Source organism: Mya arenaria, chromosome 12 (genome assembly GCF_026914265.1).
Source record: "Mya arenaria isolate MELC-2E11 chromosome 12, ASM2691426v1".
NCBI lineage: Eukaryota > Metazoa > Mollusca > Bivalvia > Myida > Myidae > Mya > Mya arenaria.
In genome coordinates, this window is record NC_069133.1 from 9165278 (window position 1) to 9307795 (window position 142518).

Sequence of the window (142518 nt, forward strand, 5' to 3'; positions counted from 1 at the left end):
GAAGTGACAAAAGTATCATCATCATCATCATCATCATCATCATCATCGTCGTCGTCGTCGTCGTCGTCGTCGTCGTCGTCGTAACTAGCAGTAACAGAAACAGCTAACCTAACCACACTTTACATGGATTTTGCTGGTTGTGTAACTGTTTCGCCGGCTAGCTCAGTCGGTTGCGCGTCAGATTGGCACGCAGGCGGCCTGGGTTCGATTCCCGGGCGGGCCAGATACTTTCGTGGAGATTGGTCACGAAATGATTTCTACGGCCATTCTTCCCCTACCGCTGTTTCAAGTAGGGCAGTTGTCAATTACTGGCGAATGTATCTGCTTAGTACTGGTTACTAAGTACTAGTACTCTAAGACTAGAGACGTGCTTGCTCCAGGTAACTCTGTAAAAGTTTGAGGATTATCGCATTTTGGTTATGTTCATAGAGTGTGAACTTGTAAGGGTAAAGGTAGGCGAGCAAATCCATGAAGCGCGCCAGCGCTTCTTGGAAAATTTGATCGTTTAATACCCCTCGGTATTAATGCTTATATTTTAATACATTTTAATAATAATTGGTAGCTTTTGTCCAGATATGATTGCTTTAAGCAAACGTCGTTGCAGGAATGTCGACGTCGCATTCGATTGGTCGAATGACGTCGCGTCAGCCATATTAATGATTTCGTGCATTGTTTGGGTCAATCTAAAACTTCTGACAAGAAGATATTGCATGAGAAAATCCGAAAAATAAACAAGAAATTGGGCCGAAAAAATAACTAACGAAATTCATATTTCATGCATTTGCAGTTGTTTTACGATAGAATTTCTTCGATATAATTCAATATCCTTTGGTCAGTAGTTTTAGATTGACCCAAACAATTCACAAGATCATTAATAGCAATTTTCAAATTTTTAAAACTTTTTTTTTCGAAAGTGTATTTTCACCAAAATCCGATTTAAGAGATTTTGAGCTCTTTTAAATGAATATATCTCTCCAAAAATAAGGATGTTTGACTGGCTGCTTTAGACAGGTGTGACTGTATTCCTAAACATTAGGCGAAAAGAAAAAAATTGTCTGGTTCCGGTGACCCGACCCTACCTATTTTTTTCGCCCGACCCTAAACTTTTTTTTATTTGAATACGAAAAAATTGGTCCGATTTTTTACTCAATATTCAAGAGAATTGTAAAGAACGTTTTTAAAGCGTTCATGTAAACATTCTAAAAATAAAACAAAACTTAATAATTTTAGTTTAAGTTTTGAATCTATAATATGTTGTCTTGATTAAGGGAAAGTAAATTTTGAAAATAGAAATACATTGATCTTGTGGCAAGGTTCGAATCAAAACCTCATATTTTTAAATAAATGTACGATTTTGCACAGCACTAAAGCATTCAACGTAAAGCATTCCCTGCGACTTCTTTTTACGCTGATATTCAGTCAATTTAAAATGTTCTACAACCCATGATTTTGCCATATAGTTGCATAAATACTGTACTAGTCATAGCAAGCACCGAAAATGGTCTCGTTTATAGCGAATTATATTTTCAAAATATAACACGTACAGAAAGAAACAATTATTAAACCTATAGGGTTAAATGTGCATAAAACTCCTCCAGCTTGCACACTATGCATGTTTACAGTACATAAAAAGCTTAGTGTTGCACGCACAGAAGACTTTAATCACACAAAATATACATTAAAATAACGTTATTATATCACCTTTCACTCAGCATCAGTATAAATAAATAAATAAATAAAATAAAAAGAAATGCCGACCTACCCTACCTACTTTTTGGGGGCATGTCACCGGAACCAGACATAATGTTTTATTTGGCCTTACTTTGTAAAGTTGATTTGTCGTTCCGACGTCATATTGCTGAGAAGCCGACAAAGCTTTGAAGTTTCCGATTTTTTCTTTGATAACGTGCCGCTTTAAAAAGGCGGGAATTTTGCACACGAGTCTTACTCAGAAGTCAGTAACCATATTTGACTTGGCGGTCGGCAAGAAAAGTTGTGATTTTCGACTAGAAAGAATTGAAATCCAAACTTTCTTCAAACTTCAAAAGAATTCTTGACAGTAAGTACTGTACATAATTTTAATTTTCAGTTGTCTTAATATGCATTGATGTTTTAACATGCATTGATTTTTATGTTTTATGCCCCCCCCCTCAGAGTGCATTTGCAGTTGTCCGTCCGTCTATCCAATTGTCCGTGGCATTCCTTCCGGGTGCGTAACTCCTAAACTGCTAAAATATTTAAGCTACAGTCATGAAACTTCATGAAAAATGTTGTCCATCATCAGCTCTCAAGATACATTTCAGCTCACCTGAGCACAAAGTGATCAAGGTGAGCTATTGTGATGGCAAGTTGTCCATCGTCCGTGCGTGCGTGCGTCCGTACGTGCGTCCGTCAACAATTTCTTCAAACGATTTCTCCTCCTAACCCGCTAAGCCAAATTCAATGAAACTTGGCAGGAATAGTCCTTGCATCAAGCTCTACCAAAGTTGTTCAAAGAATTCCATTTCATGAAGAACTCTGGTTGTCATGGCAACGAAAAGGCAAATCATAGTGAAATCTTTAAAAATATTCTTGTCCGAAACTGCAAGGCCTTGAGGTTTGATATTTGGTATGTGACATAATTTTGGTATGTGACATAATTTTGGGGTCCTATACTAAGATTGTTCAAATTATGCCCCTGGGGTAAAAATTGGCACCGTCCCGTGCCTGTGTTGAATATTTACATAATATACATCTGCATACTTCTACTGTTTCATTTTTGTTAACTTTTCTTCTGAAAACAAAATGCACGAACTCCCAAGCCAAACATTGGGCAAGATTTGCCCATGAAAACAGACATTTATTTTAAAGATTCATAAATAAATTATATACCGACTGGTAAAGCTTGTCAGACGTTAGCATTTCAAATTGCAATGCTTTTTTAGTTCATTTACGTTCAAATGACTGTGTGGATTTCCATATAACCCAGAAAATAAACGCTAATCACTGTAAAATGAAAATTAAAGTAAAAAGCAGCATAAAATAAATGAAAACATACTTGAAATACTTATACTGCTCTGTCGGACAGTATTTGGTACAAAAACGCTTAGTTTAACTATATAATTATTATATAGAGAAATTTAAAAATATATATCTTTTTCTCTAAAACCACTTTGCCCAGAGCTTTGATATTTGTTATGTGACATTTTCTATTGAACTTTCGACTTTTGATGAATTAAACCTTGACCAAGTGACTTAATTTTGAAGCTTTTGCCTTTATTTTCCTTACAGTTATTACAGCTCAATCTGATTTTGGTGAAAAATACACTTTCGAAAAAAATTGTTTCAAAAGTCGCTATTAAAGTATTAATGATTTTGTGAATTGTTTTCGGTTAATCTAAAACTACTGACCAAAGGATATTGAATTATATCGAAGAAATTCTATCGTAAAACAACTGAAAATGCATGGAAAATGGATTTCGCGTTAGATCTACTAACGCGATATTTTCGGCCTATTCCATTCCTATTCAATAAATAGGACAAAAATACCAATTTTGGTGTATTTTAATTGAAAAATAAAAAATCTTGTTATTTTTTCGGATTGTATTTGATGTCATGCAATGTCCTCTGGTCAGTATTTTTAGATTAACCCAAACAATTCACAAAATCATTAATAGCGACTTTTGGAAACAATTTTTTTCGAAAGTGTATTTTCCACCAAAATCAGATCGAGCTCCTTTAATCTGTAGATTTGAACATTTTAAATTTTATGGAGTTTATAGGTCTTTGACCTTCGAACCCTGCCTAGTCGTGACTTCTGGTGAGCGACCTAGGCCCCCAGGGCCCCTTCTTTATATCCCTTCCATCCACGTAGCATTGGTTTCTACAGACCGTTTGTCCGTTGACCGCCATAAGTTTGCCCGCTATTTTTCCCCTGAATTTGAATTCGGCTGGATTTCAATGAAACTTTACATGAAGTACTTGCTACTTTCATTGCGCATATTGCCCGGAAGTTCGGATTGTAAATTTTAGCGGAGCTATCAGACGAGTGATTTTAGCTCAGCTCATGTCGTGAGACATTCGTTTTCGACACGCGGTGTTCAATACAAGCTCTATTAACTAATGAAGTATAAATGTATAATAACTTATTATATTATTTCAGATGAAGGAAGCAATTAGGAGAAAAAGGAAGCAATTAGGGTGCTTGCCCAGGTCGAAGTACGACATTATTGTCAGATGTTTAAACGGATCGTTCGATGTCCCTGTGAAGAAACGGACACCTGAAGAGAATAATTGTTTGGCCATGATTAGAAAACGTAAGGACTTCGAGCTTGGTGACCGGGGTTCTTTATTGTGTGGCGGAAAGCAAGTCCTTGTGAAAGAAGATCTTCCTAGATTTGTTGAGAAGATGTTCATGGAAAACAAAGGATGTGGAGCAAGGGTTATTTACAACAAACTGAAAGTAAATTACACGGGGTTCTCGGAACAAGCTATCCTTGAAATACTGTACAATAGCAAGTATTACCATGAGAAGTATCCGAGATTTACAAACAAGCCAACGCCAAAGACAATTACAGAAGAGGAACCAGGCAAAAGATGGCAGATTGACTTAATTAACATGAAAAATCAAAGTGTTAGCTACAAGGGGTCCACATACAGTTATATTCTACAAGTCGTGGACGTTTATTCTAGGTACGTTATGCCAAAACCCCTGAAAACGAAGAGTTCGCGTGAAGTTGCAAAGGCATTAGAGGACGTGTTGATGGTTAACCTTGCCCCTGACATCATCCAATGTGACAACGGACTGGAATTTAAAGGCCCTAGTATGAAACTTTTGTTGAACAAGTACAACATCAAAATGATCAATAGTAGGCCGTATCATCCTCAATCACAGGGCAAGTGTGAAAGGTCAAACAGTGTTATAAAGGCCAAGATTCTATTTGCAACAAAAAGTAAACGTGGATTTAACTGGGTCGAAGGGCTTCAAGATTTAGCCTATGCCATAAACACAAGTTTCAAACGAGTTCTTGGGGGTCTCACGCCCTTTGAAGCCTACTACGGAAGAAGTCATGTTTTTACCAAAGAACGTCATAGTTCTCGTGAAATAAAGAAAACCATACGGCGAGCAAATAAAAAGGCTTACAGGTCGCTGTTGAAAAACGCAACTTCCCCAAGCAAGTACAAAGTAGGAGAGACAGTATTAATTCGCTATCCCTTTCGAAAATCCAGGGTGCCAACCAAAAGATATGTTATCGAAGGCAAGGTAGAAAAAGTAAAACGAAATGGTGTTTATATCGTGTCATTTCAAGTACCGAACAAACCCGAACTTGGATTCGTAAGCAAATCGGTTGGGGTCGAAAACATGACTAGCCTAACTGTTGCGTTAGAGAAACAACGAAAAATTAAAAAACATTCATTAAAACAGAACCGCTCAGAGAAACAAAATCACAGAACTAAGTACTATCATGTTTCAACACACCATGAAAATCTGCAGTTGTTGGATGGGGTGAATATTGCCATGGACCCAAATCCGGATGGAAATTGTCAATTTGCTGCTATATCGCATCAACTTGGTAAAATTGGTATATACAAAGACGTAGATGCTTTACGTAAGGAAGCAGTCCATCACATTGTAGAAAACAGATATTTCTATGAAACTTTTGTCTATGATGAAACATTTGATGAATACGTTAAGAATATGTCTAAGAATGGGACATACGGCGACAACCTCACGCTCATTGCACTTATGAGAGAATATAATTTGCAGTGCCTGGTAGTTTGTACCCGAGGACTAGAACACTCATCAATTGTGTCAGCAGATGGAAAGTTCGATGGTGATGTTGGAACAATTGCATTGGGGTATTTCCCAGAAGGATTTGGCATGCATTACGTTAGTATCCGTATCAATCAACGCGTGTACAAGGACATAATATCACGCTTAGAACAGTCGTATGACAACGGTGACTCTGGCGACAGCGCTGCGTCTGGCGACAACGCTGCGTCTGGCGACAACGCTGCGTCTGGCGACAACGGTGACTCTGGCGACAACGGTGACTCCGGCGACACCGCTGCGTCTGGCGACAACACTGCATCTGGCGACAACGATGACTCTGGCGACAACGATGACTCTGGCGACAACGCTGCGTCTGGCGACAACGGTGACTCTTGCGACAACGGTGACTCCGGCGACAACGGTGACTCTGGCGACAACGGTGACTCCGGCGACAACGGTGACTCCGGCGACCGGCGACAACGGTGACTCCGGCGACAACGGTGACTCCGGCGACAACGGTGACTCTGGCGACAACGGTGACTCCGGCGACAACGGTGACTCTGGCGACAACGGTGACTCCGGCGACAACGGTGACTCTGGCGACAACGGTGACGTCTCTGTGTGTTCAGCCCTGAAAGAGCTTCAAGATATGATAAACAATAGGAGGGCACAGAGGCGAACGACTTTTCCATTTCTGATGTTACCACTTCACATTCAAGTTGAAATTTTTAAGTTCTGCATACAATCAAACCCGTCAATCCAGTTTGTGTTGGCGAAGGTCGGCAAACCCTTTAGAGATTTAATAAGGTCAATGAGTTTGCAAACACCTAGAATTTACATTCGGCCGGATATTGGACTAGATACTAGTAACAGAAATCCTGTTAGCGTTCGTTTCCTATTAACAAGAGCGGGCAGAAACAGCGGTCTTATTTCGGCAATAAAAGAAATCATCAAGGGGCCAAAATGGGCAAACGCATGGCTGCGTTTGCGTGTTAGTGGAATCGGTTGGTATGATATCATAGATGTCATGTACAGACATTACAGGTGAAATATACATGTATATCGGTGTTTGGAAACCTGTTATGTTATTTTTGTGATTGATGATTATGTTCTTCTACCGGAAATTTGTTGTCATTTGCTCATTTAATGGTAACTTTTTACGAAGCACATTTGGGATATTTTGGCTGCTACTAAAATGAATGTATATATGTATATTATGTCTGGTCAAAATGCTACAGTTGGATTAAAATTTAAATGCTGTTCTATGTTCTTCAATATTACTTTGAAAAATCCTGTCAGTATACCAATAAATGAAAAAAGTACAAGTTTGTTGAATCTCTTGAATGAAACAAATTATAAAATACAAAATGTAAAATGAATATGTGATGATGATGATGACAAAACATTTGTGATGATGATGATGGTAAAAAAATTGTGATGATGATGGTGGTGGTGATGATGATGACAGTGGTTATGATGATTGGGGTTTGATGATTGTGGTGATGATGATGATGATAATGATGATGATGATGATGATAACAAACGTTTTGGGATGATGATGACAGCGATGTTTATCGGACGATGATGATGGTTATAATGATGATGATAAGATTTTAGATGATGATGACGGCGATGTTTATCGGCCGACGATGATGATAATGATGATGATGATAACAAAATATTTGTGATGATGATGATGGCGATGTTTATTGGCCGATGATGATGATGATATTCTCATCGTCGTCATCATCATCACAACATCCTCATTATCGACCGAAAACATCGCTGTCATTATCATCACAAAAAAAACTTTTGTGATCACCATTACGATCATGATAATGGATATGATGATGTTGGTTTTGATGGTGATGATGATGGTGGTGTTGGTGAAGATAACAACGATGATGATCATTGGGGTGTTGATAATTGATGTGATGATGATGATGATGATGATGATGATAACAAACGTATTTTGATGATTATGACAGCGATGTTTATCGGTCGATGATGATTATTATAATGATGATGATTATGATGACAAATGTGTTTTGATGATGCTGACGGCGATTTTTATCGGTAGATTATGATGATGATGATGTGCTGACCGTCGTTATCATCATTACAAAACTTTTGTCATCATCATCACCATCGACCGAAAAACATCGCAGTTATCATCATCACATTTTTGTGATCTTCATTACGATGATGATAATGGTGATGATGATGATGGTGTTGATGATGATGATGATGACCTTGATGATTGTGGTGATAATGATGGTGATGATGATGACAATGATGATAAAAGTTTGTGTTGATGATGATGACGGTAATTTTGATCGTCGTCATCATCATCAAAACTTTTGTCATCATCATGACGATGATGATGATAATGGCGTTAATGGTGACGATGATGATGTAATTGATGATGATGACAATGGTGATGATGATTGGGGTTTGATGATTGTGATGATGATAACTGCGATGTTTATCGGCCGATGATAATGATTATAATGATGATGATGAAAAAAGTTTTTTATTATGTTGACGCCAATGATTACCGGCCGCCGATGATGATGATTATGATGATGATGATGATGCTGCTGATGATGATGATGATGATGATGATGATGATGATGATGACGATGATGATTATTTTCATGATGGTATTGATGACGTTGATGCAAATTGTAGTTATGATGATGATGATGATGATGATGATGACGATGATGATGATGACGATGACGATGATGAGTGTGTACCATATTCGGAACGAATGTGGTACATTTTTCATCCGAATATGGTACAAGTTTGTACCATATTTGGTCAGGCATTTTACCCCAAAACTGCAGATACGTATATGGTACAATTAGACAGTTGTACCATATTCGGCCGAATATGGTACAAATTTGTACCATATTCGTTTTTGTACCAAATACGGTCCGACAGGGCTTTGCTTGGTATTCATTCTAGGAACAAAACGATAGATCCAATGTATTTTACTTTACTAGGCTCTGTTAGCCAGTGACAGACGGGCACAGGCCACGGGGTTATTGCATAAACAACAAAGTCACTATATTATATTGTAAAAGTAAATTTATTTACCAAAATAATAATTTATTCAATCATTAAAGTGATTCTTATATTAAAGTGATTCAAAATAAACAAGCAACGATTATAAAATGCATCATAACAGATAATGTAAGTAACAGAAAGTTTCAAAAGATAGATAAAATATGAGCAAGAAATAACAAATATTTGGTTATGTTTGGTATCTATGAACAAGTTCTTTTAGCTTCACTCCCACTAATTGACCGTTTTGACAACTTTTTATATTTATTTTTTTTTGTCTTTGGATGAGCCGATTTTTCTGTATGTCTTATAACCTATGATACAAGACTGCTGAAAAAAAAGCAGATAGCAGTTTTTCGTTTTTACGTTTGAAAAATGATGTTTTATGGCTAAACGCGTTACTAACGCGAAAGAAAAGTGATATTTTCAGAAGTTTTCCAAATAATTGAGATGTGTTCTAATGTGAGTTAGCTTATATGACTGAATTGAAGGTATTAATGCAAAAAATCAGCCGATTTTGAGACAAAAACTAAAAAGTCATAACTGTCATTCTGTGAGAGTGCAGCTTTAAAGCTGCACTCTCACAGATTGAATGTTTAGACAACTTTTTTTTATTTTTTTTTGTCTTTTAACGAGCGAATTTTTGTGAAAATCCATTGAAAACAGTTATATAAGACTGCTGAAAAAATATAGATCGCAGATTTTTATATTTAAGTTCAAAAATTAATGTTTTGTGCATTTTTTTTTAGACCTTTAGCCATAAAACATTGATTTTCGAACGGAAATATTCAAATCTGCGGTCTTATCTTTTGTCAGCAATCTCTTATCATTAGTTTGTAGATATTTACGCAAACAATTTTCTTTTTTCAAGACAAAAAATAAAAAAAAGTTGTAAAAACGGTAAGTCTGTGAGAGTGTAGCTTTAATATATAAATGCACTATATTTACATGATTAAACTATAACTTATCTGACATGCATTGCCAATATGAATTGTTACAGTATAACATTGGGTTGATTGGTCAGAACTTTGTCAAAGTTGACAACGTTATTAAAGGCATCATTGTTAACTTTAAAAGGTTGATTATTTTAGTCATGTGGTTTATATAATTATAGTTAAATCATTTGTATCAATAATTGTGAAAAGTACCATAGATCACATCTTGTTATGTGTGTCCAAGAAACTGAATATCAAAGATTTAACAGTTATCAAAATGAAGTTAACAAGCTGTTAGCTTTAACAATTTTCTGAACAATCGGCCCTTTTTTCAGCTACATAAACTTTGAATAAATGTTGAACATTCAAAATGTTATACACTTTACGACAAACAAAAGTATACATTTTTTATTCTCCCACTTCTTTATATGGTTATTATTGCAAATGACATTTTTAAATGAGGTGTTTAATTTTTTTGATTTATTTTGCAATGGACGTTATATTATTTGAAACTTGAATTAATAACTTTATATAGCTAATCATTGTGATTATTCTTTCCCACATTTTATTCGGATTCTTATAACAATGAAAAATAAACAAGAAGCCTACAAGGGCCTACAATGTATGCTTTACAGACATGTTTTCTGGGGGTTATATACTGAACTCACATTCAAAGCAATCAGTGAACTGTATGTTCCACAAGTAATACAATCATACACAACTCTCTGTACAAATTTGTCTCCCTTAGAAAATACTTTTACTTTCGAACAAAGGGAAAAAACCTTACAACAATAATACACAACTCTCTGCACTAAGTTGTCTCCCTTCAAAAATACTGAGCAGGATTGCATGGGTGGATCTTGCTGGCTTCGAAAGGAATCAAGCTCTCATGGAAATCTAATTACTGTGTTAGTTTGATAAAACAATCAAATCAGTATTGCGTTGACAAGCAATTGTTTACAGATGCACATACAAAGGACACAGCGCCATAAAAATTAGAAGTAAAATGGTGAAACAGTGTATTCAGCAAAATACCACCAGTATATCTTGTGTTATCTGCAAATAGTTTTAATTAAGTCGGCCATCAATGGTGTCTTCTTGATGTTGGTTTCTTGAATGATCTCATAATTATTTGACTAACACTTCCTGAATTGTTTTAACTCATTCATGTTTTTTATATATCAGTAAAGAATCTCATGAAAACAGATTCCAATGCAGGTAATATAGAGTTTTAGGAATATTGGTGATTAACAAACCGAAAACATTTTGGTGGTGAAAAAGTAACATATACAGGCCCTATGGTTAAGAAGGTGCTTTTTGAGTTTTAGATTGCCTCTTACATACTAGGTCATTTTTGTTTTGAAATGGTCCATTTTCATCGACAGAAAATAACCCAAATCATGTTTTTCTAAAGAAAAAAAAAAACAGATTTTTTTAAAGAGCACAATAAGAGAAAGCAAAATTTGCTAGTATCAATGAATATGGATAGTCTTTTACAGATATTGCCACTTGTTGAAAAAATATTCCCAGAAAGTGATTTATCTGATATATATATAAATGTATACTCTCTTTTTGTCATTGAGTGTATAAAGATAAATTCAAAGTCTACTTTGTTTATAGAACACAGGAAGTAAACAGAAAAACAGTGAAACAATGTACAAAAACAACAACATATAAACATCAAGGTATTTTCAAATAGTACAAGAACATATATGTGAACATAGAATATAAATACTGAGAGAAAATGACTCAAGTTCTATTTGAACAATTACAATGAAATAACAAGTCATATTCCTGAAAAGAAGACTCTTGTTAATTCATTATCAACACCAGTTACCCTAGAAAGAAGGTTCATTTGTCAAAATAAATTAAATATAAATCAATAACAACATCAATATAAAGAAATCAAATTGGTACCCCTCTTTAAAAAAATTATAACAGCAGTAAAACAGCAAAAGTGGTTCCTGAAAAGAACTTCATTTGTTATTTATCCAGTATACCATAATATAAGTTTTCTTATCTAACATACAATTCCATGGATGATTTTGTCATTATTGGTATTCTCATCAAAAAAATAAGAAGTACAGATCCGGAATATAAGCAGCAGATGGCAAAAATCATGATAATGACTTGCATCTTCTTAAAAAAACGAATCATTTGTGATAACCACTATAAGAGATCTGCTAGATTTAACATGCTTTCTTCATTATCTTCTAACTAACACACTTAACAGAATTATAACATGGACTGTCTATGAAAGCAATACCATATCTCAATACTATTAAAATGTTTTAATGGCCCAAAATACAAATACTATTTACAATTGTATACAATTTATATATGGCAAAAACAAGTCAATCTCTTGCTTGCAGGTATTTACACATTTAGGATATCAAAAATATAACAAGAGCGCTGTGGAGCGAACAACGATTATCTGTTCTTGTGTTTTCAGTCGACAAGGGGTATAGCTCCATAACTATTAGACAGAGTTATGCCCCTTGCTATAAATGCGCATATTGTCTCTAGCAACATGTGTATATAGTTGTATTTGAATATCTTGATCATTGTTTTTATTTATGGGCAAGGTTAAAGATTATTTACAACAACGCCAATGACAACGACACCATGGCTATGACAATACCTTCCTTTTTTTCTTCAAAAACCGGACAATTTAAAAATGGACAAAGCTGCAGTTTCAATGTAACATGCAAGCAATCATACATGATAAAATGCCATACAAGAATATTCAGTAAAAGTTTTTAGCCTTCGGACTCGATGCAAAGTTAAATGTTATTGTCCTACAGAAACAAGAAAATGTTATAGTATAAATGTCTTTACAATTTTGAAACATATTGAAGCAATGTTCAAAAAAGTCTACATTAATACCATTTATATTTGCAAAATTCCTTGATAGGCTTTTTTTATTAAATATTATTATAGCAAAATACCCTAAATTCTTATTCTCGTTAACCAGAGTGTTGATGCTATGCATACCATTCGATTTAGCATAATCAAACTCGGATGAATGAGAATGTATATCCTATACCTTTAAAATTTGTAATGCTTTAAAGCATTATAAGAAATAGTCAATGCACAAAACTATCACACATTTAACTGACAGAACTATGACACAGTTTTAATATACTGTACTGTATACCGTAAAATAAGTCTCTTTAAAAATACAAAAATCAACAATAAAATATAACATTATTCACCTGAAGTTAGTAACAAAGCCATTGTAAAGGCAGAGCATAACAAAGAACTTTGTGCTCAGGAGAGCTAAAAACATAAAATACATAAAGGGCACACGCCATTTAGAATAACTCTTAAACACGATTTAGTGGTCATCATTATATTTTGTTCAATGAGCGGAAAAAAAAAATCCACATGTTTTCCAATACATATATTTCTGTAAATCAGCAGTCAGCTGTTATTGATTTTAATCAGGTGATGCGGTAGATATAAACATTGGCTGGCCAAGTTAGTGGGAACTAAACACAATATAATGTAGACCAGTTAAAAACTTGTATGTGTGTACATACTAACAATCCTTAGCCATAACATCACATTAAACTTGCACCTGATAAATCTGAAAGATATTTGTTGAAACAAGGCTCCTGGCCCCTAATTATGAAATAGGAATGATTATGAATGGGTTGTAACACCTGATAATTGATAATTGTCAATCCTGAAATACAGCAGGGATTAAGACCCATTCTTGGGGCTGCAAGAGGCAGAGCCCCGATCAAAATTGACCTCAGAGACCTTCTATAATGCATCTCAGCAAAACAGTTTGACATTTCAGAGACCTTCCAAGACCCCTCAACCTCCCACATGAAAACTAACATCAATCTCCAAGGTATCCTTGAAGCCTCTGATCCGGAAATTCAGAACCTTGCATTATATGAAGTTCAAAGAACACATACTAATAATCCATGTGAAACACAATCAGTGTAGGAGAAAGTCCTTGTGGTTTTTCAGTTTTTTCATGTTTTTCTTGATCTCTTTGACGAGGTCTGAAGGCTGAACAACGACGGAGATGTCCCGTCCCACCGCCAACAGCCGATGCTCGATCTACATACAGGAATGAGTTGTCATCACTTTTATATTATACTTATATAGATTGGCCATTTCAGTTTAATATTTTTTCAGGGCTAAATGATGTGTTATTGTTGAAATTGGGAACTGTCTTTATCAAAATATAGTTAAAAAAGTTGGTGTGAAATAATGCTTGAATCCTTTTCAAAATATGATCAATTATGTTAATTTCAAACAAGATGTACTTGTATAATATTGACAGTTCATAATATTGGAGCCATCAAACAATTGCTAGATAATCTTTCAAGACTAACAAATTGCAATGAAATTAAGTCCAAACCTCCTGGTTTTTAGAGAAAAGGTTAAGAGGTCTCATGTTGACCTCAGTCAGCATCCAGTTGACTGGTCCCCCTTCCATACCCTTTGCCTTGTTGGGCAGACCGTGTCTACTGGCAAGGCCATTCGGGTCCACATAGATGATCTGAAGAATACATCATGTAATGACCCTAGCCCTATATAATATTATAATTTCACTACCATACAAATTCTAAACACTATTGTAATTATTATATTAGAAGTATTTCATCCAACCCTTTTACAAGATTGGAATGGTTCAAGATGAAGAAATCAGTTAGGAGATTTACTTTCATAAAAAAGATAAAGTACATATTTTTTTTTATATTGAATTTTTTTTCTTCACATTTTTGGTATTGTAATTTTTAGTTATTATAAGATTGCGTTTGAAAATCTGGTGCCAGTGCCTCACTTCTTTGGAACATAAAGTAAAAATCACAGGCAATAAATCGCAGGCAATAATTTCGACTATCACCTCGCTTTATCATCCTCTGCCGCACTGTTACCCTCCGACGTCATGAACTTGACATTATGCTATAAATACGCAGCCATGATGGATTTTAATGTGAAAATTATGATTGATAAAACTGGTATTGCAATTTTAGAAGACACCTATTATTAATTTTCACTTCTATAGAACATATAACAATTTTTCTGTTTATTTACATGTGAATTTGAATAGAATACTGTCAAATTCTACAGTTTTTGTTCTGTATAATAACAGATATTGACTGCCTTAGGTTCGCATTGGTCGACAGTATTTACCTCAGGTAAACACTATGCAATGTCACCCTGAAGGCAGTCAATATTAATATATTATCAGTGCATAGGCCGAATCATCAAGTTTTCAAACAACAAGACCAACACTTGCCTGTTGTTAAAGTTGTCTTTTTCAGTCAAACAAAGGGAATAAACTCAACAATTATTAAAGCCAGAGTTATAGACCTTGCTGTGCCTGTGCTTAATGGACAACACTTACTAATTATTAAAGCCAGAGTTATAGACCTTGCTGTGCCTGTGCTTAATGGACAACACTTACTAATTATTAAAGCCAGAGTTATAGACCTTGCTGTGCCTGTGCTTAATGGACAACACTTACTAATTATTAAAGCCAGAGTTATAGACCTTGCTGTATCTGTGCTTAATGGACAACACTTACTAATTATTAAAGCCAGAGTTATAGACCTTGCTGTGCCTGTGCTTAATGGACAACACTTACTAATTATTAAAGCCAGAGTTATAGACCTTGCTGTACCTGCGCTTAATGGACAACACTTACTAATTATTAAAGCCAGAGTTATAGACCTTGCTGTACCTGGGCTTAATGGGCAACACTTACTAATTATTAAAGCCAGAGTTATAGACCTTGCTGTGCCTGTGCTTAATGGGCAACACTTACTAATTATTAAAGCCAGAGTTATAGACCTTGCTGTACCTGTGCTTAATGGACAACACTTACTAATTATTAAAGCTAGAGTTATAGACCTTGCTGTACCTGCGCTTAATGGGCAACACTTACTAATTATTAAAGCCAGAGTTATAGACCTTGCTGTGCCTGTACTTATTGTCTCTAGCAACAAGTGAACCTAGGTTCATTTGAATATGTTGAATTGATTTTTAAGTATGGCAGAGGATAAAGTCTTTGCACAACAACAAAGACTTAAAAACCAAGGCTTCTTAAATACGAACATAATTTAGAGAATGGAAAGGTTTCCTACCTCAGCACTTGTACCATCCCTTCGTATACCAAGACATTCCCCTTCCGCAGCCCGCTGTATAGCAAACACCTGTGCAAGTGGTGTCCGATTAATCGTGATTTCAATGCTCTCAGCTGGAACAAATGTAAGACGCAATATTTTGAAAGGATATCACAGAACAACTTTTCATGTTTTATTGTTAAGGCATGTTGTGTCTTTAATAAATTATTGAAAATAATGTATTTCAGATATAGTTAATTTATTATATCATATGATAAAAGAGATACAAATTGTAGGAAAAAGACTGAAATTAGTAAATGACTTAAGATGTTTTATGAATACTGGCTCAGGTCTTATTAAAATCATGGTCTAACGTTCATAAAATTGATATCAAATAATTTCATTTCAGAAAAATCATCTTCTATTCTTTAGTCACAATGAATGCATTTGATTATTTCAAGTTTACTTCTCTTTATATAAAATTACCTTTGACATTTTTAACGAGTTTATTGGCAAATGCGAGTTCCGAGACCTGTACATCGTTGATTGCCGTCAATTCATCCCCAATATGAAACTTGTCATACAGTCGTGGGAACTTCTTCACATCCCAGCCACAAATCCTTAGGAAAACAAAACTTTATATTAAGCTGGTGCAGTGAATATTTTCATTATTCGCCATAGTGGCCCACAGTGTTACAGCCAGAACATTTTCATGTCTTTTTTTCAAAATGTAAAGAAGTGAACAGAAGCAAAAGGTAAAAGTTATAAAAGAACTAAAAAGACACAATATTATAAGAACACTTTACTTACTAATTGAGGCAAAACAAGTTATTGCTCGGAAACTGTTTTACCTACAGAAACCTGAAGAACCATGAAATCAATAAGACTCATCTGCTGGTCATGACGTTTTTTGCTTACAAAGATCGTGATTCCTGAGCCATTCGTTCTTCATTTATAGGACATAAACCACAGGGACAGATGAACAGAAATTTAGTATCTTTTGCTAATACAAATTTGTAGATCATTCTTAAACACATACCTCTGTACAAACATGATAACTATTCATTCCTGACCATCAAGCTCAAACTCACAAGCCCACCATATTCTCAAGCTCAAAATCACAAGCCCACCATATTCTCAAGCTCAAAGTCACCAACTTAACATGATTATTCTCAAGCTCAAACTCACAAGCCCACCATATTCTCAAGCTCATACTCCCAAGCCCACCATATTCTCAAGCTCAAAAACACAAGCCCACCTTGATTATTCTCAAGCTCAAACTCACAAACCCACCATATTCTCAAGCTCAAAATCACAAGCCCACCATGATTATTCTCAAGCTCAAACTCACAAACCCACCATATTCTCAAGCTCAAAATCACAAGCCCACCATGATTATTCTCAAGCTCAAAGTAAAATACCCACCATATTCTCAAGCTCAAACTCACAAACCCACCATGATCATTCTCAAGGTTAATGTCACAAACCCACCATATTCTCCCAAAGCATTCAACAAGTGCGAGCCCACTTGTGAAGTGTTGTTTTGAGATCATCTTCACCAATCCCCCGGTCGACTCTATCTCCGCTCTGATAATGTCCACCTGGTTCTGCTTAAGGTTCATCACTGTGAGGGCCCCTGATGATGGTGAAGTGGACTGTTGGCGACATGACAGATGGATCGTCTTAGGTCGGGCACCACCATGAGCTGATGGCCAAAAAAAACAAATAATATAATAATAATTTATTTTTTGACAATCACATTGTGAAACATACAAATGTACATGAAAACTCATAAATCGTCTAGTTTATTGAATTTTACTTTGATTTCTCCTATCACATTTCATAAAGATAATGAAACACATGTATAAGGCCATGCTGATACCCAAATACTGCTTATCTCCTTACACATACATGTTAGCCCACAACAATGATAAATACTAGAATAAGAGGCCCAAAAGGGCCTATGCTCTACTGGCTGGGTTTGTGTGGTCAACATCACTGTTTTCAAAAGGAACTAACCTCTTATGGATATCTGAATACTGTACAAGTTTCATCAAGATACAATCAAAACTGAAGACTGTATCATGTTCGCAAGCATTTTTTACACAATAGCATTTTTTATACTATCAAGGCCCATTATCTAATCATTTCAAGGCCCATAATCTAGGCATGCATGGGCAGATCTAGGTGGTTTTCGAAAGGAACCGAGCTCTAATGGATATCCAAATACTGTACAAGTTTCATTGAGATACAACTGAAGGCTATGTCATGTTAACAAGGAATTGTTTACAGGCGCACTGATTTTTATACTATAAGAAAAGAACCGAGCTCTAATGGATATGTAGATACTGTACAAGTTTCATCAAGATACAATCAAAACTGAAGGCTGTATCATGTTAACAAGGAATTGTTTACAGACGCACTGATTTTTTATACTATCAAGGCCCATAATCTAGGCATGCATGGGCGGATCTGGCTGGTTTTCAAAAGAAACCAAGCTCTAATGGATATGTAGATACTGTCAAAAATGAAGGCTGTATCGTGTTAACAAGGAATTGTTTACAGACACACGGACGCACATACTACGCACACATTACCATCACATAAGCTCTTCTGGCCTTTGGCCAGTAGCGCTAAAAACAAACATACAACAAGAACGCTGCAGAGAGAACAACAACCCTTGTTTGCTGGGTTTATTGTCAAAATTACAAAGTATTGTGTCTTACTACATGAGCAAATTGTCTCTGGCAACATTTGTTACAGTACCAAATTTCATTTCAAGATTTGGAGAGGTTTATTATATATGTTCCAGGTTCGAGATTTTACCCAACGCTGACTAAGACACCAAGGCAATCAATATTGCCTGACTTTTTCTTAAAAAAAACTTCAATGGGCAAATATAGGCAGAATATTTGCAATGATTGTCTGCAATTTGAAAAAATGAAAGACCTACGTTTCACATTGCCAGCATCGATGGAAGCCCTCATGATGCTGGGAGGTCGTCGGGGTGGAATGGGTGCAGAATGAAGGTCACTGGGGCGTGGCGGCACGGCTGGCTCCTTCTGCCTAGAAGGTGGGGGTGGAAGACCGGGTCGTCGGGGTAATGGTTGGGAAGGTCTGTCCTCAAATGTCTCAACTTCATTTGAGGAGCTTTGAAATGATTTGTTCATATTCATGTTTCCACTCTCTGACTTTTTGTTCCTCCTTGGTGGAGCTATGGGAATGTCATCGTCTGTTGCAGATCCTGTTGTTCCCGTCTTGTTACTCCGCCTGTTTGGTGGACTGGGTACTGGTGGTCTATTTGTTGATTGAGATAGAATAGCAGACCTGGACATATCCACATCTTCATATGTGTCTTGATTGCAAATTGCTGGCGACGATCTCTCTACCATTGATTTTGAGAAAATATGTGGAGTTTTAAGTTCACCAAAGTCTCTCCTAGGGAGATTAAGTTGTGGTCTATTAACAGCACAGAAAGGCTGACCATTTTGTATAGGTTTCATTAAAGGATTCTTGTCAGTTTCAGCCGCATGGTTTGCTGAGGAGGCACTTGATCCGTGTTCAGGTAAGTCAGAGTACATATTCAACTCCTTCGACCCTGAAGCTCCGTAGCCTGGGCTATTTGGCGAGGCCCTTGGTGGCAAATCTACCACTAATGTTTCCGGAAGCTCAATTTCATCCGACTTTCTTGAGAACATCTTTTTAATCTTACTCATGTGCTTATGTTTTATGTAACCTTCATCCTTATTTGATGTATTTTTAGACTGATTGTTAGTAGCATGTTGTTCATGATCAGCAGGTTTTGTTGCAGCATTTGGCACATCAAGGTCAACTGTGAATTTCTCAGGTTTCATTCCTGGTTCAAATTCTGTATCAAAGCTCTTTTTCGGTTCATTCTTGTTCGGAGTCCAGTCTTCTTTATGGTTATTTCTCTTAGGTAATGGTATGTCAGTCACCTCTTGGTCTTTTACACTGGAGCAGAGCCAGGCTGCTCCATATAGTTCATCAGTCTCATACGGCTGACTTATAGACAGATCAGGTGTAGTTTCTCTACTCGGTTTATCATCAAAACTTATCGGATTTCCTTCAGTTCTTCTTACCAAGGTTTCATACTGTCCAATATCATCCTTATTACTTACAGCACCACTATCACAGTTAGAAAGATTGCTTGGTACACTTTTGGGCTCAGCCCTAGCAGGCAATTCTTTATACAAGGCACTTGGAGAAGTTTGTTCTTTGGCTGTAGGTTTTGGATAATCATACAGGGATAACGCATCCTGAAGTTCAGTATTGGAATAAGTATCCTTTTCAACACATGCTTGGGGGATAGGGGCCTGACCCAGTGAATTTAAGGTGGGACTATCTGATCGTTGATTTAGGGAATGCAAGTATGAGTTTGCATTTACAGAAACACTGTGTGCTACTGGAGGGTCAGCTGTTTCCCTGCTGACACCAAGAGAGTCAAGTCGTTCACCAGGCTCTGGAGGAATACAAGACTCAGCCTCTTCTTCTTCAGTGGTGTCTGACTTCCTATTTCGCAGCCAGAATGAGGCTCCAAGAAAATCAGCATCTTCAGAAGTATCTGATTCTTGTGGGTGAACACTTACTATCTCAGGCAGACTAGTTACTCTGTCATCATCATCATCATCATTCTTTGTTCTGACAGCATGTCTGCTTTCAACATGCGGTTTGTTTGCACTAAATCTTGGAGAAGGTTCATTTTCAGAATCAGAGCTATCTGAAGAGGAATCAAAGAAACTTTTCTCTTTCTGAGAAGGTTCCTGGTCATGACCTTTGAAGTTGGTATATGAGCCGTCCGACATTTTATCATTACGGTGTATTGAGGAAATAATAGCAAACACTTCCTCTCCGTCAGCATGTTTGTTTCCCTGGGATCTGCGAGGGAGTGGGATTGGGGGTGCCTCTTCAGGGTAGGGTATTGAAGGCGGGACTCGAATCTGTAGTGTTGCAGACATGCTCAAATCTCTAGGATCCTCGTAATCTGGATTCTAAAAATAACATAAGAATTTCTTTTCATGTTCATATGGGACAGTACATCATGATATTTATAACTTGACCGTCCTTGGCACACACAATGAATAATTAAGCTTGTGTTTATATTAAAACTAAGTCACCTGGCCCCAATTTCTCGAAACATCTTAAGTATAACAGGCTTAAGTTGCTTAATCAATTAGCCAAAATACATACTTATAGTGAATTTTTATAAATGAAAAATGGTTTATTTTGATAATCGTAACGATAATTCCAATCTTTAGTATTAAAACATTTAAAGGAATATATTAAACGCAAAATATTGAAAGACAAAAATGGTGGGTTTAGCATCCTGTAATAAGAGACTTAGGAAGGAAGTTTCGAGAAATTGGGGCCAGTAGCTTATATTTATCATATTAACAGATCATCGTATAAATTAGTTTTCTTTTTCAATACAAAGTCAATAAAATTTTGATTTTATCTTGAATATTGAAAAGGAATGACTATGTATCATATGATGCAATGGCTCTCTTGTTGGCTGCATATGTTCTAAATATGTTTTTTATACTTATCTTGAAAAAATATTTTTAATATGAACATATTAATTCTAGTTTAAGCCAACCCCAAGATTTTCAGGTTCTTCAACTCCATTAAGTAGCCTCTCTTCAAATGTCATTTCCTCTAGCTGATTGGCTAACACCTCATCTGATTGGCTGAATCTGGAGTCATCTGATTGGCTGGTGTCAGGCGGTTCTGGAGGCACTGGTCGACGCACAGGAAAAGCAGTGTATTCATGATCAGCTTTTTGATTTTTACTCTGAAATTGTTATTTCATAATCAAAATGATATTGTCATTCTTGGGCTTGTTCACATGATATATTGGCATATTTCTTTTAACTTTAGTTGAAAATGAGTTATTTTACTTTATTTTATGGACAAACATCAAACAGCACTGGAAGATACCTTTTTTTAACAGAATTTGGTAAACCAAAGACAAAAAAAAAAATCATTTTTGATAACGTCACTTATGCTTTTTCACAAAACAGAACAACACAGTCACATTTTCAAATAATTATTAAGAATAGATCTATCTTTGATTTTAGGCCCCAAGTCTGACTATATAGAACATGAATTTGTCCCTTTTATATAAACTGAAGTTAAGTGTCTTATGTCTTTTGTTTCGCTGCAACATTCATACTAAGTTTCATGTGAATATAACTATTTTCGCAAGCTGACAGCACTGAATACTAATTTAACAGTTTTCTGTACGTTTAATCTGCTCATGAACACTTTAGGATAAAGCATTCCTTGCTACAGTTATGCACACTATCAGCAGATAGTGTGGCCCACATTCATGAACATCTTTAGTCAAAGCTTGAGACTCAAATTTTGATATACCATTTTTGACTACCCTTAAAAAAGTTATTGGCCACAAACAAATTTCTATTTTTAGCTTCATCAACCTTCACCCAATCCCTTCTAAAGCAACCCCAAGCTAGCTCTTCACTTATGCTACCTAAACATCAAGTTATGGTCAAAGTCATTATTCCTATGTTATTAGGCAGAAACTGCTATGCTATTTAAAGTAACACTGACCTTGACTGCACCTTCTTTAAAAGTAATCCCAAGCCTCCTCTTCACATAAGCTACCTACATACTGTTTCATCACTATCAATCATTCTTCTACTTACACACCAAGATTCATCACTATCCATCATTCTTAATATAAATTATTCAGCTGACACCATTTCTCTATTTTAAGTGACCCCACATACACCCAAAGTAATCCAAAGCTAGCTCTTCAAATGGGCAAGTGTATTCACTATTCATCAATCCTAGCTTAAGTTAAAGGTAAAAAGCTATTCTACTTTAATTTTTTATTAATGTTGACATCGACCCCTACCCCCTTCAACCTAGCTCTTCACATATGATATCTACTCATCGAGTTTTATCATTATCCATCAATCCTAACTAAAGTTATTCGGGGGGACACCATGTTTCTGTGTTTAGTAACAATGACCTTGACCCCACACCCCCAAAAAGTGCTCCCAAGCTAGCTCTTCACATAAGCTACCTACACACAAAGTTTCATCCCTATCCATCAATGCCCGCCTACTTAAACATCCTCATTCTAATAACCCAGTTATTACCCAGCCTTGTTAACAAGCATAAGTGGTTTTTTTTTATAAAAATAGACTGAAGCATGATGTTTATAAGTGTATCTGTAGCTGTCTTCACAAGCAAGGTTTAATGATTTACTATATTATAAACTACACTAAAACTAACTCTGATTCCTAGATTCCGTAGATGGCGTTCCAGGCATCGGCACCAGTCTATCATCTGTCCTCTGTGGGAGGGCGGTAGAAGACATATTATTAGGGATGAAAATTGTTCAATTATAAAAGAAGTCAAATGTAGATGAACTTTTAAAATGAAATACATGAATACCGGATATAAGTACAATATTACCTGCTGGATGCTGTGAGTTCAATGTTCCTGTCCGATAGGATGATACAGAATGTGTGGTCATTGGAGGTTCTCCCCATCGTGTACGAGAGGCTCTGGAAGGAAGAGAGGTTCACTGCCTGTATGGGGCGCCCCGTAAACACGCACTCCTCACGATCATAGTGCTCCAGGTACGGGCAACGATTACGCACCACAAACACGTACCAACGGCTAGGCTCTAGCTTCTGCAGATTAAATTATACTGTTCATGTAATATGAAATATTAAACATATTTTAGAAACCAGTCGTACTAGTATTTAAGCCTGGTTTTAGCCAGGATAGGACGCTGCAGAAGTGAGGTCAGGGTGCTAAGGGAAAAAATGGCACATTGTATTAGGCTGTCAAGAACTTGAATCTCATACATTTGACAGAAATAGTTAAGGGTTGTGTTTAATTGAAGTAAAATCAGGTTTCAACTGCCAAATACATAAAGTCAATTTATAATCTTATCATAAGGTTTAATCAAAACAAAGGAAATATTTCTAATAAGTAACAGTCTAAAGCATTTAACTTAATGAGGGCAGGAAGGTGACCATGAGGGCAGGAAGGTGACCATGAGGGCAGGAAGGTGACCATGAGGGCAGGAAGGTGACCATGAGGGAAGGAAGGTGACCATGAGGGCAGGAAGGTGACCATGAGGGCAGGAAGGTGACCATAAGGGCAGGAAGGTGACCATGAGGGCAGGAAGGTGACCATGAGGGCAGGAAGGTGACCATGAGGGCAGGAAGGTGACCATGCTGATCTCCATAAAAGCAGACAGATACTTCTAAAATGACAGGGTGCAGCACCTTCCAAAACTCTTTTGCTAAAACCGTTTAGAATACAACCTACAATTTAGCCAATGAAATCACTAAGTACTAAGCTAAGTCATTAAGAATTTCAACTTTCGCTCAGGTGTTTAAAGGTCCACCAACTTCCACTCTTCCGATACAAACTCCCTGTGTCAGATTTTACGTTGATAAATAAATTGTGTCAGCCAAATAGATAAAACTGCCTTGTTTTGTTGAAATTCACAATCAAAATAAAGACATTGAAGGACACTTAAAATCAACAATAAAGAAAATATACCCTAGTTTAGTATCAAGTTTGACGAAAGGACATCCAGGATTGTGAAATTCAAGTACACATACATGCATTTCCTGGTCAATACAGTAATTTAGTATTTATAATCATATTTTCACTGGTTTACCCAGTGTGGATATTCCATTTAAGTTGTCTATGTTAAGTTCTTTTCCCCCGAGGTGTAATATTAAATCATCTATAAAAGATCCCCCACCTGTTTGATGTTCTTGGCAATGAGTTTGGATGCGGAGGGCACGGGGTCAGCAGACTGAACACTCCTCTTCAAGTATCCCTGCTTGAGAATATTTTGCGCAGTCACTGGTGTGGCCATGCCGCATTATGTAATCTAATGGCGATCTGAAATGAAACAAGAAATTGACACTTGAACTATGTGTGTTGTAGTCAGCAGTGTCACAATACCACATGATGGTTTCTCATGGAAAGTTGACAATATAGCATTACTAGAAATTGAATGCATGAATCATAAATGTGTATTACTAGAATTGCAAACACAATCAATTGTTAATGACTTTCATTTCAATCTAATCAGTGACATTTTTCATTTTTTAAATTGTGTTTATATTTTGCATAAAACTCATCAAGTTCAACTGTCTATCGTGGTGTGGTGGATAAGGTCCCCAACTGTAGACCTCGCGGACTCGGGTTCGAGCCATGCTGCCACCAAAATATATATTTCTGTTTTTCATTATCTCATTTTCTTTTCTAGTCTTTAATTTTATATAATTAATTTAATATCTTTTCCTTCTCACTTTTGTATGGTTTACAAATTTCTTAGGAAAAGTTTTATATTTCATTACATGAAAAAGCCGAAAACTCTGCTTGAAGTTTTACAAATGAATAGTAATCCACACCATTCTTCTTATTAATGTAGGATTTTTTTATTCACTCATAATTTTCCTCCCTTGAATTTTTTGCATCCAAAGTTTTGAAAAACACGTAAAACTTCAAAAAGAGGTGTATAAATGTATAGCAAGCTTGCTTCATAGCATTTTTTTTTTTGTATTCTGGAAGTTATATGTTTCAAGTTTTTAGAATAAAATTAAATTTTAATTGAACTTGCGGATACAGAGGGGCCCCCTCTAGAATTGTCCGTGTTTTCTTTTTATAATGGAGGAAAAACGTAATATGATATGCCAAAATGCACCATTTCAGACTTAAATTTTTCTTGGGAATACCCCGAACCTTACCGTGCCAACATTTCAAACAAAATAAATTTCTTGATTGCATCAGTTAATGGTAGTTTAAGTGCATTTTGGATTTAGTAGCAATTGTTTACATTTAAAACTTGACACATCAACAATTCTTATGAGGGGTGGAGTTAAAGGCAGTCAGGATGATGAAAAAAAAAACTTTATCAAACTGATTTCCAACCTGGGAGTGTACTGGATAGTACATGTCATGCACTTGAAATGCTGCCCAATACACAGAAATGTTTGTACATGTACCATTGTATTACATCCAACTATAATATCCTGTTAATGAGTCATTGAGGGAAAACATTATACAGCTGATAACAAAACAATTAAGTGTGTCTTTTTCCTCGTTCTGAAACTTGAGTGTGATAAAAAAAATCATTGCTTAAACAATGAGTAAGATTCTACAAATATATTATGTTCAATTCCATGTAAATTCTACATATACAACAATTAGTATACATTGCATTGACTAAATTCATTTAAACAAATAAATAATAATTAGTATTTAATTCACTCCATTAGCCAGTAACAGCATGTCTGCAACATACATAATTGTAATTGTTTTTTTTAATACAAAGGTTTATGAAACTCATTTGAGAAAAGTTTTAGAGACTTGTTTCATATATTTTCAAACTAAATGACAACTCGTGTTAGAACTTACACAAATAAATATTTGTTTATATACCTACGGAAATTTAAATCAGCAAATGGATAAAAAAATGTACCACAACTACTTTTTTAAACATATTTCTTCATTTTGTTAAACCAATACTTTAAAAATAGACATACATGTATCTGTCCAATTATTTATATATCATTTTAAAATATGTCACAATCATGGTTCATTGGAAAAATTGTTCAAACACTTTGTAAATAATAATAATACCTCTGTGTAAATTATCCAATGACGTACATATATGACCGAGATAGCCTTTTGCCAACTGAGGCATTCGAGGTTATTAGTCAGAAGTTACTTCCTTGATTGTGATTTTTTAAAGTAAACAAATAAGATTAAAGCATAGAGATAGATTAAAACACTTTATCAGTTGCGTGTTTCTATTTAAACATGTGTACAGAAGTTGTCGAGTTTGGAACATCTATTACAAATAATATATTAGTGCCAAAGACAAAAGCACAGATATACATTGAATCATTGAAGTGCATGACTCATCATCACCACAATCATCATCAGTATTATTTGTATTTTAATACCAACAAGAGACTGTTTCTCCTCCCAAAGAATACTTAATTTCATAATGCCTATATCAAATTTCTGAACTTTGGAAAAGAAATGCTAGGTTCAAAAGTTAATAAATGAACAAGGTGTAAGTATTTGGTCCAAATCTGACAAATCAAGGGCCATAATTCTAGAGTGAGTAGTGTGCTTTTGCTGGTCATTAAACTGGGCCAAATTATATGAAGCCTTTTGCTCTCACTAATGCTTAATGAATATAGTCACAGAGCTCAAAATTTTAAGTAGATATTTGAAAGAAATTCAGAGAAGAAATCTCAAACATCCCCCTGCATGAAGGAGATATTCTCCATTTGAGACTTTCTCACAAATTTAACATATGATTTGTAGCATGTATGAGAAAATTAAAGCTGAACTTGAAGAGCTCTGCTCCACAAATACTTTTCCTACATGGTTTATGTAACTAGTAAAAACATATGTTATGATCTTTTTTGAAACCATGAAGGCATACAAATTTATACATACACATACGGTAGTTAAAAACAAGTCAAACATTTTATTTATGCTACTTGTGTTGGCCCAAAGATTGATGTTTGAGGGCACGCAAGTGTGACAGTGTAGTAAATACCAATAACCAGACATTTCACGATTTCAGGTTTATTATCCTGATAATGTATATAATTTCATATTGTTTGCAAACACGTATTGGCCCAGAAACATGTAGCAAAATCAGGTTTCCTTTTTGGTATTTTTGGAATATGACCTATACCCGTGGAATTGGGAATTTTCGCAGCATTTTTGGCAAAATTGGTAATTTCTTCATAAAGTCTGGTTGTACATAAATTGTTCATGAGTTAACTTTGAGATATTTTCTCATGCTATTTGTGTGGCATTTCCCTGATAGGTGACCTTCTAGCTTTCTTGTAGGGTGATCTCCTAATAGTGTTCCAGAAATATAAACATTGTCCAACTGTTTAGTGAACATTTCACGTATTTTGCAGCAATACCCTGCTTTTGCTGCACTATAGTACAGCCAGTTGTACTTAGATTTATTATCGGCTGAAGTTGTTAAGCGATGATAAGGAAGAGGGACACACTCTGATTCAGACTCGGAAGACACAGGCCTTGTAACATTATCAACCAGATCAACATTAGATTCACTGCTACTAATTCCCTGACATAGACCTAAAGAAATGCTGTTGAGAGCTGATTGCTTAAAATAGTATTGATCAGCTTTGTTTTGTCATCTTTTTCAGGTTTTTTTTCTGAAAATATTTTGAATTGTGTGACATTTTCAATAATGGATATGATTAAATTCAACGCTATCTTTCGGTAAAGCTTATTTCCCTGTCTCCGTTTTTTTTATTTGAAAAAGTTTTGCAGGTAGTAACAGTCATTGAAATTAGACTTTCGGATGAACAAGCCCGAATTCTTATACTATTGCATGGAATCATATTTTTAAACAAGCCCTGCTATATAATATTCAGAATTTGAGCAAGCCTGGTGACATTTTACCAGTGCAGGGCTTGCGGGCTTGTGCTACATGTAATTACGACCACTGTAGTAAAACTGTAGAGGATATAACTTTATATAAAGAAGGGTGTAGTTATTGTTATACGAAACCATTTAGTTTTTGTTATTAGGCCTTTTGTTTTGTATTGTTTGTTTAACGAACCGCGATGATTGAATATGTTTGTAGGAGAAGGAAATGAATTAAAAAATAAAATCTCAAAATCTTGTTTTATTTTTTTGGTAGGAAATGAAACACAAGTTAATAAGCTACTTATTAAAAATTAAACACCAAACAGGGTTGAATCTTACCACCAGTGCTATATGAAACAACAGTTTCCTTCCAATCACTGAACAATTACTGCCTGAATGGTGTTCACATCATTAAATCTTAACAGCAGTTCGATATTGATCACTATTATTTAATAAGTTTCATTTAAATTATCACATGATAGTTAATACTGACTAGGTACTGTTCAGAATGTTAACATAAGTTTTATATTAAACACCTAAGTTTCATTTGAATTATCACATGACTGGTAATACTGACACGCAATCATAACACTGATCACAATCTTAATACAAGTAAGCTCAACTAATTTGGTACCAAAATTACTTTCAAACACCATTTTAGACCAAAACATGAGTCTGAATCCTATTATTAGATGCTAGTGCTCCGGTGGTTGTGGGTTCGAATCTCAAACCAGGGCACACTTTTCTTACCAGGTCTATACACAGCAAAAGAAAGGAAAAATTATTTTGAACTTATTATGTGCAGCATTATTTGGTATGGCACAAACACTGAATATAATAGGTTTGTGGCACTGGCATCAATAAAAACATTTAGTCAGAGTCAAAAACTGCAAGAATAATACTTTTCAGGAGGTACCCAATCAAATTTCTTTGCCGTGGACATCATTATAACGAATAAATTGACAGTCTTTGTAGGTGGCACCTTTCCTTCCTCTGTTTTTGATAGAAACTCTATGACAATGAATTTGACCCCGAATTGTATCAACATGGATCCAGGCATGTCATTTGGTATCACAATCTCCCTTCAGAAATAGCTAAACTGTAACCAGTCAGAGTTTCTTCGAGCATTGTTGTCCAGTCAAACGTCTGGATACAAAAATGAGTGCTTACGATTAGATGACTGATAGACAAATGGCTATAGAAACGATGAAAAGTTTATGTGGAAGGAGTTGTCTTTCTTTCCCGAACGTTTTATTTTAATCGCCGGATAAATTCCGAGTGGAGGGAATAAAAAAAGTTTGCGATTTCCAATTTTCTTTTCTTCATGAAATCGCGTTTTTTTTTTGTTAAATGAACAATTAAAAAAACAGTGGCCTTTAAATAAAATATACGTAAAGTGTAATAAAAACATAGACAAAAAAACTGCTTAAGACAGGCTTCTAAGGTATCGGGACCCATCTTCTACGGTACAGAGAGACAGATATTATACCGGTGTTGTTTGTTTCCATGAATAGATGCTTGCATGAAAGGAAACCAACTGTTTTGTTTATATTTTCATCATTGTTTTTCTTTTCGAAATTTTCAGAACTTCAGATTGGGAATTCTGATTGGAAAATTGGGAAAAAACTATACTTTATGCCAATGGGAAATGACCAAATAACGGCTATAAAAATCGTCAAAAAAAGCCCTGCTGAACCGAAAAGTCAATATATACTTGTCCGGTGTCTCCTTTTGTGCAATGTCACATTTTTCTCCTGAAAAACACTTCAATGAAAAAAAAAGACCTGCTTTATTACTTGTTTTGTCTGTACAAAGTATACAAGTGAAATAACACTTATTAACAGTGTGACATAAAAAATTCATGAATTCTGGTTATGTTTGGATACGAAATTCTCTTCAGCCAACAGGTCCTAAAACTTTATATTTATATAGCATGTAACATGGTCCACAACAATGCCATTATTCGATATACCACCACCACCACCAACAAGTTCTTTAGCTATGGCAAATAGTAAATTAAGGAACGTTCACTGAATTAGTTTCTGGTAACTGTTAAAATTTACATTTTTAAAACTTGTAAATAGATCCGTTGTAAAAAAAAAAAACATTCCACCTTTGTATGTTCTTCTGCGTTATTATAACTTTTAATTGTGCATAATAATGCTTAACATTTGACACAAATCGAAATAAAAACACTTAAACGTTTACTTCCTTGTTCTATGATAATGTCAAATTTTAACATAGGGGAGGTAACTTACAGCATCGGTTACACACTACTAATTTATGTCAGTGTAATTTGAAGTCATTTAACAATTCAAATAAATAACTATTTTGTATTAATATTGAAGAACGTGTAGTTGATTTGATTTGATTTAAACATATTTTATTGCATTTTTTCATTCAACATGATCGGTATTTACAACAATGATAATCATATAGAGTATACAAAAAGCAAATGGGTTGGACACAAGTTCTAAAAACATTAGTAACGTCTTCCCCATGAGCACATAAACTTGATAAATATTTGGCGATACATATAAATAAGAAAAAGGTAAGGAAATGGATAAGTGAAAGAAATGTTAGTAAAAGACAGGAAGTAACAAGAAAAGAAGAAGGATTATGACTCACTGCTACACAGGTGATATGTGGTAAACTATTCAATAAAACAACCTGGTTCAGTTATATTTAAAGAAGGGGCTAATGCGTAAACCGTTTAGAGTGTTTTATAAATAAGTGTACATAATGGAATAATACAATATTTTCATCGTCGGAGAGTGAGGGTTTTTATAGAGGTCAAAGTTAAGAATACTACAATGGTTCCTTATACGAGCATGCATTACGGAGTAAACACGTTTTCCTAACAGAATTAAAGTACTTGGTAACCACAGGACCTTTGATTTTTTTCCCTTAAATTTGCTTTAAATGTTGAAACTGAAAGAGATCTGTAATGTTATGTTCTAAATTATTATATAAATCTAATGCTGATGGAATAAAAAACTTTGAAAATAACTCTGTTCTGCGAGGAATAGTAATGAAATTGCTATTATTTCGGAGATTATAATTTGTTGTTGTAGAAATCACAGGCGATTTCGTGTGGTTAAGGTGAATGCTATATCATTGTTTAACTTTTTGTATGCTTTATGAATTGACTCGTTAGTACAAACTTATCAATGCCAATCATGTATTTCTGAGTTTCTGCGTGCCGCGTATCACCCACTTCAGTACCGCCAAGCTCTCCTAAAAAAGCCTCTGTATACTATGTACCATGAAGCCGTACCTTTAAGGTTTGGCGTCTTTAGGTTCAGAAGCGAAAACACATGATTAATTTTTGTCTGATGGTACATATTGGCTGGTGTCGGATGGGGTATATTGGCTGGTGTCGGATGGGTTATATTGGCTGGTGTCGAATAAGGTATATTAGCTAGTGTCGGATGGGGTATATTGGCTAGTGTCGGATGGGGTATATTAGCTAGTGTCGGATGGGGTATATTAGCTAGTGTGGGATGGGGTATATTAGCTAGTGTCGGATGGGGTATATTGGCTAGTGTCGGATGGGGGTATATTAGCTAGTGTCGGATGGGGTATATTAGCTATTGTGGGATGGGGTATATTAGCTAGTGTCGGATGGGGTATATTGGCTGGTGTCGGATGGGGTAAATTAGCAAGTGTCGGATGGGGTATATTAGCTAGTGTCGGATGGGGTATATTAGCTAGTGTCGGATGGTGTATATTGGCTAGTGTCGGATGGGGTATATTGGCTAGTGTCGGATGGTGTATATTAGCTAGTGTGAAATGGGTTATATATTGGCTAGTGTCGGATGGGGAATATTGGCTAGTGTCGGATGGGGTATATTGGCTAGTGTAGGATGGGGTATATTGGCTAGTGTCGGATGGGGTATATTGGCTAGTGTCGGATGGGGTATATTGGCTTGTGTCGGATGGGGTTTATTGGCTAGTGTTCGATGGGGTATATTGGCTAGTGTCGGATGGGGTATATTGGATTGTGTCGGATGGGGTATATTGGCTTGTGTCGGATGGGGTATATTAGCTAGTGAAGGATGGGGTATATTGACTAGTGTCGGATGGTACATATTGGCTAGTGTTGGATGGTGTTTATTTGCTAGTGTAGGATGGGGTATATTGGCTAGAGTCGGATGGGGTATATTAGCTAGTGTAGGATGGGGTATATTGGCTAGTGTTGGATGGGGTATATTAGCTAGTGTGGGATGGTGTTTATTGACTAGTGTTGACTGGTGTTTATTTGCTAGTGTCGGATGGGGTATATTGGCTAGTGTGGAATGGGGTATATTAGCTAGTGTCGGATGGCGTATATTAGCTAGTGTCAGATGGTACATATTGGCTAGTGTGGGATGGGGTATATTGGCTAGTGTGGGATGGGGTATATTGGCTAGTGTGGGATGGGGTATATTGGCTAGTGTCGGATGGCGTATATTGGCTAGTGTGGGATGGGGTATATTGGCTAGTGTGGGATGGGGTATATTGGCTAGTGTGGAATGGGGTATATTAGCTAGTGTCGGATGGGGTATATTAGCTAGTGTCAGATGGTACATATTGGCTTGTGTCGGATGGGGTATATTGGCTAGTGTGGGTTGGGGTATATTGGCAAGTGTGGGATGGTGTATATTTGTTAGTGACGGATGGGGTATATTGGCTAGTGTCAGATGGTACACATTGGCTAGTGTGGGATGGGGTATATTGGCTAGTGTGGGATGGGGTATATTGGCTAGTGTGGGATGGGGTATATTGGCTAGTGTCAGATGGCGTATATTGGCTAGTGTGGGATGGGGTATATTGGCTAGTGTGGGATGGGGTATATTGGCTAGTGTGGAATGGGGTATATTAGCTAGTGTCGGATGGGGTATATTAGCTAGTGTCAGATGGTACATATTGGCTTGTGTCGGATGGGGTATATTGGCTAGTGTGGGATGGGGTATATTGGCTTGTGTGGGATGGTGTATATTTGTTAGTGACGGATGGGGTATATTGGCTAGTGTCAGATGGTACATATTGGCTTGTGTCGGATGGGGTATATTGGCTAGTGTGGGATGGGGTATATTGGCTAGTGTGGGATGGTGTATATTTGTTAGTGACGGATGGGGTATATTGGCTAGTGTCGGATGGGGTATATTGGCTGGTGTCGGATGAGGTATATTGGCTAGTGTGGGATGGTGTTTATTGACTAGTGTTGAATGGTGTTTATTTGCTAGTGTAGGATGGGGTATATTGGCTAGTGTGGGATGGGGTATATTGGCTAGTGTTTGATGGGGTATATTGACTAGTGTAGGATGGGGTATATTGGCTAGTGTTGGATGGTACATATTGGCTAATGTTGGATGGTGTTTATTTGCTAGTGTAGGATAGGGTATATTGGCTAGTGCGGGATGGGGTATATTGTTTAGTGTTGGATGGGGTATATTGACTAGTGTAGGATGGGGTATATTGGCTAGTGTCGGATGGTACATATTGGCTAGTGTTGGATGGTGTTTATTTGCTAGTGTTCGATGGGGTATATTGGCTTGTGTAGGATGGGGTATATTGGCTAGTGTAGGATGGGGTATATTGACTAATGTCGGATGGGGGTATATTGGCTAGTGTAGGGTGGTGTTTAATGGCTTGTGTCGGATGGGGTATATTGGCTAGTGTCGGATGGGGTATATTGGCTAGTGTAGGGTGGTGTTTAATGGCTAGTGTGGGATGGGGTATATTGGCTAGTTTCGGATGGGGTATATTGACTAATGTCGGATGGGGTATATTGACTAGTGTAGGGTGGTGTTTAATGGCTAGTGTGGGATGGGGTATATTGGCTAGTGTCGGATGGGGTATATTGACTAGTGTAGGGTGGTGTTTAATGGCTTGTGTCGGATGGAGTATATTGGCTTGTGTAGGATGGGGTAAATTGGCTAATGTCGGATGGGGTATATTGGCTAGTGTAGGGTGGTGTATAATGGCTTGTGTCGGATGGGGTATATTGGCTAGTGTCGGATTGGGTATATTGGCTAGTGTCGGATGGGGTATATTGTCTAGTGTCGGATTGGGTATATTGGCTGGTGTGGAATGCGTTATATTGGCTAGTGTCGGATGGCGTATATTGGCTAGTGTCGGATGGGGTATATTGGCTCGTATGAAATGGGATATATTGGCTAGTGTAGGATGGGGTATATTGGCAAGTGTAGGATGGGGTATATTGGCAAGTGTAGGATGGGGTATATTGGCAAGTGTAGGATGGGGTATATTGGCTAGTGTGAAATGGGGTATATTAACTATTGTTAGTCTGAAATGGTGCATTTTGGTGTATTCCATTGAAATATCCCCCTTTCCGATTTTAACTTGGATATTTAACGTTGTAAATCCTCTAGTGCTTTCAATGGCGTGTTACACAATTCAAGACAACTAATGATTTACATGTTCTTTTACATGACCAGTTTACACAGGGTACAAAACATTGAGAAAGGAGCAAGTTAATTGCCCGTCATTTAAATAGCCGTCTTTCGATGAACACTGAATATTCTAACGGCAATCAGAACTTGAAATATTAAAAGTAGTTTAATTCAGTCCTGATGACCTCCCCAGGGCATTCAGTGCATTGTGCGCGGTGGCAGTGATATTGTTCCAATGATTGGTTATTTTTTGTCTTTTGCGCTCTCAAGAAAATTAAGATAAATGGACGCAGAGTAATTAAATGTCAGATTGTAATTACAGATACGTCTATCATCAAAGACCGGGAAAGTACAAGAGTGACAGGTTCGAACGCGGGCTGCAGTAACTATTGACAGGCTAGAGATAGTCGTACCTTGGTTACCAAAGTTTAGCACTAGTGCGTCCAGGAAAAGTTATCTGAATTGAAAGTATAATTTATTCATGAAAAATGAATATGTTGCGGGCACCAGAAGTGGATAGATCAGTGTGTCGTTGAAGACAGTAACCGTATACTCGTGGCAGCTGACAATGTGCACATGTTATCATGGAATTAAAACAGCTACTTCTTTGGTTGGCGCTTGATTTAGGTTTGTTTTTAAATACTTATAAAAAATATGTGTTACTCTTTCTGCAAGCTCATTGTTTATATTGACACAAACATGTTTCCCATTGTAGGGCCAACTTCTGTATTTAAATATGACACGACCATTCGTTGCCGCTAGTGTGTCGCTCCGTATGCGTTCCCGATACGTTTTCTGTGAATCACTGTCACAGACACTATCTCAATAGTGTTTACCGAGAAAAAAAAGTTTGTTTTATTCCACAGTTCATGCCCACTTTTACACTGAACCCGAATACTTTCTTGTTCTTGGCAACACGAGCACGTGGAATGAAGCCCGCACCACGTGCCACGAGCTGGGAGGGCATCTGCTGTCGATCCGTGCGGCCAGCGATTGGGAAGTTTGGATAAATGTTTTGTAAGTCGTCTGCTTTCTTTAGATAATAAATTATATTTGACATCTGAATTTACTCCTATCATTCGATTTGATTAAAATTGTATGATATTTTAATAAAACCACCTGTTATATATATATATCTTACACAGAACATATTTATAGCTATACTGGGGCCATATTCAAAAAGATCGTAGTGGAAACATTCATATTTTTTTAAGTTTAATTTAAAGACAACTTACAAATATTTTACACCAAAAACATGAAAAGCTTCTTAAATACCTCAAAAAATGAATACATGACAGTTAATTTGATAAAAAGAGAGTATTTAAGTTATTCGTTGTTAAAAAAAAAGAAATGTTCACTAATTTGAAGTTTTTCACTAAACAGCTTTATGAAGCCCGGCTTTCTAGTAGGCGGTAGTTCTCACAACATTTGTAAACTCCTTGTTTATTGGAAGTCGCCACAGTATCAATCTACGCGGAAGAACACTTTCATTTATTATTTAACACTTCCCTTTTATAAACCTCATCTTTATCGTCATGATCACATTTGTTTACAATCACTGTGGATCAAATATACCACTTTGCACTTGATACTGCTTTAAATAGATTAGCTAATTGAACGCCAAACATACCATGACTACAGTGAAGTTAATACACAAATTTAAAAACAAGTTTCCTGTTGTTTTTTTAAAATGTTCTGTTGCCGTATGCCTCACTATCCAGTGTTCTGTTGGCGTATGCCTCATTGTCCAGTATTCTGTTACCGTATGCCTCATTATCCAATGTTATGTTGCCGTATGCCTCACCGTCCATTGTTCTGTTGCCGTATGCCTCACCGTCCAGTGTTCTGTTGCCGTATACCTCACTGTCCATTGTTCTGTTGCCGTATGCCTCACCGTCCAGTGTTCTGTTGCCGTATACCTCACTATTAATTGTTCTGTTGCCGTATGCCTCATTGTCAAGTATATGTTGCCGTATACCTCACTATCCAGTGTTCTGTTGCCGTATGCCTCACCGTCCAGTGTTAGGTTGCCGTGTACCTCATTGTCCAGTGTTCTGTTGCCGTATGCCTCATTGTCCAGTATTCTGTTGCCATATGCCTCAATGGCCAGTGTTCTGTTTCCGAATACCTCATTGTCCAGTGTTCTTTTACTGTATACCTCATTGTCCAGTGTAATGCTGCCGTAGACCTCATTGTCCAGTGTTCTGTTGCCGTATGCCTCATTGTCCAGTGTTCTTTTGCCGTATACCTCATTGTCCAATGTTATGTTACCGTATACCTCATTTTCCAGTGTTCTGTTGCCGTATACCTCATTGTCCAGTGTCATGTTGCCGTATGCCTCACTTCTCAGTGTTCTGTTGCCGTATGCCGTATTTTCCAGTGTTATGTTGCCGTATGCCGTATTGTCCAGTGTTCTGTTGCCGTATTCCTCACTATCCAGTGTTCTGTTGCCGTATACCAGACTGTCCAGTGTTCTGTTGCCGTATACCCCACCGTCCAGTGTTCTGTTGCCGTATACCCCACCGTCCACTGTTCTGTTGCCGTATACCTAACTATCCAGTGTTCACTTGCCGTATACCTCACAATTCAGTGTTCTGTTGCCGTATACCTTACAGTCCAGCGTTCTGTTTCCGTATACCTCACCATCCGGGGTTCTGTTGTCATATAACCCACCGTCCAGTGTTCTGTTTCACCATATCTCACAATCTCGTGTTCACTACAACACATTTTATACCATTGGTTGCAGCAAAAAATGAGCGTTGTATAACATAACGAAGCAACACTCTTAGTTTATTTTGAAACCATGGTACTAATTGTTTTAAAGGAACACTACCCGCCAATCTTACATACGCGCAGAATCGGGAACGTACTGGTTCGGCCTCCATGCGCCTGACGTCACTGATGTTGAACGTCTCACCTGGGACGACTGTTCTGACGTCATGTTCAGCTCTCCGGCGTTTTATCTTGACGAGGCGACGGGATACCAGTGTGTTTCTATGTGGGTCCATGTGGAAGTGTTTAATGACGTATTTAGAGACGTATGGGTCAAAGGTCAGATGTGTAGCCTTCCTGCGCAACCGATTTGTGAATTCTCGGTTAGAGGTGACCATGATTTTATATACATTACACGGAGAGACGTTAAAAACGCGATGCTTCGATTTGTTTAATACATGTAAATGAAAAATCATTAAGCCAATACGCAATATTGACTTAACATTCAACAACTTATTTTCAATTTATTTTTATAAATTTATGCATGCGCTATTTAAGGTCTCTCTTTGTTATAGCTGCAAAAACTAAATGTTAGAAAGTAAGGGTTTTCGATGATAGCTGCATATATACGGCTGACCAAATGGTACTAAATCCACTGTTCTGTTTAAGTATAGTTTAGTTTAAACTTATTTATTTCACAACGATTGTGAAACAAGTTATGCCAACATTATATTAATCACTCTCGTTGGCACAATGTTACGCGAGAGTGTGGTCTTATGTTGTGGGGAAAACCGGATTACCCCGAGGAAACCCACTTGTCGGCTTGGCGACCACAAACTCACATGCGCCCGGGCCGGAAATGGAACCCGGGTCGCCTAGGGGAGAAGCGAATGCGCTAACCGGACATCCAGTTTTAGTAATGAGGCTTCATATCAATTCTAGTTCATAAATACATGTGTACGAGGTCGATTTCTGCGGTGAACGTTGACTATGACTTCGAATTGTCATTTCTAAACATCGAATTATCAGTAAAACGTCCTTTTCTGTGCAGGTTCCGGTTGCATGGCAACATGTGACGAGGTACTGGCTCCGTCCACTGCCACCGAATGCAAGACCGCCTGTGAGGGCGCATCTTGCACCGCACAATTCCTGTCGCAGGTGAGACGGAATCACTGTTACACTGTTGCCCTTATATTCAATTGATGTTGTTTCAGTTTTTGTTTTTCTGTTTAATTTATCTTACAATGCTTGTACATGCACTATTGTTACAATCAAATTAAAGGTATTTCATGTACAATTGTTAGAAAAATAAAATATAAAACAGGCTTCTAATAAGACGAAGGACGTCTCTGTTAACCTAGTCATAATTCAAAAAAACCACTCAGCTCCCTGCTAACGGCACACTATAGCCTTTGGTCAAAATTGTCAGGAAATTATACATACTGCTTCGTTTCAGCTTGGCCTCTGCCATATAACACCGGACATGTACGTGCACGCCGAATTATTCAGCCTGTGCTACTTTCCATCTGTTGATTACGTTCCCACTTGTCAGGATTCCCTCGGTATGACTTCCTTATTGTATGTCAATGATTGATTAAGTTTGTGTATGTAGTCTTATATGTACGTTAAAATGTTCTCGTGGATAATTTAAAGCTGCACTCTCACAGATTTGCCGTTTCGACAACTTTTTTATTTTTTGTCTTGGAATGAGCCATTTTGTTGCGTAAATATCAGCTTAACAGTGATAAAAGACTGCCGACAAAAGATCAGATCGCAGATTTTCACATTTCCATTCGAAAATTAATGGTTTGTAGCTAAAAGCGTTACTAACGGTTTAAGAAAAATGCATAAAACATCAATGAACTTAAATATGACAATCTGCGATCTAATTTATGTCAGCAGTCTTATATCACTGGTTTTCATGCATTTTCACATAATCTGGCTCGTTTCAAGACAAACATAAAAAAAACTGTCAAAGGTTCAATTTGTGAGTGCAGCTTTCAGTCATTGCTGGTTAAATATTAGAGCGCATGCATATAAACATACTTATTCATTTTTGCTTGATTGTGACGAAAGCTTAAAGCTTATATAATAAGTCTGGAGTATGTTTCCTGTAAATAAATCCGTAATGGTATCCATATTGAGCGACCCTGGGAAATTTCGTTGGGATCGAACCCACAGTCTGCTGAGAGAGGGGGTGTGTGTGAATCAAACCCACAGCCAACAACCTTGAGCGAGAGGCTAACATCTACACTTCTAGACACGCTCACCCTGTCGGGAATCGAACCCACAACCTCTTGGGTGAGAGGGGGACACCTATACCACTAAACCACTCTCACCATGTACCATCAAACTCATAGCCTCTTTAGTGAGGGTCGGACACCTATACCAACATACCACTCTCACCCTGGCAGAGATCGAACCTACAGCCTCTTAAGCGAGGGGCTAGCATCCATACCTCTAGACCACTATCACACTGTTCGTGATCGAACCAACATCCTAATGGGCGAGAGGTTGATTCTTGTTTTAGCCTGGTGGGGATCGAACCCACAACCTCAAGTCTTGAACGAGAGGCTAACACCTACACTTATAGACCACTCTAATCATGTCAGGGATCGAACCCACAACTTCTTGGGTGAGAGGTGGACACCTACACCACTTAACCGCTCTCACTCTTTATACAACCTCGACTATCGTGTTAACGTACACCTATGTATCAGATAACTGAGGATATGTGTATGTTACAGCAATACCCGTATCGACTGTTGACTCTAACCCAAGAGTGACGGACACGAAATGCATTTCTTCGGACACCACTACAGATGTAACCCCTACAACAGTCGGCATGACATCCGAACTGGCGCCAACTATTGTCATTTCTGACGTAACTATGACGACCAAAGTTACCACAGCTGCGGATACGACAACACCGGAAGTTGGAAATAAAACGTGTACTTGTCTGTGCCAACAGCTGTGGACGTTCCTGGCACTGCCGCCTCCAGAAGAAGAGAACCTCACTGTGGAAGAAAAGGTTGAACAGATCGTGCAAGCACTGACGATCGAGCGGAAAAATACAACCGTTGCCCAGCGGAAGAAAATCAGCGTAATGGATACCCGAGTAAGTTCCATGGGTATCGGTGCAATAGCTGGAGGTGTGATCTTTTCTGTGTTTGGAATTATTGTTTTAATAGACTTGTCCAAAATCAGACATGAACTCAGATATTTGCTCCAGTTTGTAGTGGCCCGTTTTCGAGGCTACATGATTAACCACGTTCACCCGATCAAGGACCTAGCGGGAGCATCTAATGAACCGTCCGTCTCCATAGCCATTGGCGGCCCATTGAAACTAAAACCAAAATTGCAAAAACAGAAGACGAAACGAAGTGTAATTACAAATAAGCCTGATATAAACACGCATAATAACCAGGCCAAAACTGTAAATGGTAAGAAAGAATCCCCCGACAAGTCTAAGTCATTAGGTAAACGCCCTGCCTCGAAGAGCACGGAACACCAGGAAATGGAACTTGAAGATGTTGAAGATCCAACAGATGTATCCTCGGAAACCAGTGTTAACAAGAACTCATCGCCTCACGACGCCGGAGCCCCGCGTCAACTTTCCGTTGGGACTCTTCACACTGGTGATGAAAATATGGAGTATTATATAAATAGTCAAATAGGCTCCATTCTCAAAACTCCCGGGTTCACCAAGGGGCTGCAGCCGGCCTATAAGAGCACAGGGATACTGCTGCCCAGCCCGGGTCAAGTGAAGCGTGTCTCTGTTCCAAAAGAGGATGAACTTCAAGCCATCGACAGGAACCGTCACCCGAATACTTCACCGAAGCTACAGCGACCAGGGTGGAAGTATTGGAAATAGCAAGTTTTCTTAAAATTAGAAACAACAACAGCGTTATAGCAGTGTTAAACTGCTGCTTTGGTTTATAGTTTTGAATCATTTTTCCTTGGAATTTATCGAGTAAATTAATGCAATAAACACTGAAGTTAGATAATTTACATAAGCGAAAAACACATGTACATGTTCCTTTTAAATCAAAATATTATGACCTGTTACAAGTAGATTTTAATTTTGTTTTGCATAAACTTGTATCCATTTGCAAAACTGGACATACCAAAACACACATTTTAAAGGAACTAGACACCTGATGGTCCACAAATCGGCAAAAAAAATATTACCTCAAAACAAGCCTAGAACTGTCAAAACGAGCTTGGATGAGGCCAACAATACGTCACTTACATGATTAAAAGAATATGGTGTCGCTGTTTTAGCTGAATTCCCATTATTTATTGATTTTTTAATTTACTGGTATTTACGTGGTAGTTTGTCTACCACGTAAACAGTTAAATTCGAACTGGAAAATACGCAAAAACTGCGACATTTACATGTGTTGTTAGCACTGTGATACATCAGTCAGTAAGATTCAATGCGTTGTACACATCAATATCAATTTCTTTTTTCCTTTCAATTGTATCATCTGGTGCCTTCTCCCTTTAATGAGGTATTCAAATAAAAAAATGTTTAACTTCAACAATTTATTAAATAAATATAACATAAAAACATATGTGTCAAGAGACGTTTGATTTATGCGGTGAGAATCTGGCCAGGACAGGAACGTGGTCCGAGGCTGCTGATGCCCTGAAATATAGGACCATCAAGATATTGAATGGATTCACAAAAGCCTTAATATAAACCTTAACAAGAGCTGTCACAGAGACAGCGCGCTCGACTATTCCGCCGCTTTTCAGTGTAAGGAATGAAAGGTTTTGGCGAAACATGCATGGATCACTGTTAGATTAGATTTCAATGCAATACATGATGTGCTGAGATATTAACATAAATGTTTTAACATGGAACATTTTAACCAGAGTTTTTTAGTCTAATAATAAAGGGCCATTATTTGCAAAATACAGTTATCTAACTTGGTTATTCAATTACGTTGGGTGGTTGAATACCATTGTATAAAGTCTCAATGCAATACATCAAGTAATTGCTGAGATATTATCCTATGTATGCTAACATGCAAGACCTTAACCAGAATTTAGTCGAATAATAAAGAGGCAAAAATTATATAATATAAAAGATAGAGTTATCTTTCTTAATTAAAGAAGAAGGTTAAATGGTTGGGAGCATGTGTGTAAGGTTTCAATGCAATACATGATGTATTCACTGAGGTATTGACTTAAAAGTGGTAACAAGCAAAACCTTAACCAGAATTTCTATGTCTAAAAAAGGGGCCATTATTTGAATATAATGCAAACTAGAGTTATCTAACTTGGTTAATTAGGTAGGTTGGATGGTTGAGTACCATTGTATAAATTCTTAATGCAATACCTCACATAGTTGTTGAGATGTTAACCTTTGTGTGCTTGCACACAAAACCTTAACTAGAATATCTTAGTTGAATAAAAATTGGCAATTATTTTCATTAATTGCAAACTAGAGTTATCTTACTTGGTTAATTAAGTAGGTTGGATGGTTGAGTACCATTGTATCAAGTCTCTATGCAATACCTCAAGTAGTTGCTGAGATATTAACCTATGTGTGCTTGCACGCAAAACCTTAACCAGAATTTTTAAGTCAAATAATAAAGGCCTATTATTTGCATTAAATGCAAACTAGAGTTATCCAACTTGGTTAATTAAGCAGGTTGGAAGGTTGAGTACCACTGTATAAAGTTTTAATGCAATACCTCAAGTAGTTGCTGAGATATTAACCTATGTGTGCTTGCACACAAAACCATAACAAGAATTTCTAAGTTGAATAATAAAGGCCTATTATTTGCATTAAATGCAAATTAAAGTTTTCTTACTTGGTTAATGAAGCAGGTTGGAAGGTTGAGTACCACTGTATAAAGTCTCAATGCAATACCTCAAGCAGTTGCTGAGATATTAACCTATGTGTGAGTGCATGCAAAACCTTAACCAAGGTGTGACGCAGACGCCGACGCTTGGGTGATAGTATAGCTCTTCATATTCTTCGAATAGTCGAGCTAAAGATATATAAACAAATCCCCCAAAATAATTCAATTAATTTTGGTCTTGAAAAAAATGACTGTTTTTAAGGAGGGGGTGTGGCCATAGGGGCGGTCATGTCAACGCAACTGCCGCCTATGGTTTTAGCGTTTCCAATTAAGTTCATACTTCAATTGTTCAATTAGGCCAATAGCTGTAGGCTCATGTGAACTGTTTTGTTGGAAGCATGCAGTACTGATGAATTTGAGGGACCAGGGGCAGTGTTCAATATAGTCCATATCCTGAGATATGCTTCAGTGATTTCATTCAGTTTATTAACCTGATATTTTTTTAGACCAATCAAAACACTCAGATTTTACTCTTAAACTTCAATTAGATTTACATTGGTTATTAAATACTATACAGTTAAAACCCATTAGATCGGTATCCCATGGACAGGCCAAACTACTTCGAGCCTCGCGAATATCGAGTCAAGCGAGAAGGCTTAAATAGATTTTAAAAAAATGGGTATTTGACATCCAGATCGAGCCAAAGAGGAAATCGAGCCAAGCGATATCGAGCCAACAGGTTTCGACTGTATACATATTTAGTAGTAAAGGCAAAAGGCGTTTCCATTGTCTAGTTGTAACACACTTGACTGTGAATCCAGGGGTCGCAGGTTCGATTTCTCGCCGCATCACTAAAAAATACAAATCGTCTTCCGGGAGTGACGTTAAATGTGGGTCCTGAGTGCCAGTGCTATACACTGGTGCATTTAAATGAACCAGGGTAGCTCTAACCAGGGTAACATTCTGTCTGTGCACTATGCTCCATAAGACATAAAATGACTAACAATCTTATCAGAGCACTCGCCAAAGGGCAAGGCCCGAGTGCAAGTATAAATAAGCTTACACATTACCGGCAAAATGGAATATGCCTCTGGTGCTTAGATCTGGCAATACCACCATAAGCACTTATTCGGTTACTATAATAAAACTGCGATAGCTCGAGGACGCCAGGGGTCGGAGCTAAAGCTCGAGTGATCCGATGCTTCGAACGACACAAGTTTCCATTTTAGTCCGTTATGACGTCTTATATTACATTAAATTTCATGTCGTCATACCGATTGTTTACATCTGCACCGATTATGTATTGCCGTGTGAAAATCGCTCATATGTTCGAAGTAGTAGCTAAGTCTAGATAATCTCATTATATTTACAAGTTTATATGCCAGGTGATTATTCTACTGTTTACAACACATACATGTATTATGAAAATGTGAAATGCCTTAATTAAGTAATAAATGAAACTTTTCTATTATGCTTTTCGGTGGAAAATCATGTTATCTTAACTATTATTATTTCACTGCTTTTAAACGGTTCAGTTATTGTGTTGCTTTATAAAAGTAATGTAGACATGAGTTCACTATGCAATGTTATTTCTTCAATGACTAAACAATGTAATGTATCTCACGCCATATTCCAATTAACGCAAATTTATCGACAATTTTTCTTAAATGTTAGCTTCCTCACTCGTGATATGGATTTTTTTGGTCAATCGGTGATTCTTTTCAATGTTACATCGAAATAAAACAATTATCTTCAATCTATTATCCTTTTTCACCGTTACTTGAGATACATGTACACTATGGCGTCAATTTTATTTGTTGCAAAGAAGGGTCAGTATCAACTAAGTGCACGAAATCTCCTACATACCCTCTTTTTCCATCGTCTAAGACTTTGATTTCTTCAACAGTACAGCAGCCCTGGTCAGATTTCAGGAAAATGTAGTCAATCTGAAAACAAGGGCAAGGGTATCTATGTTACCAACTAGAAATGTGTCCATAGGACACGGATGCCCCCATATGTTGCATTTGGGACAATCTTTTTATCCATTCTCCAAAAATGTGCATCAAAATTACGAGTTCCACAAACTAAGAGCAGTGGGAAACGAAACCCCAGGTGCAAAACTTCATCACCAAATTATAAGTAACATTCCGCCAAGGTTTGTTGACTCCTGGTGATTTTTTTTGAAGTTATGAGCACCTCAAGTCCAAAATGCCAATCTTTGCAAATTCAAGGGCCAAACTCTGGTTTTACTAAGTGCAACAGAAAAAGAAACCCCAGGTACACAACTTCATCACCACATTATCATTTCCCTAAGGTTGCATGACTCTATGTAATGTAGTCTTGAAGATTTAAGCAACCCATGTCCAGAAATGCCAATTCAAGGGCCATAACTCTAGTTTCACTAAGTGCGGCGGAAAACGAAACCCCAGATACACAACTTCATCAACTCCTTTACATTCCCCTAAGGTTTTATGACTCTAGGTAAAATAGTTTTTGAGTTTTAAGCAACTAAATTCCAGAAATGGCATTTTGCTTATTCAAGGGCCATAACTCTGGTTTTACTACGTGCAGTGGGAAACGAAACACCAGGTGCACATCTTCTAAACATTGCCCTAAGATTTCATGACTCAAAGTAAAATAGTTTCGGAGTTTCGAGCGTCACAATTCCAGAAATGCCAAATTGAATGTTTACTAATTCAAGGGCCATAACTCTAGTTTTACTAAGTGCAGTGGGAAATAAAACGCAAGATGCACAACTTCACCACCCCATAAACATTCCCCTAAGATTTTATGATTCCAGGTAATATAATTTTGGTGTTTTAAGTGACACAAATCCAGAAATGCCATTTTTTGCTAATTCAAGGGCCATAACTCTTGTATTACTAAGTGCAGCATGAAACAAAACCCCAGGTGCACAATTACATCACCTCATTAACATTCCCATAATGTTTCATGACTCTAGGTAACATACTTTTGGAGTCTTGAGAGACACAAGTTCGCCTTATAATTACAAAATCACAGACTAATGGACATAGGTTGGCCGGGACCCATTGACTCATGGACGGACAATGGCAAATGTATCTGCACCCCTCCCCATTTTTGTGAAGGCATACTAACATAATTTTAACATTATGATTATCAGAATTAATCATTTTTTTTAAAGATTAACATCAACAAAGCGTCTTTAATAGCCAAAAAAAGGTATACAGAAAAAAGTAAGAACTTGAACGTATCACACTTTGATTGTATGCCTACTATACTACTAATCAAACAAGATATATACAATATACTATTACTACTTCTGACAGCATTACTTCCATTATGTTAAGAAAGATATATGTTTGAATACATTAATTTATCTTGCAAGGTGTGTAACAAAACACTGAAGAAAGTTTCATTATAAGAACTTTAACAGACAACACATCAATGTCTTACCCGCTTTGTAAGGTTGGGCTCGAGCGCATTGAAAGTAAAGCCCTTATCTTCTGGATATGAGTGAAGCCAGATGTCCTGGAATTTGGTTTCTTGGGATCGAAAACCCCTCAGATACCTGCAGAACGAAACATACACTAACAGAAATAGCTCCATAGCACTTTACAATAATATATTCTCACTTATGAGAAAGCAGACCCTATTTGAATGCTGGGGAAATACAAAGATGGTTTCGCTGTTGACAATAAGCTATACTTTGAATCAATTCGACATTCTGTAGTATTCAATTTGCGAGAGTAGACATACCTAAGTATATAAGAGAAACATCAGTCAAGTCTGTTCTCTACTTACGTCATAGCAGGCTCATGCGGCTCGGCGTTCAGGTCGCCAGCGAAGACAGCCGGGCCTGGAAGTTGACTGACGATCTCCAAGATCTGACGGACGGACGCCTCCCGTGCCTCGTGACTCAGGGACAGGTGTGTGGTCAACACGTGTACCTACAGGGGGCAAATGGTGTATGTGGTAAAACAAGTAATGAATGTGTTCCTTTGAAATCAAATAAAAAGCGAAGACTAACAAAAACATCGATACAGTTTGAAAACGAATAATTTTGCTGTGTTCAACCATAAGTAATGTTCGATAAACCGGATAAGATGAGGAAAAGGTCAATGTTAACTATGGGTTATGATTGTTGAAGCACATTAGCTATCCTTTATAGATAGATACTCAAGAAAAATAGACTTCTGACAAGCTGAAAATCAGCAAGTAAACTATTGCAACTATATCACACCTAAAAATAATAATATGATATTATGTTCCTTCTTTACTTATAAGAGACAGTGGGCCTCTAAACAGTATAATTTTCACCATCTAGTTAAGCAGGCCTTTAAATATAAACCAGACACTATTTTTTTATAAGGCTTGCTGAAGACGAGTTGTGTAACCGCTGAGAAGACTTCACCAAAGATATATTTTAAGAGTACCAGTCTAAACAAGACTGTGATCTGAATTAAAATGTGCACGTTATACAGAATGAGATGTCTTTCCATTCAGAAAAGACCTCCTTTTAAAGTTCCAAGCTACATTTATAAAATGCAGTATAATATAAGAAATAGCACAGAGCACTTCGGACCTCATGACATTATAATGAGTGGTTTGTACTTTTTTTTATATAATTACATAAAAAATCTACTAAATGTAAGTGATTACATCAATACCTAGATTCAAATCAAATGTATGTAACTCACCACCCCAGTAATTGGTATGTATATATCTGCTCGTAAGAGGATTCTTTGGTGAGTATCGGCGCTATTACTTCTGTTACTGTAAAAATAAGAAGCATTAATTGTTAAAAGGACTTCTAAATCCCCAATTCAATTCAAATTTACATATTGTTTCATTAATGTTTACAAACTGCTTAGGTGATGAGCATTATTGTAAATGTTTCAGTCATATTGTCAGCAAAACTAACTGTTGAGTTTATAAGGTATTTAAGATTTATAACAATGAAAAGAATATATATTGTCTGCCAGATTAGGAAAAGTAGATGGCATGGAAATCATGTGTTGGTGAAATATTCCAATCAAAACATGCAATAGGATGCAGAGTGATGGACTGTTATAAACATTGAATATGAGATATGATTATGTTAGCAACTATTTGAAATAAACAAAAATCACATATAATACAACATTAAGAATTGACATAGTAACCTAGAATTTGACCAAGTTTTAAACTAAAAAAAGATTTCATCACAGCCACATATTGGAAAAGAAACATTGCAAGAATATAGCCGCTAGTGTGTTGGCTGCAACTGTTTGAAATAAAAGAATATCATAAATAGAGTAGCATTTACTTTAATCATTTAGATTTTACCTATATTTTGACCCCACATTACCCTGCTTAGAACTAAAGAGATTTCATGAAGGTCAGATGGACGAAAAATATTGCAAACATATAGCCTCAAAGGTGTTTCCAAGATTTGACCCGATGACCTAGTTTGTGACCTCATGTGACATAGTTTCAAACTAGGCCAAGAATTCATGGAGGCAAATTCATAAAGAATGGAGGGGATATATTGCCTCTGTTTGTTTACAAACTTTCATTAAGATTTGACCTAATTACCTCGTTTTTGACCCCATGTGACCCACTTTTTCAACTCTAATTAGATGACATAAAGGGTAACATTTTGACATCAGTTTGAACGAAGTTTGACCAATCAATACCAATGTTAGTTTTCAGACATGATTTTTGAAAGAATTGACCTAGTGACCTAGTTTCTGACCTTATATGCCCAAGTTTCAAACTAGTCATTGAAGTTATCAAAGAAAAACATTCCGATTAAATCAAATACATATATGACCAGTCATGTTGCCTCTAGTATGTTCCTTACAGTCTGATAAAGTTTCATGAATATTGGACCAAATCTAGTGTCTCTAGTGTGTTCCAAACATTAATATAACCCCTTAATTGTTTTTCTAAGATTTAACCTAACGACCTTGTTTTTGACACCACTTTACCTAGTTTCAAATTAATCCAAGAGTTGAACAAGGAAAACTTTTAGATAAAGTTAGGCCAAATGTTATGTCTCACGAGTGTTCAAAAGATTTTACTTTGTTTTTTAACCCCATGGGACCCACATTTACAAGCGGTCAAAATGTTATGAAGGGGGACATTCTGATTAAGTTTGAACATCATCTGACCAATCTGTACCACGATATGGTTCCAGCCAGAAAAATGTAACGGACGGACAGACAAAAGGATGGACATTCTCGCATATCATCCTTCATAAGGTATTTCCCATTACTCCCATATTAAAAATATACCCACTCATCCCTACTCAGAAATAAGAATAACTTAACAAAGTTATGTCCTATACGTAATAAAGGAATTAGTACCCTCTAGTACCAACTATATACACATTTGTTAATGCCCATGGATGGCGTGACGAACAGAAAGACACCATCAATACAATATCCCCATCCTAAGACCTTCGATTCGGCTGGGGATAATAAGCTAAGCACTGAGCTGTCTTCATATTGTGCTCAGAAAGGATAGAAATGTTGCTTACATGAACAGCATGTAAGTCTGTGTGTGCACAATGGGGTAGCGGGAGAATATGGCCACGCCCTCCTCCGTCCGTCCGTCCTGGATCGTGTTAGGCTGCATCTGGGCAGGCTCGTACACAAACTACAAATGTTTTGATTTTATATAAGGATTCTTTTCGTCAAAGAAACATGGGTTGTGAAGAATAATCTATTATTATTTTCAATAATTATTTTATTTATGTATACACTAAACAGTGCTCTATACTATAAAGTGATGTACACTATACAGCGATATACACTTTGCAGCGATATACACTTTACAGTAATGGACACTATACAACAATGTACACTATGCAGCGATATACACTATACAGTGATATATACTATACAGTGATGTACAAGATACAGCGATATACACTATACAGCAATGTACGCTATGCAGCGATATACACTATACAGCAATGTACGCTATGCAGCGATATACACTATACAGCAATGTACGCTATGCAGCGATATACACTATACAGCAATGGACACTATACAACAATGTACACTATGCAGCGATATACACTTTACAGCAATGTACACTATGCAGCGATAAACACTATACAGCAATGCACACCATACAGTGATGTACACTATACAGCAATATACACCATACAGCAATGTACACTATACAGGGATATAAACTTAACAGCGATATAGAATTAAGAGTTAAACACTAAACAGCATTATACACAGTGATGTTTAATAAACAGGGATGTGAACTTTACAGCAACAAACAATATACAGTAATGAGCACTATTAAGGATGTACACCATAAAGGGATTTACACTATACAATGATATTCTTTACAGCGATGTTCACTATACAGCAGTGCACAAGTCACAGCGATATACACTGTACAGTGATGTAAACTATGCAGCAATATACACTATACAGTGCACTATGCAGTAATAATATACAGAGATATACATGATACAGCAATATACACTATACAGTGATGTATACTAAACAGTAGAAATACACCATATAAAAAAATACTTTGTCAGGATACTTTGTTTATGTTTCATTCCTAGTATAGGGTATATTAATGAAATATAGTATTATTATAGTGATAAACACTATACAGTGATGTACACTTTACAGTGATGTACACTATACAGCGATGAACACTCTACAGTAAATGAACACTATACAGTGAAATACTCTATACTAGGAATGAAATATAAACAAAGTATCCTGACAGGTGAACGCATCATTGTTGTGAAAATTATAGTCGATATTAGTTTAATATTGTGCCTTGCTCACAGCTCAAACTGAAATTATAGTGATTGATCCAACACTGTGTTGGATATTGTATCTACTTCAGTTTTGTTGCAAGCAATGTTAATTTTTCATTTGCTGTAACATAAGAATTCCATTTTTAAAAGAAACATGGATTGTGAAGAAGAATATATTATTTTTATCATTATGGTATAATAATTATTGAATTTAGTATATACTTAACAGCAAATTTAAGTGAAATGGGCATTTAACCTTACCTGATATTCCTGTAACCAGTCTGCCACAGTGGCAACCTGTGCGGGCCCCATGTCCCCACCCATCCCCTCGGCATACCGCACTTCCTGTATACAAACTACATCTGGCCGCGCCCCCAGCAGCACCTGAAAAACATGGACGCATGTCCGTCATTGAGATGAGGAAAAGATATATGATGGTACTCAATGAATCTAATTTATGTTAATATAGTCCCAATTTTGGTCCACGTCTGAAACCCTTTTCTTTGTCGATATTATACCACAATTCCATGAAAATGAAGCTTTATTACTCATAAAGTCAGGACATAGGAACTTGACGACCCTTACACCAGTAATGCTTGATTTCCATCTAAAAGCCAGCACTGTTTTGGCGTCTGGGTCGATAAGATATCGGATGTGCAGATTTTTTTGTTTTTGTTCACAGTGGTAAAGTAAACAGATAAATTATTCTACTATTTCAGTATTACTAAATATGTCTGGTGCAATTTACTTACATTCTTCACACGATTCATTCGCTTGGTGTAACTATTAGATGTGGCTGGTTTGGAATTCATATTCCATATATTATATGACATCACAGAAAATTGTCCGGAGTTAAAACTATGAGATTGGAATGTGCTCTCTTTGGATATATATTCATCTTTTGATGGTGCATCTTTTACCTCACCCGGTTCATCTGATAAACTATTATCAACGCCCATATAGTTGTAGCTATATTTAGATTCAGGCTCAAATTTAATAAAATTCTTAAAATAACTCGTCCCTACAGGAAATATGTACGCAGGTATTGTTGATGGTTTGATTTGTTCTCCAGTTTTGTTTGCATGTTCTATATAAGCAGTGTGTGAATAAACAAAGAATTGCTCCTCCTCAACAGCCGTTGAAAACTGAAAGTGGTGTCTCAGTATTGCAGGGCCCTGCTTCCATTCAAGAGTCAATTGGTAAAGCGTCCCGAGGGGAAACATGCTCGTGAACCCATGGCTCTGCCCTCGTCTGTCTGTCACATGACTCTCATAAAACAGTGGAGTCTGTCCATCCATTGTGTAGAACAGCAGCTAAAAAAAATATTGTTACACAAATTGTATCACTACATAAAAAATTATAATGTTTCATATTTTACCGGTAATCATCATTCATTAAAACAGCAATACAAGCTAGTGCATTGGGAAGAATGTTGTCAGGTAAAAAGACAAGAATAAGACAATCAAAACAGTTATATATATATAATCATCTACCGTCTTCTGGAAAAGTGTGATAGCTGGAGCTTTGCTGCCACCTGGCACACACCAGGGAGCTCGCTTGGCTGCAAACCTTTCTGAAAACTAAAGGCATTTTTTGTTGTATTATATTTAATTTATGGATAATTATTGCTCATAAAGAGAATAATTTCTTTAAGTTATAGAATTATTTAGGTAAACAGAATATTTTATGTTTATCAAACATGATTTCAAATATTTTTTTACCTAAATAATTCAGTAACTTAAAGAAATTATTCTCTTTATGAGCAATAATTATCAACAAAATGTTTCTGTTCTGCTTCAAGATATTGGTTACATTGAAGTGCTGTAAAATTGAGTGTACATTATAAATTAGTAACTGAATATGATTGTTCCAGAGTGTCTTGTTTCACTCTAAAAATTACATATCTGAAGTTATAAAAATGTCAATAAAACATAAATTTAGTGTAGCTCTTCGTATCAGGTATATCATCTTGTAATGTGTTACATACACAATGACACAATGCTGAAAAGTTGGCTTAATTCTGGAGGGTGTAATCCCCCTTTTTTGTATGCAGTATTCAGGGGCTTATAAATTTAAGGATTTTGTGAAGAAACTCAAGATTTGGCATTATTCTGTTGGTACACAGACCCATCAAATACTTAAATTATAATTGTTACTTAACATTATGATAGAAAAAAGAGGTGTATTCGGTATGCCAAAGGGGAGAAGGGTTACTCCATCATTCAGTTCTTACCGATACAAGTCGCTCTGTAAGGTCATTCTTGTGTTTTACTGCTTGTGGTCCGTAGGACAGTACGTTGCCAAATTCCACTAACATCCAACCTGCAATTATAAAGAATAGGCTAACTGATTTTGATATTTGATAAATTTCTGTGCCAAATAAATGTCAGTAGATATTTTTTGCAGTTTTTGATATGGTAAACTTATTAATGGGATCAGTAGAATCCCTGTCTTTAAAAAATAAAGTCTAATGTTGTGACTTGATGAATTACATCCATTTTATGCACCAGTCAAATGTAACCATGACCCCCAGGTCCGGGGAATAGCAGGGACATTCGGTCCAGCAGATCCCGGGTAAAATCGGGAACAAACTGTTGGTAAAATCCCCGCCAAATGCCCCCATTCTCTGCTATTTTTGAAGTGAAAACAAAACCACTGCATTCACTTGGCACTGCGGGGCCACCTGGCAGGTAAAACCACGACCCATTTCCCTGGCTATCCCTGGTATACCCCCGGACCTAGGGGGGCCGTGGTTACATTTGACTGGTGCATTACACATCACATCATGTATCTTCATACAAATTTGGTGTCGGCACCCCTTTGGCTAAAAAAACATAACAAACATAGTTGAGCTTTAAAATGGTTTCCTTACAGAACATCAACATTACAGTTATGCGCATCAAGGCAACCTATGCATCAGTTGAATAATTCCCTGAAAACGTCACTCAGTCAGTGTCAGCCCGAGTCCATACATGTAGTATTATAATTATTTAGATAACCACCAGGAGACTTTTTACAGTTCTTAGTATCGGAAGACTCATTACAGGCAAACATTAAAATTCCAAATGATAAAAAGGTTCCCTGTCAGAAAACTCATCACCCCTTAAAATTTTGGCTTAGTAACAGTACATTATATACATTAGTCCATATGAACAGCCGTTTAGTCTTTGACAATTTTTTTGTTTTGGCGACTCTAAGGGAAAATAATAACTGTCCAAAAGTTAAAAAAGTTCCCTTAATGCGCATTATAGTGGCTACATTATACTTAAGACTTACAATGTAGCCATTGTAGGCACGGATCTACTAAAGCTACAATAATGAGCGATCAGGGATACTTTTTTTATTGATTTGACATTTCTTATGTATCCCTTAAACACTACAACTCTCTACTATTTAACACAGGGTGAAAGAATATAAAGATGACAAAGTTGTTCAATATTTACCCGACAGTGATCTAAACTGGATTAAATTTAGTTATTAGAGTCGTTTTTTTCACATAAATATATTCTGGGTCACGAATACAGTTATACATGTACACAACCAGTCAGATTTGTCCTAGATTAACAGATATCGGGATTCTTGATAAACAATTGACACATTTAAGTGTTTTATGATAACTGAACATGTTTTTTTTTACATAATGACATAAATAAAGATGTGTTTAATAGTAGGCAATAATATTTTCATAGAAATTTAAATTTGAAACGGGAGATAATTGCAAAATTGTGGACACAAGGATTCTCTGCGCAAGGACCGTTCGCTACTTTTTGCTGGGATGGTGGACGTCAAGAGTCTGCCAGAGAAAAAAAAAAAATCAAAAGACCCGTTGACGGCCATTTAGGTGGACTAGGGTCTCGTTGATATAGTAAAGCAGTTGATTATGTTACAAAGCAGGAGTACATAATAGTTTACATTGAAGCACATTATGGTGAACAACCAACTTCAAGGAAGAATCACATAAGAAACAATACTGAACTTAAAATATATAATTTGTTTGTCCGAAAATGATCTGTCCGTATTCATGGTAATTTAGTTAATGTAAGATAAAACATACCATATGCACTGATTGATGACACAAACCACAATGTTAAACGGAAACTTTTGAATTTTATATCAAACAATCCCATTTTTCTGTTGAACGGTTTGCTTTATCGAATTATAGTTGCAAGTTGTATTTGTGTTGTGTGTTGACATGACTGGTTATTAACTTTAAAATCAATTGTTCATATAAGGCTGGGAACCATGCTGAAAACGAAAGTTGAAAACTTCACGCATGCGCACAAACGACGTAAAAACCAGGAAGCAAATCGAAAGAACAATCCGACTGAACATTCAAGAAAAGGGAAAAATAGAGTGAGTGCTTTTAGACAGAACAAGTATGTTTTTTTTTACATTCGTTATAATTAAATCAATGAATGATCAAAGGTGTAACTACGATAATTTCAATACTGTACAAGTATTTTTTAACCAGAAACGTACGTCTACTTTCGTTTTCAATGTAACTGAAATTTAATACGTGAATGGCTGTTTTGTTTAATTTTAGGAAAATGATTACTTATTTAATATTGGTTATCATTGTGAATTAGTTCCATCAGCGCTGACATAAATGACAGTGGTAACATTTTTTCTTTAAATGCGTGTTTTATGGTCGCACAGGCACCGCATGATTATTGTTGGGCGAGGCAATGATATACATGTATGGTCAAAAACATCATTGATTTAATATGATAATGGTTGAGTAAAGGGTTTGTATAACAAGTAATTTTACTATTGCATTAGATAATACATAGATTAGAGCATGGTCAACAACACTACATGTAGCGAATAGCATGACTTACAATAGTTCCATTGTGGAAAAGGCTAAGCAAAGAGAAGAAAACGTGCAGGTCTAAGAAAGTAAATTAAAACTATATTGAATGCATTGTACGTGGAAAAATGCCATGGATATTGAATGCATTGTACGTGGAAAAATGCCATGGATAATGAGTTGAATGCCAAGTATTTTCGTAACAATGCATTATCTGCTAATACTATGAACACATTTTGGGACCATCCGATTTTTCTGTGAACTATATTATATGCCTTAAAGACATACTTTAATTGGCATTTTTTTCGGTTGTTTACAGAGATTTATTAGAGAAATGAGAATGATAATTCACTGTTCATTGAAGACAGTGAAATAACAATTTGTTATGTTTTATTGTTTTCAATTTTAGCCCGCTCTCACTATCAAATCAAACCTCAGCGCGCACGGTGCTTGGATACAATTTCAATGACGTCATTTCCGAAATGACATTACGTTCACGCTTCTCTGAAAATATTAAATAAACCGCCATTTAAAATCCTTTTTATGCATTTAATAAAAGGAAAAAAAATGCTTGTTTTAGTACAAGATCGATATATTACGATCCTACAATGGAACAAACAATTATCATTTCTCTATCTCTCTTTACAACATCTCGTCCTATTCATAATGTAAACATACCGTTGTTGTTCTACATATATGGAAAACGAAACAACCTTGATAACTTTTAAACAGCCGCACGAGGATTTTCTTACCCCATCACACGATTGTAAATCAATATTACCCTTTAAACTTGTTTATCTTTGTATTTTTGTAATACAATGCATGTAGAAGGCATATATAAAGATTAGACTATTTTGTTAGTTATCTTTTTGAGTTATCTTTTTGTGAACCTTGAAGTAGATTGATACTTATTTCAGATCTTAGTTTCCTGCGCTGCATTTTATAGTTACTTGGTCTTGTAGGTTAAAATAGCTCGACCATTTCAGAACATCTTCGAGCCGGGGTATTAATAATTTTGACCCCGAAAGGTTTACGGCAGGCTTAACAACAACAAGCATTTGCCTCGCCCAACATCACTCCCGTACAATAACATTCCATATATTTGAAGGCACGGATAATCATCATTTTGTGACTGGGTATTTATACTTTTGCATCGGGTAATTATTATCTTTTAACCATTTATTTGGAAGCCAATATTGTTAAAAGATGAACATTTTTACAATATAATGTATTTGTTATGGTTAATTTTTAACCTACATGTATTCAATTGGAGAAGTCATGTTTGCAACCATGGTTTCTGCTTTTTAGCATGAATTAACGTTATCAGTATCGTGCGTCGACGTATTTATACATTTTTCTGCCGTTTTGGTTAATAATTGGTGTAATGGTTTGTAGAACTCGTGCCAAACGCATAAACACGTGATACGCTACGCTATGCTTAAAACTAATTTTAATTGCCCTTTCTGTTTTTTAAATTGCGCATTATAATAACGCATTTGAGTTACTGCTACAACGATGAAGGGTCATTTCGGGTATTTTAGTATTTGCTGACAACACTGGTCCCCTGTAAGTACCCAATGTAAGTCGATATATGTCTATGTTCGCCGAAGTGACTAGGTTATTTATATGAGATGATTCAGTTTTAAATTATAGTTAGATGACATGAATTCATATATTAAATGATTAAGAATTTCGGAGTGAGCTTAGCAAACGAGCCCTTCTTAATCATTAATATTTTATTCAGGTCATCTAACTGATATAGAAAAAAATTCATTGGCTGACACATTGTCAATGTAAAATCTGACGCCGGGAGTGTGTATCGGATGAGTGTCATTGGACGGACCTTTTAACACCCACGATATCTTTAATGATTACGCCTAGTACTTGATGATTGCCCATCTGCAATTTCATTGGGTGTAAATGTAGGTTGTATTCTAAATCGCGTTTTTTCGGCTTAAACACCGAAACTTCCTAAGTTCGTATCACATTTACATTTCATCATGTTGTGAAAGAAGCATACTGCTGTAAACACAGCATTCATTTCTTAGATAGAAATGTTCAGCCCTGGTGCAAATTATATCTATTTCCAAACAATGCAAACAAAGTAATTGCGTTGAAGTAAAAGCGAAAATAGAGCCTGATATATAAATAACTATGGTAACATCTTTTCAGGGTCTGATGGCTGTTAGGTTGTATGGCACAAAATACGTGCATGATAAATATAGTCAACAACTGTTTTGTCATGTCATAATATAGAACACACCTCTTTATATATCAATTGGCGCTATTCCAAACATGCGATTAGTTTCGTTTCATTTTCCTAAAACGCTTAACAAAGAGTTTGAATGATTAAAGTCAATCGAAGTGATCCTTTCACGTTTTTTTTTTCTAGCTTCTTTTTAAACTGAGTTTGTTTGTTTATATTTTATATTTATATGAATTATATCGAATATAAATGTGGCTTTTTAATATAAATATTTGAAATACGACAAAAGGAAGTTAATCATTAAATGCGATCACTAGGTTTTTCGAAATTGTTTGTGATGACACTGTTTTTCCTAAAAACTACTGTTATCATAACATAGTTAAACACATGTACCCATATATCTATTTGACATCTGATAAAGTATTATTTCAGTGTATTTTAAACATCGTTCTATAAAGTATATAGTGAAAGTCGTTTAGGAACAAATACAATAAGGAATGATTTAATTATTTTTTCACCAGGTAACATTGCATTTTATTTGCACCATAGAATTCGTGAAGCGTCAGCCGTATTTCAAACATTGAGTTGTATTTTAAACATTGAGTTGTAATTCTAACATTCAGTTGTTGTTTTTAAACATTCAGTTGTATTTCAAACATTGAGATGTTTTTCAAGCATTTACTTGTATTTCAAGCATTTACTTGTATTTGAAATACTATTAGAGAGGTTCCAGAACACTACGAGTACAAGTACACGCGAACGTCTAGCTAAACGAAGAAGTAATAGTTGCAGTTGAGTTTAAAAGTCGTTTGCAAAATTACTCTCTAAACTTGTACGCGTCGACTCACTGTTATCAAATTAATATCTTTTTCTCGTGATATCGACATGTCCTACATGTTATTCAAAACATGTACTTTGTGCACATATAGGGCACATACCATGATGACGTTGGGTACAAAAAGATGTCCACAAGTTCCCGTTTCCGTACATGTTATTTTTGCAACCCATGTATTAACAAATCCAGGTAACATGTATTATATCGGTACCAGAAACAAGACAATATATGCTCAATTTATTGGGCGAACCATGTAATAGTAGTATGCCCAGTTTAAGCGGATGCTTAACAACAACAACAACACTAACAAGAAGAACAACATCAACAACAAGAACAACATCATCATCAACAACAACAACATCATCATCATCATCATCATCATCATCATCAACAACAACAACAACAACATCATCAACAACAACAACAACAACAACAACATCATCAACAACAACAACAACAACAACATCATCAACAACAACAACAACAACAACAACAACAACGTCATCAACAATACATGCATTGCATTAGCGATTATAAAACCCAATAACCTGCATTGGCTAAAACATTCATATTACTTCAGACATGAAGGATGTCCCGTCCTAGCGATAGCGGGAACGAGGAAGAGTTCGCATACAGCAGTTCGGGCTCCGAGGGGGAGGGAACGTGGGAGGGTGAGCGACCCACAGGGAAGTCCGTCCTCAACGTGTTCAAGGGATACCACGTTCCGGGCAAATACAAGTAACTTACATAAAACAAGGTTTCAGAAACATATCAGATGAGTAATTTTTTCAGATTTAAATCATTCCATCATTTTATTAAATGCCACCATATCACAGCACTTTTTTCTTTCTTCTCATACATATATGTTGTATTAATGAAGTACTTTAGTTGAAATGATTTAGGTAATAGCGTAGTTGTTAGGCATGTATGACGTGAGCACATTAGATACTGACTCAGTTAATCTCGATTTTAGACCAAGTATGGACGCAAGCATTGTACAAAGCATAGACCAAGAGTCAAACGACGATCAAGATACGGAACAATCAGAGGACAGCACAGTGTCTCGAAGCGAGACAAACAGACTAAGTGTCAAAAACAGAATCAGCATGTTTGAAGCAATAACAGAACCGTCAGTCGTAGCTTGCATGCCCGATTCAATGCAACAGCGGCACTCAGTTTCAGAAGATTGTTCAATCATTGGAGCTACAATGACACCAGAAACGAACGAGTCTGGGAATAAGGGCTCTCGGCCTCCTGTGCCCCCCAAACCTTCCAAGTCCCTAGTAGTTTCAGAATCGATAACGCCAACCCTCACAGAGGACACGATCGAGACTAAAGCGACAATACTTTCAGTTGACTCGGATGACGAGCAACCACCGAAAATGGTGTTTAAGAATGACTTTACCAAATCACTTTTTGCTGATGCTCCGCCTCCGGATGTTGTGGAACAGCCTCTTCAGTCGGATATTCCAATGGAAAGTTTTGTTATATTGAGCAAAGAAGACGAACTATTCCAATCCGGAATTGTGAGTACAACAAACACAGATGAAGGGACCGATGTGGATAAAGAATTTCTTGGGGTGAAATTAGAAAGTGATGTGGATATGAGGGATGAGGCAAACATACAAGAAAGTGTAGATCGTTCGAAATTAAATGATTCGGAGTTTGATGAAGATATTACAGCAGTTGATTTTGGATCGGTCCAAATGACGGATGATACTGTAAATGTCCGAACTGATGACATGGATGAAAAGGAAGCCGGTTCTGAGAAAAACTCCATAACAGAGATCATTTCACAAGTTCAGTCTGACAAAGATGGTGTAAATTCTGAAGGCGTTATCCAATTGACAGAAAAGGAAGTATCAGTACCTCCTGTGGCTGACTCAAAAGATGAACAAGTTAAAAGTATGGAAACTGCAGAATTAGTTTCACACGTTATTGATACAACAGAGGAAAAAACTGATAATACTGAAAAAGAAATTGAACTAGGCGAGCCACCCGTTTCATCCGTGACACCAGATCCTGACGAAACAAAGCAGACATCTGAAATGGGAACCAATGAATTGCAAACAGATCCTCCTGACGAAACAAAGCAGACATTTGAAAGTAAGGAAAATGGAATGGGAACCAATGAATTGCAAAGAGATCCTGACGAAATAAAGCAGACATTTGAAAGGAAGGAAAATGAAATGGGAATCAATGAAATGCAAACAGATCCTGACGAAATAAAGCAGACATTTGAAAGTAAGGAAAATGAAATGGGGTCCAACGAATTGCAAACAGAGATACAAGACACTGGCGAAGCAGAAGAAAGTGCTGATTCGTCTGATGATGACAGTTTTAAGGATTGTAACGAGGGGGACGATATCGAAATGTTTCAGTCAATGCAACCGCTTGAGCCCTTTGAAGAAAAAGGCGACATTGACTCCGACGATAACAAAGTTGATGATGTCAGTGAAGAAACGCCGAAAACAAATGCTGCAACTGAATTCGATGAAATATTTCCGTCTATAGAAATTATTGACAGTGGGACGATCATTCAGCCTCAACAAGCCTTTTCTAGTATGTCTAGTTCAGTTGACTCTTCAGATATGCCATGGTCAATAATACCACAAACTATTGACGAAAATATTAAAGAAGGTAAAGAGGGCATTTCGTCTCAGTCATCAGGCAATTTTTCAATACTATCAAAATCTGATAGTGACGAAAACATTCAAATCGTCGAAAACAGTCAGATCGTCGACAACAGTCAAATTGTCGAAGAAACCATTGCTGTGCCAGACCAATGTCCATCAATGGAACGTTCCACACCTTTATCTTCTGAAGGTGTTTGTTTTAACCAATCTCTGCCAGTTGATGACGATGAGGTAAAAGAAATGCGTCCCTCCCATCTGAAAGAGACCAAGGAAGTTAAACCCACAGGAAGATTTAAGGAGACACCGAAACAAGAGGAAATTGGTACAGCCGCTCAGAAACCACCACCTGTTGTCCGCCCAACGACGTTTCAAGGATATATTGTGAAGAGCGGTGTTACAGACATTTCGACATATGATGGTGAACAAAAGAATCATCTATATTGTGCATTTGAGGACAACCAAACGCCACCTCCACCACCTCCTCCTAAGTCACAAGCGGTCCTTGAGGAGCTTAAGTCATTGGCATCACAACGTGCCAATACACCAACCCCAGATGATACCAAGCCGTTCCCAGTTGAACAAGTTAGGGTCGACCAGTCAGAAGAAAGTGAAACACAGGCAGATATAATGACAACAAGTGTAGAATATGGTAGTTACAGTAACTACACATACACTCAAGGGTATCCGCCTGCTGCTGGATATGATGCCAACGCTTATCAAGGGCAATATGGAATGCAAGCGGGACAGTATGATCCGCAGCTATTCTGGCAACCTTATCCAGGACAGCAACCATTCACGCCAAATGCTCATTATCAGGCACCAAGTTTACCACCGGAATATTATCCTTACCAATATTATCCTCCGTATGCACAGGCTTATCCAAACAGTCAGCAGTTCAACAGTTCGAATACTAGTGATCAACCACACATTCCTGCTCAGGAACTCGAAAAAGTTCCAACAGGACAGAGTAATGCATCTGTGCATGCTCCTGAGTTTGTTGGTGAAGCTTCGAAGTTAACGTCTGACTACAAGAATGCTCCTTCTAAACAAAAAGGCAAAGAATCTTTCAAACCAAAGAAATCGCAATCGCCTAGGAAAACAAAGGATACGTCAAAGCAAGGGCAACATAGAACTCCTACCGAGACAACTTCGAAACCGCAAGCTAAGCATGCTCACGATAGTAAACAACACCAAAAACATGTGCCGAAGAGGAACCCAACAAAACAGGCACCGAAGCCGGAACACAGGAAGTCATCGGCAGGTTTGTGGATTAAAATTATAACGAATCAAAATCAAAATGCAGTATTGTTTTAATTTTGCATTTCGTTATATAAAATTTTCACTTTGATCTTGTAGGTAAGCAAGAAAAGGCTGTAACAGACGCACGAAAAGAATGTACACCGATAAAGGTATGTTCTTGTTACCTCAAGTGCTCAATGTGATATTGTAGGTTCGTTGGATGTCCGTCGTCCGCCAAAGTTCTTCGTCCGAAATTGTGTTTAATCACTCTAAGGGTCACAGATTTGTAATGTAATTTGTTGTTTATCTCTGTAAAATTAAGGTCAAGTTTGAAGTTTAACGATGTGCGGTTAAAGCAATCAAGGTCATAGATCAACTGAACAGAAAGACCTTGTTAAACTCTAGAGACTATAGTGCGAGTCCAAAATCAATGACAGTATATTTCGTTTCCCTTAAATCAATGCCAATTTTGATATTGCATGTAGACCAGAAGGTTACAAAAACTTGTTAACAAACTTGAGGCAACAATTTTAGTAAATGATTAATAACTTTATTTGTGTGTGCATAACATATATAAAGGTAAACCTAAGTATTTGGTTATGTCGTGTTAAAAACGACGTCACAATCCCAAATCAAGGAACAACATTGATTAAAAATAGAGACTACAATTTTGGTCAACACATACTAAGACTTAGTCAAACCATAATATCTATGTGAAATATCCGACACTGTCTCATGTGCGGTCAAAAAGTCATGAGATTGAATGAAAGGTGTAATCTTGTGTACTGTTTTGAGGCCTTATATTTTCCCCAAAAGTAGTGCAATTTGTTGAGCGATTAAGGGCATCTTAGCACTTTTGTACCATTTGCAGTTAAAATGTTGACTCTTCAAAATTCGAATATAAGACTCAAAATAACAATATTTATCAGTCACTGTATTTGTACGTAAATAGTTATTTGCTGTTTTTGTGCCATAGGTTGAAAAAGACACTACGAAGTACTGTATATTTGCAAAAGGAATAGACAAAACCGCGTCTGAAGAACACCTTATCAATCTCTTCGAAGTTTGCATGGGCAACACTGCTGACTATATTCAAGATTCAATGGTTTTCAACTTCTCAAAAACGTGTGCCGTGTTTTCTGTGAAAGGAAAACCTGGTAAGTAGCCTTGGTCCGTATTCTATAACGTAAGAGACTCAGATTCAGAAATGTCAATGTTTAAAGTCATTTATACTATCGTTCCGTAAAACTCACATTTTGTAACCATGACATTTTACCATATAAAGTTGGTGGGTAATGTGTCATCCAAATTGCACACAAATAGTGCTCATTGCCAATAAGAATCTAAACAACACCCTTAGTAGATATAGTACCCTTAGCATATATAGTACCCAAAACCTGGCAGTGTTCTGGAGTTTGAGTACCCTGGGCTACATTGTCCAAGGGTGTCCGTGAAACAGTACGTCTGTAAGACCAAATGTAAGTGGTGTATTAATTGAAAAGCAGATGGGGTCAGTATAGTTTTTACTCTCCTAATATGCCTATATATTGCTTTGCACATGTCGGTCGGTCCTTCGGTAGACCAAAGCTTGTCCGAGTGATAATTCGACAATTCCTGGACATATTGTCATCAAACTTTGCATGAAGGTTGTGCCTGACCAATAGATTACCCCTATTGTTTTACCCATGGCCCTCAAAATTGACTCGGAGGTTGGGACTTACCAGTAGATGACCCCAATCGGTGTAAAGGGTCAAAGGTCAAGGTCACAGTGACCTTGAACGCAAACTTGACAATTCCTGGACTTATGTTTATCAAACATGAAAGTTGGGCCTGACCAGTAGATGACCCCTATTTTTTAAGGCGTCGTCGGGTCAAAGGGTAAGGTCACAGTGACCTTAAACGCGAAAAGGTTGGCAAAGCTTCTTCTAGTGATAACTCAACAATGCCTGGACCTATGGTCATCAAACATTACATAGAGGCTGGGCCTGACCAGATGACCCCTGTTGATTTAAGGGGTCATCAGGTTAAAGGTCAAGGTACCAGTGACCTTGAATGCGAAAAGGTTGTCCGAGTGATTATCATGTTTATCTGCAAATTTCAGTCATCATCTGAACATGATACAAAACTGTACCTTCTATCCCCACACTTTAAATGGTCATAATCTTAAAACTGCAGCCAATCTCAATCACTATATAATCAGCTGTCATCTCAGTCCATGCATATTTCATTCAATTGCCCAAATATTCTTGAAAACATGGCGGTCAGGTGGGGGGGAGCATAATGTTTTACAAACATTTCGTGTTATTTGTAGATATGGAGAATATGAAGACTAACATGGCGAAGAAGAATTTGTCCTTTCAGCCGGAGCTGCACCTACTGGACACAACACCGATGATTGCCATTAGCTGTAACGGCGCTGTTGCGGTTGGCATGCTGGAGCTTTACTTTGAAAGTGACAGAAATGGAGGTATGCTGTTATGCCTTGTTTGTTTGTGTATACTACTAATGGATGACTTGTTCAAATTTTAAGTGTGCTGTGTTACAATATGTTTGAAATTATTTTTATTTCCATAAGTGTTTTAGCTTTGAATTGTTTATTGCATGTCCTCAGGAGGAGACGTAGAGGGCACCCCTTATGAGACCGACGACGGAAACTGTACTATTGTGACTTTCTCAGATGCGGAAGGTAAACTAAAATAAGTTCAAAAACTTATACTTTATTCAGACAAATGCCATTGATATACGGAACGTTTTGCATAACATTTACTTACAAACCGTAACTATTTTACCAACATAAGTTGTGCAGGGCTTCTAAGGTTCAGGATTGAGAGCTTCAGACTATTGTACATTTGTTAAGAATGCTTTGCTCGGACATTTGCATCAGAAACAGTAGAACGTACCTTGAAATAAAAAGAGATGCCGATGGAAAAAAATATCTAAGATCCGTTACCTTGCTTTGGGCATGGAACCCTCATACTCAAATAGACCCCACTGATATATAATTGTTTGTCAGAAAAACCTCACTGATATATATTTGTTTGTCAGGAAAGTCCACTTGATATATCATCTTATTCATGATGTGTTTCACTGAAATGTGTTGTTTCAGTTGTCGAAAGGGTTTGTGCCAAAAAGGACCACATTTTGAACGGACAATCACTTCAAGTGTCGCCATTTTACAAGTGCGAGTTGGGCGAACTTTATGATGCAAAACTGCACAAGTTTTCTCTCCCAGAGCCAATTGTTCTTACATTGTCTACGGTTAAAACTCAACTTTTGAAAAAGTGAGTATCGTAATGTTTTACGTCTTTATGCACACTGTTTCATTCGTGAGGTTTAGATTATACTAGTTTCTTTTAGCTCATTGTGACGAAAGCGAAAGGCTTATAGAATCACTCTCTCGAGTCCGTTTCCTGGGTAGAAACCAGTTCTGATGTCAGTTTTCGGGCGGCCGTGAGAATTTTCCTCTGGCGGTATTCTCACCTTCAACATCTTGTGTGAGAGGCGGATAACTATTCCTTTAAACCACTCTTACCCTCCTTGAGGATTAGGTTTTCAACATATCAAACATATTAATGTTTGGTGCGTATGATAACAGTCATTGCTTTATTATGTCGACATGTAATAAACATTTTTTGTCTACCTACTGTTTCAGCGTTCAGGTGATTTAAAATCATTTTACACTATGAAGACATTATTTGGAAAGGAGTTCTAATTGTTATTTGTTAAACTATGCGATACAAGATTAGGTTGTGTAAATGAAACAATGTTTAATGTGTTTAAAATGTGTTTTTTGTTATCAATCACATCATTTATTTTGATACATTCATGATTGGTATTATTTTTTAGAGAATGCTGTTCGAAGTTGCTGGAGAACTTAAAAGCACACTTCTGCCAATGCGATTTATCGGAGACAACGCTTACCCTTACCTGTTGCCTCAGCCCTATCACACCAAACGTAAAGGAATTAAAGAGGAGTTGGGACGGGGATGTGGTTAATCTGGTCAATCATTTTTTTGAAAATAACACAGACAACCACAAGATGGACTTTAACGACAAGATTGTCACAAATGTCGTAGAACATTGCACTAGTAAGTTTGATATGCTTTGTTATATTGAGGGGTGAAAGCGAAAATGTTCTATCTTCAATTTTATTTATTGTCACTTAGAACCGTTTCGCATCCACCCCTCGAATTATGGTAGTTTGAACATTTGAAACGTGTTATATGATATTCTATTTATTAATTTAAATAAAGGAAGGATTTTATTTTGAAAAAGATGGATTTGTAAAACATTTAGTTAAATGTGAAAACGCATAATATAACTTTGCTTCAGAACTCCTGCAATTATTTAATAGGCCAGTCATTTTAGCTTTAATACCCAGCCAACCTCAAACAAATTCCTTCAGAAAAAAAACATGGGCACCCCGGTAATTTTCCCGCACAAACATTGTGTATCGTTCACATATGGACTTATATGAAGCACCATTTTCCCAAGGCAATCTTTGTAGAAGTGAGCCTCCATCTAAGACTGTAGAAATTCCACTTGGAATGTTGTCTGTGCCATATTTACCCTTATCCCATATGGCATGAGCAAGTTGTGATTTTTGTGCTTCCCTCAGCAGTCCAGATGCATCAAAAAGAGCTGATGGGTATGCACACAATTCATACCGGAAAATATCTTCCGTATCATCCAATGTATTGTCCGAAACTGTGACCAGCCTTTGAAATAATAGCTGCGGGTCAACTGATATTTCTACTCCATCTACTTTCAAATTCGTTTTGGAACCAAGCGTCACTGCCTGGTTAGATCTCTTAAAAGAAAATTCCAAGACGTTCTTGGTTTCCATTTCTCTAAGTACTTTTTCTCCAACAGTTTGTGCGGAATCAACATTCACCTTCACATCCGCGATGCTGCCAGTCTCGATGTTTCTTAATGTATCTTGCTCCACAAACGGATTTCTTTCTTGCAGAAAATCAAGGAATATCGAACGATCTTTTATGTCCCTATCAATTCTAGCTTTTGTTGACTCTTTGTGCTGATCGCTTGGTTCGTATTTCTGACCAGTGAAATCCTGCATAGCAATATTTACCTCAGCGCACGCAGGCATAGACAGCAGCCATTGGGCTCTTTGTGATTCCGACATTCCTCGACCCCTAGTCATACCTCAAACGGACTTTACACTGCGCATGAGTACCTGTTCAATAACTAGAGCACTGGAAAGGCCTGCCCAAAACCTATCACTGCGTCTAATTACATGATGTCCTTCACAGAAAGCTTTATAAACGTCAGGGTGTGTGGTGCTGAGGGTCATCATCTGTTGAAGGTATACGTGACTGGACTTAAGGTAGAGATTGTGTCCGGCAGCTGCAAAATACGGCAACATTCTCTTCAGTGACTGGAGGTGATCCTGCCATTTCCCCATTCGTTCAGCAGCTATGAAATCCTTTAAGATATTGATCATTTTCATATACTGGAGCCATAACTTTGCTGTCCTATACTTTTGGAGGTTTTGTATAGAAACTTCATATGTCTGTTTGAAGTCTCCAAGAAGCTCATTTTCACAGATGTCCTGCACTGAGATTTTCTTTGATAAGAGATCATCCAGCATAGCTTTCACGTTGTCTCTCGGTGATTTTCTAGGTAATTCATCATGACTATCTTGGTCTAAATAGATTTCTTTTCCGATGTTGTTGTTTTCATCTGTATTACCGTCTTCATTTTCTTCGTCCATTTGATCCTTCTGTAACTGAGGAAGTGTCGTTAAAATCAAGAGGTGATCAAGAGCATCACAAACTACAAAATGTCCGCGTATGGCCCTTCCAACTGCTTTCCCACAGCATTTGTCCTACAGTATTTGGTGCATAAACAGCGGCTAGTAGTCCAGAGTTTTCCATTAGTCTTCCTATTGAACCTAAGAAACTCATCTCTGCGTGAAAGGCGCCAAGTCTAACCACAGTTTTCTTTATGTCATCATCATGCGTTTCATTTGTAACAATGTTCAAGGCTTTCCAGTACAGTGGCTGATCAAATGTAACTACTGGTGTTACACGCATTGATCTTGTCTGGTTAGCAACAAACTTAAGTGTAGAATATATACAAGAGAGATCACTAGGATTTATGTCAATCATTGGCAGGAATAACAATTTAGATTGTCCAGGAAAAACACCAGTTTGTACACTCTGCATTACGCCTGACCACCCCGGTGTCCTTGGTCTCAATGGCCTTGCTATCTTCAACAAGAATTCTAATTCTGTATCACTTCTATCTGTATCAGGACATATTTCAGTCAGTGTCTTGAAGACCATAATTTCCATAGCGTAGCTATTCTGTAGAAATGGATGTTTATTTTGCCTATTTTGATGAGGTCATCGCTTGTTGCACGTATTCTTGGAACTACACACACTTTATCATCTCTAGGGGTTACAGTTGCGACAATGCCCATGCCATGAAACGTATTATGACCATGTAGTGTTCCAGTATTGTGATCAACATTGTCACCAATGAACTGTACAAACTGATCGTCCTGTCTGTGTATGATATGCTCTTGGGGATCGCAGCACTAGTTTCAAATCTCTGAATCTCTTGATATGATGAACAAACCCCTAGACTATTAAGAGTTTCAATCAAAAACCTTGAACCATACTGATGGTGCAACTGAACTCCCAAACCTAGCTGAAGAGGACAAATAGCACTTCTTGGCAAAGCAGCCTGACTAATAGCTTGTCCTAAAGATGTTATGAGCCTTTCGGAGTTCTTGTTATTAATCAACTGCTTCAAGAAGACCTGTAGACTGTCTGGTACAAATTTCCTATTGCCGTCAATTGACATTATGTGCGCTGATGAAGGATACTCAGTTTTGTCAAACTCCATAGATCTAATGTCGTTCATAATGAGTTTTGCTGCAGTTTTTATGATAGCATTTTTTTCGGACTCACTGTCACCATGTTCTCTTCTCTTGTAAAAGTTATGCAGTATAGAATGTGCTTCACTTTTATAAGTAACAACATTGGCTTTGCCATTTAGCTCAGTGATTATCACACTTCCGCCAAAATAATCAAGAATCTTTTTCTTCATATAAACACTCCTGTATGCATCTTCGCCACATAACAGTTCCATTTGTACAACCAAGTCATTTATTGTCAGCTGTTCAGTATCATTACTTTCAAAGTGTTGCAAAACCATCTGGAAAGCTCTGTCAGCACTTATACTAGATGGACGCCTTCTTTTTACTTCCATTTCATGTTCTTCAACCTGAAACTGTTTTAGTATCTGATACCCTGACCTGAAATTTGAACAGCATGTTTGATGGTATTGAGCATCAGCAGCTGGTAAATCACATACACATTCAAGGCGGCCTAAAACAATGTTTCCCCATTCATCACCCCTAGATTTACACACAGATCTTATGGAATTTTGAAATTCTAGAGTTCGTACCCTAACAGGCTGAACATTAAAATCTCTTTTCTTGTTAGAAAAGAAAATTTAGCGTTTGTTCCACAAAACAAACATTTTTCAAACAAATTTTTCTTCAGAGGATTTTCTTGTTCTTGGGCTGGTGCTACATGTAGGTCTTCACCTGAAATGGTTGAAATAATGAAACTCAGCATGTTCTTTCTGACCCATATATAATGTGTTTACTCGACATTAAAACCTTTTAATTCTATACATTCTAAACATTTAATTCCTCATTAATTCAAGCAAATAAACAAATTAACAATCAGCCATGACAATCATACGTATACATATAAGTACTTTAAAAGTTCAAGGTAATATCCATGATAAATTTAGAACCCGACCCATTATGTACCTTTCAACTTGCTTGTTTGTATAAGACCTTGACATCCATTCTCTCCAAGAACTGCAACTGGTTTGTCATCTGTTACTCCACATAACACACACACACTTATGAAGGCGCTCTCACTGTAACAGACAATCAGATAGTAATATTAATATATTAAGGTCATATATAAATCAAGCCATGGTTAACTCAAAAGCATATGACACCATAGAAGATTTTTGCTTTCAATTCATTGTTAAAAAATATTGCTTTCATTCTGAGAATGGTTTCAAAAGCTTCTTTACGTATAAAGGAGTAAGTTATTTACAGAATGAGCCATGAGCCTATATAGTTTACTTAATAGTGTTTTTATTGCATTGGAGTATGAAGTATTTGTCTATTTCATAAATATATATTGAAGGCTTATCAAGGCAATGATAGTAGGAAGATTTTATAAGATATGTTGTCACCTCATTTTCTGTTACTGTAAAATCATATATTGTTCATATTGGTTGTTGTCTGTCGTCTGCAGAGAATACATCGATATACACTGGTTTGTCATGTTAGCCCCACTTGCAAACACACACACACTGCCACACTGCAATTCAAACAGCATGAACTATCAATTTCCAACAATGATATAAATATTATACCTATAATATAATTTTCAGTACCTGTATTCCGTCCATGAACATTATAACATTTATGGAATTCAACTCTTTTAAAATGATTATGTACTTAAACGTATATAAAACACAACATTACACTCACTTACTTCATGTCATCAGTTAGCTGATTCATACATGTATATCATCTGTTTATCATGGTAGGCAGGAAAGCCATTTCCAAGCTTGGAACATTTTACTTTTCATGGGGCATCAAGATTTCCTAAAATATAAATTTAAGAACTGTAAACATATTCAAACACAGTAGACAATTTAATCTGTAGAAAAAAATACTGGTCTTACTAAGTGATAAATTGCTTATTTATTATTATAGAGAGAGGTAAATATCTAAATATCAATACATGTCTACTTGAAACATCAAACAACACCAAAAATGTAAATCAAAGAAAAGTTTAGAAAAGAAAAGCAAATTTGTTGTATTATTCGCAATGGCCCGACTGCGCTTCCATAGTAAAAAAATCGGCGAAAACCAGTTCTTTTAAAATCACAATTTTCCGTCTAAAAATTGATCGATAGTTTCCAAATACACAGCTTACACACTTTTAACGTAAAAAATAATCCAAATCATTTATTTAACCTACTCCAATTATCAATAAACAGCAAACTTGCCAATGCGTCGTCTGCTAGCTGTGTGCGTGCAAATGAAAGTTTTGAAATGTAAATAACATTTTGCAGAGATATGTGTTATATGAACGAACTTTATTTGTCACGTTATACTTACAATGTCTTCTAGGGTCATAGAAATACCATTTCATCTTTAAAAAAGCCGAAAATAAGTTCGACCTTGGTGTTGTTTACATATGCACCGGCTAAACATTGCCGTGTTAATCGCAAACGCGATGTATGGTGTAACGTTGCTGTCATTGTATATTAATAAGATTAGGGGGACTTTGAACATTTACATTTCGAAAACGCGAACTGGGATTTTAAGGGATTTACTGTATTTTGTTCAAAGAAGTTAAGGCCTACATGATGCACTATTAAAAGTTTCTGAAGGAATTTGTTTGACCTCAAAATCTAATATGACTGGCCTATAAATAAACTTTCAATCCATGGCCGGTATTACTACAACATCTTAAGTCGTTTCCTAACAGCTTTAGACCTTTTCCTTATATAAGTATCTCACTATTCATATGATCTGATGTATTGATAATGTCGAAATACATTATTTTGTTGACTTTTACAAAAATCATGATTTTATGTTCAACCACTTATTAATTATGCCCCCCTTCGAAGAAGAGGGGTATATTGCTTTGCACAAGCATGTCGGTATGTCGGTCGGTCGGTCGGTCGGTCCGTCGGTAGACCAAAGCTTGTCCGAGTGATAACTCAACAATTCCTGGACGTATGGTCATCAAACATGACATGAAGGTTGGGCCTGACCAGTAGATGACCCCTATTGATTTTAGGGCTCATCGGGTCAAAGGTCAAGGTCACAGTGACCTCTTATGGTAAAATAATTTTAAAGCTTGTCCGAGTGATAACTCAACAATGCCTAGACCTATGGTCATCAAACTTGATATGGAAGTTTGGCCTGACCATTAGATGACCCCTATTGTTTTTGGGGGTCATCGGGCCAAAGGTCAAGGTCACAGTGACCTTGAATGGTAAAAGGATGTCCGAGTGATAACTCGACAATGCCTGCACCCTTGGCCCTCATTCCTGACTTGGAGGTTGGGCCTGACCAGTAGCTGACCCCTATTTTTTGGGGGCTCATCGGGTCAAAGATCAAGGTCATAGTGAAATTGAATGGTAAAAGGTTGTCCGAGTGATTACTCAATAATGCCTGCACCCATGGTCATTATAATTGACTTGGAGGTTGGGCCTGACCAGTAGATGAACCCCATTTTTTTAAGGGGGGTCATCGGGCCAAAGGTCAAGGTCACAGTGACCCTACTGATTTGGAGGTTGGGCCTGACCAGTAGATGACCCCTATTGTTTTTGGGGGTCATCAGGCCAAAGGTCAAGGTCACAGTGACCTTGAATGGTAAAAGGTTGTCCATGTGATAACTCGACAATGCCTACACCCATGGCCCTCAATCTTGACTTGGAGGTTGGGCCTGACCAGTAGATTACCCCTATTGTTTTTGGGGGTCATCAGGCCAAAGGTCAAGGTCACAGTGACCTTGAATGGTAAAAGGTTGTCCGTGTCATTACTCGACAATGCCTGCACCTATGGCCCTCAAACTTGACTTGGAGGTTGGGCCTAACCAGTAGATAACCCCTATTGTTTTGGGGGGTCATCGGGCCAAAGGTCAAGGTCACAGTGACCTTGAATGGTAAAAGGTTGTCTGAGTGATAACTCGACAATGCCTGCACCCACCGCCATCAAACTTGAATTGGAGGTTGGGCCTGACCAGTAGATGGCCCCTATTGATTTTAGGGGTCATTGGGCCAAAGGTCAAGGTAACAGTGACTTTGAACGATAAAAGGTTGCCCGAGTGATAACTCAACAATGCCTGCGCCCATGGCCTCAAACTTGACTTTGAGGTTGGGCCTGACCAGTAGATGACCCCTATTGATTTAAGGGGTCAGAGGTCAAGGTCACAGTGACATTGAAAGCAAACTCGACAATTCCTGGACCTATGGTCATCAAACTTGACATGAAGGTTGGGCCTGACCAGTAGATGACCCCTCTTGACTTTGGGGGTCATCAGGCCAAGGTCAAGGTCACAAGAACCTTTAACGCAAAAAAGTTAACAAATCTTCTCCCAGTGATATCTCAACAATGCCTGAATCTATGATCATCAAACTTGACATGTAAGTTGGGCCTGACCAGGAGATGACTCTTATTGATTTTAGGAGTCATTGGGTCAAAGGTCAGGTTCACAGTGACCTTGAATGCGAAAATGTTTCAAGTGATAATTGGACAATGCCTGCACCCATGGCCCTCAAACTTGACTTGGAGTTGTGTCTGACCTGTAGATGACCCCTTATGATTTAAGGGGTCATTAGATCAAAGGTCAAGGTTACAGTGACCTTGAACGAAAAATGCTTGTCTGTGTGATAACTTGTCAATGCCTGCACCCATGGCCCTCAAACTTAACATTTAGATTTTTGGTGACCAGCTGATGACTACTATGGATTTTGAGGTCATAGAGTCAAAAGTCATGGTCATAAAACACTCTATCCTCAAACTTTGAATGGTCATAATCTTAAAACTGCCTCAACGGCATACAATGTTAGCGACAAATCAGCTGTCATTTCGGTCCATGCATATTTCATTCAATTGTCCATATAATCCTGACAACATGGCGCTCAGGGGGGCGGGCATAATGTTTGACCAACATCTCTTGTTACTTTTGATTTCATTTTGGGCGTTTCATAATAACGACTAAAGTTATGAAAAGGTTTTATATGTTATGTAAATATCTGCATAATTGTATTTCATATTGCTGCATTTAAGCCTTCTCCAAACATCCAGACGTTGTGGTACTCTGTGATGAATCAAAGTGTCTGGTTGAAGTATTTGGCTTGAGGGCAAGTACATCTTCTGTTTTTGAAGACATCGAAGGCAATGTGAAGCAGTGGGAAAGACAACTGACAAGGACAACCGAACGGATAACTTACTCGTTTCTTCACTTGAAATTGATGGAAAAACTCGGTTTTATTAGTAGGCTTAAAGAAAAACCGGAGTTTGATGTCAGAGTTGGCGATGATTTTGTTGATTTAGAGGGACAACCAGACGACATAACGCATGCAAAACTTGAATTACATAAGGGTAAAGACAAAATGAAAGTATTTAAATATGAACATGGGCTATCGTTTGAATGTGCTGAGTTTGTCGGATCAAAGGAAAAAGTAATTGCACTTATCGACGAAAGCTTTAAAGAAAAGAGAATCGAGGCCTCGTGGAAATTAGAAGGAAGTGAGTTCCACGTCGTGTTTGTGAAGGATCAAGAAGACGATTATGGATATGCAAATGTGGTTGATATGGACTCGGACATAGTGAGTGTCTTCTCAAATATTTTGGAGAAGTTTATTTTATATGAAAGGGACGACAAGGATGTGTTCCATTCTGCTGAATGGACACTGTTTATTACAGATTTAACTGAAGATCACGATGACTTCGCTGGTTTTGATATCGACGAGAAAAAATGCCGACTCGTTATGCATGGATGGCACAAGAACGTGAACGAAATGTACAAACGTATAGAGTCCTTCCTTGACAAGAGAGTCTTAAGGACAATACTTTTAAAACGAGGAACAATTCAAACTCGTTTTATACAACGGTTCAATCGTGATGTTATTGATGATTTGCAAAACAATCTTAAAGAACGCAATGGCTTTATTGCATTTGGTGGTAAGTATATCGTGAACCCAGCTAGATATTGATTTAAGTACACAATGCGAAGAATGATTATTATATCTTTATACATTTATTTTTTAAATTATAAAAAATCAACTATTTTAAGTATATGAACTGCAAATAAACAGTCCAAATTAGAGGAATAGCGTAAAGTTAGTAGTACTAATACCTTTCCACCTTCAAATCAACAGAACTTTATCAGCCAAGCTCAAAGTTCTAAAGGGTGAGCCATTCTGATGGGTCACTATCCGTCGTCGTCTGTCGTTTACATTTTCCTTCAAATGACGTCTTCTAAACTAATGTGTCAATTTTACCCAACCTTGACAGAATGTTTCATGATTTGTCAACTAAAATGTTCCATGTATAACTCTGTTTGTCATTGCAACCGATTTTTTTTTTCTAAAATATTCTCAATGTACAGGTACAGTAGTCAATCATGCAAATATAAACCCAGTTTATGGCACAAGGTAAAGACCCAAACGAAACTGAACAAGAGAATTAAACATTCAAACACCACATGCAGTCCACAAACGCACCAAATAGCTATAGCCTTTATAATAAACAACAAATAATCAATAAAAAAGGGTTTACCGCCATGTCAAGGTCAATGAAACACGAGTTTAATGGACTTGTCCCAACATTTATCAATACTTACAAAGTTAAAAATATAAACATCATCGGAACCAGTCTTAGCTTTAAAATGCAAAATATGGTCATTACCTGCAAACTCGAACGCGGGAATTGTTTTGAATATATATGTAAAATTTTGAAAACTTTGTCCTCATTTCGCTAACCCTGTGATATTTTCAGAGTAATTTCACAGAAATAATCCTGGTATGACCCTCTACCAAATTCCAATTTCCAGGGGGGGGGGGGGGGGGGAGCTTCTTTCCAATATATATGGCTATATATAAATCTTCTGCTCAAAACCGATCCCTCGATTTAAAAATAGATTCACAGAAATAGTGATTGAGTAACCTTCTACCACATTACTTCAAGCCATCTTGGTTCGTTAAAAAATCAAAACCACCAAGGGGCGAGGCTACTTTTCACTATATGGCTATATCAACCCCTTTTTCTCAGAAACTGCTTGCACACTTTCAAATTAAGTTCATAGAAATATACCTTGGGGCCCTTTAGCGATTTTTTTGGGACTGTTAGGAGAACTTTCAAAATATTCTCAGAAGCCGCTGTCGCGACATTAAATTTATTTAACACTTGTAAATGTTATTTGGGTGTCGCTCTTCCTGTTGGATCGTACAAAACATGGCTGCCAGGGGGCGGGGTATCAATATGACTATATGCAAAACTTTGAAAATCTTCCTGTTAGACACTGCTCGCATGAGTATACAAAATGACGTTCTTGTGTGATCTACCAAATTTCTTCAAGCGATGTAAGTTTGTTAAGAAAAAAACCGCCAGTGCGCGGGGATAATTTTATGTATAATTATATTAGGAAACTCTAAAAAATAGTTTATTCCAAAACCGAGAGTTGTACACCTTAGTTGTTTGGCTTCTATAATTTAGAAATGGTTCTCTACCAACTTTGTTCTCATCATGCTCAATGTTGGACCTGCCCTGGGATTCCTTGTTCCCTTTTATAAGGGATATATTTAAAAATATTTTTCTTCAAACCTGCCTTGTACCCAAAACTTAGGTATTCATTATGTATATTTTTTTTCTATTTGTCCTTTACTTTCGTTAGCAACATTTGTTTTCCAAAGCAATTTACTTCCCATTACTCCATTACCAAACATTGACCGCCTAAGCAGACATGAACTCAGAAACCATGTTTTATTATACCAATTCCTTTCGCGACAATGGCTTGCTTCCCTAATGGCCATCGCATTTCTTTAGCAATAATCAACCTCCTTAGCAACCAATAACTTTCTAAGCAACTGCCCTTTATCCTTTTTACCAATGACCTCCTTGGCAACCAGTCACAAATGACTGATAAAGGAACATAAAAATTATTACCCTTTTTTTTAATAATATGGAATGTATACTCAAAATATTTAAAGCTTCATATGAGTCTCTATCAGCATCATTTTAGGGCTTAAACTCATTTGTTCATATATGGTAAATGCTCTACATAATTATGTTTTGTAGAAGACAAAGAAACAATTGAAATTCGCGGGAACAAGAAAGATCGAGACATGGCCCGTGATAAATTGGAAAAAGTGTTCACCTCAGTCATACGAGAGGAACACACCATTGAAAAGGTGTCAGTGAAGGATGTTTTCCAGGATGAAAAAGCGCGTGGAAAAATCGGTGAAATAGAACAGAGTACAAGGTATCTAATGTTATAAAATAGCTGAGGCATTTTTTTACTTCTATGTTAGCATGTCGTAAAGGAACTCGCTCACAGAATATGTGTTAGCAACGCGTTTAAAAACTGTTGAAATTGAGTTATTTACTAACTTTAATGAACCAACTGCAAACACATAATTGAACTGAAATCTGTTAAAATGCAACTCGATAAATCGATGTTCAGTAACTTTTCGAAATAGAGCATTTTCAGTCACATTTGAAAATTGTTATTAACAACAGTGCTTAAATTTGAACTTTTGATGAGGTTTTATCATTCAAACAAGTTTTTTGTTCACATTTCACACAAACTACATTTTGTTTGATGTCATATAAACAAATTAACCAATCATTTTAAAACCTATATTCAACTGCGAACTAAATTGACATTTCTTCGTTTAGATGTGTGATACAGCTTCCAGGTGAGCAAGAAACATTCCAGCCTGAGCCTGAAGAAGACGTATATGCAGAGATCGGAATTGATCAAGTTCCCGGGGCAAAGGCAGCACCAGGTCAATTTTAACTTCCGTATCCATAGATCTTCTTTTTTGGTCTCCGTCGCCGGCTTACAAACTTTAAATAAACTTCACAGGAAAAAAATAATCCTTATTTGCTTTTATTTCAATTATGTACTTTGGGGATCTTTTGTTGCCGTGGCAATGATACTGATTTACTAATAAATAAATAAGTTGTAAGAAACTGATTAACTTAAATATTACACGGGTGATTCGTCAATGATATGGCAGCAATAAACGAGCTTATTTTCATTGACTTGTGTTGACAAAAACACCTTCATAACAACACAAACGTGATGGTTTGAGAAACGTACTTGAAAAAATCGTCTTGGCTGAAACCAGTAGTTGTTAGGCTTAAGTAATTTACAGTGTTAACTCTGGCAGAGATCCCATACCAAGTTTTCTACATATATGCTCTTTTTGTCACATTAACGACCATGTCCATGGAGCCTTACCCTTAAATATTGCTTTTGTGGTATGTAATTATATGTAGCATGTTTTGTACCAACAGCTTTATTATCCTCAATTATGTTTTCTTACTTAATATGTTGTTTTTTGCTCAGGTAAAGCAGCGATGTCGAGTGAAACGGATTCGTTTTTAGCAAATAACGGAACGAACATTTCTATTGTACTTGGAGAAATAGGAAAACAAAAGGTAATGCCTAAAAGTCTTATAAGGCACACACTATATGTTGATGTAAAACATTTTTTTTTTATTTTAATGCACTATCGTGTTAACCCATTTGACTTTTATGATCAAAACAAATTTATGATGTTAACGGTTTTTTAACTGGGAACTTGTGGCGACGTGTGGCTACGTAGCTATTTATTTAAAAAACAAAACGAAGAAGAAAGGCTACTTTTTTATTTGTACGCAAATCATACGGTTTTTTGTATTGTTTTTGATCATTTAAGTCAAATGAGTTAAACATGATAATGCGTTAGAATAAATAAAACAAAACATTTAGCATCAGTCTATATTGTGCGCCTATAAATGATGCCCATTCTTATACTAACCTTTTAGCATTGATCTATACAACGTTTCTATAAGATTTCATAACTCTATGTAAGCCTAGCATATAATTAATATATTTTTTTTTACATTAGTTTTGTGTTGCTTTGTTTCCATCGCTCCAGTTTGATAACAAGTTGATTGCGAAATAACACGGAATCGCTATTTTCCTACAATTTTTAATAATCAAATCCTGTCAAAGGAACAAATTGACATCACCTGACTGTTTCTTAATTAAACACCATATATGAATGCATGGTATGGTATATGAATACATTTCAGGGAGATGTTTTCGTCGTGTCGACGTCCCCTAGTTTAAACCTGAAAGGAGGACAAGCAGGACGCGCGATTCTACACGTAGCTGGTCATGACCTTCAGCATAAGATTAAGGAAGCCTATCCGGAAGACATTGCCTACGGAGATATTGCTGACGTTGGCGGGGGGAAAATGAAATGTGACTGTATGTACCTCACAGCTCTGCCTGGATGGAAAGCTGCAGACCATAAAGCACAGGAGGTGGGTTAGACAGGGCGAAAGTAATTATGCATGTCGATGATTTTATGCACATTTTTTGAGCTGTGTCTATTTCTTATTCAGACAGAACGTTCACACTCTACTGATTTTCACAAACCTTGAGCTATATGTCTTTGCCATCTTGATTATGCGTTTGGTGACTACGCATGCGCAATCTTCATCCCATTTCAGTGACGAATAAAATATCTCCGATTTGTCTGATTAGAATTGGAATTTTTGGACTAGTCCTGCAAACCAAAGTAGTTTATAATTTATTTTCTACGTTGTCAAGGTACCTTCATCGCATGATAAACGACGATACATTAACTCTAGTCTACCTAATGCTTATGCATATTCAATGTTTAAAAATTGACAATTGATAGAAGTATTAATTCAATATTTGTTCATAAGGTGTTGAAGAAACTCGTGCAAGACTGCCTGAAAAAGGCTTCAAAAGAAAAAAAGATGTCAATAGTGTTTAGTGCATTGGGATGCGGCCAATTGAAATATCCCGTGGAAGTTGTTGCGGGGATCATGTTTGAGTCTGCGGTAGACTTCGATAAAAACAACAAGAAATCCAGCCTCAAAACAGTTCAATTCGTGATATATCCGTCAGATGAACACGTTAAAAAGGTAAATCACCTTTTTAACCAGGTTTTCACATATTTACCTAGTAATTAGAATGATGTACGTCGTTGTTTGGGATGGCAGTCTTACGGGCGGCGTCAAAACCATGAAATCGAGTTCGGTTTGACATACTCTGACCAAAAATGGTTTATAGCAGACATTATTGAGACAATTTATAGGATTGCGTTTGAGGTCTTTAAGAGTCAAGGTCAAGGTCGCTGTTACTCAAAAATAGAAATACGGTTAATACGAAATATCTTTATTTTGAGTCGACATATTTTGATAACACTTGGTATATATACAAAAATTAAGGAGACATTTCGTGGGGTAGCCTTTTGTGCACCTATCGTCAATATCGATGTGACCAAAATTAGAGAAAAAATCAAAGCGCTTATCGGATCAATGGTAAGGACACAGTTACTCAAAATAGAAAACGGTTGAAACTAAATGTCTTAAGTTTGGGTCGACTTGTGCGAGCAAACTGGGTATATAAGAATATTTTATAGAGACGTTTCATTTGATTGTGCTTAAAGCCCCATTGGCCAAGGTCACTGTTACTAAAAATAGAAAAAAAATGGTTGAAACTTATTATTTTTAATTTTGATTCACCAAACATGGTAAAGAGGAAGATTTTGTTGAGAAATTTTATTTGATTTGTTTTTGATAGTTAGGTTTTTACTTGGCCTTTGCATAATAGGCGACGTAATATTAGATTATTTAACGATAGCCTTCATATGATTTATTGCTTATAGGCGTTCAAAGATGAACTGAGATTAAGGCGAGATGGTGGTGGAAAAAGACACGTTTATAGTAAGTTATATACAGAACATGTCTCACCCCAACATGTGTTAACAAATATATATTTTGATACATTTGTGATCTGACCGTGTTTCTTGTGTAAATGTGTGTCACTCATATAAGTGTCTGTTGGGCCAAATCTGGTGCGTTAAAACGGGAAGCTCGTTAATGTTTGACTACTTGGTTTTTCCCTGTAGTTTACAATGTATTTTTGTGTGTACAAGCATTATTCGAATGATATTTCCCTTTTGATGATTCCGTCACATATTTGTTTTAGCACTAATATATTTTATCCTATTTTAGCCATGAAGAAGGATATGGCAACAATTGAGCTCGTTGTGGAAAACTTAGCAGAACAAAAGGTTGTTTTTTTTTAATATTTCACTGGGGAGGTATTTGGGGAGCTCTTATTTATTTGAAAAATAAACAACAAACAAAACGGTACTGAATTTATTTATTTTCTGACTTAAGTTATGTCTAATACAATATATGTGTCGATTGAACCATTTTTGGGATTTGTACGTAATCTTGCTATGAAACGTTATTTGTAGGTTGACGTCATTCTGTGCTCCACGTCTTCTACCATGGACCTCAAACATGGAGCGTGCCTGGCTCTTTTGAAAAAAGGTGGAAAGAAACTGGAGGAGGAGTGTGCATCAAACTATAGCAACACTTTGGACGACTGTCAAATTGCCGAAATATCATCCGGAGATCTTCCCTGTAAGAAGCTGTTTTTGACAGTTCTTCCACGCTATGCTGGGGAAGAATCTATAACCGTAAGTTTTAGGTTTGCTATTAAAAATGAGATTTAAAGTTGGAATCATGTTCAGGCTTTCAAGCGGGCCCTTCATTTACTACTTGTCGCTTTTGTTTTGGTTCGGCTCCTACTTTTCCCTTCTTTTTCTTGAAGAATCCCTTCTTTCCCTACTTGTTTGTAAAAAAAGTTCGAGAAATAATAGAACAGTTTTAACTAAATGCATTTCTGGATATTCATTCATTTCATGGTTTGAAAGAGGGGTTTTATGATGAGAATGAGTGGTGCAAGTTGGCAAGTCAGAGACCCATTTCAGGTTCATCTTCTTATCCTGTGGCTGATTTCTCTTGAATCACTGGCTTCTAAGCAAAGCTAACAACAGGTACATCTTAATTGAGGAATAGGTTTAGTAGTCATTTATTTGCATCCAAAGGGGTAAGTTAAGAACCCTAATATCTCTACCTTTTGCTCTTAATATCCCTATTTTACCCTACTTTTTCAAACATCCTCCTACTTTTTTGTTATTGGTCACTTGAAAGCCTGTATATATATTTTTATTAAAAATGCTGTTCGGTACTCAATTGATATTTACTAATCGTATGTGGTTTGTAAATTGAGAAGTGTTGTGTACAGAAAAGACCTCTCCGAAATAAGCATGAATACTTTTTTACGGGAAGGTCATTATTAAACATTTAAATGATTTGCGGGAGGGAGTTGAACAGCGTAGTCACAAGATAGGCGGTGATTGGACTGTAAATTTGTACACAGCGGTTCGGAAATCTGAATAGGTTTAAAAGTGAACAAACTATTGCGCTTCTTACTATACATTTAATCGATATAATGCCTAATTGTCTACATTAGGCCAATATTATTTTTAATAAACAGGTATAGAACAATTATACTATTCGCCCTGATTTATGATTATTATTTATTCTGAATAATATAGTATCTCTAAGCAAATACGACTACCTTTTATCCAATGTTAACACTATACAAAAACATGAGAAGCTGCACTGTCCATTGGTGAATATATTCCGTTACAGAAATTGAAAGAGATGCTTCGTACAGCTTTCAAACTCGCTGAAACTCGAAAGTATTCATCCCTAGCCATCCCGGCCATGGGAACAGGCAATTTGAAATATCCAAAAGAGGACGTGTGTCGCTGCATGTTTGAAACCTTCATAGAGCTTGGAAAACAAGAGGAAGCAAATAAACATTTTACTGTAAAGTTTGTGATGCACGCCAAGGACCATGACCTGATTGGGGTAGGCATTTGTTTTCAGTATACCTCATGTGGCTTTGTCTTTATAAAATTACCCATTGTCATATCATTAGTAGTGATGGGCCGATGATCGCCGATAATCGATTATATCAGCAGACATTCGTAACTCGGCGATCGGCGACCTCATCGTTCTATAACCGAACAATCGAAAAAAAAAAGTTTGATTTAATCTAGTCAATTTCCAACTTTATATAGCGCAGTAACTTAGAGCAAAGGGAAGTAACCGCTACTTTGAGTTCGTACAGTACTTTCCATAAGTTTTTCTTTGCGTTCAAATCGCTTTATAATGGCAGACCCCGATCTCAAAATATTTGATTACCCTGGTAATCGGTCGTCCAGGTGCTGGAAAAGTGCAAATTATTACAGCAAAATGGTTAGGGTCATTCAAGTGCAGATTATTATGAAACTAGGCTTGATTGACGCTAGCTGTGCTCACATATTGAAATGAAAGTCAAAATCAGTCGATGTAAAAACAAGAAATATTTGTAGAAATATTTGCCGTCTCATTCCGAAGGTTTGCTTTTACTTGTTATTTTTAGTAGCTAATGCCATCCAAAACTAATTTGTTAAGTCTCATTAATTCAATTTAATTTTCAAAACCGGTTCAAGTCATTGACAAATGTCGAAATGACAAAACATGTATTATACAGGATAAGATATGGTTGATCATCGCTTTCGGTTGATAATTGCCTCAGTGAAAAATAATTACCCTCAATTATTCTTCGCACTGGGGCAATTATCAACCAAAAGCCATGGTCAACAATGTGTTATTTTATAAATAACAGTCAACTTGAGTAAACCTCGCGATGAAATGTTCTCTTATTTCATAAATCTTGGAATATTTTTTTTTAATTATTCAATGTGCCAGAAATAATACCTGTTTTCCGACTGAAGCATTAGAAATGAAATATACGTGAAAACTAAGGTCGTTATTGATATATACCTCAGAAAATGATGCTTTTGTGATACTGTTCGATTACAGCCGATTTATCGGATAATCGATCGATCAGGGTCTCAGATTAATCGATTATGAAAATCCAAGTCGATTGCCCATCGCTAATCATTAGGTATTTCGTAAAGTCTCATGTGACAATTTTTAACTCTACCCTCGCGTAAAGTTTAGAATAGGTTTCTTGTTTTCTCAAGCATTAATTAACAAATGTGCAACAAGTGTATCTATAACATACTAATAAACATAGGTTATTCATTTCCTAGATTTTTGTGTAGTTTTTGTTTCGGTTTCAGTAAACGGTTTAAGAAAACACATGCTATTATATGAATCACCTTACATATAGAAATCGCTGGAAATATAATCAACTGCTTTTCTTGATTAGATATTTCGCCGTTACTTGGAGAGCCGTTCAAAGCACAGGAAAAGGGGGGAAAGGCACTTGCAAGATGTTAAACCAAAGAATCGAAATATTGCCCATTCCAGCACAGATTATGACACCGTTGACCATGGCAAGTAGTTATGTCGATTATTACTTATCTTGGTTTGTAAATGTCAACTAAAATGATTGTATATATCCCAACTTTTAATTTATGAAATATCGCATAAGAAATATCGATTTGTTGGTATATGGGAGATAATTGTTACGGTTCTCACAACTTTTGTATTAGCTAAATATAGTTCTGTTTATTTATAATTATGTTCGTGCCTTCTGGATTTGAACTTACACACTAAATAATGATTACATAAAAAATAACTCTTAATTAGTGGCAAGAGAGACATTCTAAAACTATGATTACGAATTTTTCAGGTATTCGTATTTTCGGAGTTGATCTGAAGGTGTTCATAGGCGACATTCTTGAACACAAAGCCGATGCATTTGTTACCAGCACTGGATCAAAGTTAGAATTGCATGGTAAGGCTGGACACGGTTGAACAGTTTTCAAAGTGCATTTCATGAGGGTCCGTAGCCTCCATTGAACTCAAAATCCAATTATTCCAAAACCCTTCATTAATTGATTGCATGTACAGTCTGTTTGCGTTTTGGTTCCCGCGTTCAGACTTTTAACTCTAGATTTTCTGTGTAATTTTCGTTGTATTATTGATAATTATTCATCGACGTTGAAATGTAAAAAAATGTCACTTATGTGTTTTTAGGAAAAAAGCCATGTAAATAGTGGTTGGGTGTCTATAACGTATTTAAAAGCAAAACTATTACCATAATTGTATTGAACAAAAGTGTGAGGTATTACAAAGAAACTAGCTGAAATCCCCAGTAAAATTACATTTTTCTGACCGTTCAAAAGCGGTGTCAGAAAACCTCGGTAGTGTTATACATTTCATATTGTATGTGTGTTTATGGATGTGCGTGTTGTTGTACTTTGACTTTGGCTCGATGCCAGTAAACGGGTTATGTTTAAGCTGTGGACTACTGGACTTGTGTCTGTAGTTTTTCATATATAGATATTCGCGTTTGAATAATTGATATTTAAAACTGTTCGATTTGGTTGAGTGTGCATCAACTTGTTTTACCCTTGTTTAAAGCTGCACTTTCACAGATTGAACGTTTTAACAACTTCTTTAGTTTTTGTCTTGGAACGAGCCAACTCTTTGGAAAATCCGTAGAAACCGGTTATATAATACTGCTGACAAAAAATCAGATCGCAGTATGTTATATTTAAGTACAAAAAATGATTTTTATGCATTTTTCTTAAACCATTAGTCCGCCATAAAACATAAATTTTCGAACAGAAATATGAAAATCTACGATCTGATTTTTTGTCAGCAATCTTATATCATTGGTTTGCAGATATTTACGCAATATTTTGCTCTTTCCAAGAAAATAAATTTAAAAAAAAGTTGTTAAGATGGTCAGCTTTAAGATGTGTTGATGAACGTATGGTCTGTTTGTGCTGTTGTACGTTTTGTGTTTCTCTTTTGCTTTTATTTTGGTATTAGCCTTGTTTCCTTTTCTAACAGTACGGCTTATCGTTGTATTTTTTATTGTGATGTTAATTATTTTTCATATATATTTTTTTTTAATTTAAAATGTACTTAGTATAGTAATGAAAAAAGTTATTGTGTATTTCAATAGGAGCAGTTGCCAAGGGGTTAAAAAAGAGATGCCCGCAGTTGGAGGAACAGTGTCAAGGTAATGCAATTATTAAAGTGTTCAACAGACTGTGAGGAAATATTTCTGAGCCATTTCATACTAAGATAGGAGATATATTTTGCATGCATAATGTAAATGTCAGTATATCATGTATGTTCATTAAGGATTCAATGTTGCAATAGTGGGATTCATCGGTGTATTAAAACAATTATTCAGGGTATTGTTTTTCAGTACCAGATGAACCGCAATTCTAAAACCTCGTAAACACTCATAATTCGCAGAATTTCCAAGCGATATGCCTAAAATGCTAATAAAATAAGCTTCAAAGAAAATTTCACGTCGAATTTTGTTCGGCTGTTTGAACAGCGATCGCATCTGTGACGTCAATTGTTCCATCAACCCCACAAACATTTAAACCGCCATTAATGACATTTTATTTATTTTTAAATGTAATACTTTTAGCACAACTGTCAACGTTTCAAAGGGATGGAATTCTGGTCACTAAATGTCCAGGGCTTAAAGCTAGCAAGACAATCCTTGTGAAATATGTTGACAGGCCATCAGAATGGACAGAGCAAATGAGGAAGTGTTTAGAAGTAGCAAACCACTCCAAGATCAAAACAGTCGCCTTTCCCGTCTTAGGCTCAGGTAAGATATTTGCAGTTCGTATTTAAGGTAGTCGATGCACAATTATGTCTTCGTTAAATGCATGGTTACTCGATATTATTTAATAGTGTGTTTTTCTTCAGTGCATGAATATGTTGAAGATATACCAAACATATTACAAACAAAAATTTTAGTCCTTGAACCTAGTTAAGAACAGGCCGCTGCCGTCGAATCATTATTTGATTTAAGAACAAAAATACGAATTGCAACAACTTAGTCAGAAATGTTTTTTTCATGTTAGCAACAATCAAACACCCCGCTTCAAATGATTCGAAAATTACACTGGGTAACCAGGCATCAAAATTAAACATAGTGGCCGATGGCATCTAAAATGAAAATAATACAATGCAACCACAGGGACAGCTCAGAAGCCCATAACATAATGACAAACCTATTTGTACATAGGATACCTCAAGCAATTTATGTATTTGCTTTATCTTTTTTAATGTATTTGCGTGAATAACGGGATATGTGTTCGTTTTATTTAAACTATATTTTCAGGTGCAGGATTTTCGCCTATCAAGCCAGAGAACATAGCCGAATCTCTTTTTGATGCTCTTGACGAGTTTATGTCAGATGAAAGCACGGATTTGAAGATACGCGAGGTTCATCTAATCGTCTATAAAACTCAAGCAGAACGATTCCAACCAATCATAGATGTATTGCGTAGCAAGGCCATGAAAGCGACTTCAGACTTAAAAAGTGGATCATTAGGACAGCTAAAGAAAGGTAAAAACAACTAAACTATTTCTTTGCCGACAGCATCTGCATGTTTGTAGTTTATCAGGTTGAACCGAGTATTTATTTCTTAGTCTTCATTATTTTCCATCGAACGCATTCATATTTTTGTATAACGTGTACAACAATAAAATATTTTAGAGGTCCGTACAGCATTTTTATTATGTTTTAAGCTGGGAGGAAATTTTGGAAGAAGACAAAGGAACTTGTAGGTGTAGGCTATTTGGCATCAGAAGAAGGAGCAACGGCACAACCCCGTCCTTCACCCTCTTCTTCGAAAAGAAACACGTCGACTCTTGCACTGTATATTTACTCTGACTCCAGTGAAAATATACAGAGATGTAAACAACGGCTAGAAACACATCTGGAAGAAGCACTGATAACCGCATATGTGAAACAATACACAGCAATCGTTTGCTCGTTAACAAAAGAGGAGGTAAGGTTAAATCATGTTAGACCTGAATCCAAATAGTTTATCAAAATGCGCAGGTGGTAACGTAACCGTGTCGGGAAAGCAGTATTTAAGCAATGTATTGTACAATGACTACTAGAAATTATCAATAAAATATTGTTTTTGCATTATATGTGTACAGTGCGAATAACTTCATTTTTATCAAAACCAATAATTGTGCAACAGAATCATATTGCATTATAATACAAAATTATAGTAAAGCCTTTATCAAACAAAGAATTTGAAATTAAAATAATAAGAAAACACAACATGTACCTACAGAACGATGCTTAAGTAGTGTTAATCCTGTATCAACTCTTTGACTTTAATTTTCAGAAAGAAGAGCTTGAATCATTGCCACTGGTGGTTGACATGAAAATAGATGAAAAAGATGGGATAGTGGTAATTAAAGGCGAAAGAAAGCTCGCATTCGAAGCGCAATCTAATGTGAGAGAAATGTTGATGCGATTTGAAAAGAATCGATGCGAACTTGAACAATCTCAAGAACTCGCGAAAAAGATAGAATGGCAGTATGAAGAGGAAGACACCATCGAAATGAAATACAAGTTCTATGGGAATTTACAAAGTTTCAAAATGGAGATGGCGTATCAAAGAAATGAAAGATTTGTCAGTTTCGTGGACAATGGTGTCGAATATGAGATCGACTTCAATGACATGGTTGAATACGCAAAACATGACAAAGCAGATCTCGTCCGTGTGGTTCGCAAGGAAATTTTGAAAGGTAATTGTTTAAGAAGCATTTTCAAATAGTTTTTTTAACCCTTTAACACCTTATGAGCCTTTGTCCAAATAACCATGAAATGCGTTTATTAACGTTCAATATATACGTGTTTTACACAAAGGTTGTACTAGTATATCGAATTTGAAACGTTCCTTTACTAGAAACAGTTTTACAATGGTGTAACAGATAATTACCTTAACAACATTGATATGCCATCTTTATATCATCTTTTCCGGGTTTTTTTTAGGACAACAGGTGCCCTTGCCAACTGAATGGAAGGCTATGAAGGACGGTGTCAATATAAAGCTTGTAGAGATCAAGCCCGATGAAAAACAATTCAAGGACATTGAAGCTCGCTTTATGACAGAGGTATAATAAATTGCTGCTAACATAGTGTCTGTAGATATACCGAAGCAGATTAACTTGAATGCACCAAAATGATATTCTTATAATACAATGGATACAATAGCGGTCAAAAGATATGTTCTATTATGAGATTGTTTTATTAAAAATGGTCCAGGCCAATCAGATACTTAATTGATGGGTGATACAAAAATACGAGGATATTTCATATATATGTTAAATGTATTATAGTAATTCATACAATTCGTTTATAATAATTTCGTTTACAAAACTATGCCATATCGTAACAATATTAGCAATGTGAAATGGAGTTATACACCATGCAAGCATAAAAACACCAGGTCACATTATTGCCTTTATCTTCCCTTTTTCACTTTTTTATAATCCAAACTTTGTCCGGACAATTTCCGAACAGTTTCTCTTAAGACTGTTTCGAATTCATTGAAACTTATTATTTGTCATTTCATATTTTTGAAATAATGTACTACTACTTAACTCCTCTTCAATAAGTAACTCACTTCAACTAAGCTACCGTTTAAGGGGAGACATCAGTTTTCGAAAACACCATTTCTAGTATGATATTGAAATATTGCACAGTAATAATCGTTACGTCGGCTTACCTTAACAATAAAACACGGGACGTCGTTCTCTGGATACCCCGGGAACACTGTCAACAATAAACAACAATTTCCACGAAACGTGGTTAATCTGTTTGAGATTATTATATTGCATGAAAGATTAAAATATCAGTTAGTCCACGTATTTTTGTATCACCCTTGTACATAAATAACGTAAATATGAATTATTCTTCATTACATTTAATTTAAATCGTTTGATTTTGAAGCTAATATTTTCCTGTTTTTTTTTTGTTGTTTCAGGTAAAAAATGGTCAATATGCCAATAGTCCGGGACACAAGTACGATAAAAATTCCATGAAGGTTGTTAAGGTTAGTCTGTTTGCAACGTCAATGTTGTCACGAATAGTTTTTGTGTCGCCTGAAAAGACGACATATAGGGGTTACTTTTGTCGGCGGCGGCGGCGGCGTCCGCGTCCCATTTTCGCTTGTCCGGGGTATATCTCCTAAACTATTAGTGGTATCAACTTGAAATTTCATATGTAGATAGATCTAATTGAGGGCAAGTGCAGTGCACAAGAACTGTTACTCTTGCTTCCATATTATTAGAGTTATTGCCCTTTGTTATTTTTCATGCTTAAAGTTTTGTCCGGGGCATATCTTGTAGAATATAAGAGTTATCAACTTGAAACTTCATATGTAGATTGATCTCATGGAGGGCAAGTGCAGTGCACAATAACAGTAACTCTTGCTTTCTTAGTTTTAAAGTTATTGCCCTTTGTTAATGTTCATGCTTAAAGTTTTGTCCGGGGCATATCTTGAAGAATATTAGAGGTATCAACTTGAAACTTCATAGCTAGATAGATCTCATTGAGGGCAAGTGCAGTGCACAAGGACCGTAACTCTTGCTGCCATATTTTTATAGTTATTGCCCTTTGTTAATTTTCATGCTTAGGTTTTGTCCGTGGCATATCTCGTAAACTATGGGAGGTATCAACCTAAAACTTATTCCGTAGGTATATCTGATTGAGGGAAAGTGCAGTGCACAAAAACCGTAACTCTTGCATCTATATGTTTAAAGTTATTGCCCTTTGTTAATTTTCAAGCTTAAATTTTGTCCGGGGCATTTATCGAAAACTATAAGAGTTACAGATAGATTGATCTTATTGAAGGGGATCGCAGTGTACAAAAACTGTATCTCTTGCTTCCATATTAGAGTTATTTCCCTTCGTTAATTTTCATGTTTAACTTTACCTTGCACACTTTTTTAGCTCACCAGAGCACGAAGTGCTCAAGGTGAGCTATTGTGATCGGTCTTTGTCCGTCGTCCGTCCGTCAACAATTGCTTAAAGAACATCTCCTCTGAAACTACCTGGCCAAATTCAATGAAACTTTACAGGAAGCTTCCTTGGGTGTCCCTCTACAAAAACACAACAAGGGGTTACGATTGTTCAACAACAACAACAACAAAATGGCCGACTTCCTGTTTTGCTTTAAAAAAACATCTTCTCTGAAACTATCAGTCCAAATTAAATGAAACTTTACAGGAAGCTTCCTTGGGTGACCCTCTACAAAAACACAACAAGGGGTCATGATTGATCAACAACAACAGCAACAACAACAAAATGGCTGACTTCCTGTTTTGCTTAAAAAACCCATCTCCTCTGAAACTACCACTCCAAATTCAATGAAACTTTACAGGAAGCTTCCTTGGGTGACCCTCTACAAAAATACAACAAGGGGTCACGATTAATCAACAACAACAACAAAATGGCCAACTTCCTGTTTTGCTTTAAAAAACATCTTCTCTGAAAATATCAGTCCAAATTAAATGAAACTTTACAGGAAGCTTTTTTGGGTGACCCTCTACAAAAATACAAAAAGGGGTCATGATTGATCAACAACAACAGCAACAACAACAAAATGGCTGACTTCCTGTTTTGCTTAAAAAACCCATCTCCTCTGAAACTACCACTCCAAATTCAATGAAACTTTACAGGAAGCTTCCTTGGGTGACCCTTGCTTTAAAAAAACATCTCATTGCATGACCCTTTACAAATATAAAACAAGGCATCGTCATCAGTAACGATATGTTTAAATTGCAACTTTTTTATCAATGCTTTATCACATAGTTGTGGCCCTTTGCTTAGGTGAGCATTTTAGGGCCATCATGTCCCTATTGTTATTATTTCCCTTTGATTGATTTCATTTGGGCATTTTTTGTCCGCGGAGTTAGGATTCTGCAAATCAGATGTGTCGCCTGATACAGGATAGTTTATGTAAAATATGAGCATAACTATAACTCTGTTAGTCAGATGTATTGCCTGATGCCAGAATTTTTGTGTGAAATATGACAAATTAGGCGGAGAGCACTGCTTTTGAAGATAAAAATTAATCGCAATAACCCATAGTGCTTCTTTATTTCGATTTGTTTTCAAATGCCACATACACTTGAAAGTTAAATGGCAACATCATTGTCTAAAAATGAATAAAATGCCAATCTAACAGCTATAATGTGACAGTAAATAATTCGACAGGCGACACATCCGACTCGCGGAGTTCTAGTTTAATTAAACGCTTATCACGTTTTAACAAAAATGTTAAAGAAGTTAATTAAAAGAGAATAGCTAACTGTAAGTATGCGTTTGCTTTTAAAAGAAGCATTTTCGACATCAATTGATATACACAGGCAATTTTATTTAGTTTTATATCCTCATAGGAGTTAGAAAACTGATAATTTATTGCTAATGATATTTTATTAATGGAATTATCGAAACAATTTTACCATGAAACAATTATAGGTTGAGTTTACGGTTGTGCTTGAGCCATTTTGGTAACTTTTATCAAACACAAGGGCATATTATAAACGTTCATTACCTAAGCACACTGGGATTCACACGACGAACATGTTTTGGTCATTGTATTTAACAATAGCAATTTCAAAAGAAACGTAAATAAGGTTTAATCCTGAAAATGCTTCAAAACTGGTTTTAGGCATGATATTTATCTTATCATTTATAAATGCTTGCGTTTTTGAAGTTGATTTCATGTACCAAATTTATGTTTACAGATTGAACGCATACAAAACAAGGCTTTGTATCAGCAATATCAAGCAAAGAAAAGCTTTCTACAAGAGCAAAAGCCAATCCTTCCACCGAATATGCCGTTAGAAAGAGAGCTCTGGCACGGAACTAATGAGGCTGCCATGGATAGCATTATCTGTCATGGGTTTAATCGGAGTTATGCTGGTGATAATGGTAGGCCTTTTCTTAAGTACCTGTCCATTAATTGTGTATGCTTTACGCGATGTTCTGATGTATCACCCTCTCATCTGATTGAAATTGTTCTATTGCTGCATTAATGTTGATGACATGTGCTGTAACAAAGTCAAGTCACCATGGCCAAATAAATATATACACGAATATTTTATTTATTTTAAGCCGGTAAACCGTGGTACGGACAGGGCGTTTACTTTGCTAGTGATGCCTCGTATTCGGCTAGATCTTGGATGACCGGTGCAGGAGTAGGGAAAAAAGGATACGTGTTTTTGGTCAAAGCTTTAACGGGTAAGAATGTCCGTGTTTTCAATATTGTTGAAAACAGCTTTTTCATGCGTTATGTTGTCGATACTCTCTATTTCTTTTTAACATAATATATTCCATTACAAAGGACAAGAATAAACGCAAAATCTAATGTATAGTACAGCTGAATAGAAAATGAAATAGGAGTTTTCGAGTGTGCCCTTTGCAAGTGAACAGAAACATGAACAGACCTTGACATAACACTTGTCAGTCAATATGTTTCTTGGTCGAAGAAATAATCGTTACTCTGGCAATATCAATGGTCGGCGTTTGGAACTTCATGTACCGTTGGCAATGTGTAGGGCATGTTTGTTGAGAAATTATTTCACTTGGTTATTAAACTTCGTATACATTTAGCTTTTTAACCGCCGTTTATTTATAATATAAATTGACAGTTATGGCAATTTAACTTTCAGGTTTAATATAAATATATAGGTTATTAACACATTTATGTGATTTACATGTACTCTAATGAATTAAATATACATTCGAAGGTCACTTGTGCCCAGGGAAACCAGGCATGCGGGTTCTTGAACCAGTAGATAAGGCAAAGGATCCGCTAGTTTTGTACGACTGTGCAGTCGACAAACTGGCTAACCCTATGGAGTTCGTGATATTTTCCGACACACAGGCCTACCCAGCGTACATTCTCACCTTTTCAAGTGGATAGTCATCGGATGTTGTTTTGCCTTTGAAACGTTTCAATTGCCAGTGATAGTCGTGAAATGTGGAATTATTGAATATAATACTGATGTGACCATTGCGCACTTTTTTATAAATTGTGTTTTGGACAAGGGACCCTGTCGATGTAATTCTATAAGGATGTTTCATCACTTCATGGACAATTGTTTTGAATGTGAACTTTATGTCCAGTCACCTTAAAATGTATTTCAATAAAATAACACGCTAAAACATTTTTATACTTTTGAATGATTATGCTGTGATGTTATTAGAATAAGTATACAAATATTTTTTTAAAAGCAAAAACATATGTTCGTTAAGTGTTGGTCGCCCAACAATGCGTATTACGGTTGTAAGGCACATAAAGTGTAAGTGATTCATGAGTATGTAATGTATGTGTATTTTCTCTATCATAACGTTACTCTTATAATATGTATATTTTTAAAATGATTGTAATTAACCGGTGTTAAAATCATAATGCATTGTATTACAATGAGATGTTTTGTTATTGTTGTAACGTATTTGTATAACGAATATATTTTTTTGTGTTGTCATTTGTAGATTACAAGCTTGAAAAACACTGGTACTGTTTTCACCAGTTTAGAATTTGAAGTTAATTTAGCAGGATCATATAAATTATAAGGCTAGTTGTGAAGCATGAAGCCAGTACGCTACCAATGTACGCTCTCGACCTTTTTAAAATCGAAATCAGATAAAGTTTTGCCTCTGTCTGATAAAAAGTTTTTCTTCTTACAAGTTGACAGTTGACTATTTCTATGCCAAAAACGACAGCAGAATCAATCCAATGGATGCTGAGCGTGTTGCGTTCCTGCATAATTCAGTGTTAGAATAATTTTATAATTTTCTTAGGTAAGATAATGTGTATGTATACATTGAATATGTCTGTGTAATTATTTAAAGATTATTATCAGAGTTGTAAATTCTATACATGTTTTTGTTTTTTTTGTTTCACTTTTGGGTGGATATCATCTAATTATTTTTTTTCAAATTCATGTTTAAAACTGCACCCTTATAGATGGGCCGTTTTGACATTTTATGTCTTGGAATGAACCATTTTTGTGTACCTGTCTAAGAACTTGTTAAATAAGACTGCTGGCAAACGTTTGTAACTTCTTTAGCTACAAAACTTTCTAACGTAAATATGAAAAACTGTGATCTGTTGTTTTACAACCAGCCTATATCACTGGTTTCCAGATATTTACCCAAAGGTTAATTCCAAGACAAAAAATAGAGTTGTCAAAACGATCAATCTGTGAGAGTGCAGCTTTAAGAGAACACTATCATTTAATAATTGTTTACTTTTATGTTTAAGAATTGATTGTGTTTTCACGTATTAAACTATTATGTTGTGATTTATCATTAATTGATTTTTCTTGTGTGTACTAACCCACGCAATCCAGTTTGACCCATTTTCCGAGCATTTAATGTATTCCTATAACTGCTAGTGGACTATACTTACTTGTCTGTGTGGTCTGTATGCTTTGTCCAATCGGATAATACTATTTATCAAATTTGTTGTACATAAATTTTGGTGATTTGGCGTTGAGTGAATTGAAAGATTTAAACAGAGGCAGGATCAGTAGACAACATTTTATCCCAACACTTATCTGGAGCTGAGTGTCTGCGATATTCCAGGCTTTGTTTTGGTAAATGCATAATCCTAACCTTTAACCATTATATGCTGTTCGCTCATATTAGTTTTACATTGTATGGCTGTATTGTAATTGTGTTTTTCGCATTTGTAATCCATTGAGTGTAATGTGACTGAAAGGGGCATTTTGTTTTCGCATCTTGAAGCAATAAGTGGGCGAGAACCATGTACATCAAACTTAAGTTTAGCATTTAATTTTAAACACACGGCTTCGTTCTTTTTCCAGGTATTTCGGATCATTCCTTTTCTTTTTTTAAATATATTCCGTGTTCTTTCATAATAAGGTACTTAAATCTGTAATTTTTGGCTCTGTTTTGTTTTGTGTTTACTATATTTTGGCGATTTAAAGTCAAAAACCGTGCGCGATGACGCTTAACATAAAATCGACACATGGCATGGCCTTATGTTAAAGTCAACACTATTTCTGCTCGAGATAATCAGTTATTTGCTTCAAACCTACAACACTTTCTGAAACATTCGACGAGGATCAAGGTTTCCTGTCTGGGTCTGTGAGTGTGTGTGTTACGTATGTACGTTTGCCTCTCTAGTTCAGTGTTGTTTTCACCCTTGTCTTGTACCTCTAAACGGGGTTTATGTTTGATTTATTTGCTTGGTCCTGTTTGTTTTCATTAAATTTTTCAAACCTACTATGTTAGAGCACATTTTGCTATCCGTTTAAATTGTTATGTTTACTTTTTAATTATATTGAACGCATGTTTACTATCTGAGCAAATTACTTTGTTAAATCAAACTTTGTTCTTCATTACGTTGATTGAATTTCCATTTCATTTCCATCTGATGATTAAATCTCTGATGTGCACCTTAGTAAGAATGAATAAATTCATCTCCATTCATTTTATGTCGATTTTTTCATCGTTAAAATATGCATGCGCCATAGCATGTCGACTTTGCATCGAGTAGGATGTACGTCCGTTGCATTATAATGGTAATCAAACTGGTTGTTAAGATACCAAACACCAAACAGCTTGATTGTGTCATTGAAATCCAGGTATTAGCCAGGCAACACCCTTAATCGATTAAGGAGGGCAGGAGTTTTGAATAAAAGAGTAATGATTTGTTGTATAAAAATGAAAAACATCCTTCTTATTTTATATATGATTTTCATGTTTAATTTAAATGCACATAAAGGAATACTTTTTTATTTTTCAACCAGCTAAAACAAAACGCACACACATTACACTTTAGTGACACACTGGTAGGACCCAGGTCCTGGCATATAGATGCTTCTCTGGATGATGGCGACTAAGGTTGGCGCCGGAAGGGTTGGTTCGGGGACAAACTGGCAAGAAGTTCCGGGTGTGCAGCCGCAGTGGCCGTTCATAGTCTCCAAAGGCCAACAAGGCACTCCTTCAAGCTTGTAGTTTTCACATACACCTTCAAGTAAACATGTATAAACAATACATGGTCAATACAAGTAGAAAATATACAGACAGCTTTACTAAGTAATTGCATCTAAATGTGTATTGATCAAACAGGGGAAATGCGACCGAACATATCCACTGATCATGAACAATTTGTGATGCTTTTGTCCAAATTCCACTGTCAAAGTCTGTAGATGTTCGGGTACTCCATACAAATAGCAGTCATTCGCTTCGTTTGACGGCAGACTATTGGCGGCATTAGAAGTGTGAATATAGGCTACCTACCAGTGTCCATGTGTGTTGACTTAAACAACCTAAACGTGTCACTGCATGTGGATATAGGCTACCTACCCGTGATAATGTGCGTTGACATATACAACTTATACGTTTCCCTGCGTGTGGATATATGCTGCAGCGAGTCTTCCTATGCATATCACTTTGTGGATATAGGCTACCTACCCGTGTTCATGGTGTTGACATACACAACCTATACGTATCATTGCGTGTTGTTTTGGCTGCAGCGAGTCTACCTACGCAAACCACTATGTGGATATAGGCTACCGACCAGTGTCCATGTGTGTTGACAGAGACAACCTTTGCGTTTCACTGCGTGTGGATATAGGCTACCGACCAGTGTCCATGTGTGTTGACATAGCCAACCTATACCTATCCCTGCGTGTGGATATAGGCTGCAGCGCGTCTATCTACGCAAACCACTATGTGGATATAGGCTACCGACCAGTGTCCATGTGTGTTGATATAGCCAACCTATACGTATCCCTGCGTGTGGATATAGGCTGCAGCGAGTCTATCTACGCAAACCACTATGTGGATATAGGCTACCGACCCGTGTCCATGTGTGTTGATATAGCCAACCTATACGTATCCCTGCGTGTGGATATAGGCTGCAGCGAGTCTATCTACGCAAACCACTATGTGGATATAGGCTACCGACCCGTGTCCATGTGTGTTGACAGAGACAACCTTTGCGTTTCACTGCGTGTGGATATAGGCTACAGCGAGTCTATCTACGCAAACTACTATGTGAATATAGGCTACCTACCCGTGTCCATGTGTGTTGACAGAGACAACCTCTACGTTTCACTCCGTGTGGATATAGGCTGCAGCGAGTCTACTTATGCAAACCACTGTGTGAATATATGCTACCGACCAGCGTCCATGTGTGTTGACAGAGACAACCTCTACTTTCACTGCGTGTGGATATAGGCTGTAGCGAGTCTTCTTATGAAAACCACTGTGTGAATATAGGCTACCTACCCGTGTTCATGTGTGTTGGCACAGACAACCTATACGTGTCGCTACGTGTGGATATAGGCTGCAGCGAGTCTTTCTATGCAAAACACTTGGTTAATATAGGCTACCTACCAGTGTACATGTGTGTTGACATAGACAACCTATACGTGTCAATACGTGTAGATATAGGCTGCAGCGAGTCTTCCTATGAAAACCACTGTGTGAATATAGGCTACCTACCCGTGATCATGTGTGAGGACATATTAAACCTACAGTTGCCACTACGTGTGGAGCGAGTCTACCTACGCAAACCATTGTGTGGATATAGAATACCTACCCGTGTCCATGTTTGTTGATATAAACTACCTACTCGTGTCACTGCATGGATATAGGCATGAATAGTCTACCTTACCGCCGCCCCCCTTCTTGGGTATGCTGCAGCGAATATACATATACGTGTCACTCTGTGTTCATATCCAAACTACGTGTGTGGATTTAGGCTCTCTACATACCAGTATCCCTGTTAGTGGATATACGCTACATATCCGTATCAGATATAAGCTGCAGCGGTAGGGTGACTAGTTTGAGTCTACATACCCGTGTCACTATGTGTGGATATAGGCTGCAGCGGCAGGATGACTAGTTTGAGTCTACATACCCGTGTCACTATGTGTGGATATAGGCTGCAACGGCAGGATGGACTGGCGTTTCTTGCTCACCACCTCAAACTCTGGCTTGATGTAACAACATTGGCTGCTCGCACATTCGCTCTTCAGCTTACACACAGTCGCCTGTAGACAAGTTTAAAGAAGTTGGATAAAATATCATTATTCGCTTTGTGCAGAATTGGGGAGTGTTTTGTACTGTAAATACTTGTTCCAATATTTGTACCTAAAACTAAATGCTTTCATTTCCAGGTCACACATTCATTGTTATGTTTTTATATGTTATGTATGTTTGTTATTCATGTCGGAAAATAACTCATTGAGCTAATGTTTCTTGATAAGATATACCCGACTTTAAATAAAGATTATTGTATCTTGTATTGTTTTAGTGTATGTATTAACTATCAAATTCAAAATTTAACTAAAAACTAAAAAGGCATATGTCATGCAAAATTACAACGTTATTTCAATATACGCACGGTACTTATTGTTAGGTAATCTCGGCAACATAGTTCTATATAATTATCAGATCCGTTGAATGGCCAGCATATAATATTAATCCGAGAAAGTTAATGTCGACCGAGTCACTAGCCGTTAATGTTTCTAGGGTTAACACTATATGGTTTCATGGGGTCTGATATGAGGTTTATATTATCTCCATGGGGTCTGTTATGAGGATTATATGACCTATATGGGGTCTGATATGTATGTTCACATATCAAACGAATAGTTTGTGAAACATCTAGGATGATGTCAAGGTCAGAAGAAACAGCAGTTTATTGTAACATAAATAGAACAGCGATTGTTACACCGGTTACGTCTGCGACAGTCGGCACACCTCGGCCATCTCCGCTATAGGTAATTTTCCTATATATTCTATAGTCAATTAACCAATTTGCATGCCAGATTTCACTGATTTCTAGTCCTTCACGACCCAAAAACCATACATGGGGAGAAAGCTCCGCTTGTGGATTAAACATGAATCAACGTAAGAAAGAAAGTTACGTTTCTTCTAAAAAACATAAAAATGGTTGAACGGAGTCACTGTGTATTCGGTAAAATGACAATATCCGGTGTACGCAGACAAACAATGCGTTAAAAATGTTAACAATAACAACTAGATCAAGTACAAGTAGTTCCAGCATGTTCGGCGTGTTTCTTAAAGCACAAACCATTCAGCCTCCAAACCTATAATTATGGAAGGTAGCCAATTGTCTGAGATGGTATAAAACCATGCTTTGATTTACTGTCATGTGTCAAGTAAATGAAATAAGGCAACAATGTAACAATGAGTAAGCACTTCCGAATGGTGTTTTATTCTCTATACGACGAGCGACGACGTTGGTAAAATAGATAATACATATATTAATTCATTGTTAATTACCAACTTCAGAATGATTTCCAGTGAAGTACATTAATTAATAAATTATAAGATTACTAAGAGCAAAGTCCTTATACTTAACTACTAAAACGAAATTACTACGTGATCTACTTGCAAAGAAGTGAAATCTAAAGAATTCTGAAATTTTAAACCGTCCATATTCATCCAAGATTATTTCAGAAGAAAACGGCCGAGGTGCTTCGATTATATTAGTGCGTCTGCGAAATGCTTAGCGCCTTCAAAGACGGAAGTTCAACTATATTTAAATTATATTAATAAGGTTAGCGCCTACTGCGCCTAGACTAAACGCGAGGGCAGTATTAAAAGTATCACATGAAACATACCGGGATGACTTAAATTATGCTTATGAGAAAAAGAAACACCTCATTCAAACTGTTTGTACTATATTTTATTGTGTATGATTAAAAATTAGAAAAGAACGGTGGCATTTACAATATTTATCATTTAAGAGAATCGATGATTGATTATACAGCATTTCATGGTCACATTATGCTTAAAATATTGAAAATTCAATGTATGGTCAGAGCAAATTCACTGACATGCTTAGTAGCGCGTGTGACTTCCTCTACTGGCAATTACAGCAGCAAGACGACGTGCCATCGAACCGCACAAGTTACGTAGCAAATACCGAGGCATTCTGGCCCACTCCTGATGGAGCGCTGCTGTAAGTTCCTGGACGTTGGCAGGCTGACGTTGACGTTGACGTAACCGTCGTCCAAGGTAATCCCAGGCGTGTTCAATCGGATTGCAGGCTGGTGAACACGCCGGCCAAGGCAAGACGGCAATGTTATTGGCCTGTAAAAAGTTCATGGTGACACGTGCTGCTTGGGGTCGCGCGTTGTCTTGCTGGAATACCAGGCCCTGACGTTGGCGAAGCATAGGGACAACTACAGGACGTAATATCTGGTCAATGTAACACCTGGCTGTGAGGTTACCTTGGCAAACGACGAGTTGGGACTTAAATCTATGGTTGATAGCTGCCCAGACCATAACTCCGCCCCACCGTAACGGTTGTGCTGCAGAACGCAATTGTTAGCGTAGCGTTCATGACGTCGCGTCCATGGTTACCTACTACTACGCGTGACGTTGATTCAGCAGTCACAAATCTGTCACGTAGATGGCGTTGACGTACGTAATTATCCTGCCGTACTGACGTTGCACGGGGTCTGCCTGAACGTGGCCTATCGGCAAACGTTCCCGTGTCTCTGACAAGTCGAATGAGACGTAATATTGTCGAACGAGAGACGTTAAAACGTCTAGCGATTTGTTCTTGCGTTCGCCCACATTCAAGCATTGCCAAAACCCTGGCTCTCTCTTCACTATTTAACTTCGGCATCATCAGAAACTGGGTAATTGTCAAAAAAGACACGGATATATGGTTGTATGTCGACTAGCACATGTATCGGTGTAGAATTTTCTTGATAAAACCACATGGTTAAAACGCACGGAGTGCACGAGGAAATCGTGAGCAGGTACGTGAATTTAACAATTGGCTGAATAAAATCGTGCGAGTTTCGGTTGGTTGGATTTGTTGGTCAGAATACATGTACATTTTGGACGTTTGCATATAAATGTAAACTTGGCAACAAAATAAACGCCACTTTTCGATGAGGCGTTTCTTTTTCTCGTCAGTAGAAAATATAGAAAAAATGCCAGGGCAAAATTTTCGAAGATCAGCCCGCATTATCATCCTATACCGCACTGTAACCCTCTGACTTCGTGTAATTGACAATACGCTACTAATGGCCCGCCATATTGGATTTTTATGTGTAAATTATGATATATATAACTGGCACTGCAACCTTAAAGGACACTTATTATTATACTTCGCTTATTTAGAACATACGAAAGTGGCAATACGCTACGAATTCAGGATTTACTGTTAGTATTTAACTTAAAAGTCTGTATCAACTAAGCGCTTTGTTTATCAGCAAACAATTGTTGCAAAAATCGCAGCAATACTATTTTGACTTGATTTCATGTCAATGATAATCGAATACTATAAAATTATTCAGTTTTTTTCGGTAAAATGGAAGAGTATCGGCTTCGCCTCTGTCGACAGTATTTACCTCATAAAATTTCAATTACTCGTGTTATGGGTGCAGTAACTATCACTACGATATCATCAACAACATTAAAGTATGCATCCAGGTATAAATGTGAACTAGATTGTACACGTTTACGCTGTGCGACAAAACAGTGATTATCTTCGGTCAAATGTTGAGTGGATTAATTTAGTGGTTGCACGTGTAATATTTAATCGATCATTTGCTAATTGATAATTGTGGTGTGTTTGTGGTTGTGTTTCCACGTATCTCGTCCGATGCCGTTTGGGGCACTTACCTTGTACCTATAAACAGGGTTAATATTTGAATGTTTGTCTACTTGGCTTAAGTCCCTTATTACAGGATTAAGCTATGTTCACTATTTTTGTTTTTCAATAATTTGGGTAATATTTACTTTTTTAGTGTTTTTTTATACTTAAGATAGGAATGACCTTTATGATAATCACAATTAACAATTTTTCATTGATCAAAAATCAATTTAAGTATCTATTTTGGCTAATTGAAATAAGCTACTCAAGCCTGTTAAGCTAAGAGGAAGTTTCGAGATATTGGGGCCCAACCTACTGTATATTTGATGCGTGATTTATAGACGAGCGTTTTATTTCAATTTTGCTTTAGCTTTCTGTTTTAAAACCAACATTTTATTAAAGTGTCTTTATCATAAAGGCAAACATAACTAACCTATGCCACAATTTTTGTAGTGAATTGCTTACTTATCTAAACGCTTAGCAACTGTTGAATATATATATATATATGCTGATATTATATTATATAGTTTCCTTTGATTTAAAAATCGCCTACCTGAGCAATTGCCATAGCAAGCGCAAATATATAACACACAATTAATACACGCATATTTGGCTTTGTTGTATTCCAGTATAAAGTGAAATATTATTTCGTTTCGTACAGCATATTATCTCTAAATGTACCGGTTTGGCATTGATAAGAACACTGAGATAAGGACTTTAAAGCATTCACGTAGGTCATCTGAAATTGTCAACATAGTTTTAGGATACGACCGAGTAAATGCCATATAATCGCATTTCAAAAGACCAGAGCAGCTCTTACCTGTGTAACATCCTGTCTGTGCACAACCTTACAATGCTTATACTATTTGGGGCCGATGGATGAATTTCCCATGACGCCCCCCCCCCCCCCCCTATATAACAACATGCCGTACTGACAATAGTGTGCATTGTACGTTATGTCCATCATGTGGTTTGTTTTATCCCAACATATGGCCCTTTCTGTCCCGGCTCATGTTCCGTTATGTGTCTGGTCCTCTTTGTTTCCTTGGGCAATTTTATTTACAAAACAACAACAACATAAAGCCACCACAGGGACAACATTTTATATATTAACAGTTGCTACGTTTGTTTAAAGAACGTTGCTAGTTTTATAATATATTAAGTGCGTTTGTGTTGTAACTAAACTACATGTAGTTTCAGTTTTGGTTTAAATGTTTTGCTACTGAGCTTGTTTCTGTAGCTTTTTGCATAAATATTGACGAGTTTTTCGATTTTGAAACCTGTATCAAAGGTTTAACTTGTAGTGACACAGGTATGATTTTGTGTACAATTTCTGGAGCTTCTGCATGTAGCCATTACTTCTCAGTTGCTTCAAAACAATGATACACCAGATGGTCGTTGACCTGTTATAACAAAATGGTGTTTCAATACACGGGTTGGATTCTTATATAACTTTATAGTGTATTGAAATATTAACACTACGAGTGTTGATCCAAAATAAACGGGATTGTCCCTATATTTCCTTTATTTTACAAAATATTTTTATAAAAAATTCTGAATACACTCTTTTATCTACGGCAAAGATACTTATGAAATTAGTTTTATTGCAGATCTATGTTATTCCATATTATTAATCACTATAGCAACCAAGTGACGTAATACCGGGGACGCTGTCTTTAACAACTTATATCATAAAATGTGGAAGTCATTTTCTTCATAATAATGAGAGATATTTTAGCGCCAAATTGCACGACTAACGTTAAACGTATTTTACGTCATTTGACAAATTTTCAACGTCATTGTTGTTTCCGTTTAGAAACAACAGCAATTCAAGCATAACTACCTGTTTAAAATTATGGCGACAAAAAATCCGATAGAAACTCGCGCTGTCATTACATTTTGCTGTCAGCTTGGTTATTCGCCGACGAAAACCTATGAAATGATACAGAAGACGTCTGCAGGACTGAAGATATCTAGGACTCGGGTTTTTGATTGGCATCGGCGCTTTTGTGACGGCAGATCGTCTGTGGAAGATGAAAAGGGGCGTGGTCGTAAGAGTTCCGTAGACGCAACGTTAGTGGCATCTGTAAAGGACGTCATATACAGAGATAGGCGGACAACAATACGAGATGTTTGTAACATAACTGGTTATAGTTTAGGTACAGTCCAGAGAGTTATTACTGAACAACTGAACATGAAAAAGGTCAGTGCAAGGTTGATATCCCGCCTATTAACAGATGAACACCGGACAAAACGGATTAATGCCTCCAGGAGGTTTTTACAACGTTATCGACGGGAAGGGGAGGCTATCTTGAACCACATTATCACCTGTGACGAGACCTGGTTTTACCTGTTTGATCCTGAGACTAAGGAGCAGTCTCGTCAATGGAAGACTCCGGGATCACCGACACCTAAGAAGGCCAAAGTTACCAGAACAACAGGCAAGCAAATGTACATTTTCTTTGCCGACAGCCATGGGATGATTCTACAACACACAGTGCTGATTGGACAGACGGTTAATGCTGCTTACTATTGGAAAGGTTCGTTGAAAATTAAAAATATAAAAAATATTTCTTAAATAATGGTATGGTCAATATTTAAAACAAATCATAACACAATATTTTAATATTATAATTATAGGCACTCAATATGAAAGTAGTCAAATAGATAGTAGATTTTAAAATTATTCCAAGACATTGATGTTTTCTGTATTCAGGCTCTGCGCATAGATTTGCCACGTGCGTTGATAAAGGGGCCCCACGTTACCATGGATAATATAGTGTTACACCAGGGCAATGCCCCCGCTCATACGGCAGAATCCAGCAGGTTGGAGATAAATATATTTGGCTGCGATTCAGTGGAACACCCTCCTTATACTCCGGACTTAGCTCCGATGGATTTTCGTGTATTCCCAGTGGTAAAGGCTGCCTTAAAGGGTACCAGATTTGATACTTTTGTTGAACTGCCACATGCAGTGTATCGTGTTGTTTCGGATTTAGATACTCAGTGGTATAAAGACATGTTTGACCAATGGATCTCAAGGCATCAAAAATGCATTTCCGTCAAGGGAGATTATATTGAAAAATGATTAATGAAACCACCTGTTACACGACGCCGGACGACGTCATTTGTGAACGTTCACTGTTCCCGCATGTTGCTGGTATACATTATGTTTATTAACGTAATATGAATATTTATTGTTATATTGTTTTGAAATTATCAGATATAATCCAGTAAAGATTGTTTATACAACTGTACGAATTTCTTTACCCTCACACTTATATTAAAAAAGGAATTACCTCAATCCCGTTAATTCTGGATCACCCCTCACATACCTACCTTTCAAATAAAATAAGCAGAATTTGGTATTGAAAACAAAAAAAAGACTCGAAATGAAGAAAAGTTTTAAACCACTAGTTTTGATGAAAACGACAATAAAGGCGGCACTCTAACATAACGTAGTATAAAATAAGTGTGTGCTTGTGTGCTTACAGATACAAAAAAATGCACAAAATTGTTCGTACGCCTTAATTAGAATTTAATATGTATGTATTGATTTGTACTCTATGTGAAAAAATAAATGAGAAAATAGAAATATTTCTTGAAAATACAATATTTTATAATTGTTCAAACACTCAATGAGAGAATTTGCCTTTATATACAATATGAACATTTTCTATTACATTCTTCAAAAACCCTCAGGAACTTTCTCTCAGAAGCTTTCTCTTAAATTCTTTAGGAATATTTTTTATTCCGAATCATCATACATGAACTAAAATAAAATAAAAAGTAAATTATTAAACAATAAAGTACTAATTAAGTACTAAATTACATATACATGTAACACTTCATTTTTTCAAGAAAGAAAAGGTTCTATTTACTAAGACTTTCTTTATAAAAACATGTTATAGCAATGGATAAGGAGAACTGGAATAACGCATAAAATAATAATATTATATCTTGTGACGTTAATATCATTTGCATGAAAACATAAATCAACATATGTTCATTAAGCAGGAACGAAATATAAACGGGGTAGTGCATCAGGAATTAAACTGAAGTGCTTACCTTAGCCTTAGAATTTAAGAAAGTGTACATAATCTAATCACTCGCAATCATCCCTTTATATTTAATGTCAAGATAATGTTTCTACACCACCTAATTCCATCACAGCAACCTTTGCTGTTGTTTTGCAATGTGTGTAAGAAACTGAGGGTATCGTGATTACTGCAGTCAAGAATTGGTGAACATTAAGAAGTCGAATAAAATTTAAAAAAATAAATTAATAGGGAGAACAAGAGCAAGACACTCTTTATCTATTGTAGAGTAATTTAATTGATGTCAGTTTAATCCCTTAGAAAATAACAACCAAGATCTTCAACCACGTTGCTGTCCCCTTGTATCAATTCCGCACCTGCACCAAATCCACTCACATCTACATCCAACGATTCCGATTTGTCAAAATTAGGTGACAAAAGAACTGTTGTATGGACTATGGGTTTCACTCTATCAAAAGCATTTTGACATTTGTCATTCCAAATGAACATAGATCCTTGTTTTATAAAGTAATCTAAGGTTCTGCAATAACTGAAAAGTTATTACAGAATTTCCGATAATATCCAGCAAGAAATCGCATCAGTTGTCTTTTAAATATTGGCGCAGGAAAATCAGATAATTAAATCTTTGACATTTTCATCTACATGTTAGACCCGAACCTGTTTCAAAACTTGCCTTATAAAGTAACAATAGCATTATAAAATTCACTATTTGCAAAATGGATGTTCAACTTGGTTCATTGAGTCGATCGAAGTTTAATGTGTGTGCGTTTTGTTTAAGCTGGTTGAAGAATGAAACAATAGTATTTCCTCAAGTGCATTTTGAAGGTCAGAAATAATATAAGAGGTATATATTTGTCTTTTTTCATTACTGCAATATTTCTCTTAATAGGCACAGCCCCTAGTAGGCGGAGCTATAGGATTCTCTGGTTACTGGCCGCTGTACATATAATTTGTTAATAAAGGTATAGAGACCAAGACGGTGTTGCTTCTTTCTTTCCCAGTAGAATATATTACAAAACGTAACAAACGTTACAGGTACTATAAAACCAGTTTTTATTTTTTTCCAAACTCCTCATCCCTTCCCTCCCAAATCGATTTTGGGTGTTGCTCAGCTGACACCTCATTCCAATGACACAAGCAAGTTGTTTGGTGTTTGGTAGCTCGGCAATCAGTTAAATAACCATTATAATGCAACGAACATACATCGTTTTCCTCGACATGCTATAGCACATGTATATCTTAACGATAAAAACGTTTAAATGAATGGAGATGAATTTATTCATTCTTACCAAGGTCAACACATGCACAGCAGAGACTTAATCATCAGATGGAAATGTAATAAAAATCGAATCAACGTAATGAAGTACAAAATTTGGTTTAACAAAGTTATTTGCTCAGATTCTAAACATGCATTCAATATAGCTTAAAAGAAGATATAGCAATTTAAACGGAAAGCGAAATGTGCTCTGAAATAGTAGGTTGAAATAACTCGATGAAAAACAAAGGAGCAAGCCAATTATTCAAATATAAACCCGGTTAAGAGGTACAAGGCAAACGACACTAAAAGAGGGACACAAACGTTAACACACGCACGCACACACACCCATACACGCATGCACGCAAGTACACACACACACACACACACACATACACACTGACCCAGACGGGAAACTTTGTGTAGGTTTGCAGCAAATAACTGATTATCTCGAGCAGGCATAGTGTTTGCAATTAAAATTTAAATTTAAGTTTTCTGTACATGGTTCTCTCCCACTTCAAGATGCGAAAAAAAAATCCCCTTTCAGTGATATAACTCTCAATGGATTACAAATGCAAAAAACATGATTACAATACAGCCATACAATTTTAAGCTTATATGCGCGAATAGTATGTTATGGTAAAAGGTTATTGTTATGCACATACCAAGAAAAGCCTGGAATGTCGCTGACACTCGGCTCATATAGTCGATAAATTCATACTTTAACCAGATAAGTGTTGGGATAATATATTGGCTATTGGTCCTGCCTCTATTTAAATCTTACAATTCACTTGATCATAATCACGCCGAATGACCAGAATACATGAACAGCAAATTTGAAAAATACTGCCATCCGATTAGACAAAATATGATTCGAACACACACAAATTTATGGATAGTCCGTCAGCAGTTATACAAATAAATTTAAATGCTCGTAAAATGGGTCGAATTCGAATGGGTGGGTTGAAACATACATACACATAAATTCATCTTATGATATTTCACAACATAATATTTTTCTACTAAACACATTCTTTTTGATTGGTAGTATTCTCTTAAACAAATACTTAAAATGATCATTAGATGATATACACCGAAAGTGAAACTATAAGCAACAATAAACATGCATATAATTTACAACTCGGATTATAAACAATCTCACATAGATACACAGACATATTCAATGTATATATAAACATTATTTTTTGAAAAGAAAATTATAAAAAAAAATCTTATACTAATTGGCTGGAATCAGCTGTCGTTTTTGTCATACTGAACTGGTATCAGACAGAATCAGAACTTTATTTATTTTATTTTGATTTTAAAATTTAGGTCGAGAGCTTACATTGGTAGCGAACTGGCTTCGTTATTTACAACTCGCTTTATAACTTATATGATCCTGCTATATTAACTTAAAATTCTAAATTGTGAAAGCAGTTCCAGTGATTTTCAAGCTTGTAATCTTCAGATAACAACAGAACATATTATTTATACAAATACATTGCAACATTAACAAAACATATCATTGTTATATAATGCATTATGATTTAAACATCGGTTAATTACAAGCACTTTAAAAATATACATACTATAAGAGTAACGTTATGGTAGAGAAAATGCACATACATTACATACTCATGAATCACTTACACTGCATGTGTCTAACAACCGTTATCAGCTTTTTTGGGCGACCAACACTTTACGAAAACATGTTTTTACTTTTGAATATACTAATAAACTTATTCTGATTAACATCACAGCGCAATCATTCAAAAGTATAAAAATGTGTAAGCATGTTATTAAATTGAATAACGTTTTAAAGGTCTGAACCTAAAGTACAAATTCGAAACAATTGTCCATAAACTGATAACTCACAGACAATACAAATTCATAAATGACCTACAATACATGTGATTTATAACCGTTATCAGCATTTTTAGGCGACCAATACTATACGAAAATCTTTATATAAATATGGTTTTTTTTAAATTTGAATAAACTAGTAAACTTATTCCGATTAAAAAATCACAGCATGCTCATTCAAAAGTATTAAAATGAGTAAACAAGTTATTTAATTGAATATAATTTTAAATGGGTCTGTACATAGAGTACACATTCGGAACAATTTTACATCAACTTATAAATCAGACATTAAGAATCACGTCTAGAGTGTTTCAAGTCCAAAACACAATGAAATAAAACATGTGCAACACTAGTATTACATTCAATAAGTTGTTTCCCATTTATTGACTATGGTTACTGAAACAACATCCGATGATTATCCACTTGAAAATGTGAGAAGGTACGCTGGGTAGGCCTGCGTGTCGGAAAATATCACGAACTCCATAGGGTTAGCCAGCTTGTCGACTGCGCAGTCGTACATAACTAGCGGATCCTTTGCCTTATCTACTGGTTGAAGAACCCGCAAGCCTTGCTTCCCTGGGCACAAGTGACCTTCGAATATATATTTAATTCATTAGAGTACATGTGAATCACGCACGCACGCACGCACACGCACACGCACACGCACACGCACACACACACACACACATATATATATACACACACACAAAGAACGGCTGTTAAAGGGCTAAATGTATACGGAGGTATATCCAAGTTCAATTCATCTTTCAACATGCATGCCCTACACGTTGCCTGTTGTATATGAAGTTTCAAACGACGACCATTGATATTGACAGAGTAATGATTTTATCTTCGACCAAGAAACATATTGACTGACAAGTGGGTATATCAACGACGGTTCATGTTTCTGTTTTCTCTAGTTCACTCGCAAAGGCCACAATCAAAGGTCTGTTCATGTTTCTGTTCACTTGCAAAGGGCACACTCGAAAACTCCTATTTCATTTTCTATTCAGCTGTACTATACATTAGATTTTGCGTTTATTCTTGTCCTTTGTAATGGAATATATTATTTTAAAAAGAAATAGAGAGTATCGACAACATAACGCATGAAAAAGCTGTTTTCAACAATATTGAAAACAGCACATTCTTACCCGTTAAAGCTTTGACCAAAAACACATAACCTTTTTTCCCTATTCCTGCACCGGTCATCCAAGATCTAGCCGAATACGAGGCATCACTGGCAAAGTAAACGCCCTGTCCGAACCACGGTTTACCGGCTTAAAAGAAAAGAAAAACATGTTTATATTAATTTGGCAATGGTGACTTGACTTTGTTACAGCCCATGTCATCAACATTAATGCAGCAATAGATCAATTTCAATCAGATTAGAAGGTAATACATCAGAACATCGAGTAAAGCATACACAATAAATGGATAGGTACTTAAAAAAGCCTACCATTATCACCAGCATAACTTCGGTTAAACCCATGACAGATAATCATATCCATGGCAGTCTCATTAGTTCCATGCCATAGCTCTCTTTCTAACGGCATATTTGGTGGGAGGATTGGCTTTTGCTTAATCAGAAAGCTTTTCTTTGCTTGGTATTGTTGATACAAAGCCTTGTTTTGTATGCGTTCAATCTGTCATCATTTACACAGTAAATTTAAATAAGCAAGTATTTATAATACAATGTATAGTTTCAAAGACGACACGCAGAAGCTATCTTTACCTAAGCTATATGGTGCAAATAAAATTCATACCTAAGAAGATTGGTTTTCTCGCATTTTCAGGATAAATCATTTCCTTGTACGCTCAAGTATTTCCAATACTTTTTTAGAATTTCCTTTATTACAATGACCAAAACATGCTGGTTATAAACAATCCCAGAATGCTAGGGTAAAAAGCAGTTTATACTATTTACTTTATTATTTACTCGCTATTAGTTACAAAGATATTGAAGCCCAATCGTGAACTCAAACTGTAGTGACTGCGCTATAATGTCAGCTTTTCTAACAGATATCATTATATAAAGCTGAATTAAATCGTCTGTGTATATTAATGCATTTGTTGAAAATGCTTTTGACGGAAAAGATATGTAAAACCCTCCAGCTATTCTTCCAAAATCAATAAACGTTTAATTCAACAACTATTCGTGTCACCATTTACGCTGCAAATAAACCTACCTTGACAACTTTAATGGAATTTTTATCGTATCTGTGTCCCGGACTATTGGCACATTGACCGTTCTTCACCTGAATTAAAAAAGGAAGCATTAAATTTAAATTCAAACAATTTAATGCTATGAGCATGTACTATTATTCATATCTACAAGTGTTATACAAAAATACGTGGACTGACTGTAAAAACCATTCAAGCTATGTATTTCTTAGTTTCATCTGCAAAAGGTATAAAGTGTTGCTTGAAAAAAAAATGCTGGTTTATTGTAGAACTTCAAAAATAGACATTTGTTTTAAGTCATCCAGGGTACAACTTCGGTTTTGACGTTGAGATCAGACAACGTTCATGACGATTTAAAAGATTCGTCAGTGTTTCATAAAATAATATCCACTTTAGAGACTTCTGCGTCTTTCGTTTTATTTTTAAAAAGTTCAATTGAATACAAGTACAAAGAAAATTAAACGACTAATATTGATTGACGGAAGACATGGGTATGCGTTTTTTTCTGAAATGAAAAATCAAACGTCAGGGAAACATACAGCATTTAAAAAACCTATTTAGGAGCTCGTATTGAATATTGTTCAAGTCCCGTTACAAATATCGATCTCTCAATTTATATCCTATGTATGAAAAATGTGACATATGAATTGACGTCACAAACTTCGGCCGAAACATTTACCCTTTACCGCACTTGACCGTCATAATATAATATATACCCGATACAAAGTGTTTACGCCAAACGAAACGTTGGTGTATCAACTCAGCTATTGTTCCCTTTTATTTAATGTTCGTAATACTATAATTCATAAATACTTATGTTACTAGACATGTCAATCAGTGCATCGATGACGCCAGGGACTTGATGTCACAGCTTAATGAGTGTTTACATTAAAACCCTAAACTTGCAAATTCTAGGCGATTACTAACAACCGGTTAAAGAAGTAATGTTACCGTAACAGCAGTTCATTTCCCGTGAAATTTGAAGATCACAATAGGATACAGTGTTAAAAATACCATAAGTACTGCAAAATCCGACGTATTCTGGCGTGCTTCGCAGGAGGTCTTATATCCCATTTTTGCTTAGTCATACGTTCGTGCGCAATGTGAATTTATTAACGCTAGTTCATTATTTTGTAAAACAATATGTGTAATATATTAATTAACCACAACAGTTGATACATTAGACTAGTTATGTGTTATTCCTTTTTCACTCCTTATGTTGTACTTTAGCGTTGAGTGTCTCGTTTAGAGATGTTTGGCTTCGACTCTTGTGCATTTAAAATAAAACTCATAGTAAACATAATTATTGACTTTTGTTGTTTCCACTGTATTATCAAAACAACATATTGACGCATTCATATCAAGTTTGTATGCAACAATATATCTACCAACTCTATGTTCGCACGAAATGATTATACCTCAACCATGAAGCGACTTTCAATGTCTTTGAATTGTTTTTCTTCGGGCTTGAGCTCTACCAGCTTAGGGACACCGTCTCTCATAGGCTTCCAGTCAATCGGCAAGGGCACCTGTTGTCCTAGAAAACAAACGTGAAAGAATATTTAATATTCACATATTAATGGTGTTAATGTATGCATTAATCGGATGAACGTTACAAATACGATTACAAACCTTTGTAAGCAAACACGTATATATCAAACTTAAAAAACACCCGTAAAATTGTGTTTAAAAATCGGACATTAGCTATCGTTAATCGAAGCGAATCGGACCAAGCATTTCGATGTATTATCGGCCCATAATCCTTAGTTCATAAGATCATTTGGAAATGTATTCCTTATACATAGTATCATCATTATCATTTAAATGGTTTAACCTTGAGTCAGTAAGTGTGATATTATAGTCATGTTTATTGGAACAGTTAGTAAACTTCCATAAACTTGTACTGGCTTTAATTACTTCACGCACGAACATAACACAAATATATTAATTGCACATCAGTTGAAAAATGATGCACACCGCATCAAGTACATATAAGTTAACAAGTAAACGCATTACAAAAAGATACGTAATGGACGGAAGTAAAGTAACATAAGCGACATCGATTTTGAACAATAACTATCGAATGGCGCCGATAATACATTGTCAGCGCAATTTCTCGATTGCACTCATCATTAGCGTTAAATAGCACTTGGGGAAAAGGTTTTGGTTATTTATCGACTTGAAGACTCTCCTTAAAACACTAACCTTTCATAATTTCCTTGCGAACCACACGAACGAGATCTGCTTTGTCATTTTCAGGGTATTCAATCATGTCATTGAAGTCGATCACATACTTCATATCATTGTCCATGAAATAGTAATACCTTTCATTTCTTTGATACGCCATCTCCATTTTGAAACTTTGTAAATTCCCATAGAACTTGTATTTCGTTTCGCTGTAATCCTCTTCTTCATACTGCCATTCTATCTTTTTCGCGAGTTCTGGAGATTGTTCAAGTTCGCATCGATTCTTTTCAAATCGCATCAACATTTCTTTAACATTAGATTGCGCTTCGGATGCGAGATTTCTTTCGCCTTTAATTACCACTATCCCATTGTTTTCATCTATGTTCATGTCAACCACCAGCGGCAATGATTCAAGCTCTTCTTTCTGAAAATTAAAGTCAAAGAGTTGATACAGGATAAACACTACATAAGCATTATTCTGTAGATACATGTTTTTTTTTTATTATTTTAAATTCAAATTCTTTGTTTGATACAGACTTTACTATAATTTTGTATTATAATGCAATTTGATCACGTTGAACAATGATTGATCTTGATAACAATGAAGTTATTCGCACTGTACACATATAATGCAAAAACAAGATTTCATTGATAATTTCTAGAAGTCATGGTACAATACATTGCTTCAATACTGCTTTTCTGACACGGTTATGGTACCATCTGCGCATTTTGACACTCTTATAAACTATTCGGATTCAGGTCTTATACGATTTAACCTTACCTCCTCTTTTGTTAACGAGCAAACGATTACTTTGTATTGTTTCACATATGCGGTTATCAGTGCTTCTTCCAGATGTGTTTCTAGCCGTTGTTTACATCTCTGTATATTTTCACTGGAGTCGGAGTAAATATATAGTGCAAGGGTCGATGTGTTTCTTTTCGAAGAAGAGGGTGAATGACTGGGTTGTGCCGTTGCTCCTTCTTCAGATACCATATAGCCTACATCTACAAATTCCTTTTTCCTCTTCCATAACTTCCTCCCAGCTTAAACCATAATAAAAATGATGTATAAACCTCTAAAATATTTTATTGTTGTTCAAGTTATACAAAAATATTAATGCGTTCGATGAAAAACAATGAAGACTGAAAAATAAATACTCGGTTCAACATGATAAACTACAAATATGCATAAAATACTGTCGGCAAAGAAATGTATTAGTAGTTTTTACCTTTCTTTATCTGTCCAAATGATCCACTTTCTAAGTCTGAAGTCGCTTTCATGGCCTTGCTACATAAAACATCTATGATTGGTTGAAATCGTTCCGCTTGAGTTTTAAAGACGATAAGATGAACCTCACTTATCTTCAAATCAGTGTTTCCATCTGACATAAACTCGTCAAGAGCATCAAAAAGGGTTTCTGCACCTGGACATATGTTTTCGTATAGTTTCAATAAATCGGCAATATATCCTGCTGTCCTAGCATTTAAATACCTTAATTTATATAGTACGCGAATTGGCTACTGGGCTTGTCCCTGTAGTTTTCATTGTATTATTTTCATTCTAGAGGCCATTGGCGCCTCAGTTTAATTGTGATGCCCGGTGACCCCATATATCCTTGGGATCACTTATTTGTAAAGCGTTTTGTTTGATGATGACTAATATGCTAAATAAATTACCAAGTTTCAATGTCCAAACAGTTCGTTTGTAACATTTCGTTCGGTATATCTTTAAAATATTCATTAACTAAACACTTTAAAAATAATATGGAGTCAACAGGCATCCAAAATCACATAATTGATTATCGGCTACCTTAAATAGAATCTTATTAAATATTTATCTACCTGGGCCTAGAATTGGAAACGCCACTGTTTTAATCTTGAATCGGTTTGCTACTTCAAAACACTTCTTCATTTGCGCCTTCCAGTCTGATGGTCTCTCCACATGTTTGACGAGTATTGCCTGTCGGGCTTCAAGCCCTTGACATGTCGTGATAAGTATTCCATCCTTTTGAAAAGTTGACAGTTGTGCTACAGTAGATTTCAATTTATATTAATTAATGTATATTTCATTTGATTAGTTAAAAACAAATACTATAACAAATCACACAAATACATACTGTGAAATCATTAATGTTCGTGGGGCATTCAAGATCCCACGAAATGTAGACCCTTTATTCACTTTTTCAATTGTCATGTTATGTACATATTTTAGTTTATTCGTTCCAGAGGCCACACTATACAGCGTAAAAATCCGCCTCACTGTATATCTTACTATAATTGTTTTGTTAATATATCTGCATTTAACAAATTATAATCAAACCATTTAAATGTGTTTTGATGAACCAAATGACAGAAGCACGTGTGTGCTGTTCATGAAAATCTCCAGGTTTACAAGATGTGAGTGATGAGTGTCGGTTCTCGATTTTTTTCTTTAATGAAGGCCACTTAGCACACAACGTGACAATGCACAAAACAACGTGTTAAATATACTTATTAAACAAAAACGTGTGAATAAATATTGTTATGATTTGATTTGAAAAAAAGATGATATTCAAAAGTGATTGAATTTGTAAATATCAGCTATATTTTAGGATTGTTTACTTAAATGTACGGTCCTTCTCGGTGTTTTCACAGTTTGCAAAATTCTTAATTGGCATTCAATGCCTTCGCCTATCTGTATTAATGATCAGGGTACATCTTCTTTTATTACCTTAATTTCCAATTAAATCGATAATTGACATTGGTATATGCACTTATTGGCATGTCGTGCCACTTAAGCGTGTGTCATAAACGGAGTGACGAAGAAGACCGAAATCACGGGCCAGCGCGTGGAGATAATGCAGACGATCTAGAACGACGGCAATTTCGATTTTTTTTTCAAAGATGAAAAACCACGAATTCAAGTACCCATGAAATGGTAATTTTTCGGCAAACCACGAAATTTCATGCAAACGAATATAAATGATTTCACAGTATTAAGATATTCATGTTGCGCTTCCTTAGACGAACGAATATTCTTTCAATTGTATTCATATTCCGATTAGCTCAGCATCCTTGAAATACCTCTTATCCTACAAAGACGACATGACATTTTATTGCGGTAAAATGTATGTCGATAAAACAAGTGACGTCTCTGAAACAAACGCTGTTCCAACAGCTGAGATCATTTTACGTTCAATAGTATTTAAACGATTATTTTTTACAATTTTATTTTGATTATCGGAAAGTAATTTTGAAAATAATGACTGCAAATATAAAAATTGAATAAGTAAGAATTGATGTTTATCTTTGTATGAACATATTTGGTTAGTTCACGGACAATCGTGAAGGCCTTCACAAACCGTGCACTGACCGAATGTTTTCATACACCGTTAAACCACAATAGTAAAATATTCAATCCTTGATTAATATATGACCTCTTCAAGCACTTTGTTAATACACACACATATCTTCTTTATAAATATTTAATGGTTCTAAGACAAACACATTTCCTCGTTAACAAACAATCAGCATAACACTTAAATAATTCCATTACCTTGACACTGTTGTTTTACTCGCGGGCATCTCTTTTTCAACCCATTGGCAACTCCTCCTTTTGAAATATACATTTAATTCGCTAAATAAATTTGAATATTTAAATACTTATAATGCAAATTACATATTCAAAGCTGTTTTGCTAATATTATATAAATTTATGAAGATATTTTCGTAGAAATCTGATGCGAATGTTGCAAATGTCTTAATGTTTGCGCAGCTTTAACATAAATTGAGCAAAAAATTCACTAAAATGAAATTATATTTTTTTTGCCTGTACTAACTGAATGATCAAAAAGCAAATAGATAGAAGATGATTATTTGCATTAGTGTAAGACCGTTATGTATTTCACCGAGTGAGCACCAAAAGCTATATTCCAAGAGTGGCGTAGCCAGGAGTGAAATATTTACTTTTGGTTTTCACGAGGTGAAATTTTATGAACTGTTACAATGAAACAATCATGTTTCTGTTTACTATATGCTTAAAAAGGATATCAAATAATATAATTGCAATTTTCCAGATTTTCCGCCAATCTGTATGCGAACATAGCGTCATATTGGAGCCCCGTGCGAGCTAACAAATGATTATAAGATGAGAGAGGGCAACAACTTTAAAACAGAAAAATATGAAATTGTTGTTTCACTGTTTGAAAAAGAGAAATATCATTTTAATTTCATAAATGAATTTCTTTAAACTCTTGGAAGGAATACAATAAAAATAATAATGCCTTTAAAGCATATCATCGATTTTCTTTGCTTTCAGACTTAAAGTATTCTAGTGTGATAAACCGTTGTTGTTATTTCGGCTATCGCCAGTACAAGGGATTGTCAATAGTTTCAGCGACGTAAAGTTTTGCTTGGCTAAATCATTTCGACAGAATTTTAGTAAACTAAGTAATTAAACTAATTTTGACAGTACTTAAATAAGCCATTAACGGTTGACTTGGGCCGCTGTAGCTTGATCTTTGATGAAAACCAAGTAAGATATGAGTTAAACAAAGGTTAGGTCCTTCGATTATTATTATTATTATTGGCTATATAGAAATGATGATCTAAATATTATTTAAGTATTCTGGTCATCCTAAGCTGAGCATATGTTAAACGATTGACTGATCCATCTGTCATTGTCACCTGCCGGTAACGGTAATGCGGCTTTTATGAAATTAAACCTTTTTGACGGCATTTTTAAAAACACTATGTAGCTAGATAGAAATGATGTGCTAAATTGGGAAAAAAATGTTGGCGGGGGTCATTGTGTTACATCACAAAAGGCAATTGTGTGTGAGTTAAAACCAGTAACAGTTAATGAAAATGTTTTAAAAAAGGAAAAGACGGAATTGAAGAAGGATAGTTCAAGAGCTGAAGATAGATTAAGATCTAGCCGCAATATTAGAAAAATACCCAAATCAAATCTCAATATCAATCTAAACTCATTTTACCACATAAAAGCATAGTATGATTGAAAATTTTGCATGTTTTTAATATTTTTTAAAAAAGTATTTTCTTATAGAATGTGTTCATAAAACGATTTTGACAATATTTTAAAGAAAATTAATTCAAAGGAAAAAAATAAACTTGAGTTAAAGGCAATGAATTGTACTCTGCAAGTACGTTTTTGGCTGTTGAATATTGTTCCATTGGAACCTAGACCAAAGGTTTGAACAAAATAATCAATGATAGAATGTGGTTTTAAAATGTGTAAAAACCTATATACATTTAATATCCTTTGATGATATTTGGTTAAATGGGTTGAGTCTGAGATTGAGATTTGACTTAAGTATTTTTGTGATATAGGGGCCAGGTACTTAATGAGGAACAGAAACAGAAATTGTATTACTTGCTTTTACACCATCGTGATACGTTCAGCAGTATGGATACGGACAAAGGCAGATGCATTGTTTTAAACATCGAATTTAATTGAAAGATCCTATACCATTCAAGCAACGTCACCGGCGGGTACCACTTGTTATGGTACAAGAGGTCGGGTTGCATCTAGAACAGTTGTTGTCATGTGGCATTATATGGCAATCAAACTCGCTACGGGCTTACCCAGTGGTCTTAGTAAGAAAGAAAAATGGAAAACTACGGCTGCGTATGAATTACAGGATGTTAAATGAAAGGACAGTTTAATATGCCTACGGTCTTCCAAGAAAAGAGAGATGTTTGACTGCTTACACGGGGCTCGCTACTTCACCACCATGGACATGAAGAACGGATACCATCAGCTACCAATGGAGGAAGAATGAATAGAGAGGACTGCATTTACAGTAGGATATAGATCAAATGAGCATTTCTATCTGTATAATATATTTAGATGACCTAATGAGTTTTATGGAACGCTTGGATTACGTTTTGACATAATAAAATAATGTAGTCTAAAATTAGCCCAAGTGAATTGTAGTTTCTTTACAGAACGAGTCAACTTCCTTGGTCATGTAGTAAGCAAAGACGGAGATAAGACTGATCCCAGTAAAATTGACAAGGTCTGAAACTGGCCATCACCAAACACACCAGAAGATATACACAGTTTCGTAATATTTGCGGGGTATAACTGTAGATTCATAAAATACTGTTCAAGGATTATCCGCTCCTTGGCTGAGTTGACTCCCCACCCCACCTCCAAGAAATGACCAAAGAAGAAAGCAGAACAAAATAATTGGAATATAAGCCTACCTGGATTTCAGTAAACCCTTTAAATTGCAAACGGAGCATGCCCATCTGGATTTGCAGCAGTATCATTCCAACACCAAGACGATATGAAATGAGTTATCTCTTATGCAAGCAGAGCAGTTTGTAAATCTGAGAAGAATTCTTTAAACAATAGATAGCGTTGATAATTGGCGTTGAAGAGGGCAGTAACTTCAACATTTCGGAATATATGAAAGAAAATCATTTCATGGTATATACTGACCATAACCCACTGACTCATATAATGCTGCTACAAGCCAGAGATGGGCAGCTGCTTTGGCAGATTATGATTTTGAAATCAGATACCGACCTTTACCCAAGTAGAGTTAAAAGAGATTAGAAGGAAACAGTAAAAGGACCCCGTGATAGGAAAAACCGAGGATTGAGGTGATAGGTTAGCGTAGAATAGAAAATAACTACAATAAAGAAGGTACAATAATGAAGAAATATTGCAAACACTTCAAGATCAGAACAGTTGTTCTGTACAGAGTTGTAGAGAGCGATGGTGAGAAGATTTTACAATTAGTTAACAACCTGAATGTGTTGAGAGACCTGATTGTACTGAAAGGTTTGCATACTGATGTAGGCCATACAGGTATAGACAGGACAACAAATCTCACACGAAGAAGATTTTTTCTGGCTTTGTAAGACAGCACAAAAAAACTCGTAGCTTTTCGACAATTATGTGAGGAGGAAGTCTGCCACGAACATACGTGCACAACCATTGATAAGTGGGACTACAAGTTTTTTATAAGAGCTTGTTTGCTTTGATTATTTGACATTGGCGCCATCTAAAGGAGGATACTCAAATATATTAGTTGTCACCGACCACTTTACAAAATACACTTGCAATATCAATACGTGAATAGACTGCTAAACTACTGTCGATGCATTTTACAATCAGTTCATTGTGAATGGAATTCTACATAGACTCAACTCTGATAGAGGTGCCAACTTTGAAAGTCAACTGATAAAGAAGCTATGTGAGCTTACCAACATGAGTGTCACTTTAGTGTACCATCCTCAAGGCAACACAGAGCCGAAAAGGTTTGACAGGATTATTATCAGCATACTAAGGACACTTGAGCAAGATCAGAAGAATTGACGAAGACAAGAGATTTTGTCCATAAATATGTAGAGAAAGTCAATCAGAAAAAAGAAATATTATGCTATGAAAGTCAGAGGTGTCAACTTTGAAATAGGAGATCCGATAAGTGAAGATTTTGGCGAATGGTCAAGGAAAACACAAATTGAGTGACAAGTTTTAAGAGGGGGTATACACGGTGGGAGGACAGAAATAAGAAGTACCCCTGTATACATAAGAAGGTACCAGTACCGAATGAGTTACGACCCTGTACTGGAACCATGAATCCTAAGTGAACCACCGGGTGCGAGATGAATGTGTCAAATATGAGAATATCAAGGAAACAGAACAATAGATAGTTAAAGAGAAGATAAAGGATGCACCCAGAGATGAAAAATAGTCAGGTGGTACCACCAGCGGCAGCCATGATGATGATGGTGTGATTTATGTACCACAGACATATGTTCACGGGGACACCCGTGTGTAAGTGCATCAGTCAGAGGAAGAAATAACGATAGAAAATATAAATATAGATGATGGAGATGAGGATAAAAAGTGAAGTTCTTCAGCTACAGACTGATCTGGAGATAAAAAAGGAGATGATTGAAAAGGACAATGCAGAGGTCGAAGTTGAAGTGGACAGGAGTGATGTTGCCGAAGCTGTTTCAGGAGGTCCTAATGTAGATGAGAGCACATGAAGCTGAACAGGGTTAGACTGTTGTTGAAGATACTTTCAGCAACGAGACGGGCACAACACTTTATGAGACGTTGCAAAGAAGAAGTTCCGTTAGCCACAAATAAGAAGAAGAGAAAAAGACAGCTACCGCACCCAACAATCCGAAGATCCGAAAAAGCTGAAAGAGCTTCTGAGTAATACTGCGGTTACGTGATGTATGGAATGGACAGCAGACCAGATCATGCCGGATTCAATGCGTTGCAGATTATCATTAGTTCAGTATTGGGAAGTATGGATGGGATGGTGAGATTGCGAGGAGATTAGTGACGGAAGCTAATGAAATTATGTAATTATTCAGGATATATACTTTAAATACAATTTTAATTATGTGTATGCTTAGGAGAAGTTGTTTATAGACATACTTTCCAGTATTTTATTTTGTGTGTTGACATTTATGTGTGTTGAGAGTTATTTAAAGAGTTGGAAGAAGATGGCATGAATGTATACCGTTGGTATGTTGTACTTACATTTCGCAATTAATTTTGTTTGTTTAGGGATTTTGCATATATTTTGCATTTACTTATGCTTAAAGTGAGAAGTGTGTTAATTATTTTGAATTATTGGTTGTAATCTGACTTAGAAGACAGGTACGTGTGTAACATTATCGGAGTTTCACGAGTATAACAGTTTATATTTATTTAAGTTCTATTTGATGTAAGGGAGAAAACAAGCGATCTTCTTTGACCTAATTAACAGAGTGGTCTTTCTTGGTCTTTTTAAAATATCATTGCTATCTGGTCATCTGTGACTATAGTCATCAATTGATAGTTTTGGTGGGAACACAAGGCCATTCCGTTCTTTTACTTGATTGTTTTGTTAATTTGAGTTTGAGTGAATATAAATTCAAGGTAAGTCAGTTCTAGAATCTAGTATTTCTTTTCCTATTTAGTACAGTTTGATAAGAAGTGTGTTTCTTATAATTACATTTGAGCAGTAGTATTTCAGTAGGTTAATTGGCCTTTTTTAACTTTTACAGTCAAGATGGTGATTCAACCATATTAATTAACTCAATTATTTAAGATATTTGGCACCAGTTGTATTTTAATATATCAGTTGGTCTAATAACTCCACAATGTCAGTCAGTGAGAAGGAAGGTCAATATAATTTTATCATAAAAACGAAGGGCCATGGAACGGTCAGTAAAACACGGCTTCGCTGAAAAACTAGTTCACTGTGGATAAAACAAGTTGCGAGCATAACCAAATCGAATAGTTTAACATGTTTCTTTTCCGTGTCATATGCGAATTGTGTCAATTATTTTCAACTGTGCCCAGCCTTACCATGCAATTCTAAATTTGATCCAACGCTTGTAACAATGGCATCTGCCTCGTGCTCAAAAATGTCCCCTATGAACAGCTGCATGTTTACTCCGAAAATACGAACACCTGAAAACAACATTTTAAAATATCTCTATTGCCGCTAGTTAGATAAAATTTGTATTTTGTACACGAGTTACACCGATTCAATTACTTAGTTTTGTATATTCAAAGTCAGAAGCCATGAACATGAAGATCATTAAATGGAGTTATAATTAGTACAAAATGCAAACCTTAGATTTGGGAACTTTGGAAATTATTTACGTTATTCGGGCAAATCGACATGTCTCTTTGCGATTTCCCCTAAATTAGAAGGTATGGAGTTCCATTAATATCTATAAGCAAAATAAGCCAGATGTACGTGATTCTTATTTTACACAGCCCCTGAGTATAAAGTCAATCAAATCGACATAAGTACTTGCCATTTTCAATAATGTCATAGCCTGTGTTGGAATAGGCCTTCTGTCGTTTCTTTGGTTTCACATTTTCCATGTGCCTTTCTCCCATAAACCGAACATTCATACGTCGAGAAGAGCTTTGAAACTGTCAACAATGGTCAATTAATTAATATGAAAATAGGCATTTTGTGTTACTCGCTTTCATATCGGAATACCAAATTATACAAAATAAACAAAGCAGAAAACAGTTAATGAAAGAAATTGTTGACTACATGTTGGAATATTTGAGTAAGTTAAACATATTGTATGTATTTAAAATAACGTTTAGAGCACTAATAGAAACATTTGTATATAAAATGCTAAACTGTTAAAAAATGAATGTGGCATGCTTAAAAATCTTTTAAGGAAGCATTACCTTTAGATTTCTTATTTCTCCACGTGCTAGAGAAAAAGAAACAGAATAAAACTAAAAACAGAATTGAGGTGTATCAAATATTTATAATTGTCTAGAACTGTAAAACACATGCTACATATAATAAGATGCCAAAAGCACAGTTTATCGAAGGAGTAAGCCTCATGGACTGAGACGTTGCTGAAAAAAGAAGGGCGACCACTTTATTTATGTATACAGGAGGAATAACTGACCAGGTGCTGCCTTTGCCCCGGGAACTTGATCTCCGATATTTGCGTCATCTTTAGCTACATACTGGAATGCCCAATGCTCGCCTTGTAGCCGTATCAAACATCTGAAAAGGAAATTTGTTTTGCTGTTGAATACATGTTTTAAACGGATTCGCTTTTGATTTTAAAGGGTCAGACATCTTAAAAGTAACTTTAGTTTAGATCTGGAGCAAATGCTTGTGACAATGATAAAACTTCACCAAAAGATCAAATTAAAGCTTCTTTGTTATTAGTTTTTAAAAGGTGCGACAGACACTGCTTTATTGAGCCGATAACCTTTAAGCATGATTGTTTTTAGGCTTGTGTTGACACAAATCGGCTCATGGTGCACTCCTACTCCCAAACACGATTTACCACAATTGATACTTCTGTTTTAATATTTCAAAAAGGATTAACAAATGTCGAAATATATGGTTCTAATAAAGGAAACCGAGTTTAATTTGAAAGAAATGTTCATGAAACAGGGTGTTTCTACCTTATGAGACTATAGTAGATCACAGTAAATCTCTGAGCATTTACCAATCATTTAATACTTTTGCGTTTTCAGCTATTAAATACACGGTTATGATATTGTTATCAGTAATTAATATTTTCCATAAATGCATAGTTAATTAAGTAGTTAAAGGTTTATCAGTCAAACTTATTTTTGTTATACATGTGTATGTATTGATTTTGAATAAGAGTGTCACTACTTAAATAACTCAATGTCAGTTATAACATGAAATCTGTGATTGAGTTCCTTTTAAGATGGTCAAATACGACATGTTTTCAAGTAAAAGTATAAAATACTTGAGTGTATTCATGATGATAGATACCTAGTACTCGACTCTATTTCATCGATTTTTCCACGTGCTTTTTCATCTTGGAAAACATACGTCACTGATATATTTTTAATGGTGTGCTCCTCTCGTATGACTGAGTTGAATATTTGTTCCAATTCATCACGGACTATTTCTCGATCTTTCCTTTTCCCGCGAATTTCAACAGTTTCACTGTCATCTTCAAAACATAATTATGTATAATTATGCAGAGCATATATCCATTAAAAAATTAATTATTCTTTTCCACTTGACAACATGACCAAGTCATCAACCTGATGTCGATAGGTCTCCAAATAAGGTTTAAAATGTTTTGAATGAAAGTGCCTATCATTAAAACAGAAGGCCCTATATCGCCCACCTGCTATTGGTTGCGAAGGAAGTCATTGGTTGGCAAGATAAAAGGTGGCTGCTTAGAAAGTTGGTGGCTGCTTAGGAGGTAAATGGTTGAGTTGATGTTGATCAGGGAAGCATGACACTGTCTAAGTAGCTGTTGGTTACTAGGAAAATCAGTCAATAAAGTTTGTGAGCGGTGCATTTTTTGTTTAAAGTCGTGGTTGCTAGGGAAACAAGCTGCTGCTAAGGTTGTTACAGAGGTCAAAGAATACCCAGGAAAGTGATGGTTACCATGAAAATATGATGATATGAAGCAAATTGGTAAAGGACAAATCTTAATCGTAAACATATCAGCTCTAAGTTTTGGATAAAAATATCTTAAATATTTTCCTTTTATAATACTATGGTAAACTAGTTATCCCCAGGGAAGGGCCAACATTGACTCAAGGAGCATGATTTGAACAAATTTGGCAATGCTACATGCAAAAAAAACTAAGCTCGATGCATTGCAGTTTTTGAGTATTTTTTTTAAATATTATCCTTATATAAGTTTATGTAAAACTGAGCCTACCCCCCTGATTGCCATGTTTTAACAAACTTTCATCATTTGAAGGAACTTGGTTACACAAGGAACATTTCAAATCTTGTAAGCGGTGTCTGCCAGGAAGATTTTCAGTTTCCCGTATAATGATATAGTTAAAAAGAGACCGGCCCCTAGCACCTCTGTTTTTTACGAGCCAGCCCATCCCACTGGCAGCCATGTGTTTAACGAAAGAAAAAAATGGTTAAGAATTTCGGTAGAGGGTACTTAAAGAACATAAAATTATATCTGTGAAATTATTTTGAAATCGGGCCAGCGATTTCGGATGGGAAGACTTCCAAAACTTTCCAAACAGACATATAATGAAAAATATCCCCATCCCTTGTTTGTACAATGATGCTTTCATTATGAGTCTAAATGGAGTTATAATTTATTTCATAATTTGCTACGGCGAGCTTTGTCAGATGGCTGTATTTGAATGACAGCATCGTACTTTTTACGAGATGGAACCGTTGCTCCAGCCTGATTCATTCATTTTGCAGGGGATGTCTTTATCCGGTCGTTGAGTACTTGAAATTACTTCCTCAGTGTATATGTTAGTTTTTCATCATTCTGGATTGTTTTCAAACAATTATACTGTCTCCGATAAGGATTATAATATTAGTATTTGATTATTGATCAATTTTTGGACAGTGTACTCGTGTTTTGTTTGGACCTTACCTTGTTCCTGCAAACTGGATTGATTTTTAAATGATGATTAATGAGATTGTCCCTACAGTTTTAATTTTGATATATGAACATTTCGTTGAAATACGTTTGAAATCGCGCCAGCCGTTTATGAGGAGAGACAACAATCCTTTTAGCTGTTAAGGCAACCAGAGTTATGCAGAGAACAACATTTTCTATAATCTGGAAGAAACGTTTCTGTGAAGTCTGATTGGAATAAACCTAGTAGTTTATGATATGTCATGGAGATGCTGACGACGGACAGTTACCCGTCAGAATGGCTCGCCCTTAAGCTAAATTTTCGGTAAAAATGTATTGGTATGTTCCTTTGTCATATAGAAATACTGCAAAATCGTTGATAGCAATTGAGTATTCATTTGATACTTCATAAACTTAAGATAACTTAGGTTTTATATTTAAAAATTAATTGAATTAAAAGAAATGTACGTAAGACAATATTAAAACTGGGTTCACGATATACTTACCACCAAATGCAATAAAGCCATTGCGTTCTTTAAGATTGTTCTGCAAATCATCAAAAACATCACGATTGAACTTTTGTATAAAACGAATTGGGATTGATCCTCGTTTCAAAAGTATTGTCCTTAAGACTCTCTTGTCAAGGAAAGACTCTATACTTTTGTACATTTCGTTCACGTTTTCGTGCCATCCATGCATACCGATTCTGCACAACTTCTCGTCGATATCAAAAGCAGCGAAGTCATCGTGTTCTTCAGTCAAATCAGAAATAAACTGTATCCATTCACCAGACTGGAACACATCCTTGTCGTCCCTTTCATATGGAATAAAATTCTCCAAAATATTTGAGAAGACACTCACTATGTCCGAGTCCATATCACTCATATTTGCATTTCCAAAATCGTCTTCTTGATCCTTCACAAACACGACGTTGAACGCACTTCCTTCTATTTTCCATGAGGCCTCGATTCCCTTTTTTTCAAGGCTTTCGTCAATAAGTGCAATTACTCTTTCTTTTGATCGGACAAGCTCAGCACATTCAAACGATAGCCCATGTTTATATTTACTGACTTTCATTTTGTTTTTACTTTCATGAATTTCAAGTTTTGCTTGCGTTATGTCGCTTGGTTGCCCTTTTAAATCAACAAAATCATCACCAACTCTGACATCAAGCTCCGGTATTTCTTTTAGCCTTCTTATTAAACCGCGTTTTTCCATCAATTTTTTGTGAAGAAACGATATATGTATCCGTTCGGTTATCATGGTCAGTTGTCTTTCCCACTGCTTCACCTTGCCTTCGATGTTTTCAAAAACAGCAGATGTACTTGCCCTCAAGCCAAAAACTTCAATCCGACACTTTGATTCATCCCAGAGCACCACAGCGTCTGGGTGTTTAGAGAAGGCTAAAATGCAGCAATGTGAAATACAGTTATAGGCCGGTATTCATATAACATCTTAAAAAAATATAACTTAGGTTAGTTTCCTTAAACGTGCATGATAGAATCAAAATAATATACTATATTGATATGTGATTTACTTTAAGGTATTTTTTATAAATAATGTCAATGAAAATAAAGTTGTTGTTTTTTTTAAATTATCAGGACAATGAATTATATAAGTACCGTGATACATAAATTAGGAAAATAACCTAAGTTAGGAAACGATTTATTATTTAAGATGTTGTATTTTACCCAGGCTACGGCTAATGTATTGGTTATTGTATGTTTATGAAATCAAATACAAGAGTTCTGGGGCAAAGTAACGGTATGCGTGAAGTCTTTAAAAGTAATACATTTATTCCTTTTCCGAAAAACGAATACAACACAACAATTAACACGTTTTAAATGGTGCGTATCAAACTTACTAGTGCAATAATCATTGACATTTGTGAAAATCTTGTGGCTGAAGTCAAGTATGCGGTTGTCAATGTCATTTTCAAAAAAGTGTTCGACCAGATAAGTCACATCCCCAAGCCAACTCATTCTCAACTGCATTACGTTCGGCGTGGCTGTCGTGAGGCAACAAGAAAGTTTAAGTGTATTCTCGGTTATTTCGCATTCGCAAAAGTGTGCCTCCAAGTCCTTCAGAAACTTCGAACAGCATGTTCTAAAAAATGAATACAAATGATCCCAATAAATGATAGGAATAAAGCATGACATAGGTTTTAAACATATAAACACAACACACATGGATCATTTGACATAAATAATAACTCGTTTTAGACCATGTCTTCACACTTTAAAATGATTCTTAAATTCACCTGAAAAATGAAACACTAAGTAGACAAAAAAATCTTATTACATGTCGTCATAATAAAGCACAATGTTATCATACCACCTAATCAAATATGTTTGATATGTAATTCGACATTTACCGTAGAGGTTTTTGATGCGACCCCAGCCATGACCTCCCAAAATGGACATCAGTACTGGTTTCTACTGAGTTATTGGACTCGAACGTGATTATATTAGCTATTAGCTTTCTTTAAAATCAAGCTTAATGAAACTAATATAAACTAAACCGTGTATATAAAGACGTAAAACATGACGATGCTCACTTTTTCAAAAGTTTAGATTTAGCTGTTGACAATGAAAAAGCAATTGGCTCTGGGAGAGAAAACTTGTGCAATTTTGCATCATACAGTTCGCCCAATTCGCACTTGTAAAATGGCGACACTCGAAGTGATTGTCCGTTCAAAATGTGGTCCTTTTTGGCACAAACCCTTTCGACAACTTAAACAACACATTTCAGTGAAACACATCATGAAAAAGATGATATATCAAGAAGAATTGCCTGACATACAAATAAAATATGTATCCAATAATTCAGTGTACAATGCACTACTAATTGCCAATCATTAAAAATGGCCGGGGATCGGTTTGAATATCATGGAGTCATGCCCAAAGCATGGTAATGGGGCTTAGACCCCATTTTCAATTGTTTCCAAACTCATTTATATCAATTTCAAGGTTTTGATGCAATTGTCAATGCAAAAACAATATTTATAACTGTACAATAGTCTAAAGCTAAAAAAGGTCGGAATCCTGATTTCCTGAACTTTAAAACCCATGAATGCATGCACAAGAAATAATGGTGAATATAGTTATAACTTATGAGTAATTATTCTTTAAAAGTACCGTACATCAATGGCATTTGCATGAATGAAATATAGTCTTATTAAACTCATTCTGTTTTACCTTCCGCATCAGAGAAAGTCACAATAGTACAGTTTCCGTCGTCGGTCTCATACGGTGTGCACTCGACGTCTCCTCCTAAAACATGTAATAAACAAAACATACCTAGCTTTCTTATGGAAATCAAAAGAACTTTCAACATATAAAAATACAACACATTTGGGAAAAAAAATAACATATTATCCATAAGTTCAAACATACGAGGTCTAACAGCATACCTCCTTTTTCCTCACTTTCAAAGTAAAGCTCCAGCATGTCAACCGTCACACCGCCGTTGCAGCTAATGGCAATCATCGGTGTTTTGTCCAGTAGGTGCAGCTCCGGGTGGAAGGACAAATTCATCCTCTTGGCAAAGTTTTTCTTCATGTACTCCATATCTGCAAATTATAAGACAAAACTATACTGGCCCCGTCTCTATTGGATTTGAAAGCTAAAGGCCACTTTATGTTTTGGCGCATTTAGTCAAAAGGTCAGACCAGCTTTGCTTTGAGCAGGATATTGACAGTATAAAGAAACAATAGCATAGTTTAAAAAAACAGCATTTAATATCAAAATTCAGTGAACCATAAAATCGAACAACCTAAAGTAGTTTACAGTAAAATTTACATTATACTATTTACTTTTCAAACATATATTAAGACTTTCCAATTAGTGAACGAAAGGAGGGCCCATATTTACTAACAATGAGCAATGTATTCATGATTTAAATGCTATGTATGTTACATGAGACTTGTTCTACCTTTATTTGTTAACATTTTGTCAAACGGAATGATATTAATGACACCTCGTTAACTCAAGACGTAGGTGAAATGGACCAAGGCTACGTACCAGGTTTTCCTTCCACAGAAAACACGGCACACGTTTTCGGGAAGTTGAAAACTATTGAATCTTGAATATAGTCAGCAGTGTTGCCCATGCAAACTTCAAAGAGATTGATGAGGAATTCTTCAGAAGCGTTTTGGTCTATTCCTTTTACAAATATGCAGTACATCGAAGTGTCTTGTTCGACCTTTGGCACAAAGACGGCAGACAATTAATTACGTGCAGTTACAATGGCTGATAAATACTAGTATCACCATGTGATGTTTATTAATTTCAAGAACCGCAATGTAATTAAATATTTGCGTAAACATCTTAAATGCTAATGAGACAAAAGGGCCAAAATGCCTGATGGGCATAGGTCGCGCACCATCTGGCATTTACATGAGGCGAAATTGTTTGCTTCAAAGGTGTTAACAAGATAATTTTATTCATATGGCCTACTTTTGAATTTAAATGAGTCAGTATCGAATTTGACAAAGATTTTATGGAGACAAACGTTTTGACCAAGTTTCGTTAATTGTGGACCACATTTTGGTCTGTAGATTAACGAATATTGTTCTTTAATATGATCTTATGACCTCGTGCCTGACTCAAAATAACCTAGTATCGAAGTTTAATACAGTCAACAAAATAACGAAATACATAGAGTTTGACCAATATTGTGGCCACGAGATGGGTAACAGGTTTTTGCACCCTATTTTACTTACAGCTATTCTGAAACCTCACCTGAATTTAAAGGAAACACAACATTCTGTTGTAGCCACTAGAGTTTTAACAAAGTTTTTCATTCATTTGACCTAGTACCTTGTTTTTAACTTTTTGATCCAACATCAAAGTTGACCTAGATTCAGAAGAGTGACGCATTTCTTATGAAATTTGTGCTCTAATGAGCGTTAACAAACCACTTTTAGACGACGAACCACGGACGAACGACGTTCATCCAACGATCATAAAATTGCACACTAAGCACTTGATGAAACAAGACCATACCTCTGTCGGTGTTGATTCTCTTCGTGATTTTGTTGTAACCTTTTCTTGTTTGCCTGCAAGATCAGAAGTGGGAATGTTATATATAACAACACCAATACAAACTTTAACAATAACAATACTGCATTTTGTTTTTATAAATATTCTTTTAATTCAATTTTATTCAACAAACCTGTCGTAGACTTTCTGTGCTCTGGCTTTGGTGCCTGTTTTGGTGGCTTCTTCGACTCAACGTGTCTTAGGTGTTTTTGTTCTTGTTCGTGCTTTACTGCCGGTTTCGGAGTTGGCTCGATTGGAGTTCTGTTTTGCCCTTCATTTTGCTTTATTTTCCTAGGCGATACTTTTGCACTATAAGCTTTAGAAAAATCCATTGTTTGTGGTTCGGGATGTGCATACGGCGGATAGTATGGGTAAGGATAATACCCCTGTGGGAAACTTGATGCCTGATATTGAGAATTTGGCATGAATGGTTGCTGTCCTGGATAAGGTTGCCAGAATTGCTGCGGACCATACGTTTGTCCCGCTTGCATTCCATATTGCCCTTGAAAAGCGTTGGCATCATAATATCCAGCAGCAGGTGGATACCCTTGAGTGTGTGTGTAGTCAGTGTAACTGCTGTATTCGTCACTTCCTGCCATTATATTTTCTTGTGTTTCACTGTCATCTGAAAGGTCAACACTATCAGATTCAACTGTTCGTGAAATGGCATCAGTCTCGATCGTGTCTTCTGTGAGAGTTGGCGTAATCGGTTCTTTACCTAGGGACATGGACGGTTTGGGAGGCACGGGAGGTGGAACGCGCTTGCTACGAGACTGATTCGTTTCTGATGTCATTGAAACTCCTTTTCCAATGATCGAACGGTTGTCTGATATTGAGTGCCGCTGTCGCATTGAATCGGGCTTGCTTGGTATAACTGATGATCCTTGGATGCTTTCCTCGATTTGAGACGCTGCGCTCTTCTCGGGTTGTTTATTGTCTTGATTGTCGCTTGGCTGTTGGTTCATGCTTTGTTCTATGCTTACGTCCATACAAGGTCTAAAAATCAAGTTTAACTGAGTCAGTAGCTTATGTCCTCACGTCATACATTCCTAATAGTTAAAGAAAACCTAATGCAGTAACACATACAACTAAAAGAATTTCAGCATTACAAAGCACATGTTTTAGTACAGTTTGATACGAAAAAGTACGTGTTTTAGTTGGTAACATTTACCAAAATGGTGAAAATATTTGGAATCTGTAAAAATGCATTCAACTTATAAATTTCTGCATCATTTTCTTTGTTTATGATTACTTGTATTTTCCTGGGACGTGGTATCCCTTGAACACGTCGGGGGCGGACTTCCCTGTGGGTCGCTCACTTTCCCACGGCCCCTCCACCTTGGCGCCCGAACTGCTGTATGCGAACTCTTCCTCGTTCCCGCTACCGCTAGGACGGGACATACTACATGTCTGAAGTAGTATGAATGTTGTACCCTGTGCATGTGTCTGCGTTTTATAATCGCTAATGCAATGTATGTATTATTGATGTTGCAGTTGTTGTTGTTTTGTTTTTTAGCATGAGACCCATAACCTTGAAATATTACTCTAATATGAATCGACAAAGAAATTAAACGTTAACTGTCTAGTTCCTGATACCGTTATATTTCTTGTTACTTTGATTGGTTAACAGAGAGGTTGCAAAACACTTCTTGAATGACTTCGTGTATGTGTTGGCTTCTTTTTATGCACATAGTTTTTCCAACATCATTTAGTTGTTATCAATAAAGAAAGTTGTTATGAGTACAGAGCATGTATTTGGATTGAAAGTTTTAATCTTTGAATTATTAATTGTTCCAGAAATAATGATTTACTAAATCATGGTCAATATGGACCAGTCCACCCAGTCCGCTTAATCCAGTCACGTGACCTATGAGCATAACTACTGTAAACATCTTTTTGAATATTTTAACAGTTTAAACACTGCTTGTCCTAACAGCAGTTATAGATGTTAAACTCTAGGGGTTGCGTACCGTACTATCTATCCTAGCGATAGGTATAAGTAGGGTAGGAGCTCTAGGGTTTCAAATTTAAAAGTCTTGTCATTGCAGTCGTCTATGAAAATTATTTCAAAATTCAATCCATTCGCTGAGAAAAACCCTATAACAAAAGGCAATGATAATAATATCAAAGTTTCTTACTTTCCATATTGTAACGTGGGGCAAAAAGGAAAGAAGTCCATTTATTGTTGATTTAGCATTAATTGTACAATTATTATTTTCACTTGAAATCAGTTTCCTTATCAATTGTTGCATACTTAATATAATGTTACGAAGGGACACAGATCTTGATATACTACAGTATAGGTCCACATTGTAGTTATTCATACTGAACAAATGATATGTTCCATAGCGTGTACAACTCCATTTGGAATCTTATTAATCGCACCGATTCCGCACGTTGTTGTAAGAACTAAACCAGCAACGTTACATTTGTGAACTGTATCTTATGGATTCAAATAAAATTGAAAAAAAAGAAGATTAAATTGTAATTTTAAGCTCATTTCTAAAAGATGGTAACCTTTAATGATGTGCAAGAACAAACACTAAAGATGGACAGGGACAACCGGGATTTGTCACAGTCATTCAAGTCGTTCAAGTCACATTCCGACTTTATTGTTAAGGCCCTCTAAAGGAACAATCACAGAAAATGAAGTGCAGTTAGCTTATGCTGTAGGATTGAGAAAAGGTTCGTTCTATTTTCAGCACGTGGAGATCAACAGACGATCAACAAAAGATCGCACATACATACTTCTACAACCAGTTCGAGAACTATTGTGAATCCAAATCACACCGTATATATTCAAGATTCAAAACAAGAAAACAAGAATAAGGCGAATCATTTGAACAGTTGTAACAGATTTGAGATTGCTCATCAAAGATTGTGAATTTTCAGGGGACATTTTTTATTACATGATTCGCGATCACCTTGTATTTGACGTTCGATCTGTGAAAGTCCGCGAAAAGTTCATCAGCGAAGGGTACGGTTTAACATTACAGAGACCTTATCACATTGGTAGAGCGTTTGAATGAACAAAACCACACATTAAACAAAAGGACACTAACCAAAGCACGAAGGCTACGTGTTCACAAGTACCTTACCTGACGTATACCTGACATTATATGATTAAGAGATAAATAATACAGTTAAATCGTGATAACATCATAAGACAAACGGACAATATGTAACAATTTACTAATTCGATAAATAAGAAAAGAAACCATAAATGAGACCAAGGACGTATGTCCAGCAAGATGAAAAGACTAATGTGAAAAAAATAAATCTAAACATGTGAATTTACGGATCAGCCAAACTGACATTAATTAATCAGATCAACTTCAACTTCAAAGTTTATTGACAAATCGGCATATAACAATACCTTTGGCCAATCACTTAATTACAGGTAGATTTCTTTTCTTATTTATCGAATTAGTAAATTGTTACTTATTGTCCGTTTGTCTTATGATGTTATCACGATTTAACTGTATTATTTATCTCTTAATCATATAATGTCAGGTATACGTCATATATACCCATTACATCCTGACGATGTTTGATGAACGACCAGCGAAATAAGTATTTTCTTGTTTACTTATCTTCAATTGGAACTCCAGTAATAATACACAAATAAAAGCAATAAATTTTCATTAATGGGCCAAACAGGTTTTTCCTTAACCAATCAATAAATAATTTTACCCTTTGTTTCACTAAGAACGTAGGGATAATTTCAACTATCTCAATACTAACGTTATTTCAGTGCTTAAAACGGCACAAAACGACTTGTGCACATTTACCAAATAATCAAAGCCTTACACCTATTTTCTTAATCCTTGAATGTTCAGGAAAGCATACTGGAAGTATTCATTTTAAGAAAATAGATTTTTTTACAATTTATTATCAATTAAAGCTTTTACTAATGATTCTGAATGATTTTTAATCTAAATCTAAAATTGGATGTTGGTAATTTTATGCTGTTTGCATCTGCAATTTTTTTCAGTATGAAAGTTCAATTTATGTTAAACGTTATAGGAAAACACATCAAAATAACGGCATTATATATGTAAAGGAATGTAGTATTGCCATAAATGATTCTGCTTATGTGCCGTGTTCTGCTTTACAAAATTCCTGAGTTGAAAAGGAGCCAAAATATCGCTTATAAATATGTTTTATCTGTACTCAAACCATGTACATTCTTGGTTTTCAATTACCTAATAAAATGAAAATTTATTAGTGGACTATAAAAGCACACACTTGTAATGTGTTTGTTTATTTGGAAGTCATAAACCAATGATAAGCTTGAACGTTTTAGCTTTAAGGCAGGTTTAAACAAATGATTTATCATATTGCTTCTTATGTTTTCTATATTTCAATGAATAAAACCATGTAGCTATAATCAACTTCGAAAATATGCGATCAATTATTTGTAACCTTAATTATATTCGAATGATTTTTGTTTAAGTCAATTCAATTAAAAACTAAAAAAAGGAGAATACTTGTAGATTGCACGTTCTTTGTCGCTGCTCTACTTTAGGAAACTAGAATCACATTTTAAATACATATATACACATCTTAAATATACAAGCAATGCATTTCACAAAATACCATTTTTCATAGTTCCCGTACTGCAATATGACCGTATTCCGCATAAACATCTAACTGGTCAGACAGTTAACTGGTCGTTAATTATCAAATGCATTTTTCCGTTTAAGAATATATAAAGTACATTTTGGTCATTTTTTCAAGTTTATTTGATAATTTTAAAGAACTCGGTAAGTGCGATACTAGTTTGTTGTTATCCAACAGTGTTCGTAGCTCCGATTTCGAAACAGGAGGTCTAATTACGACAAGACATATTCATTTATATTTATACACCAGTCATTTGTACCCACGCCCCCCCCCCCAGGTCCGGCACCAGTCAATTGTAGCCACGCCCCCCCCCTCCACCAGGTCCGGAAAATACCGGGGATAGCCGGGGAAATGGGCCGTGGTTTTACCTTTCAGGTGGCCCCGCTGTGCCGGGTGAATGCGGTGGTTTTGTCTTCGCTTCAAAATATAGCGGGGAATCGGCCTGAACTATAGGGACTCCCTGGGGTGCGAGGGCATTTGGCGGGGATTTTACCATCTGTTCGTCCCCGCAGGGCAGGGATTCATTGCCAACTTTGGAGAAATCCGCTGAAGCGAAAGTGCCTATAGAGTTATATAGGGAAAATATGGTTAAACAGTTTTCACGAAATAGTCTTTTAACAGATCAACTTACTTCCTACATATATGTTTGGATAATTCTTGCCCTTGAAGATGATGGTTTTGTATTAATTGTATGATTTTTACATTTTGGTCCTTTTTAAGGGTTTTGTTGGTCATTAAAAGTTACATTGAAGTAAGAAGGCGCTTAAAATTGTTTTGCTATTTAAACTTATTAAAGACATCCGATCGCTTAGCTTTCAGCGGATTACCATACAGAATTATTTTCTCTTTCAAATGCACTTTTCGAAATAATGATTTTTTAAATATCTTTTGGTCCTTTTTGAACATTTATGTAAGATTTGAACAAAATCGATGCCCAGAAATTGTGTATTCAACTGTACGGTAATGGTTTTATGGCCCACCCCGCGGCGTATTCACAGCAGGATAAAAATAATCCATCGGCAAGTTTATGACACTTGGTATGACATATATATGCAACGAAGTTTGTCATTAATAGCAATGAAATAATTCTATCACTTTTTCGGATGTTTTTCCTGTTATCATTAGTATATAATTGATATTATATATGATACTAGATTATTCATTTACATTAGTAGTTAAGAAATATCATATAAAACGAAATTAAGAAATATCATATAAAAAAGTAATATATTTAGCAAATATTATTCCCTTTTTTAATCGCAATCACTATTACAGAAAAAATATATTAAATATTAATGTTTCAAGTTCCATTCGCAATTTTGGAAATACATATGGGCTACGAAACATAATAAATAAGGGTATTCAAAGGTAATAATTTACATATCTACATCGAGTCAACATGTTCATTAGTAATGCTTAAGTTCTAATTCTTAATGGTTAACATTTTGGTCTACCATTTTGCACTCACCCAAACATGTTTGTAAATTTAGCGGAAATACCTTAGTTAGTAATCTAGGAAAAATATTTACACGTGTGCTCACTAAAAGAGTCGAAAATTGGTTCGATGAAAATAACTTGCTGTCGGATGCCCAGTTTGGTTTTCGAAAGGGATCTAGCACAGAAGATGCAATATTTGTTTTGCATAATGTTATCGAAAATGCCCTTTTTAATAAGTTACGATTACCATGCGCATTTGTTGACCTAAAAAAGGCATTTGACTCTGTTTATAGGAATGCTCTGTGGTACAAACTCTCTAAAATGGGGTTGGATGGGAAACTACTTAAAATATTTAGAGCAATGTATTCTGTGGTAAAATCGTGTGTCAAACATATCAATTCAGTCTCCGATTTCTTTGATATTTCTATTGGTTTACGCCAAGGACAAAATAATTCGCCGATTTTGTTTGCATTATTCCTAGAAGATCCTGAAAAATTTCTACAACAGAACGTTGACTGTGGTATTAGCCTATACGATTTATGTATTATGATATTACTTTTTGCAGACGATATGGTAACAATTTGAAACTCAGTAGAAGACTTACAGAGAAGTTAAGACCATCTTTACGAGTTTTGCCAAACGTGGGGCTTAGAAGTTAATATAGCCAAAACTAAGGTTGTAGTATTCCGTAAAAAAGGACCGGTTAGGGCTAATGAAACTTGGGTATATAGTGGCGTACCACTTGAAGTAGTTGACAACTTTAACTATCTAGGCACAGTATTTAACTACACGGGCACTTTCGTTTTAAATAATCAATTTCTGGTCGGTAAGGCTCTAAAGGCTATGAACGTATTAAACAAAAATATTAACAAATATGACGTACCTCCGAAAATTGCACTTCAATTGTTTGACTCATTTGTAGGTTCGATCCTTAACTATGCGAGTTCTGTCTTGGGGTTTTCAAAATCGAAAAATATTGAAAGGATCCACCTAAAATTTTGCAAATCGCTTCTAGGAGTTAAGCAAAGTACATGTACAACGGCTGTTTACGGAGAATTAGGGCGTTATCCAATATATATTAACAGATACGTGCTAATTATTAAATATTGGTTCAAAGTACAACAGTCCAATAATATTTTATTAAATTTGTTATACCGTAAATCAGTTAATTTAAGCGAGAAAGGCCTTACAACTTGGGCATCTAACGTTAAATGTTTACTTGAGGAGAATGTGTTTTTAGATGTCTGGGTTAATCCGGGGAATTATAATGTCAAACTCTTTGCTCAAGTCTTTAAACAACGTTTAATCGATAGTTTTCTACAAAAGTGGCGTGCTGATATTGAAAACAGTGCGAAACTTAATATTCTATACTTGCATCTGCACAGTACGTTTGGTATGGCTGAATATTTTAATTTACTATATAACAAAACTAATAGAAAATACCTCACTCAATTACGTGTATCAGCTCATAGGTTTCGTATTGAAACTGGCAGGTACGGACAAAACAGACTGCCAAGAAATGAAAGATTATGTTTATTATGCCATACACAGGAAATTGAGGATGAATTTCATTTTGTTATAAAATGTAACTGTTTCGATGACATATGTAAAAATGTTATTAAAAAGTATTTTTATGTAAAACCCAGCATGTTTAAATTTACTCAACTAGTTAGTAGTAATAACAAAACAACTATTGTAAATTTATGTAAATTTTTGGTACAGGCAAATAATAGAAGAAACCTATTAATCAATGATATTGTTTAAGTCGTAATCGTACAATCACTATCGTGACCACTAATCATCTGCATTTCCATAATGTATCTAAATAACTAGATAAACAGCTTCTTATATCTATTATTATCAATATTTTCATACGTGAACATTCTCCCTATTTCTTGAGCTATCTTGAATTGTTATTGATATTGGCTACCTTGTAACGATGATCATACGCATGAATATTTTGTTTAATTGTATATATTTGTTTGACGAGATGCTGTGTTACATAAGTCGAAATAAACTTCTGTTCTGTTCTGTTCTGTATAATTATTTTGATTAGGCAAGAAATGTGTTACACGGAATTTTGTCAGCATATTTTAGTAACGAGTCCACTATGTTTTCATAACGTGTCAAAAGCCATTAAATCAACGTGCTGTTATTGAATAAAAGGGTATACCTGTCTTATTGTCAATTTAACATTAATGACATTTTAACTTGTATCGTTAAAGACCGGTACTAAATGATAGCAACTGCAGATAATATTTCATTTTAGCTGTTCCTTTCCGAAAATTCACACCATATATTGTGTTACACTGCTATCAGAAAAATTACCTAACTGTTAAAATATAGGTGTTGAAATGGCCCAAATTAAATGTCTTGATAAACGATCAATTATAGACTTCAACAAAAAAGACACGGGATATAATATGTAAAAGAAGAAAGTTTATCAGAGATGATTTGATATCCCAGTACTTTATCAACTTCCGTTGTCCCTGTAGAACAGTTCTACCTAAATATGGCTAAATCTAAAAACTGACATTTTCTATCAGAACTTATGATAAAAGGACGGGTCAACTTTATGACCCTCATAAATTATGTATTTCTTATCTGCCTAATTCTTACACTGCGTCCAGTAGCTAAACAAGTGCTAAACTAGCGTATCTTAACGCTACTATTGCTCTGAGATGATAAATCGATAGAGACCGTCGTTACCCTGATAAGCTCCAAAGTTGGCAATGTTAGCCGGGGCAGGCTGGACCGAAAGTAAAAGTCCCCACTATTCCCCGGATCTGGAGGGACCGTGGTTACAACTGACTGGTGTATTATAATACCCACATTTGAAATACGTGATTTTGATGTGTTTACCTGTTTGGTGTTACATAGATTGACATTTCATACTGAATAGTTGGCAGATGCAGAGAATAAAATGATCCAATTTGTGCTTTAAAAATCATTCAGAATCATTATTATTAAAAGCTTTAAGTGTAAAAATGAAACTGGTTGTTTAAAAAGTGGTTAATTTTACTTTGCTTTCATGTACATTTCTCATGGATTAAGAAAATAAGTGAAAGGTTTGGATTTTTTAGTTCATATGTACACGCCGTTTTGGGCCGTTTTCAGGCGCTGAATAAAAGTAAAGTATTGAGATGATTGAAATTATCCCTATTTTCTTAGTAAAAGAAAGGGTAAAAAAATATTTATTGCTTGCTACAAAAGAAAAAACAGTTTGGCCCATTCATGAAAGAACTTTGCTTTTATTTGATTATTAATGACTGCGTTCCAATTGAAGGTGGTGGAAATTGTTTTGATATACCAAAAATAATGTCGAAAACAATGGCCCTATAAAGGATCCCGAGTTTAATTTAAAAGAAAGTTGCAGAAAACACTGTGTTTCTACCTTATGAGACTATAGTTGTTTATTGTAAATAGTTTTGCACTCGCCAATCATTTAATAGTTTTTTTTGCATTTTCAGCTATTAAATACACGGTTACAGTTTTGTTATCAGTAATTTATATTTCCCATAAATACATCAGTTAGAAGTTAAAGGCTTATCACTCAAAATGTATGTTTGTTATACATGTGTATGTATTGATTTTGAATAAGAGAGTCACTTTAAAATGAACATAGTTTATAAACAACTAGCATTGCCTCGCCCAACCTCATGAATGCACATATAATACATATTCAAAGAAGAAATGTTTCCAATGACATTCATGTCAGTGTTGAAAGGACTACTTGACGATGATAAGCAATATTAAATAAATGATATATTTCCTAAATTTAAACAAAGCTATAATTCAGTTAAATTGAAAACAAAACTTGAAGTACGTTTCTGGTTCAAACAACACTTGGGATTTAAACAATAGTAATTACAACTTTGATAATTCATGTGCAATAAAATAAAGAGTAAAAGGAGCATACCTGTTCTCTCGCAAAACACTTATTAAGTAATCATTATATTTTCTTAAATGATTAAGCCAGTTGTTCTGTCGATCTGTTATCTGGTTTTTACGTTGAACGCAGACCTCGTAAATAGTAGTAAGAATATACGAAAGTGTGTGTGATGAGGCCGCCGGCGATTAACATCATTTTCAATCCGCGTACAGACGGCCCATTGTACTGCATGTGCTGAGACACGCACTCACGCACGCGCACACACACATATATAATATATGAGGATGGGTACTAAGGACACCAATTGAG

At 36.1% G+C, this 142518-nt stretch overlaps 8 protein-coding genes and 1 long non-coding RNA gene across 14 annotated transcripts; 2 read left to right on the forward strand and 7 right to left on the reverse strand.

The window, feature by feature from the left end:
• Positions 1-8833: 8833 nt before the first annotated feature.
• On the reverse strand, positions 8834-30510 carry LOC128211570 (nucleolar protein dao-5-like). 4 transcript variants are annotated; one of them, XM_052916521.1, is made up of 11 exons: positions 30409-30510; positions 24619-24761; positions 23307-23527; positions 23124-23184; positions 21460-21654; positions 18799-20854; positions 17337-17550; positions 16332-16465; positions 15867-15979; positions 14135-14275; positions 8834-13830 (listed from the first exon to the last, which is right to left on the reverse strand). In XM_052916521.1, exons 2-11 carry the CDS (start codon positions 24733-24735, stop codon positions 13705-13707), a joined length of 3378 nt encoding a protein of 1125 aa, XP_052772481.1. In that variant the 5' UTR covers positions 24736-24761; positions 30409-30510; the 3' UTR covers positions 8834-13704. The 4 variants fall into 4 exon arrangements, with proteins under 4 accessions (XP_052772481.1, XP_052772483.1, XP_052772485.1 ...); XM_052916523.1 differs by lacking the exon at positions 30409-30510 and adding an exon at positions 26508-26638; XM_052916525.1 differs by lacking the exons at positions 23124-23184; positions 24619-24761; positions 30409-30510 and having other exon boundaries at positions 23307-23440.
• Positions 30511-30795: 285 nt separating this feature from the next.
• On the forward strand, positions 30796-41854 carry LOC128212199 (uncharacterized). 2 transcript variants are annotated; one of them, XM_052917528.1, is made up of 7 exons: positions 30796-30933; positions 35016-35320; positions 35560-35710; positions 37518-37795; positions 38457-38563; positions 38862-38967; positions 40153-41854. In XM_052917528.1, exons 2-7 carry the CDS (start codon positions 35278-35280, stop codon positions 41277-41279), a joined length of 1812 nt encoding a protein of 603 aa, XP_052773488.1. In that variant the 5' UTR covers positions 30796-30933; positions 35016-35277; the 3' UTR covers positions 41280-41854. The 2 variants fall into 2 exon arrangements, with proteins under 2 accessions (XP_052773488.1, XP_052773487.1); XM_052917527.1 differs by lacking the exon at positions 30796-30933 and adding an exon at positions 30994-31173.
• An 84-nt stretch (positions 41855-41938) lies between these two features.
• Positions 41939-55184, reverse strand: LOC128211090 (uncharacterized). The gene is made up of 11 exons (XM_052915510.1): positions 55038-55184; positions 53217-53305; positions 52477-52563; positions 51736-52296; positions 51245-51367; positions 49724-49842; positions 47901-47976; positions 47005-47150; positions 46657-46771; positions 45088-45167; positions 41939-42056 (listed from the first exon to the last, which is right to left on the reverse strand). The coding sequence occupies exons 1-11, from the start codon at positions 55108-55110 to the stop codon at positions 41987-41989; spliced, it is 1539 nt and encodes a 512-aa protein (XP_052771470.1). The 5' UTR covers positions 55111-55184; the 3' UTR covers positions 41939-41986.
• A 67-nt stretch (positions 55185-55251) lies between these two features.
• On the forward strand, positions 55252-96671 carry LOC128211217 (protein mono-ADP-ribosyltransferase PARP14-like). 2 transcript variants are annotated; one of them, XM_052915747.1, is made up of 31 exons: positions 55252-55359; positions 59412-59569; positions 59805-62728; positions 62824-62876; positions 63683-63863; positions 65018-65173; positions 65318-65392; positions 65813-65987; positions 66553-66794; positions 74576-75472; positions 77588-77771; positions 78188-78297; positions 78864-78955; positions 79595-79828; positions 80237-80458; positions 81205-81262; positions 81554-81612; positions 81802-82026; positions 83048-83269; positions 84621-84747; positions 85047-85151; positions 86331-86387; positions 86811-86996; positions 87516-87743; positions 87926-88188; positions 88540-88945; positions 89193-89314; positions 90187-90255; positions 92954-93140; positions 93324-93449; positions 93959-96671. In XM_052915747.1, exons 2-31 carry the CDS (start codon positions 59421-59423, stop codon positions 94132-94134), a joined length of 8310 nt encoding a protein of 2769 aa, XP_052771707.1. In that variant the 5' UTR covers positions 55252-55359; positions 59412-59420; the 3' UTR covers positions 94135-96671. The 2 variants fall into 2 exon arrangements, with proteins under 2 accessions (XP_052771707.1, XP_052771708.1); XM_052915748.1 differs by having other exon boundaries at positions 55252-55336.
• LOC128211218 (uncharacterized) lies at positions 66809-72098 on the reverse strand. The gene is made up of 6 exons (XM_052915750.1): positions 71751-72098; positions 71259-71371; positions 70954-71081; positions 70514-70626; positions 70141-70282; positions 66809-69988 (listed from the first exon to the last, which is right to left on the reverse strand). Exons 3-6 carry the CDS (start codon positions 70956-70958, stop codon positions 69127-69129), a joined length of 1122 nt encoding a protein of 373 aa, XP_052771710.1. The 5' UTR covers positions 70959-71081; positions 71259-71371; positions 71751-72098; the 3' UTR covers positions 66809-69126.
• Positions 96672-96949: 278 nt separating the features above from the next.
• Positions 96950-103501, reverse strand: LOC128210196 (uncharacterized). Its single transcript, XM_052914375.1, has 3 exons — positions 103388-103501; positions 99112-99244; positions 96950-97212 (listed from the first exon to the last, which is right to left on the reverse strand). The coding sequence occupies exons 1-3, from the start codon at positions 103439-103441 to the stop codon at positions 97013-97015; spliced, it is 387 nt and encodes a 128-aa protein (XP_052770335.1). The 5' UTR covers positions 103442-103501; the 3' UTR covers positions 96950-97012.
• A 6089-nt stretch (positions 103502-109590) lies between these two features.
• Positions 109591-111626, reverse strand: LOC128212551 (protein mono-ADP-ribosyltransferase PARP15-like). Its single transcript, XM_052918043.1, has 3 exons — positions 111467-111626; positions 111162-111287; positions 109591-110601 (listed from the first exon to the last, which is right to left on the reverse strand). The coding sequence occupies exons 1-3, from the start codon at positions 111561-111563 to the stop codon at positions 110426-110428; spliced, it is 399 nt and encodes a 132-aa protein (XP_052774003.1). The 5' UTR covers positions 111564-111626; the 3' UTR covers positions 109591-110425.
• Positions 111627-113603: 1977 nt separating this feature from the next.
• Positions 113604-117986, reverse strand: LOC128211757 (uncharacterized). Its single transcript, XM_052916797.1, has 6 exons — positions 117914-117986; positions 116221-116406; positions 115608-115802; positions 115160-115422; positions 114397-114802; positions 113604-113728 (listed from the first exon to the last, which is right to left on the reverse strand). Exons 1-6 carry the CDS (start codon positions 117984-117986, stop codon positions 113604-113606), a joined length of 1248 nt encoding a protein of 415 aa, XP_052772757.1.
• Positions 117987-124795: 6809 nt separating this feature from the next.
• LOC128211283 (uncharacterized) lies at positions 124796-127831 on the reverse strand. Its single transcript, XR_008257256.1, has 3 exons — positions 127722-127831; positions 125631-125814; positions 124796-124880 (listed from the first exon to the last, which is right to left on the reverse strand). It is a non-coding gene; the product is annotated as an uncharacterized LOC128211283 (long non-coding RNA).
• Between the last annotated feature and the right edge of the window lie 14687 nt (positions 127832-142518).

Bases quoted from the DNA above. Each gene is read 5' to 3' on its own strand.
- LOC128211570 (XM_052916521.1), bottom strand. From the start codon at position 24,735: ATGGCCACACCAGTGACTGCGCAAAATATTCTCAAGCAGGGATACTTG. The intron at 21,655-23,123 runs GTTAGTTTTAGT...TAACAATTTCAG, and splicing joins TACGGAATCTAGGAATCAGA to AGTAAAAATCAAAAAGCTGA. The intron at 20,855-21,459 runs GTTGGCTTAAAC...TGTTATTTTTAG, and splicing joins AAGAACCTGAAAATCTTGGG to AATCCAGATTACGAGGATCC.
- LOC128212199 (XM_052917528.1), top strand. From the start codon at position 35,278: ATGGAATTAAAACAGCTACTTCTTTGGTTGGCGCTTGATTTAG. The intron at 35,321-35,559 runs GTTTGTTTTTAA...TTTATTCCACAG, and splicing joins TTGGTTGGCGCTTGATTTAG to TTCATGCCCACTTTTACACT. The intron at 35,711-37,517 runs GTAAGTCGTCTG...ATTGTTTTAAAG, and splicing joins GAAGTTTGGATAAATGTTTT to GAACACTACCCGCCAATCTT.
- LOC128211090 (XM_052915510.1), bottom strand. From the start codon at position 55,110: ATGGGATTGTTTGATATAAAATTCAAAAGTTTCCGTTTAACATTGTGG. The intron at 47,977-49,723 runs GTAAGCAACATT...TTATTTTTACAG, and splicing joins CAGACTTACATGCTGTTCAT to TAACAGAAGTAATAGCGCCG. The intron at 42,057-45,087 runs GTATGTAGGAGA...CCTATATTTCAG, and splicing joins TTAGACGATGGAAAAAGAGG to GGCATCAGCAGCCTCGGACC.
- LOC128211217 (XM_052915747.1), top strand. From the start codon at position 59,421: ATGTCCCGTCCTAGCGATAGCGGGAACGAGGAAGAGTTCGCATACAGC. The intron at 82,027-83,047 runs GTAAGTTTTAGG...ATTCCGTTACAG, and splicing joins CTGGGGAAGAATCTATAACC to AAATTGAAAGAGATGCTTCG. The intron at 83,270-84,620 runs GTAGGCATTTGT...TTTCTTGATTAG, and splicing joins AGGACCATGACCTGATTGGG to ATATTTCGCCGTTACTTGGA.
- LOC128211218 (XM_052915750.1), bottom strand. The intron at 70,283-70,513 runs GTACATAATGGG...CAACCATTTCAG, and splicing joins ACAAACAAGCAAGTTGAAAG to GTGAAGACCTACATGTAGCA. The intron at 69,989-70,140 runs GTACGAACTCTA...TTCAAATTTCAG, and splicing joins TTAATGTTCAGCCTGTTAGG to GTCAGGGTATCAGATACTAA.
- LOC128210196 (XM_052914375.1), bottom strand. From the start codon at position 103,441: ATGCGTGTATTAATTGTGTGTTATATATTTGCGCTTGCTATGGCAATT. The intron at 99,245-103,387 runs GTAGGCGATTTT...ACTTGTCTACAG, and splicing joins TTGCTATGGCAATTGCTCAG to GCGACTGTGTGTAAGCTGAA. The intron at 97,213-99,111 runs GTATGTAGACTC...GTTTACTTGAAG, and splicing joins ATCCACACATAGTGACACGG to GTGTATGTGAAAACTACAAG.
- LOC128212551 (XM_052918043.1), bottom strand. From the start codon at position 111,563: ATGCCGTTAGAAAGAGAGCTATGGCATGGAACTAATGAGACTGCCATG. The intron at 111,288-111,466 runs GTAGGCTTTTTT...TTTTCTTTTAAG, and splicing joins AAGTTATGCTGGTGATAATG to CCGGTAAACCGTGGTTCGGA. The intron at 110,602-111,161 runs GTAAGAATGTGC...ATATATTCGAAG, and splicing joins TTTGGTCAAAGCTTTAACGG to GTCACTTGTGCCCAGGGAAG.
- LOC128211757 (XM_052916797.1), bottom strand. From the start codon at position 117,986: ATGTATATTTCAAAAGGAGGAGTTGCCAATGGGTTGAAAAAGAGATGC. The intron at 115,423-115,607 runs GTAAAAACTACT...TTATGGTTTAAG, and splicing joins ATTTGGACAGATAAAGAAAG to CTGGGAGGAAGTTATGGAAG. The intron at 113,729-114,396 runs GTTAGTGTTTTA...TTTGTTTTCTAG, and splicing joins TCGCAAGGAAATTATGAAAG to GACAACAGGTGCCCTTGCCG.